Source organism: Pogoniulus pusillus, chromosome 7, assembly GCF_015220805.1.
Source record: "Pogoniulus pusillus isolate bPogPus1 chromosome 7, bPogPus1.pri, whole genome shotgun sequence".
Classification (NCBI taxonomy): domain Eukaryota; kingdom Metazoa; phylum Chordata; class Aves; order Piciformes; family Lybiidae; genus Pogoniulus; species Pogoniulus pusillus.
The window spans coordinates 7,686,551-7,830,729 of record NC_087270.1 but is presented as its reverse complement, the minus strand read 5'-3'; the positions used below and the strand labels follow the sequence as shown (position 1 = coordinate 7,830,729).

General features: G+C 40.9%; 2 protein-coding genes across 6 annotated transcripts; one reads left to right on the top strand and one right to left on the bottom strand.

Moving 5' to 3' along the window:
* Positions 1–1,626: 1,626 nt before the first annotated feature.
* On the top strand, positions 1,627–33,192 carry GFRAL (GDNF family receptor alpha like). 3 transcript variants are annotated; one of them, XM_064145809.1, is made up of 10 exons: positions 1,627–1,686; positions 4,189–4,323; positions 11,267–11,419; positions 12,865–13,284; positions 14,448–14,504; positions 15,213–15,540; positions 19,017–19,276; positions 20,634–20,732; positions 31,583–31,664; positions 32,638–33,192. In XM_064145809.1, exons 1-10 carry the CDS (start codon positions 1,665–1,667, stop codon positions 32,723–32,725), a joined length of 1,644 nt encoding a protein of 547 aa, XP_064001879.1. In that variant the 5' UTR covers positions 1,627–1,664; the 3' UTR covers positions 32,726–33,192. The 3 variants fall into 3 exon arrangements, with proteins under 3 accessions (XP_064001879.1, XP_064001878.1, XP_064001880.1); XM_064145808.1 differs by having other exon boundaries at positions 11,261–11,419; XM_064145810.1 differs by lacking the exon at positions 11,267–11,419.
* A 9,562-nt stretch (positions 33,193–42,754) lies between these two features.
* On the bottom strand, positions 42,755–125,715 carry HMGCLL1 (3-hydroxy-3-methylglutaryl-CoA lyase like 1). 3 transcript variants are annotated; one of them, XM_064146769.1, is made up of 9 exons: positions 125,395–125,713; positions 103,962–104,039; positions 102,698–102,805; positions 96,236–96,331; positions 94,064–94,212; positions 84,330–84,393; positions 78,877–79,065; positions 47,072–47,197; positions 42,758–43,256 (listed from the first exon to the last, which is right to left on the bottom strand). In XM_064146769.1, exons 1-9 carry the CDS (start codon positions 125,509–125,511, stop codon positions 43,143–43,145), a joined length of 1,041 nt encoding a protein of 346 aa, XP_064002839.1. In that variant the 5' UTR covers positions 125,512–125,713; the 3' UTR covers positions 42,758–43,142. The 3 variants fall into 3 exon arrangements, with proteins under 3 accessions (XP_064002840.1, XP_064002842.1, XP_064002839.1); XM_064146770.1 differs by lacking the exon at positions 47,072–47,197 and having other exon boundaries at positions 42,755–43,256; positions 125,395–125,715; XM_064146772.1 differs by lacking the exon at positions 78,877–79,065 and having other exon boundaries at positions 42,757–43,256.
* Between the last annotated feature and the right edge of the window lie 18,464 nt (positions 125,716–144,179).

Below are 144,179 nucleotides of genomic sequence, written 5' to 3'. Positions count from 1 at the left end.
GGCCATAGCATCACTGGTCATACTGGAGTTTAAGTCACAGCATATTTGTTCCCGTATGCATCTTTTTTTGTGCATGTCTCCTCAGGTTTGAAGGTTTGACACCCTGACCTCTCTTTTCCTGCTGTCACTGTAGTGATAAGAGGTGCTGTGCAGTCACAATGGCTGCAAGATAGTTTCTCCCTCTCTTCACCTCCAAAAAGGCACTTGTAATGTTTCTCCTTTTTTCTCTGGACTACATCGAGGGCACCACCTCATTCCTTGATATTAACAAAATTAGTGTGTGTCATTATTCTGGAGAGTGCTTTATAAGAAGTAGAGGACACTAAACATTAGCTCAACTCAGGGCTCTCTGTGAGATGCATTGCAGTCTGCTGCTGCACATTGCAATGGATTAATGCCAAGTCAGACTTAGTCTTCTAATCTAAAATTTGTCTCAGAGCTAAAATTACATTAATCTTTTCAGCTTATTTCTTTTACCTTACAATATGACTCTTTTTTCCCTTTTATTTTATTTTTCTTAATTTTTCCCCCCTGGATGTTGGATATATTGGATGAAACAATATTTTCTTTGCTCCTATACACATTACCAAAAAAAAATAATAATAACAAAAAGTATTTTGCAATATTGGCACTAAGAGCTTAAGCAGAGGTTCTCATCAATTTATTAAGCTAAATTTTGAGTTAAAAAAACTCCAAACTTATACATAAGAACTTTACAGGTCTAAACAAAACAAACAAACAAAAATCAATCAAACAAACAACCCCCCCCAAAAAAATCCCCATAAACCCACCAAAATCTGCACTGCATCCAAGTTCTACTTTGCTGATGGGGACAAGATTTTACTGAATCTCTTCTAGCTGTGCTGGGAGCGTGGTGCTGTCTTTTTATTTTCATTATTCAGGGCCAAATCTGATCAAAAATGTTCGGTGTGGAATAAAAATCTTGTGAAAACAAGGCTCCCGAGTAGCATGGGGAAATCAATAGGGTCTGTTGTTTACTCCTCCTACTAGTGCAAAAGCAAAGGGCATCCAGTGAAGCCAGCAGGTGTATGATTGTATGCTTTATGCTTCATTTATTTTTGATTAAGTACCCGTCTCAGATGTTGATTTTTGTAGGGCAAAGTGGTTGTGATATATTTTAGTGAAGCTTCTGAAGTTAGATTCAGAGTCCAGGATGGGTCTAGACTATGGGCTATTCCTTTGTGCCTCCAGTCAGCTGCCCAATGTGTTCCAGAGCTCCTCTCTCTCCTTACTAGATCATGATCATCTATATCCGACTTGCTTGCTGCTAGTTTGTCTAGGTATCAGGCGGCAACTGAATGTGGGGGGACTGCCAGATGCCATGGAAAATGCCTAAAAGCAACGTCTCGTCTAGACGCAGCCCAGCTTGGTGAGTGTGGCAAAAAGCGACGCGAGAGCAAAAGGAGCACCAACAGCAGCGAAAACGGTCCCAGCGCTGAGGCTGAGGCGGCAAACTTCATGCGCTGCTCCGGAGCGAGCGCGGCGGCGGGAGAGCGGCGGAGCTGCCCTGCCCTGCCCGCCCTGGGCCCGGCGGAGGGCGGGGCGCTGTCCCCGCCGTGGGTGCTGAAGGGGCGGCGCCCGTCCGGCACCTGCCGCCCGTCGCGACCCGCTGCTAGCGGAGCTTCAGCAGTCCGCAGTCGGCCATGGCAGCGCTCCTCTGCCTCGGTAAGTGCCGCGGGAGGAGGGGAGGGAGACAGCCCCCCGGCTGGCCAGGACCCTCGCTTCTCCCCGAGCTCTTTCCTCGGCGGGTTCCCCTACAGCTCCCTGCCTAATCTGCATCACCTGGGGAGCGTCAAGTGGAGGGGGGGGAGGGTGCAACCGGGTACCTGTCGAGGGTTCGTACCAGCCTGCGATGCCCAGGCCCTGCGGCTTGGCTCAGATGTCTCCAACCCGGCTCCGGGCAGTGTCTGAAGCGGGAGTTAGGGCAGGGTAGCAGAGTCGGTAGCAGCAAAAAGTTGAACCGGCGAGGCACACAAATGGGATGCCCTGTAAATAGCAGCCACTTGTTTGCCCAGTAGAGAGCATTTCGTGCTGGCAGCTATACAAAGAGAGCTATCAACATTTCTCTTTGTGTCTAAGTGGAGAAAAAGGGAAAATCAACAAAGGCGGCACAGAAGAAATCAGTAGAAAAGAATACATTGAGACGAATATATTCAAGTTTCTTTTTTTCTCCTTTTCATGTCTCTACATAGAGCATACATGCTGGTCTCTAGAACCCCACTGCTCTAAACTCATATCCCACTGTTAAAAACTTTCTGTAGGCAGCTCTGTCCCAGGTTTTGTTAAAATAAAGTTATCCTTTAACACTTTGGAAATATGAACTACACTCAAATATAGCTTGCTTTTTGCCTTTGGAACTGGTTACCTCGGGGCTCTTGCACTTGGATAGAAACCATAGCCTAGTTCCCTGTTATTCTTGGTTATCTCACAGGTAATAATTCTGCAGCCTTGGAAGAGACACTGTAATTCCTCCATCACTTTGTCCTCAGTTTGCCAAATGAAGGTGGTAAAATATCCTTCCCCTCCTCCCTTTTCGCTTTTGACACCAAATTCCAATTCTCTTCCTCCCTAGTGAGCCAATAGGCACCTGTAGAAAAATACACTTGGAGAAATCTAAATTCATGTAAAAATTAATCACTCTAAAACTGTATAGGGTTAACACTCCTACAAAAACTTTCAGCTACAAACTACCCCATAACTCTTCAAGGTGTAAAGTGGTGGCTGAGTTCTCCAAACAAAAGAGTAAATAACTAAAGCAAATGACTAAAGTACTAACTCTTAATTTAAGCAACTGTATCAGCTACAGTGCACCAGATTCTAAAATCATATTGGCCAGCTTGTTTCATGTAGGCTTGTCACAGTGTCCCCTCTGTACTGCTGTACAGCTATAATAAGCATAGGTAGCCTTTTACATGTCTCTCACACACTAGATGCTATTGTTATAAAGTATTCAGTGTTGCTTCATCTTTATCAACATACAACCAGAAAGTGTTTGCTACAACAGAGTGCTATTACATCACAGGTGAGCATAAAATCACCCTAAACAGAGTAGTACCTCTAAAGAGTAGAGTCTCTTCAAGATTATTGAGAGCAATATGTGATGTCTCATTTCTTATTTCTCAAAATGTGTAATTGGAAACATGCCACTTCTCTGGATGTGATCTGGACAGTTCCTGAAAGAGTATTTCATGCCTCATGTAGATGGTGTTTGAGCAATTAAACAGTGCTGGCAGTTCCTCAGACTCCATATGAATTACCCTGAACATAAGCGAAAACAGGAGACTCAGTCTGTGGGATGCTATGTCCCTCAACACATGAGGGACACTCTTGCATGAGGTGTTCAGCAGCTAGTAAGGCCTGAAATCATGCATCTGAAACTCAATTTCAAATAAAATTGGGACATGTGGCTAGCAATTAGAGGTTGTGTTACCATGGGAATGCTGATGAAAGTGCTAAACCTCCAATTTGTCTTTTCTAGCAGAGATTTCAGTTTTTGTAATGCTAAACCTGAGGTGGTGCTGATTTAAAATTCTTTACCTTGAAACATTGGTATCATTGCTCAGTTTCAGAAGTTTTTCGTGCAGTTAACTTGGTTCTTGGGTTTAGTGCACTCGGGGAAGCAGCTAAAGACATAAATGTGGTAGTTGCTGTCAAGAATGACGCATCAGTGAAGTAAAAAAGACAAGAAAAGAAGTGAAAAGTGCTGTAATATGAAATAAAATCTCCTCTATTATCTAACAGATGTGTAGCTGTCAAATCTCTTTCTCACGGTCCATTCAGGAGAATTCCTGTGTAGTTTCTAGGCTGACAAAATTGCAGCCCAAATGAAATGTTAATATCTCTGAATTTTATAGCATTTTCCTTTCTCAAGTTTATTATGGCTCTCAGAACTGCAATTGTTTCTATATATTGATGAATGGATGTCATACATAGTTATGGCTGACATTATAACACCTGGGTAAAACCAAAATACATCCCACTGCAATGTCACAGATTTAAACCCCACTTTTAATTTTTAAGTGATGAAGCTGAAGAAAAGGTTTATTCTGTTAAAATGTTAACTTGATGGGAAAATTGAATCTAGAGATAAGTCACAATAAATTATGTAAATGGAGAAAAAACTTAACACAATATCTATTAGATAGTAATTATATTATATCTTTACAGTGCTGCTCATGTACTTCACAAGTATATCTACTACCCAGACTACTGACTGCATGCACTTGAGGGAGCAATGCATAAATGCTGCAAATGAATGTGAAAGTGCCTGGAATGCTGTTGAAGATGCCTGCAATATTTCAGGTAACTCTTTATGGTGCACACAGCTTTGTTTTCGGCTGCTGAGTATGCATTGTTTACCATAATGTTGCAGTGGTCAGTGCATTAAGGCAGTGGGTTTTCAAAGAGTAAATGATGACAGGGCAGTAAACTTCTGAAACTCTTGAGAGTGGCCAATAATATTTCCAGTGACAGTCATACTGTCTCTTCAGCAAGGTAATAAAAATGTATGGACTCTGAACTGACTCAATCTGAACCAACTTAAGAACGCTGAATTCAGAAGAAACTGCTCTCGTGGGAGCCTGTTAAATAAAACCAGCATCCAGCTGGTAAAATCTTCCAACTTTGCTTTCACAGTATCACAGTATCACAGTATCATCAGGGTTGGAAGAGATCTTACAGATCATCAAGTCCAACCCTTTACCACAGAACTCAAGGCTAGACCATGGCACCAAGTGCCACGTCCAACCTTGCCTTGAACTGCTCCAGGGACGGCGACTCCACCACCTCCCCGGGCAGCCCATTCCAGTGTCCAATGACTCTCTCAGTGAAGAACTTTCTCCTCACCTCGAGCCTAAATCTCCCCTGGCACAGCCTGAGGCTGCGTCCTCTTGTTCTGGCACTGGCCACCTGAGAGAAGAGAGCAACCTCCTCCTGGCCACAACCACCCCTCAGGTAGTTGTAGACAGCAATAAGGTCACCCCTGAGCCTCCTCTTCTCCAGGCTTTCAATGTTTTGGAAATACTTCTTTGAATAACACCTACGTGTCAGAGTGATGGCATGATAAAATGCAGATTACAATGTGACTAAGCCCCCTTGGATGTTTAAACATATTCTCACATAAACAAAAGAAGAAAAAAACAGTCTCTTTCTCTGTGTATTCACTTCCAATGCTTGCTGCATCATTTCCAAGTGAAGCATGTTTTCAGTGGGTGAAAAACAAATATTACAAGTTTGACTTGAAACTTCTTCATCTCTGTTGTTCAGATGAAAATGTTCCTTTCTTAAAGGCCTGTCACCTTTTTGAACAAATCTTGGGTATCTGTTACCATCTCTTACTTTCTCCCTGCACCAGATCTTGCTGTCATGTGTCGAGTACTCACTTGCCAGGTGCTGTGAATATGGAAGGGAGAAGAGTGTTACTGTCATTAGACCAAGCTAGTAGTGACACCTTTGTTGACTGATAAATGTCAAGAGCCTTGCTCTTCCAAGGCTGCATCTGTACTAGCACATCAAATGGGCCAGGCACTATTTGCTGGCCCTCAGTTCAATCATCACGGGGCAGCATGCATCTAGATAATTGAACTGTCTTACCCCAGTGCTAGCTGCACAAACCTGTCCTTGAGGAGTGACTTCAGATCCATGGTAGCTTCACAGTCTGTCTGGCTTAGTCCAGACCAAGTGCTATACAAAAGTGCAACAGTATAACACAGTCACTGCCCATCAGTCTATTCCATGCCCTGCTCCTGTTCATAAATGCAGCCAAGCATATTTCATGGCATAACTGCCATGTCTAGCAAATTAATTATATAAGGCAGGTCACTGGGAATCTGAGGTATCTATATCTCTGTGCAAAGCTGCCTTCTTATTTTGACATAACATTAGCCATATCCTCATGCCAAAACCTGAGTCTTGATTGCATCAGAGTTGATAAAGTGAATGTCCCTCTGTCTTACCATCAGTCTCCCATCTGGTCCTCATGAGAAGCAAGGCAGCAGAAGATGCTGCCTGAAATCATCCTTAATAATCCATTGCTAGAACATTCATCTGCAGTTTAAGCTACCTGAATGTCTCCATCTCTTCATTTGTTGCAGATATTTGAAGTGTCCCAAGTCACAAAGCAGTATTCAGGATAATTATTGCAGAAAAGGAATTGAGGAGTCCTTTTTAGTGTGTCCTGTTCCAGATATGTACCTGCTCTGCATGGAGTGGCTGAGTACTCGTAAGAACAGACAGAGTAAATGAAAAATACATGATAATCTAATGGTTAAAACCCAGTCCCCAAAGGAATTGGGTTTCAGTTTGTGTTCTATCAAGTTTTTAAATATTTTATGTGAAGTGGAACAGTTTCAGCAAACATGACTGCTGTTTGGGGGAAAAAAAACCCAAACCAAACAAACAAAACCCACCCCACTATTGGAATATGCAGTGCTCTCAGACTCAGTATAGTGATCTAAAGATGAGCTCCCTAGAACCAAACCTCTTCCCAGCATCACAAGAAGCAGAATTCGCTTCTCTTGCATCATTCACAAAGGCATTAGCACCAAGACTACTTGATACCAAGATCAAAATTTGTACTGTAGGCTATTCTTCATCATATCTTGCTACCAGATGAAGTGTGCCAGCATAATGATTTCTGTAGTCTCCCTTTTGGATTTGTTGTGTTGTCACATAATATCTTATTTCCCTCACTGTGAGGGACAGTAAGTGTTTACCCACCATTATTACTGGTATTTGTAACTGGGTCAGACAAACCTGCTGCAGTTAAACCCTTTGTGTGACTTTTTTTCATCTCTATGTTTCCTATGTGGTATGAGTTCAATAAATTAGCCCCTCAGGCTGTAACCTCCAAGTGAAATGTGTATGTTATCAAGACATCCACCTTTTGTTCTTTGGAGCAGGTCTGGGGGCACTCTCCCAATGACTGCAGAAGTCCTTCTTTCTCTGTCAAATTTTCCATCACTGCTTCCCTGCTACTACAGCAGCATTTTCATAGTCACAGTTTATAGTCCTCTGAGTCTTTTCTTTTGCTTCTGTTTACTCTGAGTCTGTTCTTTTACTTCCTTTTCTGTGCTATTGAAAAAAAAAAAAAACAAGGAGGGAGGGGAGATGAACATATCTGAGTCACCTTTCAGATCAGAATGGAAAATACTGAAATACTTTGTTTTGATGGAATCAAACTTTTTCTCTTTGAAAATGTCAGAAATGTGTTACTGCAGAAGAAGGATTTTAGGATTCGGGTTCTACTGGGTTTTTTCCTTCTTTTAGTCACTGATTTAAAAAAAGAAATAGAAGATTGGGAGCTTTCTTTTAACCATGAATATTCATTTTTGGTAATTTTTCAGAAGTGGAAACAAAAAAAAAAACAAACAAGAAAAATAAAATCTTAAATAAAATTATTAAATATTGAGGAATCACTCTTGGAATTAGATTTGGAAGAGTCTATTTTTCTTAAAACAAACAAACAAAATGATTGAGGTTGGAAGGGATTTCTGGTGACTGAGTCCAAACCCCCTGATCAAGCTAGGGTCAGCTGCCGACTGTCTTCCAGGATTATGTCCAGTTGGATTTTGAACATATCCAGTGATGGAGGCACCAAAGCCTGTTAGATGACTCTCATATTCAGACTATTTTTTCTAATCCTTCAATGGAATTTCTTGTACTTGAGTTTGTACCTCTTCTTTTGTCACTAGATACCACTGAGGAGTCTGTCCCTGCCTTACTCACCTCCCTCCCATCAGGTATTTATACACACAGACATGTGTATTGTTATGATTCTGAGTCTTCTCTGCTCCAGACTGAGCAATCCCTGCTCTCTGAGTCTCACTTTGTGGGACAGATGCTACAGTGCATTAATCACATCTGTGGCACTTTGCCATGGCCACTTCAGTATGTCCATGTTACTTTAGTCCTCAGGAGCCCAGCATTGGACACAGCAATCCAGTGGTCATCTCACCAGTATTAAAGAGGAAAACCCAGTGTTTTCCTCTGCAGTGTTTAGATGCAAATCCTTCTAAGATGACTGAAGTGCTGACTGTGCAAGAACAGAGATTATCACCATGGGAGTGTCAGCTTCTGCTCTGTCATGCTTCTGTCAGTGTTTCCATGTACACACACTATGTACATACAAATAAATCAGATTATGAATAATGTCTGCCAAGCATTAGCTCAGAGACTACTTTTTGTAAATGCCTCAGAAGAGTTCATATAAGTTAAATTATATTACCTAGAGCTAATCAATGGTGAAGTAGAAATAATTGAAAACCAACAATAAAATATTTTCTAGTGTTCATTACAGCTGAACTAACACTGTGTATAAACAGACCTATACTGACAATAGGTTGGTTCTACACAGCTTTCAAGAAGCCAGGAAAGGGAACCTCATAGATCTGATCTGCTTTCTGATTCTATGTCCTAACCCCACAACCTACTTTCCACTTGGTAGTTGTCAGATGTGGTAGCACACAGCCACTGAACACAGCCCCTGAACTTGACTCTTGATCACAACTCTTTAAGGTCATGAAGACAGATCATTTAAGTGATTCATAACACATACTGGTGTGTGTGTTTCTTATTCTACAACCTCTACCCACCTCCACCCCTATGGCATCCTCAGGACCTGAAAGAATACAGTCATAAATTTGTAAATTAGCTAATTTTAACACAAGCCACTTCTAATCTTTCTTGCCATTTTTCTACCCTTGTCCTTCTGATTTTTTCCTCCAAAATTCCCTTATTAACCCTTACTCACTTGATGAGATATAGAGTAACATATACACCCAGCAACCTCCATGGGCCTCCATAGTTCCCATATCTTTCCACCCTGTTTTTGTGGTTAGGGAATGTCCTGTGTCTGCCCTTCAGCAGATGCCCTGGAAAACAGAAAGCAATGAGAGCTGGAGGTCACAGCCATGCTCTTCTAAAAGTGCTGGAGGTGAGTTGGAGATGGGGTTGGAGAGGTGCAGAGAAGCCCAGGCACCATTGCCTCCTCATTTGCTGAGAGAAAGGTGAATTTGGAGCAGAGGCTGAGAACTGCAGCTCTTGCTGGACATCCCTTTCTATCAGTGCACATTTTAATACATCCCCAAAGACTCCTAAGTCACAAAGAGTAACCAGAGAAAGGGCCTTGCAGACACTATTTGCAAAAGGATTTTGGAGTAGCAGGATGGGGATGTGCTCTCTGGAACAACTAATACTCATTCCTGGGGATGTGCACTGTGGAACAACTAATGCTCATTCCTTCAGACACAGGTGAAATGCACTGTTTCCCCTTGCAGACCACCTAGAGTGCTTTCCTGGGCTATTCACGTCAAAAACGCATAAATGACATTAAAAGTCTAATCACATTAATGCTTGTCCATGGTGGCAGTTTACACACGGCTGCTAGCTTTGTGGTTTCACTTGAGTGCACAGCCTCTGTTGCTCTACAGTAGTCACCAGAGAAGCAGCAAGGCAGGAAGCCAGGTGTCACCACTGACAGGGCAGAGACAGTAGCATATGGGCTCGGTTGGATTAAAATCCATCCTTGTGCTGCCCTGTGGCCAGCCTGAATTGTGCGAGCCAGATGCTCCTTATCTTGCGTATGGTGAGATACTTGTGAGAGGAAGAGGGGAAATGTGGAGAGGCTCTGGGACATCCCTGCCTCTTTTTACAAGGTCAACTGTATCTTTCACAAAATAAAACTTAAGTGGTATTAAACTGCTTCTTACTTACCTTTCTTAAGCAACATTAAGTAATTAAATGCCTCTAAAATCTTTTGGTCCATCAAGTAGGGGGTTAATTGATTTACCTTTGTAGTACATACTCTCTACTATACATACAAGGAAATATGACCTGACAGCTTTTGTCTCCTTGTCATGAGTCCAAGTGCACACAAAAGCAGCAGGCTTGAATTTGGACTGACAAACTAAGGGAGGTTGTAGCCAAGTGGGCTTTGGTCTCTTCTGCCAGGCAATCAGCAACAGAAAAAGGGGACACAGTCTCAAGTTGTGCTGGGGAAAGTCTAGGCTGGATGTTAGGAGGAAGTTGTTGTCAGAGAGAGTGATTGGCATTGGAATGGGCTGCCCAGGGAGGTGGTGGAGTCACCATCCCTGGAGGTGTTGAAGCAAAGCCTGGATGAGGCACTTAGTGCCATGGTCTAGCTGACTGGATGATCTTGGAGGTCTCTTCCAACTTGGTTGATTCTATGATTCTATGATTTCTTTTAAATAGTCACTTCTCCCTTATTCTTATTATTAAAAAAGAAATACAACTCAAAATATTCTTAGACTGCATTCAACCTGCTGTCATTTCCAAACCACATTTCCAGGCAATGAAGTTGTTCCATGGGGTAGCAGTCTGAGGGAATATCTAAATGGCCCAGCTCATGCTATGTGAGAAGAGGAGGCTCAGGGGTGACCTCATTGCTGTCTACAACTACCTGAGGGGTGGTTGTGGCCAGGAGGAGGTTGCTCTCTTCTCTCAGGTGGCCAGCACCAGAACAAGAGGACACAGCCTCAGGCTACACCAGGGGAAATTTAGGCTCTTCACTGAGAGAGTCATTGGACACTGGAATGGGCTGCCCAGGGAGGTGGTGGAGTCACCGTCCCTGGAGCTGTTCAAGGCAGGATTGGACGTGGCACTTGGTGCCATGGTCTAGCCTTGAGCTCTGTGGTAAAGGGTTGGACTTGATGATCTGTGAGGTCTCTTCCAACCCTGATGATACTGTGATACTGTGATCTGAACTAGATCTGCCACCCTTTAGGATAGGGTTAGTATCACCAGGACCATACCTGCTCTTCTGCATTCCATCTTGTATGCTCGTACATGGCAGTTACCTGCAGCATGAACCCCTGTCCCTGTACCAGGCACCTCATTTCCACACAGGACCAGCATGAGTGTCTCAGTGCCACAGATCATATTGTGTTCCTCGTCTCCTGTCCACCTATTTCTTTTGGTCTCTGTGCCTCATCTACATAGACTAAAAGGTATGAGCTTAAGTTTTTATGTACTTTGGAAATGAGCACAGAGGCAGACATTCTCGCAATGGGTTAGATCAAATAAAAGGTGGCAACATTTTATCCAAACTTTATTATATCATTTTGAGTATTATATAAATTCTGACAGGTTCTCAAACAAAATGAAGTTCAAACCATCTTCTCTTGGCAAAGCAGATGATTTTTGTGCTTCAATTGAATTGTTTTATGTAACACATCCCTTAAGCATTCATAAACATTAACAACATTATCATTTTAATGGTGAGTTCTAGGTAATAAATGCAAGGCAGAAGATACTATTGGATGTAATAGAATCATCCAGGTCCTGGCTGAAAAATATCCAGAATTTAAAAGCTGCATCTGCACTACAGATAATTTCTGTAGCATCATGACTTTTCTTGGGAAACAGTGCAGCACTACTAAAGGTAACTAAGTCTAAGTTTTAATTATGAAGAGAAATATATCATTTTGTAACTCTAGTTTTAACTGGATTCAAGTTTCTGTGCATACTCCTCAAGTCTGATAATTCCCCCCCCCAAAAAAAAAATTACTTTTGTCTTTGTGATGCTCTCCAACATGTGTACAAAAGCAATGCCACAGCTGCTTTAAAATGAACAAAGCCAGTAAACAGATGTGATAAATTCAATGTCTGAAGCTCATGCTTCATCCAGTGGAAAGCAAGAATGAAAATACAATGTGTATTGGGGCCCACTTTTTGCCCAAGGACTCTTCAGCACCACTGCATCTGTTATGTAGAGAGAGTCATGTCCTACTGCATGGGAGTGTGAGCAACTGGGGATGCACAGGTGTGCAGCTGTGTCACACAGTATTACAGAAACTACATCTAGGAGAGGCTACTGAGTGTGACAAACACACAGCTTCATAAAGCTGTACAAGGTATATATAATGTATCCTTTCAAAAAGGTCATCAATGAGCTCAGCTCCTTTACATTTATTTTCTTCTTATTTTGAAAACTTTTTTGCCTTCAGAAAACCTGACTCTGTAAGTGAGAATTACTTGGCTCATGAAAGTGTTGCAGTTTCTCATCCAGTGCCTCCTGGATTGGATTAACAAGTATCAAAGCTAACATAAGAGAGTTAATATCAGACAGTGAATGAGAGTCTGGAAACTGAGCCCCAGGGTTGATTTCTGGTGCTGATTCATCATTCCCTGCTGGTATCAATCAGCACACACCATATAGTAGTGGAATATGTAGCTGTATTGCAGAATAAATCACAACATCCTGGTCTGTTACTCCTTGCCTCAAAGAAGAAGAGTTGATGCCTAAGGTGTGATGTTGATGTCACTGGAACAGTTGCTTTTGCTTCTAGCAAGATGAAGCAATTTTTGCTGGTTGAGATTACATTTCCTACCAGTCTAGCAAGCAGATTGGATAGAGTAACTCTAGGATCAGATTTACCTGCAGATGATAGCTTCTGGTGTTGGTAGATACCTTCAGGAGAAATTGTCCCTAATTTAAATGACTATTTTAGGTAATGAATGAACCATCTTCTGGAACTGTCATTCTCTCTTTACAAATGATGGATTGAATTAAGATGGTAATCCGTGATATATCCAATCTGTAGGTGGTTAAAACTATGTGAGATCAAGCCCTTTACACAGTAATTTGAGTAGAATTTCTCTTATTACTGTCAGTAGCTGAGTTGTTGTATAACACAGTTACCAGGAGAGAGTAAGCACGAGGAAGATTCATTAGTTTGCCAGGCTCTGAAATGATTATGTATTCACACACAGCTCAGAAGGTAAAACAGGGCTTTTTCATTCATTCGTTTTGAGCTGACCAGTGATGATGCTTCATCTTCCATTTGAGTTGTATCTTTCTTTGTACCAAATATTCTGTCTGTGCAGGATATTTTGAAACTTCCTCAAGATCAGATACGGGACTGAATTTCAGGCACCACAAAAACCCCAAAGACCGAAGACACCCTGAAGAATTGGAGAATGACTGCAGCATGGCAAAACAGCGCTGTCAAGAGGACCCTTACTGCTCTGTAGTGTACAAAAGCTTCCAGAGAGCATGCCAGGTGGGCATGGCAAAATGCAGGCTCCCAATAATCAATCAGATGTGCTTGTCAGCATGGAAAGAACTAAGGAAAACAGTTCTGGGAGAGTGCAAGTGCTCAGAGCCACTTCAGATGAGATGCACTGAAACATGGAAAGAAATGTTTAACAACCCTTGTTTACAATACTCTCAAGAAAGTCAGGCTTCAGCAGCTAGTGAAAGTTACAATGATGATGATGATGAGGAGGAGGAGGACGCCTACACAGGTTGGTCATATTCCAGCAGTCTGAATGCTTTCTTACATATCAATACTTCCATATCAATAGTGTGCAGAAGTCTGTGAAAAAGGTTTTCCTAGAAACAGGATAGTTTTAACAGGCTTATTTAGGTGCAAATCAATAATCTGATAGCAAAATGATAGCATGTGTGCAAATGCTATGGTCCTTCAATGTGTTAATTTGACACAATCTGATTCAAATCAGTCCCTTTTGGTATTACACTGTAACTAGGAACATTATAGAATCATAGAATCAGCCAGGTTGGAAGAGACCTCCAACATCATCCACTCCAACCTAGCACCTAGCCCTAGCCAGTCAACTAGACCATGGCACTAAGTGCCTCAGCCAGGCTTTGCTTCAACACCTCCAGGAGTGGTGACTCCACCACCTCCCTGGGCAGCCCATTCCAATGCCAATCACTCTCTCTACCAACAACTTCCTCCTAACATCCAGCCTAGACTTCCCCTGGCACAACTTGAGACTGTGTCCCCTTGTTCTATTGCTGGTTACCTGGCAGAAGAGACCAAAGCCCACCTGGCTACAACCTCCCTTCAGGTAGTTGTAGACAGCAGTGAAGGCCCCCTGAGCCTCCTCTTCTCCAGGCTAAAATGTGCTAGGAAAGGGTTTCTAAATATGTGGTATCTAGAAGTTGTTGTTACGATTCAAAACATAAATAGTTATTTTAAAGTTATCTTGAAATGTAACCAATAATAATCATTTTCTAATAACAAGAATTGTCTGCTTGCCTTGACTTTAGAGTATGACAAGCAAATAGTTGAGCTTGAAAACTGTGTGCATTGAAGAACAATTTAAGGCCTCTATCCTCTATTTATTCACAAGAAATTGGACTTTATACTGCACTCAACAGCTCTACAACTATTCTTGAGCTCACACAGTCTATAATTACATAGAGAATATTATGTGCAACCATTGATAAACTGTGCTTTCACCCCCAAAAGTTATGAATGTCTGTAAAAATCTGAGTTTATTCACAAGCTGACAGGTCCTATTTGGTTAAGGTAATTTGTTTCATTGTTGTTTATTTTTACTACTGGCACTCTATCAGTTACACAGCCAATATTCTAAAGTTAAAAACTAAGCTAAAATGAGACTTATCACTTATGCCTATTATCTGTATCATTTTGTTCTAGATGATATTAGTACAGAAACAAAAATACAATGGAGTTTATCTACTCTTTCTAAAAAGGGTAAGTCTGAATTTATTTATGAATCCTAATGACTGGGCTTACCTCTGTATTTCAGATAGTCTGAAGTACATTTGGAGACTAAAATTAATACTGAAGAGCAGGGAGTCAATAGATACAATATATTTACTTTTAAGCTACTGATTAGATCAGAATAGGGAAAAAAAAAAAGTCAGGTAACAATAGTGATTCTGTAAATTTACAGAGGCAAATCTTATTCCTCAAACATCTTAGGGTCAGAAACACTTATATCTTCTGGAAGGTTTATAGCACAGGCTAGGAATACCCAAACTAGCTTTAAAAGCATGTAAATGTCATTTATATTCTCTTTTCTATTACTCATTATGTGGCCCAGCATAAGACTGCATGTGATAGATTTCAGCAGTTTCAGGTGTCCACTAACTACTGCCTTCCAAAAGCCATACATGAAGAAATTTCCATCTTGACAATTTTCACTTCCTTCTCCTCTGCTTACCTGGCCAGGGCAGAAGGGTCACTTACAAAAGGGTTAGTTAAGAAAGCCAAGCATGGGAGGGAGAAATATGAAGAACACATAATAGGCTTAAAAGAGGCAATGCTGGAAAGGCTGAATCAGTGTTTTGGGGAGTCAAACCTGTTTCTAATGGGAACATTGCAGGTAGGTTGACTACTAATCAGCACTTGAGAAAGGTTTTCTTGTGGTTTCATTTTTAAAATGGTTACTCTTTCTAGCATACAGAACAAACAGAACCTGTCTGGATGTGAACAAGGAGTGTGTTGAAGATGAAGTTTGCAATAAACAGTTGTCCCTGTACCTTAAGATTTGCTCAGTAAATAAGAAGTGCGACATGGAAGAATGTCAAGGAGCCATAAGGTTCTTCTATCAAAATATGCCTTTTGAGGTTGCCCAGATGATGACATTTTGTGATTGTATCCAGCATGATGAATCCTGCCACAGAGCCAAAGAACTTCTTCATGGCAAGCCCTGTGCCGTTACTACCGTTCCACCCCCATCGTGTCTGAATGTAATTCGCATGTGTGAAGAGAATGAATTTTGCAGGCAAGTAGACAAAACTTTTTTTGCCTAGCAATGTGCCTGCAAATAAGGATTTTATCAAAGAATTGTTGTATATATGCCCTGTAGCTCATCTATAGCACATTTTTTTCCCCGTATCTGTTTCTATTGTATAGTATCATTGCTGTTTGATATCCTCACAGATGTTTGCATCAACTGTGGTAATTCCACGAGTAAAGGGAAAAGTTTCCTTTCCAGAAAGATCTGGAATCTAGTGTGGGCTTTCTTTCTGCCTCTTTCATGACTCTTAACACTATCTGCTGGACAAACTATGCCACTGTGTATTTTCATTACCACTCTCTTCAGAAAACACCTGTCAGTCTGCACCTTTGCCCCCTAGCAGTTGGCCCAAATTGTGCAGCAGACTGCACAAAGTTTGTTTGCTTGAAGTAATTACCTCTTCCATGGCAGAGTCTGACCTACTGTACACAATGGCCATGTAACCAATATGGCCCAGTCAGAAAACTGTTGTCTTATTCTTTTCATCTCAAGCATACTGATACTTGAAAATAAGCTCCCCTGAAACATACACAGACCACCAAACTCATGAAGATACTGTGACGTTTTGGGTGTTACCCACCTTTTGGGTGTCACCCACCTTTTGGGTGTTACCCACCCCTCCACACTTTGGAAATCACCCAGACTAGACTCAGCCAGCTCTGGAAATGGAATGAAGCTTATATTTGCAGCTTAGCTCAATATACAAGCAGATATTTACAGTATATACAGTTATAGACAGAAATAGACAAGGGAAAAGGGAATATAGAAACACAACTCCCCTCCCAGAAACCTGAGTCCCCAGGAGAGGCTCCCAACCACCCCTTCACCTTCCCCCTACCCCTCTCAACCTTACCCCAGTCCCAAGGAAGAATGGAGGTTCAGCCAGCAGGTTAGGAAGCAAAGTAGATTAGTCCAAAATGGAGGGTGAGGTTAGAGAGAGATGCAGGTCAGAGCTCCCCAGCAGGAGATGTGTGTTATCTATGTTTTGATTTTTGTTTTTATACATCTCAGCATGCCTATGAGCAAGGTAGACATCAGTCTTGTTTTCCTTTCACAGCCTGTAGTCTAGTTCTCACCAATACATTCTAGCTAGGTTCAAACTAGCACAATCCACCCCTGTCTACCTCACTCAGAGTATTGCTAAGAAGTATCTGATCTAATCTAAAACAATACTTACACTAATGAATGTCACAAGCTCAGTTCACACTTCATTCTGGCTACCTCAGACATTTTTAGCTTTGATTTTATTTCAGAAAACATGCAACAGAATTAGTCCATATTCATAGCTCATTTGTGCATGGTCACTTTTGTTTTTCAGTGTAGTCATCAGTTCCCTTGTGAGTTAGACCTGATTTTTACCTCAAAGCTATGCTCAAATTAACTTTCAGTCAACAAACCAGGAGGCCAAGAGATGCTTGTGGTTCCATGCAGGCTATGCAGACTGACATCAGTGGGAACTGTCCCTTGTTTCAAGAATAATTGGACTACAAATGTATGTCTATGCATGTGCATATGTACACATGTAATATCATAACAGACTTGCTGAACTACCCATTATTTTGGAAACATTCATGTTTCCTGCCACTAAGTGGATAGAATTAGCAAAATTAGTCTGTGAATTAAGACTAGCCATACCTATAAATCAGGAGGTGAATAAAAATAATTCCATTAGCACAGGGGTGGCATCTGGTTTGAAATTTTTTTGCTTGTGTAATGAGAACATTTATTGTAAATGTCCCAGATGGCATTTTAATAGTCCATGTTTGTTTCCATGTGACTTGCTTGTTACAGCTACATGATACCAACAGTATATTAATAACCTAATTTTATGGTTAAGGAAATAATTATTTAATATACCAATGAACAATATACAGCAAAAGCTTACCCACTTTATCTCCTAATATTTAATGCAAGCAGTAGATTGGTTTTTAATTAACAAATTTCTCAGTTCACTTTTAACAGATGCTTTCTGTTGTCATATAGAGTGCATGGAAGGCCAACTTCATTCTAAAAGCAAACAAACTGAAACTCTTTGAGGTTGTCGTGCTGGGAAACAAGTTAAATCTTCTTGTGTCATTAATATTTAAGGTTAAGTGAATTACTCCTGAGCCTTGGACATTTTGTATTGTGTTAGGGGGAGGAGAGGTTTGTGTTGGACACAGATTATTTTATGTAAAGTAAGTTGAACATTCATTCTTCCTCCACACTGTCTGCCACAGGCCTCAGTGCCATGGGTATAAGAAAAGACAGGGAGAAGGCTTAACATAAGCAAGTTCCAATCCAGTTTATTGCACCCCAAGCATGGGCTTATATACTTTCTACCAGAAGGCTACATAACAGAGTTACAAATCATGTTAGGCTCTAATTGGTTACATACATTTGCGTTAGGACTAGGTTAGGATTACACACTAATTAGCATAGGCATTCTTCATGTTCTCTCAGCAACACATGCACTGTGTCTAAGCAGTCTGTCAGCAAAGATAGGCAGAAACCACAGACTCCAGCCTTACAGTTGTTTATATTTGTTACACCACTCTCTAAGGTCATTCCAACCTTCCACTTCATCTCTATTCAGCATACTGAACTCGTGCACTCTCGCCTGTCCATGACTGATGTTCCACTGTGTTATATTCCAATAGCTGTCCCACAGTCAGGCAATTCTGTAAAATTACTGCATTTGATGTTACTAGATCCAACAACCGTCCAATAAACTGATCTACTAGAAGAGGAGGCTCAGGGGGGACCTTATTGCTGTCTACAACTACCTGAGGGGTGGTTGTGGCCAGGAGGAGGTTGCTCTCTTCTCTCAGGTGGCCAGCACCAGAACAAGAGGACACAGCCTCAGGCTGTGCCAGGGGAGATTTAGGCTTGAGGTGAGGAGAAAGTTCTTCACTGAGAGAGTCATTGGACACTGGAATGGGCTGCCTGGGGAGGTGGTGGAGTCGCCGTCCCTGGGGCACTTCAAGGCAAGGTTGGACATGGCACTTGGTGCCATGGTCTGGCCTTGAGCCCTGTGGTAAAGGGTTGGACTTGATGATCTGTGAGGTCTCTTCCAACCCTGATGATACTGTGATACTGTGTGATACTGTGATGACTGGTCTAATTTCTCTATCTTCATTTCCTCTCTGAAGGGCTGAGACTGTTGACATTTACCCTGAGTTTCACTGAACTCTGGGAAAATCACCCCACAGGTGCTCACTGGACATGCCATGGCTTTTTCTCCAATTTTTTTTTTTAGTAAAACCAAGTTTTTTCCTGAAATTAAAGTTTTGCAGATTTTACTGAAAGTGAAAATCAGGGTAGAATTTAGGCCAGCTGTCACAAAATGTTGTTGTTTTTAAAGCTTCATTGGTGCCTTCGGACTACATTTTCTTTCCGTGATGATCCTTAACTGTCTTTTTTGAGGAGTTTCTAAACTGTCATTGTGTACACCTGATTGTTATTTTTATTTTTCCTACCAGGAAAAAATACACCACTTTTAGGTCAAAGTGCTGGAGACATGTGACCAAAAGATGCTATGCTGATGAAGCCTGCCTTGAAACTTTGATCAAGGGTGACATGCCCTGTTCTGCAAACCCTGATTGCAAAGCAGCCTATATTAGCAACTGGGGCACAATGCTGCGTGTGGAGTGTACCTGTCAGAATCTGCTTCCTGCAGAGCAGGCTTTGTGCAAGCTCTTCCATCACATGCTTCATAGTAAATCCTGCTTCAGTGAGTTACGTGAGTAACACATAATACTTTAAAGAACCATTAGTTTTAAGGGGTATTACAACAGTGGCTGTCGTGGAGGGGTCCTCTGCTGCCTACGCTGGTTGTGGCAGAGGGGAGAAATTAATTGGGCTGCCCAGGGAGGTGGTGGAGTCATCGTCCTTGGAGGTGTTCAAGAAAAGCCTGCATGAGGCACTTAGTGCCATGGTCTAGTTGACTGGCTAGGGCTGGGTGCTAGGTTGGAGTGGATGATGTTGGAGGTCTCTTCCAACCTGCTTGATTCTATGATTCTATGAAAGGGATCATTGCCTCTAGAACTGGTGTAAACAGACCTGCAAGTGGCATCTACACCACCACATCTTTCCACTCTTCTATGGCAATGTCTTGTTGCAAATGTTTGCTCCTGGGGCTGTGCTTGGAGGAGTAAAGATTGCTGTGGGCTCAGCAAAGGCAGGAACTGTGAGTAACTGGCTGCTTTATGAGATATGAGGGAGGTGGTGGAGTCACCATCCCTGGAGGTGTTGAAGAAAAGCCTGGATGAGACACTTAGTGCCATGGTCTAGCTGGCTGTCTAGGGCTGGGTGCTAGGTTGGCCTGGATGATCTTGGAGGTCTCTTCGAACCTGGCTGCTTCTATGATTCTATGATATGAGCAAAGCATGGATCAGGGCAGTGTAGGCTGTCACCACTAGAATAAGCAAAAATGTTAGTGCCAGAAAGTAAGTTTCCAAAATATTTTCACTCTAGGTTGCACTTTTGGTCTTCACAGAAACACAAATCTACAAGGAGGTTCAGTCCATTGCTATTGAGATGACATTCCAAATTGCAAACAGGAGCCTTTGTCACAATATGTTCATTCCCCCAATGAATAAAAAATTGCCATGCTGCAGTTCACATGAATGTCATTTTGACAGAAGATAAATATTTTCAGATACATTGATGAATCTATGCCCACAGAGAGGACAGTCCTTTGTGAAAGAGTTGAGGCCCAGCAATTCATTTGCAGAATAAGCTTTGTCTTCTGGAAATTTTCCCAAGCTACTACCCATTTTCTCATCATTTCCCTATTGATTCTGTGGGCCCACTTCTTTTGGTGGGGCCATTTCTAAGACTGTTCCTGTAAAAAGAGATTTGAAGCTGTTTTTAAGCAGAGGATATTTTTAAAGCACAGTTGACTCCCATAAACTACAGGAGATATGTAACCGAGATGCCAAAGGGAACTTTCATTCACTTTGTTCACTGAGTATCAGTAAAAATATTCTTAACTAGCTGCCTTTCCAAATTCTGTGACTCCTACCAAACCACCAAACAGTAATATTCACTTAGATTATTATTTTAAAGTAATATTTTAAACTGATGTTTACTTTCAGGTCAGATTTCTATTAAGAAGAAAGGTTTTCACTGGGTAAATACAGAAATGCCAGGAGAAAAGCTTTCCAGAGCACAGTTCCATTCTTCTTCAATTAATGGTGAGTTTGGGCATGTCACTTTATGATTTTAATTGAAATGCTCTCGAGATTTCTCTCATGTGGGATAGAGAAGACTAATGGTCAGGTCCCTTGAGTGATGGGTTCAGGCAAGTGGGCTCCCCCATCCAACATAATGTGGTAAAATCTCTCATCTGTTTATCTGAGCTTATATAACCACAAAATAAAGATAATGAGGCTGAAGGAATGTCCATGATAAGTGGTTTTGAAATTGATGTCTCATAGTCACTATAGTATGATTGGTAAAAATGAAGCTAATAAGCCCACCAGAGCCTGACTCCTCATGCAGTCATTAGAGTCTAGTAGTGACAACATACAACACAAATGACTAGCTTTGATGTCACACCTGCTCCTCTCCTATCCCTCTTGATGTTTTGTACCATAGGAAGCCACAATAAATAGTCTGAGAAGGGGCTTGAGTTACACTCCATCAGGCTTTACCTTCTCGTGCAAAAGCAGGGCACACAATTGCAGATTATCATATCCCATAGACTGAAGTGTTGGGTCTGGTTTAATTTCCATGCACTTACAATAGTAATAAACTGACATACAGTTAAAGGATATTGAATTAATATACACATTTTCTCATGATTGAAACAATATCAAAAGCAGGGCACACAATTGCAGATTATCATATCCCATAGGCTGAAGTGTTGGGTCTGGTTTAATTTCCATGCATTTACAGTATGGAACTGACATACAGTTAAAGGATATTGAATTAATATACACATTTTCTCATAGTTGAAACAATATCCATTGTGTCTTTCCTTTCAAAGGACCCAGTTACAGAGTGATCAGAGTGATAACACTGCAGCACTTAATGCACCATTATCAGTCCTAATGAGAATGACCTGTCCCATCTTGCATGCAGTAGATGACAATAGGTTCTGGATTAGTTCCCAGAACTATTCATGCCCAGCATCTCTAACAATGGGGGGAAAAAAAAATCATGCTCTAAGGCAATACAAAACAAAGGGAGCTGTATCATCTCCATCCTTCAACTACTACAAATGTGCAACCTGGGAAGTGTAAAAATAGATTGACAGGAAGGGGATTCCTGAGACCTGTTTGTCTACAATTAAGCATTCAGGTGTAACTTTGGCATTAGGATTACTTACCTATGAATCCTGCATATCATCTAAGTACTCCGTGTAGCCACAGAGGAAGGTCAGAAACCCTCAGAGGAAGATTAATCCCCTTTTCAGACTGTCTTCTCTGTGTCCTGGAAGTGTGGGCTTCCTTTTGGTACCTACAGGAGAAGCCTGACTCTTTAGCTGGAATAACTCAAGCAGTTAAATAACACAAGTGTCAAGGTCCGCAGGAGCAGAGATTAACAGTATCTCCGTCCGGCGGAGCTAGACCAGTTCTTATGGATTCCGTGTTGCGAAATTAAGGTGCAAACGAGACCATGTATCACCATGAAACTGTTTATTAAAGGATAAGGTTGGGCAAAACGGAGGGAGAGAGGGGAGAAGGGGGAGAGAGAAAGATACAGAGATCGATGGAGAAGAAAAGAAGGAGCAGGGAAGGGGAAAAGGCTATGATCATATTACCCTCCGTCGCAGATGAAGGGGTGAGAGAGAGACGGGTGCGTGGCCCAGGGATGATCTTTGTCAGAGGTTCTTCAGGCGGTGTGCAGTTCTGGTGGTCTGGTGATGGTCTGCCCTCGGTGGTCCGGTGGAGATGTCACTGGTGGTCCGATGGAGGTGCCACTCTCTGTCTGCTGGTGATGCCACTGGTGGTGCGGTGGGAATACCACTGGTGGGGATACCACACTTGGTCTGGTGGGGATGCCACACTTTGGCAGGCCTTTCTCCTGCCTTTTTATACAGTTTTCTGCTCAGTGTCCAGCTGCAGCCCCCCCAGGGCATCTTCCTGTGCATTCTCACACATTCGCAGGGGTCCGGCGTCGCCGGGGGGAGGGCCTCCACCCTCTCTCGGCTACACCTGTCCACACCCTGCATACACAGCCCTTGGGGGCAGCTGAGATAAGGTGGAGGCTTCCTGGGCAGTCCAGCCAGGGTGAGGTCTAGGAGTTTCAAAGGTATTGTCTGTTGATTTGCATCTCTGAGCTTTTGGGCCAAGCACCGAGTCTGAGTCCCAGAAGTAACAAGATTAAGGAGGGACAATGCAATCTTTATCTTTGTTGATTAACAAGAGAGAGGATCAGACTCTCACATCACCCCGTCAACAAAGATAAAAGAGGGAAAAAGGATGGGGGGGGGGAGAGAGAGAGAAAGGAAAAGGAAAGGTTTAGGGGAAAAATGGGAAGTTTTATACAATTTTCACAATAGACATGGGTTTTGATCGGGTAATGGCCCGAACGTGTCTCACACCATCAGTGGATACAAATTGCATATTGGATACTACATGTTGAATCAGTTGTATAAAACAGGGAATGATACATGGCAAGAAAAGTAACAATGCCAAAACACATAACAAATAAAACAACATCTGTTTAACCCAAGGTCCCCCTGGAAGCCAGGAGAGCCAGTCCATATTCCATCCTTCCCAGGTCTGGACAGGTACATGAGCTAATTTTCGAATCCCAGAAGATATTTGTCTCACTACTTTCCCATTGTCATCAATCTGTAGACAACAGTTGGAATCATTTAATTTTCCACAAACCCCTCCTTCTTCTGCTAACAGATAATCAAGAACCATTCGGTGTTGGATAATGGCAGTTCGCATTTGTGTGGATTGATCTGCTAACAGATCTAGGGCCCGAGCTGTCTCATTGGTGATTATTTCTAGCACTGCTTGTAGCCTTATGATACGGTTTAAGTTATAGATTGGTTCTCGAGCACCACTGATCCACTCGTGGGGGTTCCAGGTGGCAGGACCATAGTATTTAAAAGTCTGTTGGGGAGGTCCAGTCACCTTTTTCCCCACTTTTGACCACTACCTTGTGCCAAATGAGTGGAGATGGACCTTCTCTTTCTTCCCAAATTATCATATACTTTGATTCCCAGACCCTTTCCTTCTCCACCTGGGAGTAAGAAAAACAGTGGGTGAATCAGTCAAATATAGCATACCCCAGTCCAATTAGGTGGTAACCCTTTTATAGAATTTGTCCCTGCCAATGTGTTAGGGAAAAGGACATTGTTCCATCTCCCCTCAGGATGTGCACAACTCTTCATACTAAAATACCAAGCACCCAAATGATTTCTCACTAAGACAATACACCAAAGACATATTTTGGACAAAAGAACAATGCTGAATTGCTTAACAAACCAGGACAGAATACATTAATTCCATATCCCCCCACCCCGTCAGTCCTTCAGTTGGGAGTCCATTGAAGCTTAGGTAAAGCTTCCCCGTGTATCAGGCAAAAGAACAATGCTGTGTCATTTAACAAAACAGAATACATTAATTCCATATCCCCCCATCCCGTCAGTCCTTCAGTTGGGAGTCCATTGAAGCTTAGGTAAAGCTTCCCCGTGTATCTGATGACACTGCCAGGCTGTGAGGAAAGGGCAGTCCTCTGTTGTAGTGATGCTGCGGGGAGAACTTGTAGCCTGCAAAACTTGAGAAGTCATTAGTATGGCAACAAAACAAGTCCTTCTGACAATATCTCAAGGAATCTTTAGTCAACTCCCTCAGGTACTGATAAGGTATCTGGGCAAAGCACCCCCACCCAGAGAGAGGCTCCCTGAGCCTGCCCAGGTGAAGCTAATTGCTTTGAATGGGCCGGTAAGTGCCTTTGATTGTTTCAGCTTGAAGCCAAGCTAGGCACAAACCAAATCCACCTCCCAAACCCTGTACAATTTGCAATTGATTGGTGAGCTCACAGATCTCTAGGCTTCACCTCCCCCACTCACCACAGAGGGGTGAAGCTCTCAGCTCCTCTGAGGCTGAGAAGGGGGCACGCCTTTCCCCACATCAGATAAGTCTATCAAGGGGGGTGCAGTGGGCTCGGGTTTCTGGCTAGACTCTGGCCAGTTTTTTACAACGATTTCCAACTGCACTGAAGATAACCCATCAATCACTTCTTTTGGGATACCTTTCTTCCGGCCTAGCCCCCACCAATAGTGTCTAGTGTTCAGGTGCTCCCTCCCCCCAGTCGAGTGTCGTTTGGGGATTCGAAGCATCTGGCTCCGGGGATCTGCACTTGGCAGTGGGTGATTAATTTCCACATGCCTCAAGCCTCTAGTCTCAGGCTTATGAACTTCCTCAGGCACCCCATACTGCCTGGCATAATCTAATAGCTCTCTAGCCACCTCCTCCCACGTCCATTGTCTGCCATCGGGCTGGTTCCTCCCGGGTGTTAAGTTCTCCCTCAGAGCAGCTTGTATTCGGGAGGTAAGTGGGGTGTCAGCTATCTCCTTTTGGAGCTGAATGCCTTTCATCTTGAGGGAGTCAGGAAGTCCCCTCACCAGGGGGGTCATTCGCTTCGGGTCCACCAAGAGAGAAAGGGGCGATTCAAAATGATGTTTCAGTTCTCGATCATAGACCATTTGCAAACAAGCTGCCTTCTGCACATTTTCCATTATCTGATTCATGCCTCCCCTCAGAACTAGAGGCTCTCCTCTCTCCTTTGAATCAAAGCCCCCAGCCCAAAAAGCTGCTCGCTGAGTAAGGCTCCAGGGACCACTCCTATTGCCCGTAGTTAGGAACACATTAGCACCCCAATAGCCTGTAGCTTCAGCCTCTGTCAACCTAATTTGATCACCTCCAGTTCTAGAGACACGCCATACATATTCCACCTCAGACTCTCCAGCCGAACGTGTAAACTCTTTACGCAGTTTGGCCAGCTCAGTGGAAGAAAAGGGTATCTCTTTGGTTGTGATGGCAGGGGTGCCATCCTCATCCTCGTACAGCATCTCAGTTTTAATGAGAGGACGTATGTGAGCCGCAGCTTCCTCTGCTGCTGCCAGTTCTGCCTGGGGGTATATGGAGGCAGACTCTGTCTGCTTTAACTCTTCCTCCTTCAAAAACCACTTTTGCCACTTCTGTTCTGTTTTTAATCTATCCTTAAGATCTGCCACTTCGTCCTTTAAAGTTACAATATGCCCTTGCAGGGAATCTACCAGCTCCTGCAAGGAGGAAATGATTTTATTCTCCCGTCCGTTTTGGCTTTGCTTTTCATCTATTGAAGCAGCCAAACACGCACCCAAAACTGCACAGATGAAGGCTTTGCCCTTTCCCGACTTGGCCCGTGCCTCCTTCTGCAGGGCCACAATCCGGTCCGCCACACTCTGACAGTTACTCCAGTTCTCACGGGCCCAGCCCAGCCCTTCCACGGACGGGCGGGCACCGTGAGCTTCCAACAAACAGAAAAGCCTCTCCACCGTGGCCATTGCCTTTAAGGTAAGAGCTCCACGGGGAGGTCACAACAACACAAAGACCTTATACCTCAAAACCTTCCCTACAAAAACTGCTCAGAGAAAGCTCACTCACAAACACTGTTCCCTAGAAAAACACACAATAAATTCCTTCAGGGAGATCACACCAAGATCTAGCTTCTCGGAGAGGACAGCCACAGTCACCCCGAGAGGACACACTTTACCAACAGAGAAACTGTTCCGTTTGGGTTCACTAGACTTCTCGGGGGAAATTCTTTCCCCCAGGACACACTTTACACAATCCTATTTACCGCAGGGTACTAAGAATTCTCGGGAAGGCCACACTATAAAATCAACACTTGTACCCTAAAATATTCTTTCCCGGGAACGCAGAGATCTAGCTTCTCGGAGAGGACAGCCACAGTCACCCCGAGAGGACACACTTTACCAACAGAGAGACTTCTCGGGGGAAATTCTTTCCCCCAGGACACAATTTACACAATATTCACAAGTTTCCTAGACTTCTTGTGAACCTTTCCCCAAGGGGACACACTTTACCAATATTCTCAATTTTACTAGACTTCTTGTGGAGGTAGCTCTCCCCAAGAGGACACACTTTACACAATATTTCCTATTTACCGCAGGGTACTAAGAATTCTCGGGAAGGTCACACTATAAAATCAACACTTGTACCCCAAAATATTCTTTCCTGGGAACGCAGACACATTTAGGCATTTGAAGAATCCCCACACTGCTCCACAAGCATTCACTTTGCTCTCAGAGTACATCTCAGACACACTCGTCAGAAATAAAACAGTTTCCTGGTGATACTTTCACTACACAGAATCCTGTCCGTGACGCCAAAAAATGTCAAGGTCCGCAGGAGCAGAGATTAACAGTATCTCCGTCCGGCGGAGCTAGACCAGTTCTTATGGATTCCGTGTTGCGAAATTAAGGTGCAAACGAGACCATGTATCACCATGAAACTGTTTATTAAAGGATAAGGTTGGGCAAAACGGAGGGAGAGAGGGGAGAAGGGGGAGAGAGAAAGATACAGAGATCGATGGAGAAGAAAAGAAGGAGCAGGGAAGGGGAAAAGGCTATGATCATATTACCCTCCGTCGCAGATGAAGGGGTGAGAGAGAGACGGGTGCGTGGCCCAGGGATGATCTTTGTCAGAGGTTCTTCAGGCGGTGTGCAGTTCTGGTGGTCTGGTGATGGTCTGCCCTCGGTGGTCCGGTGGAGATGTCACTGGTGGTCCGATGGAGGTGCCACTCTCTGTCTGCTGGTGATGCCACTGGTGGTGCGGTGGGAATACCACTGGTGGGGATACCACACTTGGTCTGGTGGGGATGCCACACTTTGGCAGGCCTTTCTCCTGCCTTTTTATACAGTTTTCTGCTCAGTGTCCAGCTGCAGCCCCCCCAGGGCATCTTCCTGTGCATTCTCACACATTCGCAGGGGTCCGGCGTCGCCGGGGGGAGGGCCTCCACCCTCTCTCGGCTACACCTGTCCACACCCTGCATACACAGCCCTTGGGGGCAGCTGAGATAAGGTGGAGGCTTCCTGGGCAGTCCAGCCAGGGTGAGGTCTAGGAGTTTCAAAGGTATTGTCTGTTGATTTGCATCTCTGAGCTTTTGGGCCAAGCACCGAGTCTGAGTCCCAGAAGTAACAAGATTAAGGAGGGACAATGCAATCTTTATCTTTGTTGATTAACAAGAGAGAGGATCAGACTCTCACAACAAGTTACAATGCAAAAAAAATATTGCCCTAAGGGAGAAAATGTAAATGTGAGATATTTCACCCCTGAGACTACTTCTAACAGCCTAGAGATTCAGATAAACATTTGCCAAATGCAGCCTGCACCCAGCTAGTTCTATTCCCACTGAAGTCTGAATGCTTTCCAAAAACCTGTCTTTGAACTCCTAACAGAGTTTTGGATAGCCTTAGAAAAACAAAAAGAATGCTGATCAGCCTAAGCCATACAATAAAACATTCCTTCTGTTGGAGCTGTCATGTACCCTAGCTGAGAACTCTAAGCTATAAATGTCTCATAGGAAGCCAAGTCAAGGGGAAGAATCGGATTCAGGATATCTACCTGATGATAAAAACCATATTGCAAATTGTTTCACAAACACAGCTGTCAAAAATCTATCCTGGTCTCCTACCTTCTTACGCTGGCCAATGTGCATGTCTCAGACTGCAAAGGGAGTTATCATCTTTACAAAACATTTATCTTTACTGAAATCAAATCCCAAGAAGAATCCCAGGGTGCAGAGGCAAAATGGTTAAGTTGTCAAACACAGCCTTTTGTGTGTTTGAAGATATTTGCTGCTTGTCCACTTTCTGCTAGGAAAGGGGATGAAATTTGCTCAGGTCTTGTCCCTACAGCAAAACATCAGAAGAATCCTTTACTTAGCTTGGCTTTGAATGATGCAAGGATGTCTTTCACCAGTTCAAACCAATGACTATCTCTAGATGAACATGCTTTCCAGAAACTGTATTTCTTCAACTGTTTATAATGATTATTAATAATAGTTATTATTATTATTATTATTATTATTAATGTTTACAGTTCAATAAACACTAAGATTTCTCCATTCTACTCAGTTGTGCTGGAAAGTATGGAATTGGATAAGATTGGGTTTAATTCATGTTTCATAACAAATAATAAACTGAAATATTCATACATGATGGCAAATAAATATAACCCTGTTGAGTTGGAAGCTGTGAATAAAGGATTGTTTAGAGAACTGGATTTACACTCATTCACACACCCAGTAGGGGACACACCAGCCCAGTTATTTGTGGGCTCATACAACCCTCTTAAAAATACTTAATGTGGGTAGAGTCCTAACCATAGGAAACTTAATGAGAGTTTTGCTGTAAGCTTAGATGGGCCCAGAATTTAATGTCATTTTGGAAAGGACATCAACAAATGATAAATCAAACAAAAAAATCCCCCAAACTTAAAATTATTCTTTCCTAACCAGCTACACACTGTCAGCTTGGTTGTGACTTCATCTTATGCAAATTATCTCCTTGATTTTACAGATTCACATAGTTTAAAGGGTTGATTCCTGCACTTTAATTTGAAAACTGATTCATGTGTGAAGATAAGCATTTACTTTCATCAGCATCAGCTAAAGTAGGGGGAGGAGGGGGGTGGCTGGAAGAGAAAGCTAGAAATACAGAACTCCTACCATGTTCTTGGGAGAACTGCTGGAATTAATCTCATTTTGTCTTAAATTGGAGTATCATTTATTTCTTACTGAGGATTTTCTGCCCTACTGAGAATCTAGGCAAACAAGTAACAGAGTTTATATATACCAGCTGCTGTGGGAACTGAGCTCAGTTCATCTCCAGAAACGTTAATTGTTTTTTTTTGTAAGCACAGGAAAAAAAGCTTGTGACAAGCTGCATGTAACCAAGAAACCTCTGATCACCACCCAGAATTGATCTGTCTAATGAATAGTCACAGCTCTTTCACCAGGTATACATAACAAACAGGTTTACACAGAAGTATAATCCACTCGTTGTCTTGCTACTGAGCCCACAGCCATCCTCTACCAAACTTCATCGGTGGAAACGCCTGTGTGTCTATATAAACAGCTACAGGGAGTGCCCCAGTAGAACCTGAAGCCACAGACATCGTGTCCTCAGGGTCTGCAGCACATCTAAGAGGGGCAAGACATGCACCTATCAAAAAAAAAAAAGTATTCCCCAGCAACATATAGGAGAGCCCTGCAGAGGGACCTGGACAGGCTGGATGGGTGGGCAGGGGCCAATGGGATGAGATTTAACAAGGCCAAGGGCAGGGTTCTGCACTTTGGCCATAACAACCCCAAGCAGTGCTACAGGCTGGGGACAGAGTGGCTGAGAGCAGCCAGGCAGAAAGGGACCTGGGGGTACTGGTAGATAGTAAGCTGAAGATGAGGCAGCAGTGTGCCCAGGTGGCCAAGAGAGCCAATGGCATCCTGGCCTGGATCAGGAACAGTGTGGCCAGTAGGACATGGGAGGTTATTCTGGCCCTGTACTCAACACTGGTCAGGCCACCCCTGGAGTGCTGTGTCTAGTTCTGGGCCCCTCAATTCAAGAGAGATGTTGAGGTGCTGGAAGGTGTCCAGAGAAGGACAACAAGGCTGGTGAGGGGCCTGGAACACAAACCCTGTGTGGAGAGGCTGAGGGAGCTGGGGGTGTTTAGCCTGGAGAAGAGGAGGCTCAGGGGGGACCTCATTGCTGTCTACAACTCCCTGAAGGGAGGCTGTAGCCAGGTGGGGGTTGGTCTCTACTCCCAGACAACCAGCAACAGAATAAGAGGACACAACAGAATAAGGGGACACAGTCTCAAGTTGTGCTGGGGGAAGTCTAGGCTGGACGTTAAGAGGAAGTTGTTGGCAGAGAGAGTGATTGGCATTGGAATGGGCTGCCCAGGGAGGTGGTGGAGCCACCATCCCTAGAGGTGTTCAGTAAATGCCTGGCTGAGGCACTTAGTGCCACTGTCTAGTTGACTGGCTTTGGCTGGGTGCTAGATTGGACTGGATGACCTTGGAGGTCTCTTCCAACCTGCTTGATTATATGATTCTATTATTCTTCTTCATTGAATGTTTCACTGATTACATAAGGACCTAGGGAACAGCTAAGGCTGTATTTTGTTATTTGAGTTCCTGTATAAACAAAACTTACTTGGTTGTACAAACACAACAGAAATAAGTACAACAGGAAAGTAACAGGAAGGTCTTGTGTTAGATACTTGCAGCTCTGGATTTGAGTCCCCTTCTTAAGTCGCAGGGTCCCTCCAGCCTAGGTTCAGGGCTTATGTTACACTCCTAACTGAAAGGAACATTTGATCAAAACTGATGAATTCATTCCTTCAGAAAAAAAAAAAAAAAAGTGTTGATCTTCATTTGGAAAGCAAAAGTTGAACTAACTCCCAATTTTTTGAGTTTGAATTTTTAGCACGTGAGCTGCCTAAGTGGCTTCTTGGTGAGAAGCCTAAGAGAAGAAGGAAACTTTATGGGTATGGGGCCCAGACACAGCTTTAGATCCCATTTTATATTAATTTTATTCTAGATCAAGCATTTTTGCACACTGGGTTTGTGGTAATATGAAGAAAGAGGAGACACCTAGCTAATGAGTAAGAACCAGGTCTTCTGTGTTACATCGAATGAAATTAACATTTCCAAACTGATGGGAAAGGGATGCAAAAGACAAACCAGAGTGACAGTCTGTGGCATTTCCCCTGGAGTGGAATAGAGTAAAAGGTAATGCTGCATATATGTAGTATTTTTTGAGCTGGTATTAACTGTGAGTCTGAAAGTGATTTTGCACCAACTGGCAAGGAAGGAGTTATTCCTACCACTGGGATACCATCTAGGTCTTTTTCCTTATTCTAATTATTGGTGTCAGAAATGATTGCTAATTTAGCTTGCATATGTGTGCATTCCAATCCATATCTGCAACCTGATTCTTATCACTGAAGAAGTAATTTTTTTTCAGGTCTGCTTTCTGTTTGTTTTGTTTGTTTGGGTTTGTTTTTTCTTATAGGTGAAGCAGTCTACATTATTGCCTATTCCTCTTGCATAGTTCTCATCCTAGGAATAGTCCTGCTGACTCTCCTAAAGATCAGGTAATTTGCCAGGGATATTAATCATTGATTCTAGGAAATTGGAAAAGCAAAAAATAAAATGTTCTGACTTAGTTAAGAGGTTGGGACTGCAGTTGTCTTTAGAAGCAGTCCAGCATGTCTCAGGGATGGAAAGAACTGACATTGTGGGTGTCAGCAAGAAAGAGTAAAATATGATGCCTATCTACAATGCCCTCCATTCATGCAGAGATCCCAGGCTTCAGGAGCTTTCATTTCCTGTCCTGTGGCAGGCGAAGGTGAAATCTGAATTCAGAAATTCTGCAAGGCTACCTTCCTAGTCCTGTAGCAGGCAGAGGTAATGCAGAAAGGAAATGAGAATATCCAGCATTAGAACATACTTAGAAACCGAGCTGTGAATGCTGCTTTTGTAGTTAATATTCTTTGCCAAACACCATTTTTGCTGATAGGGTTCTGTAAACATTCCCCCCACACACACACACAGTATGAGACACTGCCCATACCTCAGTGCTTGGTAAGAAAACAGAAATGTGCATTCACTTAGCCAAATGAACATGGCCTTTTCTTAAATGATGCATTTGCTTGGACCAAATTAAATGGCCAGATTTCAAGAATTACACTGTCAGATGATAGGTAACAGAAACATGATGTAGCAGGAGCTATACGTAGTGGGAGGGATATTGAGTCAGATTTCATTATTAAATTCAGAGGCAGATCAAAGAGGAATCATGCAAAAAAATGCAAAAGTATATAGGGGAACAAAGGCTTTCTCTTTAGGTTTGCAGTTACAGGAATATCAGCATATAAATAAAACTCAGGTTTAAGGTATATAGGGAATGGAAGAAAGAACACTATATTAATAATAATGAAGGGAATTAGTTTCTACTCGAGTGTTCATCATAAAAAGAGGGGAATTTTGCCACTGCCTTCAATTAAGCTAAGGTTCAACCCAAAAGCTCTATAGTTTGTTAAATACATGTACATTCTTTGTTTTCAGAGCCTGCAGAACAAAACCTGAGTCAAGAAGTCCCTCGCCAGACCATTCCTCTGAAACTTTTATGGTCCGTTATAAAAGTCACAGATGAACTACTCTGCTGCTGATGCTTTTTCTTAAGGCTACTCTGGAAAGCCAGTCTGTTGTACATATGCTACAATAACATATATATTAGGAAACATACTCTAAATTATGGAATTTTGTAGCTGAGCATACAAAAGATTTTTATATTTATTAACACATCTTAAACCTTTCACAAGCTAAAAAAAAAACATAGAACTGCATCACCTCTCATTTGTGCAGATTCACAGATCTGACCTGGGCTGCACATTTCCTCCACCTTTAGATGCACAGGACAATGGTGTAAGTGCTGTATGAATCTGCCCAGCACAGCAGCCTTTGAAACTCATCCTTTTTGCTTTGGATGCATCTGGTGGAAAGGAAAGAAATCCACTCCAAAACATTTTAGAGAGCTGTAAAAAAAAAACAGGTGTGGTGATTGGTGTTCAAGAAAAGCCTGGATGAGGCATTTAGTGCCATGGTCTGGTTAATTGGTTAGGGCTGGGTGCTAGATTGGACTGGATGATCTTGAAGGTCTCTTGCAACCTGGTTGAGTCTATGATTCTATATCATGTTCCCACCTGCCAAGTACCTGATGCAATGTTTGTAAGGCTGCACATGCAGGTAGGCTGCCTGCAGTTTGAACGTGGAATATTTGTGGGGTAGGCAGACATCAGGGTTACAACACATTTCAGCACAAAAAGGAATGAAACTTTATCTGGGCTACTGCTTTCACCCCAGTATCCTGTTGCTGCAACTGTTTTTTCTTTCTCCTCCATGTTTCATATAAATGAGTAAGCCTTGTCAATTTGAATATAGTAATTTTAGAAAGCATTTTGTGCTCTGAATGCCCAGTGGAGACAGCCACTTGCTCGGGGCCAAAGCAAAGTGCCTACATCTTGAGAGAGAAATTATCACCCATCTCATTATCTGTGTTTCCTATTAATTGTCTCTAGGCAACACCTGAAGTGCCTAATTCTCCCCATGCACTGCACTGGGAATTAAGGCCCCTAACACACCATGCTGAATCTCACTTTCTGGCTCTGAGTTCTTGGTTTCTCCCTGTAGCTGAGTTGCTTTCTAGATTTTAGGTTCTGTTTACTAGCAATTAGTTGTCTTTGTAAAGATCTGGTTCTAGGCAGCACACGATAATGGACTGGCATTTGTTAGCTGTTACCTGAAGCAGCATATGGATTATCTTGTTATGACAGCCTCTGATGAATGAATTTTAGCTGTAATTTCATTAATTTGAATTCTGACTAAATTTCCATTAAACTTAACTCACACAACAAAAAAAAATAAAAATAACAAGAACAAAGTACTCATTCTGCTGAATTCAGCTCCAGTTTTGATCCTGACTGATTCAGATCTAGGGCTAAACATATATGCTGTGCTCAGAAGAGCAGGAATCTCTACTCTGCAGTACGACTTTTGCTTCTGGCTTTGGTAACTTGTGAAAAGTGTGACAGCAAAATCTTAGATGTGCAATTCTATCAGGCAGACCTTTAGACATTTTTAACAACTATTATAACATGCCTTCTCTTTTTGTTTTGGATCTGCATAAACCAAAAAAAAAACCCTTCTTGCTTTTCAATCAAATACAATCTCCTTACTAAATCAGCCTTTAGACAAAAATACAACAGGCAAGTGTTAGTCTGGTAATCAAAACAATCTTTATTTGTCTATCATTTTGCAGCATTCAGCTTACTTCTCACCACACAGGTACTTTGAAAGTAGCATGTTAATACTTTTTCATCTTACAGCTGTGATGATGGAAAGGTTCAAACTGAATATACTGTTGAGAATATGCTCTCTTCCACGACAGGTAAAGTTACTTCTTTACATAGGAAATATACACATGAAGGGAACCCTGTGTTGGCTTGCAGTCTAACTTCAAAACACAGTGATGCAAGGCTGCCACAAAATGTGAAGAGATCCTTTTATATTCAGATTTAATTAAGTCTTGGGCATAAAAACATCTCTTGTAACTTTGTCTTTTGGTTTTCTGTTTACATACTAGGACCTCTGCTGACATATGTGCTTAGATACATGCACATGCATGTGAAATGTCTTTGAAACTGAGGGTGTGTGAGTTAGGCTGAAAGACAGCAAGATATTTAGTAGCTCTTGTGTTGCTTCTGTCATTTTGCAGGCTCTCCTCACTACAGCTGATTTTAATGCTTGATGCAAAAGTACATTTCCTCTATTATTTGTGCAAAATGTATTCTTTTCATTTCTGTTTCCTAGTGACTGTATTCTGTCAGTTGTGTCTAGGTGTTAATTAAATAAAGGAGTTTCTGCTGGGCTGGTCTGGATTCATGTGATCATGCTTAGACTCCAATTGCTTCATGAAGAGTTAACTGATGGAAGAAGAAGTAGTATCTTTGTAAGAGCTTTATCACTCATATCTTTTTTTCTTGAATTGAGACATATGCACCTAATTCTTGGCTGGAGAAAATCGTCTATTGATGGTGTGAAATTCTCAGGACATAGGTGATTTTAGGTAATGAGATGGTGTTCACCCTTCTTCCATTGCAGCTAAGGCATTCCAGAGAAGGGTGACAAGCTGGTGAATAGCCTGGGACACAGACCCTATGAGGAGAGGCTGAGGGAGCTGGGGTTGTTTAGCCTGGACAAGAGGAGGCTCCGGGGGGACCTCATTGCTGTCTACAACTACCTGAAGGGAGGCTGTAGCCAGGTGGAGGTTGGTCTCTTCTGCCAGACAACCAGCAATAGAACAAGGGGACACAGGCTTAAGCTGTGCTGGGGGAAGTCTAGGCTGGGTGTTAGGAGGAAGTTGATGGCAGAGAGAGTGATTGGCATTGGAATGGGCTGCCCAGGGAGGTGGTGGAGTCACTGTCCCTGGAGGTGTTGAAGCAAAGCCTGCCTGAGGCACTTAGTGCCATGGTCTAGTTGACTGGCTAGGGCTGGGTGCTAGGTTGGCCTGGATGATGTTGGAGGTCTCTTCCAACCTGCTTGATTCTATGATTCTAATGATTCCAAAGTGAAGAAATTAAAACTGATCAGGCTAGAGGAAGTATAAAGTTTAGCCACACAGCACTCTCACTTGATAGGAGGAATACTGGATTTCATCTTTTTCTTTCAAGATTGTGTATGTAGTTTATGAGAAAGCTGTTTCAAATGAAATGTGTGAAGCATTATTGAGAGAAAGTATGCAAGAGTAGCTGTTCCTTATGCAGTATTGAAGCTACAAGGCTGTAAGTTCAAGTCTACACTTCTGTCTTGCTGCACTGCGCCTCGAATTATTTAAAGGGAAGGTTCTGCTCAGCCATCTCACCTGTTTGTGAGATGACAGAATGGGATGCTTGGAGAGACAAATGCGGACTATGCCTCTTCAGGCTGCTGTGGAAATTGCTTACTGGTACTCCAGGGTAGATGTCACATCAAGCCAGTAACACAGAAGATGGATGGAAGCAGCTCCAATACCATCCCCAAGCTGATGCCTTAATAGACTGAGCACCATTGAATGCTTTCAAAGAAATTACTGTGGGTTTCTTTCCACCAGGGCAAATACTGTTGGATTCAAGCTGTTGAGGATCATTTATGCTGAAGCACTTCAGTGTGGAGAGGAGAGTTTTAATGTTGACTTTTCCAAGAAAGTTCCCTCATCGATACACCAATGTTTCAGACCACATACTGAAGTCACAGTATCACAGTATCACCAAGGTTGGAAGAGACCTCACAGATCATCAAGTCCAACCCTTTACCACAGTGCCCAAGGCTAGACCATGGCACCAAGTGCCACATCCAACCTTGCCTTGAACTGCTCCAGGGACGGCGACTCCACCACCTCCCCGGGCAGCCCATTCCAGTGCCCAATGACTCTCTCAGTGAAGAACTTTCTCCTCACCTCGAGCCGAAATCTCCCCTGGCGCAGCCTGAGGCTGTGTCCTCTTGTTCTGGAGCTGGCCACCTGAGAGAAGAGAGCAACCTCCTCCTGGCCACAACCACCCCTCAGGTAGTTGTAGACAGTAATAAGGTCACCCCTGAGCCTCCTCTTCTCCAGGCTAAACAACCCCAGCTCCCTCAGCCTCACCTCGTAGGGCTTGTGCTCGAGGCCTCTCACCAGCCTCGTCGCCCTTCTCTGGACACGCTCAAGCATCTCAATGTCCCTCCTAAACTGGGGGGCCCAGAACTGAACGCAGTACTCAAGGTGTGGTCTGACCAGTGCAGAGTACAGGGGCAGAATGACCTCCCTGCTCCTGCTCACCACACCATTCCTGATGCAGGCCAGGATGCCACTGGCTCTCTTGGCCACCTGGGCACACTGCTGGCTCATGTTCACCTGGGCACACTGCTGGCTCATGTTCAGGCGGGTATCAATCAGTACCCCCAGATCCCTCTCTGTCTGGCTGCTCTCCAGCCACTCCGACCCCAGCCTGTAGTCATCCAGTGTGTAGAGTGGGTCTTAGACATACTCAGCACAGATCTCTGCCTTGCAGTGGAACATCTGAAGTTAGATAATGCCTCATTGAATTTTTTGACTCCTGTCACCATTCCTAGCTGTAGCTTTTAATGCTCAGCTAATGGAGGGAAGAAGTGTTTCCCTAGTAACTTAGAAGAGATTTGTCAGCTATAAAAGCACACAAGAATAACTGCTAAAAAGGTAATCCTAGGAAAATGCACTCCAAAATGGATTATGAGGTACAAAGTCAACACGGGTGTACATGACACAGTGACAGGTTGCGTTTGCTAATGCCGCATGTGTACGCTGCTTAGCCAGAGCGGCTGACTCTGGCGTAATACATCAGCATATCAGTTTCAGTAAACACTGAGATAGATTTTATTTCAGCTTTGACACCACATTCTACAAAATCACAACTGCATTTAACCAAGAGGGTACATGACAATTCCTCAACAAACATATCATCTCCTCGACGTCAGTTTCAAAGGGCTACGTTGGCTTTGGCTGCGGTCCTCCTGCCTGCTGCATTACTGCAGCAATGAAAACTAAGACTGCATTAGAGCAGGACCAGAAAGAAAACACAGACTTCAAAAATATAACAAAAATTGCACTGATCAGCAAGTCAAGAACTCGAAAGCAAGTGCCTTTCATTCACTTCTCCAGGCTGTTTCTTCTGTTGAGTCACTTCTCTAGACAACTACAACCTCCTCCCATCTACAACTACCTGAGGGGTGGTTGTGGCCAGGAGGAGGTTGCTCTCTTCTCTCAGGTGACCGGCACCAGAATGAGAGGACACAGCCTCAAGCTACGCCAGGGGAAATTTAGGCTCAAGGTGAGGAGAAAGTTCTTCACTGAGAGCGTCATTGGACACTGGAATGGGCTGCCCGGGGAGGTGGTGGAGTCGCCGTCCCTGGGGCTGTTCAAGGCAGGATTGGACGTGGCACTTGGTGCCATGGTCTAGCCTTGAGCTCTGTGTTAAAGGGTTGGACTTGGTAATCTATGAGGTCTCTTCCAACCTTGGTGATACTGTGATACATTTTGCAATCAGTAAAGAGAACTTAAGGAAATCTTAGAAATCACAGAAAAAAAAGCAGTGGCAACGAATATTTATTTTCATAAAATTATTTCCACCCCTTCAAAATAACTCTGGAAAAAAAAAAAAGACCAGGGAGATCTTATACACTTACACTAACTCTTTGGACATAGATTAATTCATTTCAACAACACTGACCCCAAGCAGAGGAATTTTACTGTACAGACTCATAGGCTTCATTTGGTGACTGTATTACAATAATAGAAGCTTTACAAACTCAAATGATGCTATTAAGGAAGGAAAATTAACCAAAGCTTCTCTGGACTTATTCACAAAACCAGAATATTCACTTCTTATTTCCATAAACTTTGGTTACACATGAAAATGAAACACTAAAGTGCTGATCCAGAGCCAAGTTGCCCTAATACATAAAAGATTAAACTACAAAGCAAGCTGCTGCTGGAAGATGTTAGTGCTATCTGTGTCATTGCTGTCTTATGAAAGGCACTGAAAAACAATTATGCCCATTCCTAATGGCCAAGGGCAGGGTTCTGCACTTTGGCCACAACAACCCCAAGCAGCACTACAGGCTGGGGGCAGAGTGGCTGGAGAGCAGCCAGGAAGAAAGGGACCTGGGGGTACTGGTAGAGAGTAGGCTGAAGATGAGCCAGCAGTGTGTCCAGGCGGCCAAGAGAGCCAATGGCATCCTGGCCTGCATCAGGAACAGTGTGGCCAGTAGGATAAGGGAGGTTATTCTGCCCCTGTACTCAGCACGGGTCAGGCCACACCTTGAGTTCTGTGTCCAGTTCTGGACCCCTCAATTCAAGAGAGATGTTGAGGTGCTGGAATATGTCCAGAGAAGGGCAACAAGGCTGGTGAGGAGCCTGGAACACAAACCCTATGAGGAGAGGTTGAGGGAGCTGGGGGTGTTTAGCCTGGAGAAGAGGAGGCTCAGGGGGGACCTTATTGCTGTCTACAACTCCCTGAAGGGAGGCTGTAGCCAGGTGAGGGTTGGTCTCTTCTGCCAGACAACCAGCAACAGAATAAGAGGACACAGTCTCAAGCAGGCAGCCATAGCAATGGGTAACTGAATACAAGCAAAACCACTTTAGAACACCAGAAGCACTGGAGAGCAGCAGCAGCAGCCTGTGACTGGCCATGTTAATGAAAGGATGACTCTCAATTGCTTTATTATGTGGTAAATTCAATGCAGCCTATGTGAGTGATGCATGCTCATGGCACAGCTGCCGGATTAGCCCTTGATCTTAAAGGGCAATGCATGCTGAGTTTGTGAGGCAAATGGTTACATGCTAAAATGCTCTGCATAGTCAAAATGATGCCAACCCAGCAAAGCTGAGCAGCAGCACTTTTATGTGCCTAACAAAACTTAGTAACAAGAACATGAGATGTTTCAGGATCCTCAGTCACACTTCAAGTAAAGGAGGATTTTCACCTGGACCCATAGGCCTAAATTCATCCCAGGTGGCACTTTTGGCACATAAACTTTTTTTTTTGTTGAATCTAACTCTATGCTTCCTCCTCCCTTATAACAATCCTGACAAACAATCTATTTGTCTGTGACCTCCACCCTGGATTACTATAAATTACTATGTGGTTGAAGCCGAACGTGCAGTTAAAGAAGGGGTTCCAGATGTGACTGCTCATCTTTTCAATGTTCACATCATTACAGACTTGCATTTAAGGCTCTCTATAAGATCCCAAGTAATTTCTAAGCCAGACTCAAAGAAGTGAGGAATTTCAGGTTGTTCATCCTCGTGATTTAATAGGTACACTGTTTCAATGCATCAGGAGAGCTAAAAGGCTTAGAAATGCACACTGGGCAGCCCAGATGCTGGGAAGCCTAGGAAGCACTATGCACAGGGGCCAGAGAGTAAGGGTCTCCTATTGCCAAAGTTAGCAATCCTTCATACAACCACTTGAAGGGAGGTTGTAGCCAGGTGAGGGTTGGTCTCTTCTGTCAGGCAACCAACCAGGGGACACAGTCTCAAGTTGTGCCAGAGGAGGTATAGGCTGGATGTTAGGAGGAAGTTCTTGCCAGAGAGAGTGATTGGCATTGGAAGGGGCTGCCCAGGGAGGTGGTAGAGTCACCATCCCTGGAGCTGTTGAAGAAAAGCCTGGCTGAGGCACTTAGTGCCATGTCTAGTTGACTGGCTAGGGCTGGGTGCTAGGTTGGACTGGATGATCTTGGAGGTCTCTTCCAACCTGCTTGATTCTACGATTCTATTAATACTTTTCTTTTCAATGGGGGACTTCACTTGCCTTTTTTGAGAAGCTCAGTCTTGCTTATGTCAGTGGAACACACTCAGAGGATCAGACCCTACAGGAAAACTGTACACTTCAGCTCAGGATGATCTAATTCTGTGCCCACACCAAAGCAAGCTAAAGAGGAAATTCTGTTGCTAATCAGAAGCGTATTACAGTGCGGTTAGTCATTGTCAGGGGCGAATGGCACCTGAAGTAGGAAATCTTTTAGCATGTCATTTCTAGTACCTTATTTAGGCTTAACTACTAATTAACAGACTAAATACAGTCTGCTACAGTACTGTGGCAAATCCCACACTATTTCACTGGATCTAAGCCATTACAAAGTGTTTAAATCTGTGAGTGGTTCAAGTCATGGTTTTATTTTAGTTCATGTTTTGATATATGAGCCACAGTTACTGCTAAATAAATAAATAAATAACACCCACCCCCCACCCCCCCCCCACACTGCTGAAAAATGAGAGAAAGAGGACAGGGAATTTTTTGTGGGTCCAAGTATGCACCCAGAGCAGGTCAAGCAAATCAGGGGGTTCAGCTATTAAAGAGCATCTGTAAGAGTTCTTACTAGATACTGCGGTGCAATCTGATATTTTGGCTTGATAGCCAAGATATTTCCTGCCTCACCTGAATATGTTTCTTTCCTTATTCTTTGGCTCTGACCATGAGAAGAGCAAAACAATGAAGCCTATATTAGTTTTGACTATCATTTAGGATAGTCATAAGTATAAACAGAACAGAAGGTTTACATCAAATTTATGGCTTTGAGTTACCAGCCATGCAAAGTTTGACTTCCTTAAGCCATGCCAGGTCCAAACTACAATACTCTAATATTGTAGGCAAACTGAGACTCAGCTGTAACTTAGCAGAGTTGAGTTCCAGACAAAAATGATTCATCCTTTCCTTTCTATATATGCTATGTTTCAATTTCTTTAATCTTACATTTTCCCCATCTTTCCTATTTTGGAGGAAAATGCAGAATACAGGGGGGAAAAAATGTAATAGCCTAGAGTTTGAGATTTTCATGCTAAGAGGCTATGTTCAGAAAGAAACATACATCAAGCTTAGGTAAGTGGAAAATTACCCAAGGATACTACACAGCCAACCAATAGCAGTAATGATGTTTCAGCCTGAAAAAAAATGACAGTCTATTAATAGCACATTTGAACAGCTTATAAACAGGATAAGGCTCATCTTTGAATCTGTACATTTTTGATCTAAAAATGACAATGCAGTTCAGCAGCATCTTCCTGAACAAAGGCATTTAAAAGAACAGTGAATGATTGTTGAAAGCCTTGCCAATTTTTAATTGCTTCACATAATGAGGTTTTAATACAGTTGACAAAAGATCAACTACAACAAATTAAACATATGTAAGAAATAAGGAAATTTGCATTAGATTTGGAGTATCTGGAAGGCTGCCATTCACCACAAAGTCTTGGAACAAGGCTAAGTCATCCATAATTCAACAGATGTTAACCAAAACAAAAATAAAACAGTGTTATTGAAACAGGAAAAACAACAACTTATGGTGAATTCAGATTTGGCTCCATGCTCATAATACAACTGACTTCACAAAAAAAAAAGAGAGAAAGGAAGAAAGGAAGAGAGAGAGAAAGAGAGAAAGAGAGAGAAAGAGAGAGAGAGAGAGAGAGAAAGAAAGAAAGAGAGAGAGAAAGAAAGAGAGAGAGGAAGGAAGGAAGGAAGGAAGGAAGGAAGGAAGGAAGGAAGGAAGGAAGGAAGGAAGGAAGGAAGGAAGGAAGGAAGGAAGGAAGGAAGGAAGGAAGGAAGGGAGAGAGAAAGAGAGAAGGAAGGAAGGAAGGAAGGAAGGAAGGAAGGAAGGAAGGAAGGAAGGAAGGAAGGAAGGAAGGAAGGAAGGAAGGAAGGAAGGAAGGAAGGAAGGGAGAGAGAAAGAGAGAAGGAAGGAAGGAAGGAAGGAAGGAAGGGAGGGAGAAAGAGAGAAAGAGAGAAGGAAGGAAGGAAAGGAAGGAAGGAAGGAAGGAAGGAAGGAAGGAAGGAAGGAAGGAAGGAAGGAAGGAAGGAAGGAAGGAAGGAAGGAAGGAAGGAAGGAAGGAAGAGAGAGAGAGAAAGAGAGAAGGAAGGAAGGAAGGAAGGAAGGAAGGAAGGAAGGAAGGAAGGAAGGAAGGAAGGAAGGAAGGAAGGAAGGAAGGAAGGAAGGAAGGAAGGAAAGAAAGAAAGAAAGAAAGAAAGAAAGAAAGAAAGAAAGAAAGAAAGAAAGAAAGAAAGAAAGAAAGAAAGAAAGAAAGAAAGAAAGAAAGAAAGAAAGAAAGAAAGAAAAGAAAGACTCAGACAAATAAAACATAACAATAGAATGGCCACACACAGTGTGGGATCTCATAAACTACTGCAAATATTTGTACTGTTCTAAAAGTCATCTTGATTCAAAATTAACTCTGTATTCACTGCTTCTATCCAGTTTTATCCAGACACACCACCCCCCTTAAAATTTAATCTGAAACATGATACAGTGTCCTGGTGTTTATGCATTTGTCTCATCTGTGTAAGTACCAAGCACAGGCTTCTCTACTACAGTCATTTATTTTTACTTATGAATCAGACAATTCACAACAAGGTACTGTACAATAACTCTTCCCATAATAAAAAGTTATATTTGGGTTCTATTTTTTTTCCTTGACATAAATATCCTCAGATGACAAACGTAATTAAGCTGCAAAAAAAATATTCCATCTAATTGATAGCTCCAGTATGGAAGGAAGCTAGTGCAACTTTGGAGTTTGTTGTCTTGTTCAAAGCTGTACAGATGAAGTTTCCAACTTCCATCACTTTATAAAGATTTACTCCCTATAAAAGAGGTGGAAAATGTTAAGAATTATAAATGCACATGTTAAAAATGCTTAAACAAGTGGCATTTTGTTGCTTCATTGTCTGACTTTTACAAACAAAGGACCTGATTCCTGTCTTAGACCAGTAACAGATGAACAGAGTTACTGTGACTTACACAATAGTCACAGCTGTACCACGTTCTAGCACTGAGAGTGGCTCTTATCCTAGCAGCAGTGGAGCAAATACTTGAGTAATATCTTTAAAACTCAAAAAAGGATCTGTAATAATAACTAGAAGTTGAGGGGGAAAAAACACTGTACTTATTTATCCTCCAACACAAGAAACTTCACAGCTGTATGTATTGCCATTTGCAGCATACATGCAGGGCACAGAAACTTCACAGCTGTATGTATTGCCATTTGCAGCATACATGCAGGGCACAGAAACTTCACAGCTGTATGTATTGCCATTTGCAGCATACATACAGGACACAGAAACTTCACACCTGTATGTATTGCCATTTGCAGCATACATGCAGGACACAGAAACTTCACAGCTGTATGTATTGCCATTTGCAGCATACATACAGGACACAGAAGCTTCACAGCTGTATGTATTGCCATTTGCAGCATACATGCAGGGCACAGAAACTTCACAGCTGTATGTATTGCCATTTGCAGCATACATACAGGACACAGAAACTTCACACCTGTATGTATTGCCATTTGCAGCATACATACAGGGCACAGAAACTTCACAGCTGTATGTATTGCCATTTGCAGCATACATACAGGACACAGAAACTTCACACCTGTATGTATTGCCATTTGCAGCATACATACAGGACACAGAAACTTCACAGCTGTATGTATTGCCATTTGCAGCATACATACAGGACACAGAAACTTCACAGCTGTATGTATTGCCATTTGCAGCATACATGCAGGGCACAGAAACTTCACAGCTGTATGTATTGCCATTTGCAGCATACATACAGGACACAGAAACTTCACAGCTGTATGTATTGCCATTTGCAGCATACATACAGGACACAGAAACTTCACACCTGTATGTATTGCCATTTGCAGCATACATGCAGGACACAGAAACTTCACACCTGTATGTATTGCCATTTGCAGCATACATACAGGACACACACTTCTAGTGGCAACTGAGTTCAGTGAGAGATGAGATCCTACATTCTCTTGAATGAATGCAATCTCCTTCTTGAAGAAGTTCTTTTCCATGCAAAACTCCAATCCACATTGCTAGCAAAACTGAGAACAAAAATTGCAGCTGCTTTATCTGCCAACGCTAACAAATAATGTTCCTTGAGCAACCAATTGGTTTTTACTAACATAAGATACATATCAGCACTGCTCAACTGCTAAAATGGAATCAGATCCCTGATTAAATAGAAAAATAAAGCAACCTTCATTGTTAATATCCTGGATTACTCATGTGTAGTAAAAGTTTTACAGTTAGATTGTCTAAGTGATGTAAGTAATTGCTTCAAAGACTGGAACTTAGAAGCCAGTGAAGAAGGGATGAAAAAGAGAACTTCAACTACCAGTACCCTGAGCAGTCACTTAAAACTGGGAGAAGTGTGTCACTCACCATTAAAGGTGTATTGCACCAGAAATACACTTCCATAATACTCATGCATTTAAAAGTTCAGACTAAGACCTGACTCATGTACTTAGTCCTTTGATTGTATCTAGCACTTATTTTGTGTTCTACCGAAAACTTTGCCTTTTTCATTGTTGGACTTGGCTAAAAATGTTAAATGAGAGCAGAAATTACTTCACAGAAATGTAATCAAAAGAACATTTTTCATTTGAAAACCAATTTAAATGCTTCCAAGTTTCCAATCAGCTGTAGTGTTTAGTATCATCTATAACATTTTAATGCCTTTAAAAACAAGAGTGATTTCAGCTTATTCAGTTTATCCTGTATTGGTCATTGCTAAGGTTTAGTTTGTAGAGTGCTGTGGTACACAACACAATCTAAAAACATTCATGAGTGCCACTATGCTTTTTAACTAGGAAGAAATGAGAAACATAGCACCATAGACACAGGTGGCAGTTAGATTTTGGAAGCTGGTAAAATAAACCCCCCAAAGCATATAAAATTCACATTTTCACACTGTAACATTGCATCATGTGATATGTGTTGATAAGAAACTTATGTTCACAGGTCACATTCATTAAAGGGAATAGAAGCATCTCAGCTTTTTGCTTTGTATTTCTTATGTATGTTTTGTGAACCAAAAAGCATTACCGTGAGGGCACAAACCCACACATGACTCACAGATGGGGGTGGGAAAAGAGTACTAAGAAGTGTTTGTAAGGTTGTTAAGTCAAAGTGATATGTATTCAGAAAGATACTCAGAAATCTACCTTGTGTGCTTGTTAACTACTCCACATGTCCAGAATTACTCCATGGCACCAAGGAACAAAAGCAAGAAACACAGACATGTACCTCCAATAGGATCTGCAAACAGATAATTGCCTTAAGGCAGAAAAAATCTTCTGCCAGAAAGCAAAGTCCTTTAACTCACATTGACTCCAATTAATCAGTTCTCATTCAGCATTCATAAATACAAAGTCTATTATGTTTCAGAACTTTGGTTTTAAAGTGTCAGTGACTTAAGGCTAACAGTACTTCATTGCTGTCAGGAAGACTATTTGCCAAGCACTTTGAAGGCATCATAAGCACAAGTACTACTACTATAATTACATGGGAACCATGTAGAAACTTTATTTATACAAAGTACATGTCCCCCAGTGATATTTCATAAACACTGATGATCTATAACATAATTATCTATCCATTACCATGATACAACCAATAAATCTCTTTGCAGATGGGCTCCACTAGAAAGTTATTTCATGTTCAGTCTATAAGAGATTCATTTCACATGTCACTTTTTGGTTATGTACTCTAAAGAACAGTATAGAACAAGCATCACTGATTATAATGAGGCATCTAGTCAATCTGAACTCAATCATGTACCCTTAAATACTGTCTGGCCATCCAGGTAAAATCACTATATTGCTTAAGTTAGTAATAAACTCATTATGCCACATTTCCTGAACAGTGATGACCAATAGGAAGACCAAAGAATATTCTTTGGAGAAGTCAGTGTTGCTTTGTTCCCAGGGACACAGAATAACTGACATGCCAACCAAGCCAGGGATACTGAACTTGAGCTGCTGATGTGTGAATGCTCACTGCTAAGGTTCATTAAGGTGCAGTTCAATGCTGCTTTGCTGGAAATACAAATGACTGTGAGGGCTGATAACAAACAACACAAATTTATTACCATTTGGGAATATATCAAGTGGATACTCATGAAATAGCAATGTCCTCTGCTTGGGCTCCAAAAACTACATTGCTTTTCTACTTTGGAATCAGAAAAACTGACAAGAAGTTAATAAGCATTGTGAACCAAATCCAGAGCTCTATGAAAAAAAAGTCTAGTTCCACTCAATCTTTCCATGGAAAAGCTGATCAGCATTCTAGGGCAAGGTCTACAGTAGTGCTTTGGGATTTTTTTGTGGTTAATGAGGCAGAACATTTAATCAAAGTGGCTGCTCCTCATAGCTCCAGGTAGGGAGAGAGGGGTCATTCAGATTCCTAGCAAATACACAAACCAGTTCATCATTCACATTGTGTCAAGTCAAGTTAAAGCACTATGTTTACAAACAATACTATTTGCCCAACATTTGATTACAGAGCACAAATAATTATCAGGTATGTTTCATATGTTTCCTAGAAAAATGTTTCTGTTTTCCTTCAAGTTTAAAGTAGGAAGTAAAAAAAATTCTTACTGTATTGATCCCCAAACCATTCAGCATGTATATCACATCCTCTGTGGCAACATTTCCAGTAGCACCTTTTGCATAGGGACAACCACCTAGTCCTGCAACAGATGAATCCACTACAGCAACTCCCATCTGGAAGATAACAACACAAAACCACTACGTTAACATGGAGTATTGGTTATAGTTGCTGACAAGTAGCCAGCTACACATATAAGTTACCACAGGTGAAATACACATTTCTCTACAAATGGATGTGTTCCATGGAGGGAATTCCTTAAATTACCTGTGTCCTGACACCTTTTTAAGGTAGAACTTTTCAAACACAGGATGCAGAACAGAGAACTAACGGTCTATAAGATGGTTGGTTGTGTGAACCGAGGAAGGGAGTCAGCTAGAGGGCATCCCTGTGTACCCTTGATGCAGGAAGATTAAGTTTATCACAGTATCACCAAGGTTGGAAGAGACCTCATAGATCATCAAGTCCAACCCTTTACCACAGAGCTCAAGGCTAGACCATGGCACCAAGTGCCACGTCCAATCCTGCCTTGAACAGCTCCAGGGACGGCGACTCCACCACCTCCCCGGGCAGCCCATTCCAGTGTCCAATGACTCTCTCAGTGAAGAACTTTCTCCTCACCTCAAGCCTAAATTTCTCCTGGCGTAGCTTGAGGCTGTGTCCTCTTGTTCTAGTTAGAAACACAGTAAACTGGTATGCTCACCTTGAGTAACATTTGTGCAGAAGCACAGTAACTTTAGAGCAAAGAACTGAAAGTAGTCTGTGCCAAGATAGCTAGCACCTCACTTTTATCCAATAAGAATATTAAACCAAATATTCTAGCCAATCACTGTATTCCACAACTTGTCGAGTGCCAGGGTTGAGCAGGGCTGAGCAGACTTAGGTCATTCTGATAAGGAGGCACAGCTGCAGAAGACTGGCCTTGGGAGGCTAGCAGAGAAGCTGCTATCTGTAGCTGAGCCATGCGAAGGGGGCCTCAAAGAGGGAGCAGGCTGGTTAGCCCTGGGAACAAGCAAATGTTGTGGCTAGCTGTGCGAAGGGGAATTAAGGGGGGCAGTTGGTCAGGTCTGCCTCTATGCATGTGGACAGCCCATACTCATCTATGTGAGCCGATCAGAAGCACACACCCCTGTACCAAACACCACGATATAAGCACCACGCTCAGCTTCACTAAACATATTGATCTCCCATGCACCATATTGGTATGAGTCTGTGTCTTTCCCACTCCTGCCCAGCCTAAGTGAGGCCAGCTCAACAGTAGAATCACCACAATTTGTAGAGTGGCATATCACAGTATCACAGTATCACAGTATCACGAAGGTTGGAAGAGACCTCACAGATCATCAAATCCAACCCTTTACCACAGAGCTCAAGGCTAGACCATGGCACCAAGTGCCACGTCCAACCTTGCCTTGAACAGCTCCAGGGACGGTGACTCCACCACCTCCCCGGGCAGCCCATTCCAGTGTCCAATGACTCTCTCAGTGAAGAACTTTCTCCTCACCTCCAGCCTAAATCTCCCCTGGCGCAGCTTGAGGCTGTGTCCTCTCGTTCTGGCACTGGCCACCTGAGAGAAGAGAGCAACCTCCTCCTGGCCACAGCCACCCCTCAGGTAGTTGTAGACTAAAAAGGCTGCTGCTATAGCTTTGGCTACTTTGATATCCACATAACTTTGTGTTGCTGTTTTGTCTGTCACAGCTATAACAGAGCCAGTTGATGCTTTAGAGTCAGTCAGAGTTCTATGCCTTTTCCCTCTTTATCTCTCTCCAACTATTCCTGCAAAGTCTTAACACACAATAAATGCAGTCAGTGAGTTTCTTCAAGTGTTCAATGGTAAGCACAGGTATACATTTTAGGAAGTCTGAAGTCTTAATATTGGCATCTGAGTCACGTGTCATCCAAAAGCTTTTTGGGACCTCTGTCCTCTAAGATGTGTTATATATTAGTGGCTATCCTTCCACAAAAAACTGCCCTCTTAGGGTTTTGCATTCATGCTGGCAACAGTGTTGATAATTCAGAGATGTTTTAGCTATTGCTGAGTAGGCTTACACAGGGGAATGATCTGTTCTGCTTCCCAACCTGCCAAACCAGGCTTGGGATGATGGGAGGGGATGCAGGACCCCAACTGACCAAAGGGATATACCATACCACATAGCACTGTGTCCAGCATATAAGGCTCAGGGGAAGAAGGAGGAAAAGGGAGAGAGAGATTTAAAGTGATGGCATTAGTCTTCCCAAGTACCCATTATGTGTGATGGAGCCCTGATGTCCTGGAGATGGCTGAACACCTTCCTGCCAATGGGAATAGCAAATAAATCCCTTGTTTTGTTTTTCTTGCCCATGCAGCTTTTGTTTCATCTATTAAACTGTCTTTAAGTCATCTCCCAAGTTTTTTCACACCATTCCACTGAAAGAGGAGTGGCTGTGTGAGGCTCAGATGCCACATTGTGTTAAACCGTGAACATTGTAATGTAAGAAACAATTAAATTTTGGCAGATCTGTTAAAGAATTCACCAATCTAGAAGGAAACAGCTCCCAAAATAGCAGAAATGCCACCCTAGCACAGCCCTGGAGCACCTAGTTCTCAAGATGTTTGGAGTAACTGAATATCATGGCAGTTCCCCACAGTGATGGCTTCTGATCTTTTATCAATGTTTAAGGGAGTACTTGATGCACAGTGTTGACCTTTCTCAAGTAAATGAAGACTTTAAAAAGCAGGCAGCTGCCATAAGCTCATTATTACTCAGAAAGAGAACTTTTGGGTTATTGCTACTGCATCCAAGCTCCTTCTCTCTCCTGACTCTCACTGCATATTCATGACTCTGAAAGTTACCAACTCTTCCCAACAGATAATACTATTTTTTTTTAACAGGATAAAGCCTTCCCTGGGACATTGGTCAGGGAGGGAAAGGAATCAAGCTTGTGATTTCCACTGACTTGTTTAGCAATCTCTTACACTCTGTTCTTTATATGATTGACTTAATTATTTCTTTTCCTTCTTAACATGTTGGGTATGTGATCCTGGGCACTGGGTTGCTCTTGTTACAGAAAGCTCTTCAGGCTTCCTTTTGAAGGAGATTAAATTCCTTGGGAGGCATTCAGGCCCTAGAGATAATTGCAGGCAGGCAATGATATTAAGCAGAAGTGTTAGAGCTTCAAAGCCACCAGCTTCTCTCTACCTTAAGCACAGCAGAGGATTTTCCTCCTCTCAGGCTACTTTAGGCCAACACACACCAAAAGTTCAGAAGATATCTGGCAGACTGAATCAGGCTGCAATCACAGCTCAAATTCAGGACAGACCTTCCTGTGCACAGGTTAAGTTTTCAATACTCCAACTCTGACTTTGGGTCTGGAAAGACTCGTGGCTTAAACCATGCCTATTAGTCACAAGTCAGTAAGATCAGCTCAGAGGTCTGACTGTGCACAGAGCTGATCTCTGTTTCTCTCCTTCCAAGGGACCTAACTGTCCCTTCAGGCTAAACTGGAAACCTGAGATTTTCCTTCACAGCCATGCATACAACTAGCTGGTAAGGTAGGCAAAAGATAGTGTCCTGCACAGAGCTGATCTCAGTCTCCTTTCCAAATATACCCATTATTAATTTTATTTTAGTTCTGAAATAGACTTCCCTAATGCTTTGTTGCATTTGCTCCCAGTTTTAACAGTGCTTGCTTATTTTATCATTTGCCTTACAGGCTCTTTGAAGTTCCAACATTTTGGAAAAGCAGTAATAAAAAGTAATGCAATTAATTGTTGTCCTGTCTCCTGTTCTCAGATAGGGAACATTATCTTGAGACAGGTATCTTCTCAAAGTCAGTAATGAAGACCTCAAAGGAGCCAAGGTGCATAACTGTGACAGACTCACACAATTAGAGCCTCTAAGCAGGGATATTGTACCATAAAGCACACTAATCTGTGAATTATGGAGCAAATCACAAAGCTCCATGTTTCACATTTCAGTCACTTGTCACACACATTGTTTGTGTAACCCCCTGGTCAGAAAATGTGTTATACATCACATCTGTCTCCAATACACACAGGATATGTATTTATGATATCTTTCAACTGGAAATTCTGCCTCTTTTTTTGTGCTAGCTGCTAAGATTCGTAGATACACTCTGGAAGTTACTACTTTAAGCTCCAGTGACAGGCTTGCAAGTGTCCCTGAAAAACCACACCTAAGGCCTCTTGGTGGAAAGATTCAGGCTAAAGTGGAGGTCTGAGGAGAGAAAAAGTATGATGCAATCCTGCATCCCATTACCATGTCTACTCTCTCAGTCTGGTTTTAAGATTTCCATCAGGAATGACTGTTTCAGAGATGAAAAGGTAGAAGAAAGTGTCTCTCATGGAGTTTTCCCTGTTTCAGTGATGAAAAGATAGAAGAAAGTGTCTCTCATGGAGTTTTCCCCCTTTCAGAGATGAAAAGGTAGAAGAAAGTGTCTCTCATGGAGTTTTCCCCCTTTCAGAGATGAAAAGATAGAAGAAAGTGTCTCTCATGGAGTTTTCCCCCTTTCAGAGATGAAAAGGTAGAAGAAAGAGTCTCTCATGGAGTTTTCCCCCTTTCAGAGATGAAAAGGTAGAAGAAAGTGTCTCTCATGGAGTTTTCCCCCTTTCAGAGATGAAAAGGTAGAAGAAAGTGTCTCTCATGGAGTTTTCCCCCTTTCAGAGATGAAAAGGTAGAAGAAAGTGTCTCTCATGGAGTTTTCCCCCTTTCAGAGATGAAAAGGTAGAAGAAAGTGTCTCTCATGGAGTTTTCCCCCAGCTGATAAGGTTATGTCACAACTGCCAGAGCGTTCTTTGTGATGTGTTTATTTTTGGTCACTTTTACATGGGGATGAAAGCTATAAGCAAATAATGTGCTGAGGCACCTCAGCACAGCTGTTAAACTCCCAAGGAAGATCAACAAACTCAGGAAGAGCTTGAGTAACACATAAGCAGTCACTGGGCCCCCCAGTTTAGGAAGGACACTGAGATGCTCGAGCGTGTCCAGAGAAGGGCGACGAGGCTGGGGAGAGGCCTCGAGCACAGCCCTACGAGGAGAGGCTGAGGGAGCTGGGATTGGTTAGCCTGGAGAAGAGGAGGCTCAGGGGTGACCTTATTGCTGTCTACAACTACCTGAGGGGTGGTTGTGGCCAGGAGGAGGTTGCTCTCTTCTCTCAGGTGGCCAGCTCCAGAACAAGAGGACACAGCCTCAGGCTGTGCCAGTGGAGATTTAGGCTGGAGGTGAGGAGAAAGTTCTTCACTGAGAGAGTCATTGGACACTGGAATGGGCTGCCCGGGGAGGTGGTGGAGTCGTCGTCCCTGGGGCAGTTCAAGGCAAGGTTGGATGTGGCACTTGGTGCCATGGTCTAGCCTTGAGCTCTGTGGTAAAGGGTCGGCCTTGATGATCTGTGAGGTCTCTTCCAACCTTGGTGACACTGTGATACTGTGATACTGTGAAATGCTTGTCTCCAAAAATGGGGAAAATATCAACTGAATTGTACTTGGTGAGAACAACCAGAAAAGTTTGCCAGGCCAAAGCTGGAGAGAACCTTCTTCTGTAAGGTGTATATTACTATCAGTAGCCTGCTCCAGTCCTTCAAAGGGCACTTACTGTGGGAAAAACACCCACAATATAGTTCCAGCTTTAAAGGGTTGTGTATTCTGAAGGCATTGGATATACACACATCGTAATTTAGATATACATATTTGTATAGGCATAGTAATTTGTATGCTTGTATAAATACAGGAGATTCCACCACAGCTCTGCATGTGCAGTGCAAGTTTCATAGCACTGGGATATGTGTTGGTGCTGTTGCTTGTCAAAAGCATTTGTGAATACATGGAGGGGTATGGGATAACAGAATACCATGGAAGCAACACGAAATACATATCTTTGTCTAACTGCACCCTAGTATTTCCAGGCAGCCTCGTTTGAGTTAATGCAAACTATCTCTACATATAGAGGAGTAAGGTCAGTCAGTTTAGCCTGGTGTAAATGCAAGCTTACAAATGGTGCCTTATGCTGGCTAAGCAATGACAGCAGTGACCTCCAGATGATGATAGCGATAATTGCTCTGTCACCATCAACTGTAAAGGCCAAACAGATGGAAGAGAAAGTCAAGGAACAGCTTTACATTGGTGATATCTTCAATGTGGCAGCTTTCATCCTGATGTGGGACACATAGCATTGCTTCCTAGACACGGTGTATAAACACATTTACATCTTTATCATTACGTATTTGCCATTTTAACATTCAGTCAGCTGTAAACAAGCTCTTGCAGTTGTGACTGACATCCAAACGTGACACGTCTCAAATCAGTGCTCTGATTATGCAATGAGTGAGTGTTTCTGCCTTTAAACTTCTCTTCCTAGCATTTCTAATGTCTGCTGCAACATAGTGCTATGATTCTGTGATCCTATGATCCTATGATCCTATTTACATGGCTTTATTTATATGGCTTACTGCAGAGAGGGTTGGATTAGATGACCTTTGGAGGTCCCTTCCAATGCAGACAATTCCATGATTCTATGGTTCTATGATCCTATGATTCTATTTATATGGCTTTATTTATATGGATTATTGTAGAGAAGGTTGGACTAGATGACCTTTGGAGGTCCCTTACAACACAGATCATTCTATGATCCTATGATTCTGTGATTCTATGATCCTATGATTCTATTTATATGTCTTTATTTATATGGCTTATTGCAGAGAGGGTTGGACTAGGTGACCTTTGGTGGTCCCTTCCAACACAGATCATTCTATGATTCTGTGATCCTATGATTCTATTTATATGGCTTATTGCAGAGAAGGTTGGACTAGATGACCTTTGGAGGTCCCTTCCAACACAGATCATTCTATGATCCTATGATTCTGTTTATATGGCTTTATATATATGACTTATTGCAGAGAGGGTTGGACTAGATGACCTTTGGAGTGCCCTTCCAACACAGATCATTCTATGGTTCTGTGATTCTATTTCAGCAGCAGGTTCAGCTGCATCTGTCTGCTCTTGCATGTGGTACATGTAAACACAATGTGTTTTCTGTTTCACGTGCAGAATCACTGCAGTTCATCTCCAGTGTGGCCCCATTCAAAAAGTCCTCAAAGAATCCATACTCCAAGCTCCAAGCAGTGCTAAAACCAGATGTTGGAAGACATCCTTCAGCAGCACTGCTAGCTAATTGGAAGGTTAATATTACAGCCCAGCCTGTCCAAGCACTAAGTCTGAAATAGCACCTAATAAATAACCTCTCTGAAAGTTTAGGCAGCTAGGAAGCTGGTTTGCTTTTGCAGCCATGAATAGCATATGAGGCTCTAAAAGAAAAGCTAAAAGTTGATGTAATGTGTAAAACAAGGCCTCTTCTTTCGTCTCAGGTCCAATATTTGTCAGGCTTTTCAGGAGATAATGAGATTCAAGCCCTTGAGCAATCTGAGTCTGTGAAACATTCACAGTCATTACGAGATCTTTAAAAAGCCCAGTCTCCTTGTCACTTCTTGACAGGCACTAAATTGTGCTGAAACTCATGAGAAGTTGCACTGCAGCTATTTCATAGGGTATGTCCTAGGCAAGCACTCCCCAGGCCGTTTAAGTGGGGATGTGCATAAGGGTGAACAATGGTTTGACTTCCAGGACCACTTAAGTGCCCCAATCTATTTTGACACTTCCAGACTTTTGTAAATTGCTACATTTCTGACAGGAGTTCCTGAACACCTCCCAAACTTTAGCTTTGGCTAGCCTTAGCTTCCTCTCTAGAGAAGACTGAAGACTTTTTGCTGCTGGCCCACACTATCTTCCTAATTCCCTAATAAGAGAGCAAGGAATGGAATTCACCACTTGTATTAAGTAGTCAGTTTTAACAGGAAAACATTATTGCCAGTGAACAAGAAATGCTTTGTGTTTCTTAGCTTGTTTTACTACCTCCCTATAACTTCTTGGTGGGACAGGCAGTTTCCTTCCTTACAGATCTTTAAGCCTTGCTTCATCTGACAGAAAGTGAACTTTGTCCCTCTCTGAAAAATGGCAAGGTCAGCATCAGTAACTCCAGGGATGTGTGAGGTATAAATCAGAAGCTTTAAACCAGGTATCTTATGAATAAGGATTTTTTTAAAACCATGAGATTTTGAAACCATAATATTCAGGATCCCTGGTACCTATTAAACTGGAAAAAAACAGTGCCTTAAAGATGAGTGCATGCAGATAGGACCAAAACATTACTGCATTAGCTCAGCATTTGTTCAAGGAAGGGAGGAGGGAGGGAGGAAGAAATAAAAGGGATGGAGGAAGAAATAAAATGAGGATGTACATATGTTAAGGCAAAGGTTGTCCACTTGGCAGTATGACATTAATACTATTTAATCCTGTAGCCCTGCCAGTGCCTAGCTGGCATTGTTGGTGCTGTGTGGTGCTGTCACATTGTTGTGTCTCTCTGGCATCGGTCTGCTACCCAACATTACTTGGCATGCTGTCAGGAAAAAAATGCTGTCTCCTGCAGAGACAGAGACAGTCACAGAAATAGAACTAACTTTGGAAGCTGGCTGTGCCCACAGAGACCTTTCCCCGAGTTACATTTTCAAATGGTCTAAAACCAAGCCTTGCCACCCACCTCCCTTTTACTTCAGTAGAAGAAACGCGTGGAAATACTTAGTCTTGTAGTAGCTGAGCAATTAGAAACGTAAATTTCTACACATAAAACAATAAAATGAGACAATCTCTTTCTGTGGGAAACCCTGAAAGGCAACTAGCTTTCCTCCCAGCTTCCTTTTCTCTCCACTCTTATTAAATATAAACGCATCACAAACCAAAACTTCGACTTCGCAGAGTCAACTCCATCACCACTGACCACAGGGTGTCACTGTTACATTAAAAGCTGTAATTCCCCAGCTCATGAACTTACAGGATGAATCCATTCAGAAAAACAAAGCACAAAACAAAAATAAGCAAACAAACAAACATTTTCTTTTTTACTCCTGGAACAGGCTGAGATGCAAGCAACTCGTGGGCAGATGTGCTGCAAAAGAACTCTTTTAATTTACTGCACACATCTCTTCCCATCGCTACTGAGATACCCATTATAAGCAAAGCTGGCAATGGCATCTAAAGTCCCCTAACGCTTCCCACTTCCAGCTCTACTTTCAGCTGTTTGTTACTTTGTCAGCCTTTAACTGTTGGAGCTTCTATTTTCCAGACCTCACTTCTGCCTCTCCTGTTTTAGGAAGTTTTCAGTGGAAAATGGGGTTGGGCACTGCTGATAACAAGGTTGGGAAAAGAAAAACACTTTGTTATGTCAATGTTCAATGATTCTAACATGAGCTGCTTGGAGGTATTCTTGTAGCTTTGCAGTCTCAAATTTGGTACAGAAGAAATACTGGTTTTAAGAGATCATATGGTCTGGACTTAGGAGCTTAGGAAAGTTCCACCTCATTGTCAGGAACTGGTCAGTCTGGTAGCTAAAATGCCCAAGGGTCAAGAGAGCAGCAGCTGACCATGCTCTTTCCCTCAACCTCAACAAAGAACTGTGAAGCAATTGCTCTGAAACCAAGTTGGAAAATGCCTGTCTCCAGCTGACAGTGCAGCATCTGCACAGAAAGCCTCCCACCAGTGGCACCAAACTCCTGGGATCTGGGTTGGGAATCCACTTCTTCAGATGATGCTTATGGACGGTCAGAGGGTATCAATGCTATTAAAGACTGGTTCTGAGGTTTTGAAAAGCTTAGAAAGTCCTAATAAAAAATCCAGGCCATAGCAAAATTAACATTGGGCAGCAGATGTTCATGTATCACTAATAGTGTTGCCTACGGAGGCTTGCTTTGCTCCTGTGCTGAATACCTGCGTTCTCATTTACCAGGCACTAAGGTTTGCTAACGATTCGAGTTGCCCCTTTGCAGGACCACAAAACCTGCAGGGGGAGCAGGAGACTCGTTTCAGGGTTTTGTTGAAACCCATGAAGATGCGATGGTCATCAGAGCACTGAATGACTTTCCAGTCTTCTTTTCCTCGCTCCTGAAACAACCCAAGACACTGCCAGATTCCCCAGTTCAGCTGCTGCTGATTTGAAGTAAGTAGTTATTGCCTCCAAAGTTACTGCTCTCAAATAAATCTCTGGTGGGTGGTTTAACAGTTTGTTTGCTTGCTATGGCTTGTGAAATAATCTGATCTAAAACTGCATAATATTCATATTACAGATTTAAGTTTGGACACAGTCAGAAGTCCAGTCAAAGAGGTCGAGCAGAGCAGATAATCATCTTGGGATCTGGAAGGAAAGGGTAACGAGAGAGGAAAGGTAAAAGGCAGCTCTGGGGTAAGAGAGCCACCAAGTCCAGAAGTGCAGCAATTGCACCAAGTTGTCTGTGCCCTACCAGGCCTTTGTCTCCTGCTACGTGCCAGTGTAAATTAAACACTGAGGGATTTGAATGCACAGGGAAGACGAAAAGATTACTTAACCTTATGGTAACATTACCGAGGTTTGCTCTGGGAGGGGAAGATTTTGCTGGGACTGTTCAGAACTGCTAACAGTGAAGGTCCAAAGAAATAACAAGCTCACTTTGCAAGGGATGGCCCACAGAAGAGAAGCAGTCAAGATCTGCCCACCAAAATAAAATGTCTGAACTACCACAATAGATGAATTAGCTGAAAATGGGGTGAATGAAGGATACAACCACAGGTAAAAAAGCAATGCTTGAGACACAGGCTGCAGTCATTCCACTTCACTGTGAACCACAATGCTGAAAGAGACAGAGGGCTACTGTGGACAATTAGGGAAAGGCATTGATCTAGCACCTTGATCCATGTGACAAATGTGGAATGTGCATGGAAAACAGCAAAGCTGACTCAAACATCACAGCATCTGACAAGGCTACTTTTTTCCCTACGTTGAAGGAACATATCTTAGGTACCCCTTTTATTGGTATCCACCTTCTAAACAAAGTGCAAATTCTTTTGATCATCTTCAGTCCTGGTTAGCTTCTGCCAACTCCTAACCCTTCTAGTCAGTAGAAGAGCAATTTCTGTTGATACACTTTTCTGGCTTAAATGGGTGACCAAAACTGTGCCTGGAGATCTAATTTCCCTCACTTTGTACAAAAAAAGAGCACTTTCAGTATGATGCACTAAATAGCACAGTACAGCAGCTTGTGCCAATGTGAGCAAACAAAATGGGAGGCAGAAAAAAACTACTTTTATTGGAAAAAAAATTGTGTCAATGATGGCATTTGTATGAAAGGTGGGAAGACAGAGCAGAAGTATTTTCATTCAACAGTCTGCTATGCCAGTGTCAGGGTATCTAAATAACATGGCAACAACAGCATTTCAAAGCCCATCTGACTTCAATTCAGCCAGAGCCCTCGCAGAGTAGAAACTGACTTCCCTAAAGCCAGGACCATCACCCACCCACAAAACAACTTTGTTTTCACTTTCATTCCCCATAATAGCTCTGAAGTTGCATCCCCCTTACCACTGAGCAAAAATGGGTACCTCCCGCGCATCCTGGGGCTTATCTCCAGATGTGTTATGGAGTCCTATAGAAGTATCAGCTCCTCGTCTGAGGCTCATCACCTACACAACACGTGTGGTCTCCACAGCCTGAAAGCCAACACTGGCTCCTTTGTGTGGAAGCTGAGGAACCTCAATGAACCAACGTGGATGTAGGGACCCCAACACAACATCAGGAGTGCTAATGAGCTCAGTGTGTGTCTGAAAATGTATGCTAAGATCAGTCTCTTCTCTGCCTGCCTTTGTGCAGCTTTCTTTAAGGAATGTTAAGGCAGGCTATAGCTGAGACTGCAGTTTAAGATGTTGGATATTAAGACTAATGCCTGTTTAGCTCTGGAACAGAGACTTCCACCCCAAATTCAGCTGCATTGAGTGCCTCCCACCCCTATTGCATAACAAGCTTCCACGTTTAGAGTGTAAATACCTTTTCAGATATTAGCAAGTTTGCTATTGTTGCCACTCACACCTTTACAACTAGATCATATGCTTCTTTTCCTCCTGGATGTGATGGAATACAAGGTGGGGGAGCAGTTGGTAAATATATCTTAATCCAAGTCTCCCTTGTCTCTGTCACGTAACAGAATGTCCATTGAAGGTTTTGGCTACTCTTCCAAACAGAATGACTGTAAAAACATTCTAAGTCATTTGCTGCACATTACCATTTGAAGTAGATGACTACCCCTATCTCATGCTTCCAAAGCTTCCCTTATGTTGTCAGCATCTATGCCTTCCAGAAAGTTGTCTCAGTTAGTGTTGTAACACTAACATCTTTCTTCCCATTTTACCTACTTAGTAAGACCAAAGCTAGCCTAGGGTCTTCCTTTCCCCTTTTCTGCCAATAGCCATCCCATTGCATGCATTCAAACACAAATACATCCAGCAGTCAGGCAGCATGTGCTAGTTTGAGACTACTGGAATATTTTAATGAGGAAAATTAGATGATAGGCTGTGAAAAAGAAACAGTGCTGATGTCTAATTCACTTAGACTTGCTGAGATAGGCTTGCTGAGATGTCCAAGAGCCCTTGCTGCACAAACACAGATAAGACAGAATGAGTCTCTGTATGTCCAAGTCAGTGCCTGTTTTTTCTCCCTGGGCTTCTTCTACGTAACCCAAACAATCACTCTGCTTTTAACCCCCCTTGATGATCCTTGCAACAAAAGGCAGACTCTGGGATAAGGTAAGTGGGTGGAAAGAAGGTGGAAATGTGGTTGGGAGCTCCTCCTGGGGACTCTGCTTTCTGGGAGGGATACTGCATTTCTGTATTAGTTTTAACTTTTATACTCCTGTACATAGCTGTAAATATTGGTGTATACTGTAAATATCTGCTTGTAGGTTGTGCTAAGCTGTAAATACAGCTTCATTCCTTAACTTTCAGCCAGCTGAGTCTAGTCTGGGTGATTCCATAATGTGTGTGTGTGTGGCAGGTAACTCCCAAACCATCTCATGGTGGTACTCTCCTACCTGGGGCTCAGTTTATTTCTTTGCTTTCCTGTTAAATAATTGTCCTAATTATTAAGCAAGAAAAAAAAACCCAGGCAGTGAACCACAAAACTCCTGCCTTTGGGATTTTATCTCACTCAAGACTCAGACTGCACTGTACTTCACAAACGTATGGCAGCACCTAAATGAAAGATCCTGAAGTTGAAACTTAAGTTTTCAGTGACTTCAGAAACACAAGGACAATGCAGAACACAAAGTTCTGCACAGATCCTCTCAAACTTCATCTTTGTCCCTCCACTTTTCAACTATATTTTGCTGCACTCTCAATCTCTTGCTGCAACAGCAAGATATAAAGTCATAGAATCATAGAATCAAGCAGGTTGGAAGAGACCTCCAAGATCAGCCAGGCCAACCTAGCACCCAGCCCTAGCCAGTCAACTAGACCATGGCTCTAAGTGCCTCAGCCAGGCTTTGCTTCAACACCTCCAGGGATGGTGACTCCACCACCTCCCTGGGCAGCCCATTCCAATGCCAATCACTCTCTCTGACAACAACTTCCTCCTAACATCCAGCCTAGAGTTCCCCCAGCACAACTTGAGACTGTGTCCCCTTGTTCTATTGCTGGTTGTCTGGGAGTAGAGACCAACCCCCACCTGGCTACAACCTCCCTTCAGGTAGTTGCAGACAGCAATGAGGTCTCCCCTGAGCCTCCTCTTCTCCAGGCTAAACAGGCTCAGCTCCCTCAGCCTCTCTTCATAGGGTTTGTGTTCCAGGCCCCTCACCAGCTTTGTTGCCCTTCTCTGGACACCTTCCAGCACCTCAACATCTCTCTTGAATTGAGGAGCCCAGAACTGGACACAGCACTCAAGGTGTGGCCTGACCAGTGCTGAGTATGGGGGCAGAATAACCTCCCTTGTCCTACTGGCCACACTGTTCCTGATGCAAGCCAGGATGCCATTGGCTCTCTTGGCCACCTGGGCACATTGCTGCCTCATCTTCAGCTTACTGTGTATCAGTACCCCCAGGTCCCTTTCTTCCTTGCTGCTCTCCAGCCACTCTGTCCCCAGCCTGTAGTGCTGCTTGGGGTTGTTGAGGCCAAAGTGCAGAACCCTGCACTTGGCCTTGTTAAATCTCATCCCATTGGCCTCTGCCCACCCATCCAGCCTGTCCGGGTCCCTCTGCAGGGCTCTCCTACCTTCCAAGCAGCATAGTCCTAGCAGCATATTTCACTTCTTAGAAGAATCTGGTCATTTATGCTCCTGAACTGCACAAAATGGGTTAGACTAATTCTTCATTTACTGATGGATTAAAGATTGTATCCTAATTATTAGTTCCATCCTGCAGCTGGAGTTCATATATTTGCTTCCTCTCGCATATCTCATTAAGACTCAATGAAACACCAGAATTAATTAAGACACAGAAAGAAAAAGTGATCTGATTGTGTCAGAGAATAACAGTCTGCTTTAATTTTTTAAGTGTTTTTTTCAATTGTGATTTTTTTTTTTTTTGGTGGGGGGGGGGGGGAAGTAACAGCTTTCTTAATTCTCAGGCTTCTTACTTCACAAAAGAAGGTACCTGAAGTTTTCTAAAGGAAGTCACACATTTCCTATGGGGTAAGTGCATTATAATGACATAATTCGCTGCTTAGAACTGGGAAATCACTTTGGCTTTCATCGAGTGCATAAAAGTGTTATCCAAATGCATTGTCTTAGTTGTTCAGATGAATTTAAGATGTCCTACAAGGATGTGCAAGCTTCTGAATTTTGCTTTAGTTTTTCCATAATCCATGGTGTCTTCTGCATTTTAGGAACACACAATACATGCTTTATGCTTGCAATACATGCTCATAGCAGTCGTTTTCTAATGTGAGAGGTTCCTCTTCTCATTTCTGGAGATACATCTCACAGCAGAAACAAGGAATTGTTTCTCCTGTCTCAGCCTGAAGAGATGTATATCTCCATCCTTCACTATTATGCCATATTAGATCAAAAGTCTAGGGCAAAAATAAGTTGTGCAGTTAATGCTGTTAAATAAAACCCACCCCTCTTATTTAGACATAACAACTATCCTGAAACTCTCTTAATTCTATTTTCATAATCCTCTGACCAAAGCCATAATTTATTCTGTTTTAGTACATAGGATGTAAGGAAGTTCAGATATTTAGCTCCCCAAGAAAATCAGATTGCTAAGACATATGTTAAACTACCCTTAGGAAAAAAAAAAACCTTCCTGGCATCTATTACATCATCTGAATTACACAGGTGCACATCCATCTCCCTTTATAAGTGGAAAATAAGACCTTTACTCTTCATTCAAACAGTTCTAACTTATTTACAGCTAGATCTGGAGACTTAAAATTCATCATCGCAAAGTATAAAGCCAAATGTCCTTTTTATTCAGGAGCACCAAAGATTAACAGATTAGAATGTTTTCCACATGTCCATTTTACTGTCAAGAGAATATTAAAGACGTTTTCCAGCTTCCGCAGCTCAGCCAGATGTCAATGGATCCCACAGTGAAGCAAAATTGGCAGAGTAGCCTTCTCATGACCCCAGCATTGTTTTATCAAGGATCACTTTAAAAGTATAAAGGGACATTTCTTGCTGAGATCTGTAATGTTTTTCAGCCCTTTCCCCCTGCAATTACACAAAAGTGCTGACTTTGTTGAACTACTGATATGCAGTAGTATTTCTTATGGCTTCTCTCACACTGTGCTGTAATTGTTGTTTGTGTTGGCACAAGAGAAGTACCACATCTTCTTTCCACTGTACATTGCCAGACTCCAGTTGCAGTAACATCATTGTAGGATCTTGTCCTGGGCATATGTTTTGTTGTGTAAACAATAACTGCTAATTTACCCTGACAGTCTCCATGGCATGTCCTCTAATTACAAGAGGTTGAGGGGCTTCAGATAGGTACTTTATAACATATCTACAGCAGTTAACACTGTTTCTTTTATTCTTCCCCTCCCTGTGTTTTGAAAATCATTGCAAAGGTTAAGAAATACAACATCATCAAAAAGCATAAAATAAAACCCAACAACAAAACCAAAATGTATTCCTTCTTGCACACCTCATTCTCTAGAACTGACAACGTAGTTAAGCCAAAGTTACAGCTCTATTGCAGTAGACATTACAGGATAATAAAGTGTTAGATATTTATGTTTTCTTTCAGTTTGATCATTCCCTTTTACATATTTTGCAATCATTTCTATCAGTACCTTTTTCTCTCACCATTCCTGGACGTGTTCAAGAAAAGCCTGGATGAGGCACTTAGTGCCATGGTCTAGTTGACTGGCTAGGGCTGGGTGCTAGGTTGGCCTGGATGATCTTGGAGATCTCTTCCAACCTGCTTGATTCTATGATTCTATGATAAAGATCCATTCTCACTAAATAGTCCCTGAATTTGCAAATAGCTATGCACATGCTTCATCTGATTCAAGACTCCAACAAATGCATTTAACAAATGGGACCACTAAGGTGTTGTTGGAAAATGTAACATCTACTGCAGAGATTCAGAATGTAGGAGCAACTTCCCTTTAAGAGGTCTGGAATATAAGTTTTAGTCATTCATCTGCACAACTTTAAGGAAGTAGAACTTTCCATTTTGTGCTAAAATATAATATTCTGAGTAGAAGTCCAGGATGCAATAGTAAGTAATCACGGTGTTGTGACCAAAGATGATGCGACCAAATCAGGCATCTTTTAGGACACCATAGGAAGAGTGAATCTCAATTTCCAATAAAGTTTTCACCATGATTTTCATCAGAATGAAGGAAACTATTAAAAAAAATAATAAAATGTGACAGTTTCTTAGCTTCTACTACTCCTTTACAACTGAAGAGAGGCTGTGGCCAGGTGGGGTTGGTCTCTTCTCCCAGACACCCAGCAACAGAACAAGGGGACACAGGCTCAAGTTGTGCTGGGGGAGGTCTAGGCTGGATGTTAGGAGGAAGTTGTTGGCAGAGAGAGTGATTGGCATTGGAATGGGCTGCCCAGGGAGATGGTGGAGTCACCATCCCTGGAGGTGTTGAAGCAAAGCCTGGCTGAGGCACTTAGTGCCATGGTCTAGTTGACTGGCTAGGGCTGGGTGCTAGGTTGGCCTGGCTGATCTTGGAGGTCTCTTCCAGCCTGGTTGATTCTATGATTCTATGATTCTATGATTCTATGATTATACCACCTCCAAAGGAATCTTCCCTTCTAATCCATTGAATAATTAAGTGTTAGCATTAAAGCTTGGGAGTCAGAAATGTAATCTGTCTTGACATTTTTTTCCCTTATTCTGAACACAGTTCCTCTTCTAAAAAACACAGTTGCAAACTGCTCATCCAATGTATCTATCAGCAGTAAACCCAGAATACTTCTTTTGTTTATAAGAGGCATTCAATTGAGCATTTTAGCTTTTGCTACAGGTGCACATTATATTGCCTTGCTAAGTCTAATTTTACTGTTTGCTCAGTTTACCCTTTAGAACAAAAGATTCTACTTCAAATCACAATTTTTTAACTATTATTGCAACTCAGTGGCAGCAACATCTCACTGTTATGATAATGTTTCTTCTGATAATTGTTTGCTTTATTGGTTCAAAAGGACTCTGTTAAGCAACTTGTCCCTGACATCACCATATAGCACTTGCATTAAGGGGAAAAATATGAATAGAAAAACAGGCAAAGTGGCAAAAATTATGGTCTGTATATAATTACCATTAATTTATTCTTAAATATTTTCAAGGAGTTTTTATTTCTGAAAGCTTGGCTGTTTCCATTTCTAGTGTAATATTTCAAAGAGGGGGGCAGGGGGAAGAAAAGACAAATAACAAATGAATTGACTCAGGAGACTGGTTCAGTGTTGCTTCAGGACAGCACAGAAAGATGATTGTCATACTTTCAGCACTGCATCTGCTTTAGTTTCTCTCTTAACTGAAGAGTCATCTTTGACTTATTCCACTTATGTAAATGGTTGCTTGTTCTCCACCCAACAAACTCATTTAGGCTGTCATTTAGTTTTGGAACTTTATTCTGTCTAATCACTGTATCTGGATATTTTGCATTTCAATTTACCTTAGAAAACACCCTGAGGCTGTCTGATGTATCTCAGCAATTGGAAGTAGCCCTCTCTGTGTTTGTTGGATGATAACAAAATTGGTTCCAAGCACCCATAAATGTAAAAGAAGGGCCAGAGGTTTAGTTCCACCCCCTCAGCACAGCTGTCTGCAGAGCTGCCCAAAAAGGAAGGAAGCATTATCCTGTAAACACTGCACTTCCCTACCGGAGGCACTGGGATTTATGATTTCCCAGTTTCCCTGCCATGGCAAACTCCTCTGACCCCTGCTTGGGTCTGAAAGTCAGGTTTTGTGCAATATCCTCTTTTTTCTGTCAGGAACTAGAATAGACATACTCCCAAATAATGAAAAGTAATGGAAATAAATGATGCTTTCCAAGTGGGAAGCACAGTAATGATTCTGTCTTCATTTCACACGGGGTGTTAAACCTTAAGTACAAACACTTCAGGGTAGAAATTACAGGTCAGTTATAAAGGCTGGGCAATATTTTCTGTATTCAGACTCTGTAGTAAGTTCCTCAGAGCTTTGCCAAAATTTAGTTGAAACAGTTCAGCATTTTGAACAACTCACATCTATCATGCTGGTAAACAGTCATGGCTTCCTCAAGTTCTCACGCCCCCATGCCTTGAATCACAGATATGTGATATTGGGAGTCCCACCTTCTATGTAGAGATGGATGTAGTGTACAGATGTTTAAAGAAGACTTTGCCAGTAGAACACTCAGAGCTGACACAATCTCTAAAATCTCAACTCTGGAGACATAGGATCATAGAATCAAGCAGGTTGGAAGAGACCTCCAAGATCATCCAGGCCAACCTAGCACCCAGCCCTAGGCAGTCAACCAGACCATGGCACTAAGTGCCTCATCCAGGCTTTGCTTGAACACCTCCAGGGTCGGCGACTCCACCACCTCCCTGGGCAGCCCATTCCAATGCCAATCACTCTCTCTGCCAACAACTTCCTCCTAACATCCAGCCTAGGCTTTGAATGGCCATAAAGAATGTCAGCAAAAATCTCTCTGATGTGCTGTTAATACGTCAGAACTTGTGCTCTTTTGGGGATGTGTATATATATATATATATATATATATCCAGTAAACAACATAGCATCAGAACTGGAACTCAAATGTCCATTGTGTGTAGCTCTTGCCACAGCCACATGTACAGCTTTGGCCTGGTCTCCACTGAACACTTTCTGGCACAGCCCAGGAAACAGACCTATGTAGGGATCATTCATGGCTGGCTGTCTGGAAGTGCTGCCCTTGTTTTAGAGGGTAAGAATTTGATTTTATGGTGCAAGCTTTTTTTTATCATTTGGCCTTAGTGCCAGAGAGGCCAGGAGATGCTGAGAACACTGTAGAGGAGTTCTATAGCAACTGTAGGAATGTAAAGTCTGTTCAGACTTGCAGTCTCACACCCAAAATTAGTATGACAGCTGATGAGATAGAAATTGATAAAGAAATGCATGCTATGGGGGGGATGCTGAGAAGGAAGAATGCGATGGGCTTGCAAGGATGGAGCAGTTCTGAGATGAGCCAGTTGTGTAGGATATCTACCTGTGGAAATCCCATTTAATTTGTTGTGGAACTTGGAAGGTGTGAGAGACAATACTAGGCATAATAAAACCAAAAGGAACAGATAACAACTGCAAAGATTTCACTTGTCTTTCTGTGAATGACAGAGCATCCATGTGATGCTGCACGAAGCACAAAACCCAACATTCAGGTCAATGAAAACTCTTCATTTTCCAGAACCCTTTCATTTTGTAGACTCTGATTTTCAGAAATTGACTTTTAAAAAGTGTTGTAAAATAACAATTATCCAGACAATTAGTCATCTCACCAAACCTACAGCCAGCTATGTAGGCTCACGTGAAAAAAAAAAAGAGCAAACCCAAAGCCACAAAACTACCTTTTTATGCATGCAATTCAGCTGAGGCATGATAGAAATATGCATGGGGAATATGACACCAGAGTGCCCTCAACAGATTTTTTTATCCATGCTACAGATCAGTGACTTCAGTTTTCTACTGCTGTATTTTCACAACTCCTAAAAGCACTAACTATTTGTTTTAAATTGGGCTTAGCATTTTGCAAACTATTTTACACTAATTTGTTCTATAAACACCTGAAAACATTTTTTTTTTAAAGCCTTCTTAAATTTCCAGCATTTGGAAGTGATTTGTTTCTAGGCAAAAAAAAAAGTCTGTGTCTGAGAGAAAGAGCTGGATTACTGCCCAGTCCACTTTAGAACTGGGTGATGCTGACTCTTAACCCAGTTGGGATGATAAAAGGAAGTCTGTTTAAAAAAAAAAAACTATTGCCCTGGCCACATGGACTTACAACTATCAAACAAGGACTAGGAAAATAGTGAAGGAGAGGAAAAAATAAACTTAGTGCCAGGGAAAATATTAGGATTAGGTGAAGGTAGGGGAGCAGTATCTGTACACATTAATCTTGCTTCCTTCCAGTGAGCTGCCAGATGGATATTTACTCTGCTTACACACTGATGAAGGCACAGGGTGGCAAAAAGGCATTACAAAGGAGAACAAAGAGGGGAGGTAGACACTAGCAGTCTGTACAGAGCATTATCCTCAAATGCACCTACGACACACTGGGTTTGTATCTAAATCATACTCTGTGCTGCTTTGCGCGTGTCTTGTTTGCAAGCACAACTTTGAGAGTCTCTTATAAGATAGGAAAAGGTGAAATAAAGGCAGAATTGTCTTCTCATTTTCTTTTCATACTAATTCCTTTCCCTTTAACAAACTACAGTTCCATATATGACAACTAAAGAGTCATGCAACAGAACAGAGTCTGATGAAGATCCAAGAATCATTTAAAGTCACTTCTCATGAATATTTGATGGGAAGAGGAGCATCACAAGAGGAGAAAAATGCACTGCAAAAGAAAACAATACTAGAAAGCCTGTTAGGTACTTACTGTTCAACCATATCAGTATGTCTCAATGTGTCTAGATTTAATGAATCAGAAATGATTGAAAGCTGAAACTGAAATGCACTACCCACACTGAAGAACAAAATGGGCAAACTAATGCCACTTACAGGGTTGGGAATTCAGAATTAAAGCAGGAAAGCAAAAAGCAAATGCAATTAGGAATTGGGGGGGGGGGGGGGGAAGTAGATGAAAAGCACATGAAAAGCAAAAAGCAAATGCAATTAGGAATTGGGGGGGGGGGGGGGGGAAGTAGATGAAAAGCACATGAAAAGAGAAAAAAAACATAGAATGTTTAGGCCTAATTCCTATAAACTCACAGCTTCAATGCTATTAGAGAAGAAATTATCTATGGCTTTAAGACAGAAAGCTACAATTACTCCAGATTTTATTGCTCTAATTGCTGTAATGATTTCTCCATTTGCATTCCATTTAGACTTAGAGTGATGAATCTGTATGAACTTCCAGAGATATAGAGAGATGTGTGCAGCTTTACATGAGAAATGTGAGGTTTAAAGATGTTTGAAAAGAGTTAAGGTTTGATTGTAAGCCAAAGGGAAGTTGTGTCTACTGCTCCAACTGAACCCTAGTGAGGGATAATGGAGAGGAGAATAATCTGTACCTGCTGAAGGATCTCTCTGTCTGATTAGTATCCTGAAACAGACTTAGAGTTGAGGTTTGATGGTTCAGTAACTAGGGTTGAAAGCTTCTGAAATTCAATCATCATAATAAAGCAACTAGAAAAATGTAGGTTTCTACTATTTGTTAATTATTTACAATGCACTAGGTTTCATTTGAGATAAACCCCCAAAACCCCTGTAAAAACCTACAAGCAACCTCTTGGTATCTGTATGTAATTACATCTTTGCTTCAGTTTCAGTATTGAATAACAAATATATTCCCTTTCCTATTAAAAAAAAACACCCATTAAAAACCTCAATGTTTAAAAAGATAACAATCTTGAAACAAAGTCTACTCAAACATATGTTTTTTTTCTAGTAAAGATGTAACAGTTGTAGTAATAGCAATGAGGAATTTGTTTGTGAACTATCAGACCGTGGAATTTTTCTGAAGCATAGGGAGAAACATCCAAAAATTGCACACTCTGCAGCTTCTGAAAAACAAAGCAGTGGAAAGCAACAAAAATAAGGCTGCTACTTCTTTTGCACTGGTCTGAGAAAAGAGCAGAATAGGGACTGCTTGCTCATTTGCTTGCTTTCTTAGAAGAGAAAGACATGAGAAAACGCTGGCAAACATCTTTAAGATTCTCAGAATGAATGCCTGTGTTTTCATTTTCCTCCCATATGTAGGTCTGATTTATTCATTTGTGCAGCATGTTTTTTCACTTACAAAAGCAGCTAGCTGACTGCTCCATAGTAGCAATATTCCTTGCTAGAAGCCAAGTGTTTTTCTACTTTCCTAAAGTACAACCCTATGAGGAGAGGCTGAGGGAGCTGGGGGTGTGCAGCCTGAAGAAGAGGAGGCTCAGGGGTGACCTCATTGCTGTCTACAACTACCTGAAGGGAGGCTGCAGCCAGGTGGGGGTTGGTCTCCCGGACAACCAGCAAGAGAACAAGGGGACAGAGTCTCAAGTTGTGCTGAGGGAAGTCTAGGCTGGATGTTAGGAGGAAGTTGTTGGCAGAGAGAGTGATTGGCATTGGAATGGGCTGCCCAGGGAGGTGGTGGAGTCACCGTCCCTGGAGGTGTTCAAGCAAAGCCTGGCTGAGGCACTTAGTGCCATGGTCTAGTTGACTGGCTAGGGCTGGGTGCTAGGTTGGCCTGGATGATCTTGGAGGTCTCTTCCAACCTGGTTGATTCTGTGATGATGAATGCTCCTCAGGTTTTTTTCACAGAGATCTTGCAGTCTGTTTCCTTTTCACAATTCACCTGCCATTTGCCCCCTAACTTACCTGATTTCAAATACATAATGCCATTCATAGGATTATTGAATGGTTTGGGTTGGAAGACAACTTCAAATTTGTCTCATTGCAGCCCTACTGCCATTGGCAGAGATATGTTCCACTAGATCAGAGCCCCATCCAATCTGACCCCATCCAATCTGACCCCATCCAACTGGCACCTCTGTCTTGTTAGCTTTCAATCTTAATCTTACCATCCCTGGAGGTGTTCAAGAAAAGCCTGGACGAGGCACTTAGTGCCATGGTCTAGTTGACTGGATAGGGCTGGGTGTTAGGTTGGAGTGCATGATCTTGGAGGTCTCTTCCAACCTGCTTGATTCTATGATTAAGCAATTTTACTCAGTCTTTCCTTTCCTAACACCACACACCCTTCAGCTCAAACACCTGATTTGTTTAATTATTAGCTTTACCTAAGTGCGATGTTGTTTCTATGAGGAAAAGGAAATAAAGCAGAAATAGAAAAGCAAATTGAAGTTTTCTAAAGAGTTTTTTTGCACAGAAAATTCTTTCAGTTTGCTGACAAAGAATTCAGTGGTATTTTTTACATTTCAAATCCAGAAAATGCTTGGTAAATACCTGGGATAAACTAGCTCCTAGAGAAATCCCAGAGCTCCTAGAGAAGTCCAAAAGTAGAAAGCTCTAGGAAGACCTTTACTTAAAATGCCATGCCTGTTGTAATAAACAATCTCTTGTTTCACATACAATTACGTGTATTCCTGCAGTCTTAATTTGGATCCAACCTTTTCCTTTTGCTGTTTCAAAGTATTACCCAGCTTTACACTTCGAGGTTGTGCCAGCTATCCTGTTTCTCACAATGGAAACCCAACATTTGAAACACTTCATTTGTACAAGTTGGAACAATTGCCCTTAACATGAAGATATGCTATTACAAATTACTCATTTAAGCAGGAAAGCCCAGAACCCACAGGCCAATCCTTCCACAGCCCTGCTGATGGGTATTTTCCAGCTTGAAAAAAAAAAATCATTTCATAACTAGGTTTCCTGCCTTTAAGCCAACTTTCCACTTATTACATGTCTCCATGCCTTAATATTAACTTCCAGTGTAGAACACTGTAAATTGTTTCCTGAAAAATCAAAGCATATGATGGCCACTGTATATATCCTTTGCCTTCTTTGGCAGTGACTGCCTCAAAGAATTACAGCAAAATACTGAAGCATGACCAGCTCTTCCTGAATCCCATACAGCTATTCTTAGTCAAGCTGCATTTCCTACTGTTTCCCTATCTGAACCTTGAAATTAGTTTCTGGAGGTCTCTGTTAAGTCCTCTGCAATTTCCTAGCATATTTCTGTAACCAGCAGAGGAAAGTAAACTGTGAAGCCTGCTGAAATCATTCAATTTCTAAGAGTTTCTCAAAATAGGAAGACATAAATATCAACTTTTTTTTTTTTTTTAAGACCCTGAAATATGTGCATGCTTCATGGGACAAACTTTTCCTATCCTCAGAATTCTTCAGAGTGCCAGGTTGTACGAGGTAAAGGAAATGCAGTGTTACAGGACTGTGCTAGTTTGAAGCTAAATAGAATGTTTTGGTGAGATGAATTAGATTACAGGCTGTGGAAGGAAAACAATGGTGATGTCTACTTCACTCATAGGCTTGCTGAGAGACACAAGAAGAATCAAAACATAGATAAGGCACTCGCTTCTACTTCTGCTGGGGAACTGGCTGAGCTGCATCTCTCTCTAGCCTCTTTGACTAATCCACTTTGCTTCCTAACCCCCTGGCCCAACCTCCATTCTTCCTTGGGACTGAGGTAAGGTTGAGAGAGGTAGGGGGAAGGTGAAGGGTGGTTGGGAGCCACCTTCCCAGATATTTACAGTATATACAGTTATAGACAGAAATAGGCAAGGTAAAAGGGAATACAGAAACACAACAGCCCTCCCAGAAACCTGAGTCCCCAGGAGGGGCTCCCAACAGCCCTTCCACCTTCTCCCACCCCTCTCAAGCTTACCCCAGTCCCAAGGAAGAATGGAGGTTCAGCCAGGGGGTTAGGAAGCAAAGTGGATTAGTCAGAGAAACGGAGGGTGAGGTTAGAGAGAGATGCAATTCAGAGCTCCCCTGCAGGAGAAGTAGTGAGTGCCTTATCTACATTTGCATTCTTATTCTCTCAGCAAGCCTATAAGGGAAGTAGACATCACCATTGTTTTCCTTTCACAGCCTGTAATCTAGTTCTTCTCACCAAAACATTCTAGCCTGCTTCAAACTAGCACGATGAATCTTTGCTAGTGGGAGAAATCAGAGTGACTCATCTGGCTGAGCCACTCACCAAACCAGAAGGCTCAGAAGCTGACAGACTCAAGAGCAAAATATATTCATTTTTGCAAGTGTTGCTTTCCTCACTTACTGGGATAGGATGGACTTTTTAACCATCAAGCAATAATTTTGCATTATTTTCATTCTTGCTCAGTGCCACCTTGTGCCAAGAACCATCAAAAGCTCAGCCAGTTCCCCAGCAGAAGTGAGTGCCTTATCTATGTTTTTGATTCTTCTTCTTGTATCTCTCAGTAAGCCTATGAGGGAAGTAGACACCACCATTGTTTTCCATTCACAGCCTGTAATGTGGTTCTTCTCACCTAAACATTCTAGCTAGCTTCAAACTGGCACACCTGTTTTACAACTCTAAAAAGCTGAAGAAAAGTGATGTGCACAGTGACATGTCAACATTGGGAGAGGTAAGCCAAGATGTTATGGTCCCTGTCTGCTGTACCTCATTAATTTCACATCATTCCCTCACCATTGGGTTAAAAAATACTCTCAGTAGTAGAGTGTCAACATATGATCAACACTATCATGACTACTTCTGTTAAATTTTAGTTTAGCTGTAAATAATTTCATTGCCATGCAGGGGCTACCCCAGCACATTGCTGGTAATAAAACAAAACCCGTGTGTTATTTAATGTATGATTCAAGCAAGAACCTTGGCAGACCACTACATTCAATTTCATTTCCTCAGTTACTATGTAACTCTCCAAAAACCTGGGTTTTTTGATTTGTGTAGCAATAGAGAAATATGACTGGATTGCCTTTCTCAGACAGAAAGTTCATGTTCACTGTTGCATGAAAAAATCCCAGCTCAAGCCCTTAAGGCTGCTGGCCATTTTGAACTCTACTCCTGTAATGTAATGATCCTTCTGAATTAATAAGACATACAATTCCTTCTCCTGTAACATAATGATCCTTCTGAATTAATAAGACATATCATTCCTACTCCTGTAACATAATGATCCTTATGAATTAATAAGACATATCATTCCTACTCCTGTAACATAATGATCCTTCAGGATTAATAAGAGATATAATTCAGCATTTCTGTTTCAGATTCCTGTCCTAGTTCTGGTACTTAAAACATCACAGTATCACAGTATCACAGTATCATTAGGGTTGGAAGAGACCTCACAGATCATCAAGTCCAACCCTTTACCACAGAGCTCAAGGCCAGACCATGGCACCAAGTGCCACGTCCAACCTTGCCTTAAAGTGCCCCAGGGACGGTGACTCCACCACCTCCCCGGGCAGCCCATTCCAGTGTCCAATGACTCTCTCAGTGAAGAACTTTCTCCTCACCTCCAGCCTAAATCTCCCCTGGCACAGCCTGAGGCTGTGTCCTCTCGTTCTGGCACTGGCCACCTGAGAGAAGAGAGCAACCCCCTCCTGGCCACAACCACCCCTCAGGTAGTTGTAGACAGCAATAAGGTCCCCCCTGAGCCTCCTCTTCTCCAGGCTAACCAATCCCAGCTCCCTCAGCCTCTCCTCGTAGGGCTGTGCTCAAGGCCTCTCACCAGCCTCCTCACCCTTCTCTGGACACGCTCAAGCATCTCAGCATCCCTTTTAAACTGGGGAGCCCAGAACTGAACACAATACTCAAGGTGTGGTCTAACCAGTGCAGAGTACAGGGGCAGAATGACCTCCCTGCTCCTGCTGACCACACCATTCCTGATGCAGGCCAGGATGCCACTGGCTCTCTTGGCCACATGGGAACATATCCATCCAATGCTGTGAGCCTTTGCGTTCACTTATTTCTTACTACACAAGCAAAGTGGATGCACAAAAATATCCACGTGAGTTACCCTCTCTAGCATGCATCAAAGGGGCTGGAATTATTTGGCTAATTGATGAGAGGAAGAGGTCAGCAGCCAGCCACTTCTATTTGCCTTCTGTTTTGGTTTGTTTATCTCTGAAATTCGTGCATCTTAAAGATATTAATGAAATATTTTTCAGTGTGCTAAACTCCCTGTCAGAGGATACATTCTACTGCTTGTAGTGAAATATGTATTCACAACTGTGGATTTTGCAGTCTGAACCTTGAATGGTTCATTAGAGGCTTGCTAAGTTATGTTTCTGGCTCTGAACTTAGGATTTCATTTCAAAATTCCTTTTTGTCTGGAAAAGAAAACACTAATAAAAAGTAATTTTGTTGGGGAAATCATCAACCTCATTCATTTTGTCTAATAACATGGAAAAGATAACAAGGTGGTTAAAAAAAAAGGTGTTCCCTGTAAGCCTTTAGAGTTTTGTGCTTCTTTTCTCTAAGTTAGGATTTGATTCCCATAGCGTAGGGATCAGTTTGCTCTAATGAATTATGACAGCATTTGAGTTTGATAAAGTTCTATGGGATTACCGTGTGATTTTATGTACCACTGCTGGCCAGAACTCCTCTTTGCCTCTTAGCACATTCTTTCTCCTGTCCAGATATGTGCTATGAAAACAGATAAAGCTGTTTCTGGCAGCTACACAAGTTATGCAAGAAAATACTTCCGTGGCACTTCCATTTCAAAACTTCCCATTTCTTACTGGTTCTGTAGATGTTACTGGAGTCAGTTGTCAAGGTAATTCGAATCTCCTCAGATCAATGATCGACCTAACTAGGGCCTCTCCAGCAGAGAATGTTCTCCCTCTTCTTTGGAGGTCTGTAACAATTCCCTATAAATGCTTTACTCCTTCTTTTAGCTACATTTTGTGTTTGTCACATTAGCTAAGACACATATGTAATTTGACTCAAAATACCACAAGCTCTAACTAGATCTCCACATCACTGCCCACCTTAGGATTTTGTCTCTTTGGTAAATTTCATTCTGTGATATTTTTATAGTAAACCATATAGCCAAAGGCCAGTCATGTTTCTACTTCAAATGTTTACTATTTTGTTCTTAAGCACCATAGAATCATAGAATCAACCAGGTTGGAAGAGACCTCCAAGATCATCCAGTCCAACCTATCCCCCAGCCCTAGCCAGTCAACTAGACCATGGCACTAAGTGCCTCATCACTTCATGTTCCTCACATTTTGGCACAGATCCTCTTCATAAAAGTGAATTTCCTTTCTCTAGGCAATGCTTTCAATCTATGTTATTCACTGCAAGAACTTAAACAATTACTTATCCTTTAAAAGTTGGCAAATTTCCCTCCCATCTTCCACTACCTATCCTTTTGCTATGACACCACATGTAAGACTGCATACTGAAATTACAAGACTACTTCCCTGCTAATTTCTTATACAGATACAGCCTGACAGTTCTAGATGGCTTTGGATCAGCCCCAAACAAAAGAAAATACTCTGGGTAGTGTAATCCTGAACGGAATAATGTGATCTGTATAAAAAAATCACTTACTGAATCACCAGCATCTCTTTCCTCTCCTAGGAGATCTCCCATCGAAGCAATGCCTGAATCAGTGCAGAGTGATTTGTGTGTTTCCAGCTGTCACTCCTCAGCTCTTAGGAAATACAACATGCAATACCACAGTGCTCAAGCTGAGGTTGTAGTTTGGAATGTCCTAGGAAGAGTGTAATTTGCCTGCTGAGTGTTCTTTGACCTTGTTTTCAAACAGTACCGTGGCCCCATTAGTTCTATAACCTCTCAAACGCGTTTTACTCCTGACAAAATATTACATCAGTTGCACAGATCCATAAAGGAGGGAGGTCAAGGAATTGTGTGTGTGGAAAGTTTGGTCTGTGAAACGAACAGCTGTGGTGATGACAAAGGTTTGTATCCACTGCTTTACCACGCATAACAAGGTAAATGCTGGGTCCTGCACTTGTCACAACAACCCCATGCAACGCTCCAGGCTTGGGGCAGATGGAAAGCTGTGGGGAAGCAAAGGACATGGGGTGGCTGAACACCAGCCAGCAGTGTGCACAGGTGGTCAAGAAGGCCAAAGGCATTCTGGCCTGTACCAGGAGTAGTGTGGCCAGTAGGAGTAGGGAAATGATCGTGCCCTTGTACTCAGCAGGGCTGAGGTCGCACTTGGAACGCTGTATTGAGTTTTGGGCCCCTCACTACAGGAAGGACAATGAGTTGCTGGAGCAGGTCCAGAGAAGAGCACTGAAGCTGGTGAAGGGTGTGGAGAACAGGTCTGACGAGGAGTGGCTAAGGAAAAGGGATTGTTTAGTCTGAAGAACAGGAGGCTGATGGGAGACCTAACTGCTCCTACATCTTCCTGAAAGGAGCTTGTAGTGAGGTGAGGGTTGATCTCTTCTCCCAAGTAACTAGTGATAGGACAAGAGGGAATGGCCTCAAGCTGCACCAGGAAGGTTTAGATTGGGTACTAGGAAAGAATCTTCACTGAAATAATGGTTGAGCATTGGAACAGGCTTCCCAAGGAGGCTGCAGAGGGAGTCACCATCCCTGGAGGTGTTAAAAACACATGGCACTTCAGGACATGGTTTAGTGGGCACAGCAGTGCTGGGCTGACAGTTGGACTTGGTGATCTTAGAGGTCTTTTCCAACCATAACGATTTCATGATTCTATGATAACTTGATTTATGTGTCTTAGGCAGAGAGGAAAGCACAGAGAAGCATGACAGCAGAGGCAAGAAGTGGCTGGGCACTGTAATCTACTGGCTTCAACACTTCACCATCCCGGGGACAAGTTGTCCTGGTTTGGGCAGCACATTGCTTAGCTGTAATGCACTGCTAGCTGCCTCGTTTACTTGACCAGAGACAGGACAGGATTTTGTGACATGCAGGTCCTGTTTAAGGATCCAAGAGCCTGAGGGCCTACCTTTAGAGCGAGCCAGGGAGCTGCTTGCACCAAGCCAGTCAGAAAGACTGTGTAATGCCTGATTCATCAAGCACTGCTGGCAAAAACTACGACAAGCTCAGCTCAGCCGAAAACACTGCAGCCTTGGACACGCACCATAGCAGAACTTGAGCACACAGGGAAGTTTTCTGGTGGGTCTCAGGCACCCCTGGCTTCCCAGAAATCTTGAGAAGGCTGCATAGCTCTGTGGGTCTCTTGGTAATCAGCCTGGTCTGAATAATAGACACCTAACAATTTTTTTTTTGCCTTTAATTCTTGCAGAGCTGATTGAAAAGTGAATAAAAAGATAGAAACAGGAGGTAAACCTAACCCAAGAATCGCTTACAACAGATACTGGGGTTAACAAAGCACAGCCCATCTCTCAGGGTATAGTAGGCACTATGACAGCAATTATTTTAAGGAAGGATTTGAGAAATAATGCTTCAAGTATTTTTATGGTGACCTCCTCCCATGCTCAAGGGTTTTCATGCTTTTAGCTATTACATCTGCAACTGAAGCTAACTGTGAAATTAGGAATTTATTCATCCCATGGTACACACGCACACATTTGCAACAGTGGAAGTGAGTAAGGGTCAATAGAAACACTCTGAGTAAAAGTCAGAGGCTTTTTTTTTGCCAGGCTTTTGTCATTCAGACAGAGATTCCCATATTGAAACATTCCCTTGTTTCTTCTTGTTGCTTTTATCGCTAATACTGGCAACGCACTACTGTTATTTCTAAACAACACAATATGAGCTTTGCCAAAATATTAAGTCAGAACAAACAGAAGTTGACATTAAACATGTCTGTCTGAATTGCAAAGAAGCAGAAGATGCCATTAAGTACAGAATAGAACAATAGGGCCTAGGATTTGTAAGCAGCTTTTGATTCTGGAATATTTAGAATCATAGAATCATAGAATCAACCAGGTTGGAAGAGACCTCCAAGATCATCCAGTCCAACCTAGCACCCAGCCCTATCCAGTCAACCATAGAATCATAGAATCATAGAATCAACCAGGTTGGAAGAGACCTCCAAGAGACCATTTAGGTCTCCTTAGAAACTCATTAAGATATTTTTCAGTATTTTGTATCTTTAAAAAAAAATAAATTCAAACTTCTACTCTGTTTCTTGCATTGGGTCCTCTTCTTAAAAATACATATATGAAAACTGGAAATTTATCTCTTAAGGAAATTGACAATTTCTGATGATTTAGACATCGATTTGAAAGAGTAAATAGGACATAAAGTTGTTGCTAATCATAGAATCAAGCAGGTTGGGAGAGACCTTCGAGGTCATCCAGTCCAACCTAGCACCCAGCCCTAGCCAGTCAACTAGACCATGGCACTAAGTGCCTCAGCCAGGCTTTTCTTGAACACCTCCAGGGTTGGTGACTCCACCACTTCCCTGGGCAGCCCATTCCAGTGGCAATCACTCTCTCTGTCAAGAACTTGAAATGGTACATAAGAGATGCAACAGAGTACAGATAAATTTATATGCAATTATGAATAATTTAGATGTAGCCATCTGAAATCAAGCCATCATTATTCTTTTTTATACCATCTGAAATCAAGCCATCATTTTTCTTTTTTTATTTAGACCCTTCTGTAAAATGAAAGTTTTACTTTAGTGAACAATGAACATAGAATCATAGAATCATAGAATCAAGCAGGTTGGAAGAGACCTCCAAGATCAGCCAGTCCAACCTAGCACCCAGCCCTAGCCAGTCAACTAGACCATGGCACTAAGTGCCTCATCCAGGCTTTTCTTGAACACCTCCAGTGATGGTAACTCAGATGAAAGTGTCTTTTTCCTTTTCTATTAATTTCTTTATGGCTGAGATTGTTTTCAATTGCACATTTGAGTTAACGTTAAGACTACTGTTCTCACACCTATAAAATGAGAGTTACCTGTATGGCTGTGAGGATATTGGCTAATGCCTGGCCGTATGTGTCGTGACAGTGAACAGCAAGAGCACTCAGAGGAATTTCTTTCATAACAGCTTCCAACATTCTTTTCATACTTCCAGGAGTGCCCACACCAATTGTGTCCCCCAGAGAGATTTCATAACAGCCCATACTGTACAGCCGCTTCGATACCTGTTTAGAAACAGAGAAATGGTCAAGATGAAAGAATATAAAATAGGCTCAAGAACATATGTTAAAAGGGCACAGGTTTCAGGTTCGACTCACTGAGGTGGATCTATGTATAAGAAACCCTCTATTAACTCCTGAAAATTATCACCCAAGAAAAACATCCCATATATCCTCTCTTTTGGAAACATTTATTGTTCTGCTTCTGTACAAAGAATAACCAGTCAGGCCAAATCCATCAAAAACTTGCATTCTGACTCTTCCACATAATCCAAATAAGCAAGATTTTACACCATGAATTAAGTTTCTGTCAAGTCCTTTCTCAACAATTTTCTCTCTCTGGGATTTTCCCAGCTGTTTGGATTTCTCCATGTACTTTTCAGCTTACAAGTTGTGCAGGGTAAAGACCTGCCCTTTTGCTTGCTTATTACATGCAGCTTAGCTAAGGCACTAAATAATTACAAAAAAAGCCTGATTCTGCTTTCTCTTGGCACTGAAAACTGCAATGAAAACTGAACTTTCAACATGTTGCATTTAATATTGTTTGACTTTCAGAAAATCAGACATTAAAGTAATAACAAAGCAAAACTAACTTAAATAACATTCTATTCTTTAAGGGATTTTTTCTTATCACAAAAAAAAGCCCCAACCCTCTATACAATTAGCTCTTAGCTATACAACCAGATCCCTAACTGTTTCTGTGATCATCTTTTTGAGTTCTTGGTATGAGTTTTAGGTCCAGCTTTATAATGTTTGCATCTCAGAAACACAAAATAGTGTTTGCATCAAAAATATTCTTTTAGAAGCTAAATGTGGGATCTTTCCACCTCAGCTTTCTAGAACTAACTTGAGAAGGGGTTTGCTTCGTTTACATTTGTTCATTATGTTTGTCCCCTTTAGCATTCCTCACTGTGTATCAGCAATCCCAAAAGTCCTTTCCACTTGAATAGACTCCCAACCTGGAAATTAACTGTTTAGAAACGAAAAAAAGCAATCCCTCTTCCAAGATATCTTCGGTTGCAATGCACTCTACTGTTAAAGCAATTTCAGGACTTCATCAATGGAATTGCTGTGAATACATCTGAGGAAGCTGACAAATGCTGCACCAGCAGTCACGGAAGTGCTGGATTAATGCTGCTGTTCACTTAATTCAAAGAACAGCTGAAAAAGAACTTGAAGTAGTCTAAATCATTCTGCTTGAAGCTTGGAAGCACTGTGACTATTGTCAAGGTAGTAAAACTTTGTGCTTTAAAGTCAAAGAGCTCCTGGTTCACCTCAACATAAATTCAATATATATTTTACAAAGGGATATTCACCAGACTACAAAAAAAAAGATTCTATCTTGAGGCATATTTTTACATCACCATCATGAGGCAGCTGTTTTAAGTGGAGTGCTGTTGTAACTGAAAAAAAAAATCAGCTGCAGTTAGTGGTAGATTACCTCTAATTAATCCCAAATCTTCAGGTTTTGTGTGGGATTGGGGTAAAAGGAGCAGGCTGTGTTTTTTTTCTCATGTCTCATGTTCTTTTTCCTGGATGATTCAAAGTTTTTCTAGATGACCATTTTAGTGACAACACAGAGAATGTATAAACTCCTAGAAATTGCATTCACTTCTGTCCCGTTCTCAGTGTTACATCTTTCAGCTTCTGAAAAGAAAGTTCTGAAAGATGAAAGAAGGGAGGAAATCTGCTAACAAGCTGAGTATCATCACTGACTTGTCATGATGTGACCTTAAACTGACCCTTAAAAAGAGATCAATCTTTAATTTGAAGAAGAATGAGCATGCTTGGATGCTGGATAGGAGTTTTCCATACTGCATCTTCTGCCACAGTAGGAGGCAGCCCATTAGTTATAGTTTTCTAAGTTTTCAGTGTGGACTTTTGGGAGGAGGGTGAGGGAGAAGAGAACACACTGTTTTGCCTGTGCAGTCAGAATGTGATGATGATCATGCAGCCTTGCTCACTGAACACAGTTGTGCCTGCACCACCGAGCACTTTTACTATGCCTGTCTTGTGCCACTTCCCTTGTGAGCGCTGTCCTGACACTGAGCATTGATCGAAATGGGAATTGGTGACCCAATGCTGCAACCTCTCAGGCATGTGAACAATCCTGCTGCTGGAGATGGTATCTAAAATGATACTCTTAATACAAAAGGTCATTACTATGTTACAGATTAATTTAAGTAAATGACAGCATAAAATCACACTGAAGTCTGTGGTGTAAGAGAAACTTTGCAATAATCCAACAGCATTCAAACAAGAATGGGCACATTTGCTGTGCAGCCTGCATGCTGGGTAAGGTTTGTATGAATGCACAGCTCTAGGTTAAAAGCAAGCTAAGGAGAGAAAGAAGCAGGCAGAAAGTTAAAAACAGTCAATTATAACACCACAAGACAAGGGATAACACAACTGGCTTCACAGATGTTATACAGTGTTTCCAACGACTTTCAATCCTCATTTACCTAAGGTTGCAGTTCACAACCACAGGACCACAAATGGTTAAAGGGTGAGTCCACTTCAAGAAAAAACAGATGTAAAAAAAGAGCTATGCAGCTTATTTTAATATATGAGAAACACTATTATTTTCTAAAATAAAAAGTGATATGGATGTACCAGATAGCTTCTAAATGCCTGAAGGCATCTGAAGTGTGTTCTCACTAGACAGCTATGTATAAAACAGGTATGTACTAGCAAACCAGAAATGCATGCAGTCTGTTTAATGAGCCACCTCTCCTAATTGGTTTTGCTTCAGTTAAAATTGATTTGCTTATTAAAAAAAAATATAGCTGGTCACTGCCATTGACTGCTAAAAATATAGCTGGTCACTGTCATTGACTGCAGAAGAGACAACCTAAACCTTTCAGTCACAGTTCCTGATTGCAGTGCAGTCAAGGGAATCACACAGTCTACACTGATGACCAAAAATGCAGTTCTCTGAAGGGTCTTAGCTGCACAGCCAGTAGTTTTGATAATTCTAACTCAGCAAGGGATGAGTGCATGTGTTTATGTAAAATCCATTAACAACTAATCAGGTACTTCCACAGACATTCCAGTGCTTGTTGAATCAGGGCCTCAATAATTTTAAGAAGGCAGATTTTATTTTTCATAGAATCATAGAATCATAGAATCAAGCAGGTTGGAAGAGACCTCCAAGATCATCCAGGCCAACCTAGCACCCATCCCTAACCAATCAACTAGACCATGGCACTAAGTGCCTCAGCCAGGCTTTTCTTGAAGACCCCCAGGGACAGTGCCTCCACCACCTCCCTGAGCAGCCCATTCCAATGGGAAATCACTCTCTCTGTGAAGAAATTCTTCCTAATATCCAGCCTGTACCCACCCTGGCACAACTTGAGACTGTGTCCCCTTGTTCTATTGCTGGTTGCCTGGGAGAAGAGGTCACCCCCCACCTGGCTACAATGCCCCTTCAGGTAGTTGTAGACAGTAATAAGATCACCCCTGAGCCTCCTCTTCTCCAGGCTAAACACCCCCAGCTCCCTCAACCTCTCTTCATAGGATTTGTGCTCCAGGCCCCTCACCAGCTTTGTTGCCCTTCTCTGGACATGTTCCAGCACCTCAACATCTCTCTTGAATTGAGGAGCCCAGAACTGGACACAGTACTCAAGGTGTGGCCTGATCAGTGCTGAGTACAGGGGCAGAATAACCTCCCTTGTCCTACTGGCCACACTGTTCCTGATGCAGGCCAGGATGCCATTGGCTCTCTTGGCCACCTGGGCACACTGCTGCCTCATCTTCAGCTTACTGTGTATCAGTACCCCCAAGTCCCTTTCCTCCTGGCTGCTCTCCAGCCACTCAGTCCCCAGCCTATAGCGCTGCTTGGGGTTGTTGTGGCCAAAGTGCAGAACCCTGCACTTACACAGTGGTGCACAGGTACACAAGAAGACACTTAACTAGGATGAAGACAGAAAATAAAGTATTTGTGTGAGTAAAAATGTGAAGGTTTGGAACAATAACTAGCACTCCCACTGGCAAACTGAAAAGGAGTTCTTCTGTGCGAGGCGCTTAGTTAAAACCCAAGCAGCACATGGAAAGAAGCCTATTGGGGAACATGATATTGCAGTATGCAATTTACCAACAGCACAGCTGAATCTGTCATCACCACGCTAACTAAAGCTGTGTCACTTCCAACTCTCACTTCATGTTAAACCAAATTAATTTAGAAGTACTCTGTGCCTTCCAATTTAGCTGTTCTTTCAAAGAGTGCATGTGCTTGCCACGGGAGAAGGATTATCACAAATTCCATCTGGAATGTACACTAGAAGAAGATGCAGCAAAATAGGACCCGAAAGCTGCATGCACACAGAGCACAACAGATCAGATAAACACTGACTAGCTGCCAGTGCTACAAAGGAAGAAAAATCAGTGGTTTGGTGATTCTGCTAGGTCACCATGAGTAGTGATTAAGTGCAACAGAGAAGACAAGCCTTTCTCCAGGAGGAAAGCTGGTGTTTTGCCTTGTGCCTCCTGAATTCTCCCCACTTTTTTCTCTACTGTTCATCAGTATTGATGCCCAAGGACATGACACCTGCTAGAAGGATAATATAAGGGTGGTGGCTCTACCATCTGACAGCACAGTATGCTTATGCCAGCATAAAATGGATTTAAAAGTAGATATCCCTTACAAGAGGTTGTCTCTTCCAACCCTGATGATACTGTGATACTGTGATACTGTGATCATCTCATGTGCCGAATATGTGCTCATGTGAGTGAATCTATTTCCTCAAGCATTTCCTTACCTCCTTCTTGAGAGGAAATAGCACATAATATTTTTCCACATGACTGCTAACAATCAAAACAAACTATTTTCCTTAGATTTGACTGCATGTAGTTGAGATGCACCCAGTTTTAATATTAGAATCATAGAATCAACCAGGTTGGAAGAGACCTCCAAGATCATCCAGGCCAACCTAGCACCCAGCCCTAGCCACTCAACTAGACCATGGCACTAAGTGCCTCATCCAGGCTTTGCTTGAACACCTCCAGGGACAGTGACTCCACCACCTCCCTGAGCAGCCCATTCCAATGCCAATCACTCTCTCTGCCAACAACTTCCTCCTAACACCCAGCCTAGACTTCCCCCAGCACAACTTGAGACTGTGTCCCCCCTTGTTCTGTTGCTGGTTGTGTTTACTTTCCTTAAATTTTACCCATCGAAGGACTTTACAGCATTAAATAGAGAACATTACTTATAGACATTTTAAAATGTAATTTTGATTCATCAGAAAGCCAAGCCAGAAGATCACTCTTACTTCTGCCACTTTGGCTGGTGTGACATTTCCTTCATATGGGCAGCCCAATGCACACGACACATACCTACAACAGGAAAGAGCACACAAAGATACTTCTGTTTGATACAAGCCTCTCTGTATCCATTCATGTTACTAGGAAAAGGTTAAATATAATTTTCAGTCTTTAAACCAGTCAAAGAAGAACAAATATTTGAATGAAAAGTTAAAATTATACCAGATGAAAACAGCAGGTTTATCCATTTTCTTTTTAGGTCACAGAATAGAGATTTACAGCTTTATGTATGCTCAACATATGTCACAAGTTGTAAGGGAACTGCGATGCTGCCAAGCTAGCATTTGGCTTGCAGCACACTTCCATTTTTCTTGTATTTCTTTCTGAAGTTGTAAGAGGCAGCTCAAGTTTTACCTTGCCTGATCCACACAAGGCATTCAGAGGCAGAAATAATTTAATCCCTTATGCCAATGGCCCAGCAATAGATGGGTACAAGCAACTTGTAACAACCCCACCATATCATATATGATTTTGGTGAATGGGGTACCCTTCACCTTTTGTCTAGCTTTAGTTTAGGCATGCCTTGGGACAAGAAGAAAATGTGAAGCCAGAATGTTTCTCAGCAGCTATCAACTCTACAAAGCAAAAAAAAACCTGAAAGACACAACCAAGCCTCCATTGTTCAGGTTTAATGCTGTGTTAGTGCAAGATTTGGTTTAAATTTCCTTTAAAAAAAGCCCCAAAACAATAAAAGCCATGAAATTCTAATTAAGTTTCTAATTGTTTATATTAAATTGGATAGAAATGGGATTAAATTAATGAGAAACAGCCATTCAAAATTAAAATAAGTGTGACTGTAGAGGGATTTACAACAGATTGAGAGGCAGGCAGAGCCCCAGTCCCAGTGGGAGGTTTTTCAGCTGCTTAATAGAACAAGAGCCTTCATCAATTCCCCATCATTCCCTTTCCCTCCACACTGAAGGATATAATGTAAAATTATACACTGTACAATGCAAACAGGATTGAACCAATGCCAGCCTGTATGCAATCAAGGTCTATAGGGTAAAGGGTTTATTGTTCTCTTAGCAGTTGATGGAGAAACTGATTGATAGAATGTGGAATCAGGACGAGTAGCAGGCAAAAACAAATAGTGGAAAAGAATGTCAATGTTGTAATACATGGAATATATTCTGTGGCTTATACAAAGGCATGGTGTTGGCACAGGGGAACTAGCAGTAAGAATGAAGCAAGCCTTGACCCTGAAAAGAACTTGATAAGCCCTGATAAAAGAATGGAAATGAATTTTGCTCCTACAAAAGTGATTGGTTCCATTACATCCTGCTCAGAATTTTAATCTGCATACCACCTAGGCACGATTTCAATTATTTGTATGTCCTTTTGAAACTCAAGTTCTTGAAACTTTCCTGTAGACTTCATGAACTGTCAGCCCCAATTTAAATGACACCAAGTTTCAAAATTCTGAATTAAAGATTAAAAAATGTAGCTACTGCTAACAGTTGAACGCTGCCCTGCTTCACTGTGACACATAACTGAAAACCAGTGCAGGGTAATTCACTTTTTTTTTTTGTTTAATGTTTTTAATGCATGCACAGTTTTTCACACAAAACTAACCATGGAAAAAATTCAGACCCAAAGGACTGCTTTTTACATAATGCTGCTAGTGAATACAGAGACTTTTACTGGAATTGTATTTTCAGCATTAGCCACAGCACTTGTGAAGTGAGCAGGAACTATACAACACATGCCAAACATACAGGACTTATGCACACATGCTCCCTTTAATTACATATATCTTTACATGGTCCTAATGGCTACATGTGTTAGAACAAGAAGGCATGGTAGTGATAACGTGGCATGAATGACATCTGGAAGAGAGTAGGAGAAAGAAAAGTAAAAGCAAGCCAAAAGGTATCTAGAGAACAAGAGAATACTCCCTGTGGTTCACACCAGTGAGCAGAAACTTGCCGGAGCTCACATAATTCAGCTGGGCCTGCTGGGGTATGAAAGTATGTAGTGACCTGAGGAATCTGCTTACTGCAATGTACAAATCTGTTTGAGATTATGAATTCTGCATGCTCACACCACTCTGACTAGAGTGACATTTTAAAGAAGGAAAAAATGATAGATACAATCTCTCTGAGTGTTTGCTGTTCAATATGAAACTGGAGAAAACAGGGATTACTGAGGGAACTCGACAGGTAAAGAACTTCTTAGCAGAGGGAGAATGAAGTCTTGCAGAGAATGAAATAACTTCTTTTTTCAGTGGTGTTCATAGAGGATGAGCTTGGCAGAATTGTCTCTGATGTTTTCATTTAATTTCATTGACATACAGAGTTGTGACTATAATATTAAACTTCTTAGTACTGTAAATAAATAACTAAATAAGCACTGGGATTCCATGGGGGAAAGGACAGGGGCAATAGAAATGGGACTCAGTTGACAACAATGCTAATGGAAGTGAGATGCTTAACATAAGACTGTAAAAGAGTAAAAGGCACTCCAAATGTATATCAGGCATCGAGGACATAAAAAATGAATTTCATTTGACAAGGTCTTTTTTGCTATATTGTTATTGGAGATAAGATACAAAGTTTGAGTCAACTGTAGAAAAAGGAGTGCAAGCTGGAATAGATGCAGGCAAAGGCTGAGTACAGCTAGCAGAAGTGCAGAGAGCCTAGGATAGGAAAGGAGAAAATATGCATGTCTCTGTGAAAGAAGGAATCATAGAATCGTAGAATCATAGAATCAACCAGGTTGGAAGAGACCTCCAAGATCATCCAGTCCAACCTAGCACCCAGCCTTAACCAATCAACTAGACCATGGCACCAAGTGCCCCATCCAGGCTTTTCTTGAAGACCCCCAGGGACGGTGCCTCCACCACCTCCCTGGGCAGCCCATTCCAATGGGAAATCACTCTCTCTGTGAAGAACTTCTTCCTAATATCCAGCCTAGCATAGGATCATAGGAGTATAGGATGTTAGGGGTTGGAAGGGACACAAAGAGTTCATCAAGTCCAACCCCGCTGCCGGAGCAGGACAATACTGTCTAACACAGATCACAGAGGAACACATCCAGGCAAGACATCTAGACTTCAGGCAGCACTGGGTGGGATGCTTTGTCATTGCATTTGTGTGGCTCCAAATTAATAAGCTCCAGTGAGAGAAAATAGGTTTTTATAGGAAGGTAGATCTGTTCTCTGCAGATACGTTTGGCTGTTCGATTCTCCTGTTTTAAAATTCAATAACCTATTATAAGGCATTAAAACCAGCCAAAGCAGAGACCCAGGACTTCCACTCACAAACCTCCAAAATGGGAAACAACTTTGAAGAACATGATGAAGAACTGCTTTGAAGGCAGAAAATGAACAGGACAGAGGCACAGAAAGCAACAAAAGACATAAGTTTAAGGAATAGTCTGGTCAACTGCAGCAAACACTACTGACAAGTCGAGAAGAATGAGAATAGACTACTGTTTCTGAGATCTTGTCATCGGGGAGTTTGGTGAGAGCTGTTGCAATTTCAAGCAAGGAACAGAAGCCAAAGTGTAGGAGTTATAGGAGGGAATCACAGAAGAGGGTCTCCAGACAGTAATTATAAACAGCGCCTTCAATGAGCTTAGGAATGAAGAAGAGATAGGCGATGAGATATGATACAAAGAACTAAGTAGGGTCAAAGGTGCAATTTTTAAGAGGCAAATGCTTGCTTATATTGCAGTGGAAAAGAGCCAGAGGACAATGAGAGGTTAAGAAAGAGAATAAGGGAGGAGAGAAATAAGAGGAAAAACAGAACATGGGGTCACAGGGGCAAGTGGAAAGGGTACAGATGGAAAGTAGACAAGAAACTCCTGCTGCTCTGACAGTGGAGGAAAAAGGATTAGGGAAAGGAAGGGAGAAGAGAATGACAGAAGGAAGAGCATACTGTAACTATTTTTCCTTAGGAGAGAAAGTGAGATCTTACGTGAAGAAAATCAGCAGAAGGCAAAAGAGGGAAAAGCTTCATCAAGGAGTTACAGAGGCAAGGGGGATTTAATTTCAGAATTCAATTAAGTGGGACAATACAGCTGTTTTCTGAAAAGACAGCAGGGCAGGACAGAAAACAAAAAAAATCAGATTTTGTAATGAAAAAGAGCTCTCAGTCTCATGATATTTACTGGAGACACTCCATAATGTGAGAGTAGAAGCAGATATCTGGGAGTTTGCAAAGCAGACTCTGCAGTGGAAGTGTTTAATTCTATGTCCTTAAATCAAGGCTGAATCGAGGCCAGACGTTTTGGTAGTTTAACTACTTCTTTAGCATGCAATGAAGAAGAGTCCATGCAATTAGGGTGGGAAAAAAAAAGACCTGCAATAAGTCAACTTGTCTCTACCTCTGCTTTAGGAACATACTGTTTTGCTCTCTCCTGTTCTGTGAAATTAGAACAGAATTAGAACTTTGATAAAAAGAAATTCTCTACTTGTTTCTCGCCTATTTTACAGATTTCATTACAGGTGAATGCTATTCAGTCTTCTTCTAACTTATTTTCTTCGCAGATAAAACAATTTAAAAACAACTGTTCTGTGTCAAATTTTGGATAAATATACTGAACAGCAAGTGGGGAGGGAGAAGGAAGAGGAGGAGGACTAAACACAAATGTCCTAGGCAGTATAAGGTCCCCATGATTAAGGTCACCAGGGAACAGTAGTGATCACAACAGCAGCCCAGTGACCGTGGAGTGCAAAACATAAAACCACAAACAGAGTAAATGAGCAAACTTTTCATAACCAAAGTGTGTTAAAAGGAAAATTAATCCAAGCAGAAACTGAACTCTATGTTGTAATCAGCCCTTTGTCAGCTTGTTTCAGTCAGAGTTCCAGAGCCAAAGCCACAGCTGCTACCACAGCTGGAAGCACAGAGCCTCCTGAGAAGCCAGTTGCAGACTCAGATGCTGCTGTTTCCTGTTTATTATTATAGTGTAAGTTCACATATAATTTACCATGTTCACTGCAGATGTATTTATTTTTATTGGATGTTCATGCTAAAATGTATATGCCTATCATTTGGTGAATTCATAATATTAAGGTTGATATATTCTGTCTCTTTGCAAAGGAAGCCATTTGTTAAAAACAGTCAATCTTTACTGTAAGGAGAGGGAAAATACAATGAAGAGAAGGGGGAAAGGAGATTCTTCCAAGAACAGAACCTTCCTGCCAAGCCCATAATGTGTAAATAAGGAATTGTTTTCCACATTTGATTTAAGAAAATAATAGAAGCAGCCTCTCGATGTATTTAGCACCCAGATGCAAGTAATATATATGCTATTCAGAGTAAAGTTTATAGCAAGAATATCTTATTGTGTCTAGAATGATCAGAAAACACAGTTACATTGTGAACTATGTTCCAGAAAATAACTTCTCTATAACCAGAACAAAACTGTCATGACAATGCAGGGCTACTTCCCCACTTAACTTCTAATAACTATATCAAATTATCCATGCAACACTCAGTAACACATTAGAAAACACACTGCCTTACCACCTTATAATTTCATGTTAACATTTCAAGTCTGATTTTGCAGCAATCTCCATCTTCTCCAACTTCTCCTGGGGACTGTGACCAGCTGGCTTAATGCTGTGTAAGCCTGCAGATTCGTTTACCATTCACATAGAAAGATGGGCTGTTTCCAAGTCTACTTATTGTTCATTGACATTTCTTTTACTATAATCTCAAATATAGGCTTGCTTACAGTGAAATGAAGGAGTTAAGTTGGTTTTACTACCTAAAAAAGTGATAATGGTACAAATCACCCTATTATGAATATAATTGTGACTATGCTAAACACACAGTGTAGTTTAAAAGTGTGTGTTTAAAGCAATGTGAAAAATCATCTGCACTCGAGCCCTAAGTATTCCATAATACCAGAAAATGAGCACTCAAGGTTTCTGCATGTCTTTGTAAATCATATACAGCTTTAAAATATATATTGATCAGTAGAAAATCAAATTGTGACTTTATCTCATATCACTGCTAATCAGGCATATAAAAAGAGTACTCTAAGGCTATCCAAATATCTTTATCATATTGACAATTACTAACATATATATTTTTAAATAGTATTATTGAACCGAATTATAAAGACCAGATTGTCTTGATAATCAGAAGTTTCAGATAATCATGATGATCTTTATAAACAAAACAGTCTTCACTATTATCTTCTGGAATATTAAGGTATAATAAGATAAAACCTATGTGTTCCTCTGCATATGCATTTTACTGGAAGTAAATTCAAGTATCACTAGCAGAAGATAAAGATAACTAAAATGAATTATTTCTCTTTATGTTTCCAGTATTTCATGTCATACCATTTGTATTAGCATCCAAATAAACCAAGTATCATTTCTTATAATCAACAAGGAAATATATAAGTTGTACCTCTTAACCTTCATTATAATATACTATAAAAGGTAATAGGAATAATAATATTAATAATGCATAGAATAATTTGTTTGGTATCTGTCATAGCAAAAAATATTACTATATTCATCAACCAGTATTTGAATTCTATACAAACACAGATGTAATTTCAATATGCTTTTCCCTACTATGAACTTCACCACACTGCTCACTCTTAAACAACATGACTTTAAGTAAAGGAATTATATACACCAGTTTAGAAATAATGCATAATTGATGAATGATCAGCACTGAAAGGAAATGCTTCTAAGGATGTTCTACAGCAAACATTTGCACATGTTTTTCTGAGGCTGAACCTCTAAACATTTGTATACACATTCACGTTTGCACAGGCAAATAATTCAAGTGGTCTCAAAAGGGCTATTTATAGGGGAAAAAAATTATGACAGGGACGTGAATAATTGCTGGTCATGGAGAAGTGGTTTATAGTAGGGGGAAAAAAATCTTATCTTTCAGCTCTTATATTCTCAGTCAATTTTTATTGTACTAAGCAGTACTGAATGTTTCAAAGATAGTTTGTTTTATTTGACAGGACACAAAGTAGGACGGTGGAAACACAAGTCCTTACTTTCTTACTGTTCTATTGTACAAATTACAATTTATTAACTTGGAAGAACCAATCAGAATTTACTCTAATTTTTTTTTTTCATATGTACAGCAAAAATACATTTGAATTAAGTGCAGCCCAACTGAACAGTTGCAAATACCATTTGTCCCAGTTGTTCATCAACCCTAGGTGCTACGCTTCATTTTTAATGGCTGAAAGAGATGTGATGTTTTAAGAGTACCTGAATTACACGTTAAAACACGCAGTTCTGAAACCAACAGCATTTTGTGTCATTTCACATGCAAAATATGCTTCCTAGTAATTAGCTGACCACACAGTTTGTAAGTGATTTGGCTCAGTGTCTTCCCAGAATGTATTCCAGATGTTATTGTAAAGTTTTTTTTTTTATGCATGTACCAAGAAAATAAAAAAATAAAGCCCTCTTTATGGGGCTAATAAATAGCCTAACTTCCAAGACCATACACAAGATTTCAATTCTTCATAAACATTTGAACTGATTTAGTAAACATTTACAAAGCTGTGTACTGTGCTATAGATTTTAAATGTGACAGCTGACAGCATAAATTTTCTGGATGATGATCGAGTCAGTGCTAGTGCAGCTGTAGCAACAGTAAGACATGCAAAAGCTTAACGTTTAGTTTCAACTGTTTGAGTGCATTTTTCATAAGGCTCGAGGAGTGCCAATGATTTATGCTCACTACATAAATTCTAAATTGCCAGTGAAAACATGAAGTAAAATTTGAAGCTCTTAAAATTATTTTTGGAAGTATTTTTCAGCTACACAAATAAGGATTTAGGGCAAGGCACCTAATTACCCATTTCCTGCAAATAAATAACATTTAAAACAATAACAGTGCTTTAGAAAGGAAACAATATCTGTACTGAAATGAAGAAAAAAATACAATTTATGCAGATTAATATTTTTATTACCTAAGTAATTCAAACAAAACATTTTGCCCACAAAATTTGTAGAAGTCAAAATGTGTTGTTCTGGGAGCTCCCTCGAGCAAAGGCTGCAGGTTTTGGCCACGGGTCTTTAAAAGTAGCTAGTCAGTCAAGCAACGATCACCAGTTCTAAATACTGAATGCCAACTGATGAAATGCATAACATCCCATCATTTTGTTTCCAAAAAGCTGGATCTGAGGTCGTTCCACAGAAACTCTCACATTTCAGTTTCTGAAACTGCCAGTTTCTGCGCTTGCTTGACACGTCTATGTGACACTTACAGATCGGGATATCAAGCATAAAGAACAACTTGCCACAAACCTTTGACTTTCTCAGCATTTAGATAATTTTGCACAGGACTGGGACACAAAGATTTCATCTGTATCAAACACTAAAAACAGCTTCTTTAGTAGAAGCTAAATATGGGATCTTAAGACCATAAATTGTGGGCTTTGAGAATTCTTTTTTGATTGATCTCCAGGGAAAAGTCACCTTGATTGCATTGGATGCTTCTATGAAATCTCTGTTTAAGTTTTACCTTCTGATTATCTTTTTCCACACATTTTTTATCTGAGGAAGCAAAGTCCTATATTTTGTATCATTAAATGTAATGTGAACCTCCAGAAGTATTCTAAATATACCTCAGTATTCTAAATATACTGCAATATTTGGGAACTCAAGTCCTAATGTCCCTTTAGCAGTGCAGGCATTTGTTGGCAACTGGTGTCAGAGAAAATCATGGTTTAGTCTTCTAGAATCAACTTGGAAATGGTGGTCTGTTTCCATAATCTTCCCTCTCACAAGCATCTGAAATGTTGTAAGCTGACTTGGCACTCAAAGCTAGTTCTTTTTGTTCTTTTTCTTAGCTACTTAACGGTTTTTAGCTGTTTAAAAGTTTTAAATCTTCCTTCTAGAGCTTTGTTCAACTAAGGCATCCACCATTCTGAATTCTGTATTTTTGTGTTCATGGTCCTGCTGCTATTTTTTTTTTTGGTCTTCAGAAGTCTTTTCAGCAAAGGACAGGATAGTGTTGTTTACATTACTAGTCAACTTCAAGGAATCTCATTGCAAAATTTCCTCTTGAACCTATGTGAGCCATTTTGCACTCACAAGGACCTCTACAAATAATCTTAGATAAGTAGATCTGTGTGATGAAAAAGAAAGTGGAAACTAAGAAGAAAGACTGTTAGAGGTTGAGCACCATTCATACTCCAGAGAAAGACAAACACTGGATAATTCCAGAGTTTCATGCACTAGAGGCTCCAAACACTTCAACTCCTGGAGTTTTCAGAATAACTTAGATTGAGATTTGTTTTCCCTCAGGAGTAAACCTGGTCTAGCATTTTTATACCTTGATGCCACAGGGTGCTAAGTGATGTATTATAAATACAGTAATAAAATGAAAGTATGCAGGGTATTTTTAGGGTGCAGGGAGAAGTGTCACAAGTTCTCAACAGCACAAAATAGATTTTATTCTGTGATCTGTGATGGTGATTATAAATTTATATAATAAAATGGATAGGTTTGTGAAGATTTTTTTTCAACATCTAGAGGAATCTAGACACCATTAGTTGTTACAAAACACAAAGCAAAACATATACCATCTGTTGTTAAAAGAAAAGCCCCAACCACCCCACAAAAAGAGACTATCTCATCTAAAATACAAAAACTTGGCAGGATACTTTTCTATTGGTGCAAAAAACCTCCTGTAACAACCACTCAACTAACTCTGTAATACTTAAGAATCTTTATATTTACCCACGCACTGGAATATTCATGTTCCTTGCAGATTTAGCAACTTCTTCAAATCTTTCTATGCTTTCTTCAATTGAACAATTAATATTCATTTTGCTGAAAGTTTCAGATGCTGCACCAAATACTGAGACTTCTGTAGCCCCTGCTGCAACCTGAAAAACACATTTCAACAAAACAAAATTGCAACACCACACGAAAGTATTAGATGAAGCATTTAATTCTGAAAGTCAGAGTGCATTATATTGTCTATATCTAAAATATTTTTTTTAGTCATTTTTTTTTAATTACACACAAACATTGTGTGATGGTTTGGGTGTTCCCTGTCCCCCCACACACTTTAGAAATCACCCAGACTAGACTCAGCCAGCTCTGGAAATATGAATGACGCTTATATTTACAGCTAGCACAATAGACAAGCAGATATTTACAGTATCTACAGTTATAGACAGAAATAGACAAGGGAAAAGGGAATACAGAAACACAACAGCCCTCCCAGAAACCCGAGTCACCAGGAGGGGCTCTCAACCACTCCTGCACCTTCCCCCTACCCCTCTCAACCTTACTCCAGTCCCAAGGAAGAATGGAAGTTCAGCCAAGGTTAGGAAGCAAAGTGGGTTAGCCCAAAATGGAGGGTGAGGTTAGAGAGATGCAGCTCACCAGCAGCCCAAGTGAGAGTGGTGCTGAGTGTGTGTTATCTAATGTTTTTATTTCTTGTTCCTATACTTCTCAGCAAGACTGTGAGTAGACATCACCGTTGTTTTCCTTTTACAGCCTGTAATCTAAGTTCTTCTCACCGTCCCTGGGGCAGTTCAAGGCAAGGTTGGACGTGGCACTTGGTGCCATGGTCTAGCCTTGGGCTCTGTGGTAAGGGTTGGACTTGATGATCTATGAGGTCTCTTCCAGCCTTGGTGATACTGTGATACTGTGATACTGTGAAACGTTCCAGCCTGCTTCAAACTAGCACACATTGAATCAAATCAATGAGTATGGCGTATTTCCTTCCTCTTCCTAGCAATCAGACACATTTTTTAAGTCATAAATTACAGAGGTACCTGATTTAGTGGAGGATGACCCTGCTCACTGCATTGGGATTGGACTAGATGACCTTTGGTCATCCCTTACAACCCACATCATTCTATGATTCTATGTAGGAAATGACCTGAACCCACTAGGAAAATAACAGTGACTGACACTTAGATTAATTTTTCAGAAAAAGAAAAAATCATATAGCAACTGTGAAATATCTATCCTCTAGAGAAGCCTGTTCCTCATGAACACCAGGAAGTCATTCTCATGCTAGAAAAGCTCTGTGCCTACATGTATCTAGAGCAGCAATATTAATCAAGAGGGATTTCCTTGTAAGAGTCAACTCTAGGACATGAGCTCTACTGGACTTGGTGTCACAGTCAATATGGATAATATGTGTGAGTTTGCTGAGAAAATGTCTTGGAGCAAATACCTGTCTAGAAAATGTGTAAATGTGATGACTTCACCAAAGGTGCAGTTAGTATCACAGTATCACCAAGGTTGGAAGAGACCTCATAGATCATCAAGTCCAACCCTTTACCACAGAGCTCAAGGCTAGACCATGGCACCAAGTGCCACATCCAATCCTGCCTTCAGAAAAAGAAATTAAATAGCAATGGCTGCATTTTAAGGCTGAACTACCTCATTTTTCAGTTCCAAACACTTTGAGTCAATAGTTTTGAAACAATTCAAACTTTCAAACTCTACCAAAACAAAATGCAGAATGTAAGAAATCTAATACATACTCTGAAGCATTTTCATTTGAATTACTTTTTCTTCATCCTTCACTTCTTTCCAAGAAGAGGACACATTTCAGAAATTTTTCTACTTTCAGCAATTTAAATAAAGAGAAAGAACTTTCTCTTTATGTACAAAGCATCCTTTATAGGAACTTGCAAAGACTGATCAATACTTCTTATTAAAATAATATAGAGCTTAACATCACTCTGAATAATACATAAAGATGAATAAAAATAATACAGAGCTTAACATCACTCTGAATCTGCCAATTTTTCACAATGAAAACTTCTTAATTAAAAAAAAACCCTTAGCTTAGGACAGGTTCTATGACATTAAATAGCCAGTGATGGTACTGAACTCTTAGTATCTGAAATGCGAAGGAGGTAATTGCTGTATGAGGGCACTTACAGCAGAATGAAAACCTTGAAGATTAGGTGTGAGAACAGGATACTGGACTCCAGGATGCCGCTCGATGCCCATCATTACTTCTTTGTGATCTGCCATCTAAAATATATACAACATTCATATTGATGAGCAGCTGATTTTATACAGCTAAGTAAGCCAAAATTGGCTTAGATTGTGCTTTTACGTTCATTAGGTATACCATTACTGTTAAACTGATGTTGTGCAAGCACTCTTATTTTGGATACCTTAACTTCTGAGAATTTGAGTTAGAATACATATAAGTTGGGTTTTCTACAGTGTTTCTTTTTTGTGCATATCTGTAAATATGTCATTTGAATCATAAATTAATCAACTGTTACCTCAACTTTAAACTTATCTCAGTGGACTCAATAGGTGGAATTAACAGAACTGACATTTTAAAACTATCCAAATCTTCAAAACTTCATCACTCTGATGTGACTTTACAACCTTAAGTATAAGTGAACTTGAATTACTCAAAGCTGTTCAGCATAATTGAAGACTAAGTGAACTTGAATTACTCAAAGCTGTTCAGCGTAACTGAAGACTAATCAGAAATCCATCCTTTAAAATATAGCAAAATCCAGCTCTCTTTGTAGTGTAAGATTGTGGTATACTTTAAATTTCATTCCAAAAGAAGAAAATACTTATTTATTATAGCAAAAGTCAAAGATCATTACTTTATTCAAGCATTTGTTTTCTTTAGTCTCCCCTCTCAAAAGAAACTGCCTTTTAAAGATGTTCTTGCAGTTTTCTCACTCAAGATTAACACCACTCCATGCACAAGAAGATAAATCAAAGACTTATTCATGTAAAACAAGATAAATTATTTAGACAAGCACGTTTTCTTGAACAAAGTGGGGAAAAGTGACTTTATTATTGATAGTATGCATGCCTAAAACCAGTAGGTAATAAAACATATCCCTCATGTCTCACAGACTTTGAGTTTCAAAAGATGAAGAGTGCATTTTAAATACTTTCATAAAAACAAATCTTTCAAGAAAACAACATTAAATTGGATTTCTGATTCTTTTAATACAGATGAAAAGTCACTTGAGGAGTATTTTATGAAAAGATTATGAACTGTGAAGATTTTATTTCTCTGTACTTTCAACAGATATTGACAGCCTTTCAGTATCAAAATTCTAAACATGTGATATTGAATTATCACAGTATCACAGTATCATCAGGGTTGGAAGAGACCTCACAGATCATCAAGTCCAACCCTTTACCACAGAATTATATCTGATTATGAAGTGGCAACACTACTGGCAACCTGGAATCTTCCTGTCACTGGTTTCTCATTTAAAAAAAAGGAGTACAAATATCAGAAAAAAAAAAGTCTCCTCAAATGTAAGCCCAAATTTGCATCTATAAGGAAGCTGATATATGGTATGAGAACTGTCCTATAGCCAGACACAACTAATTTCTCATCAGGAATCAAGTGATGGCACAAACCAACTTTTAGTAATTGCTTCTACATAAACTGTCCCCCCAGTTTAGGAGGGACATTGAGATGCTTGAGCGTGTCCAGAGAAGGGCAATGAGGCTGGTGAGAGGCCTTGAGCACAGCCCTATGAGGAGAGGCTGAGGGAGCTGGGATTGGTTAGCCTGGAGAAGAGGAGGCTCAGGGGAGACCTTATTGCTGTCTACAACTACCTGAGGGGAGGTTGTAGCCAGGAGGAGGTTGCTCTCTTCTCTCAGGTGGCCAGCACCAGAACAAGAGGGCACAGCCTCAAGCTACGCCAGGGGAAATTTAGGCTTGAGGTGAGGAGAAAGTTCTTCACTGAGAGAGTCATTGGACACTGGAATGGGCTGCCCGGGGAGGTGGTGGAGTCGCCGTCCCTGGAGCTGTTCAAGGCAGGATTGGACATGGCACTTGGTGCCATGGTCTAGCCTTGAGCTCTGTGGTAAAGGGTTGGACTTGATGATCTGTGAGGTCTCTTCCAACCTTGGTGATACTGTAAATTAGTGTAACCACCTAAGATATCTGATAACTTCACAAAAAAAAACTTTTGTACAAACTTTAGTTTTTTTATGAACAAATTTTCATTCCTTAATTTTGTAAAAATACTACATACATTTCCTGGGGAAAGGAATAATACTTGAAATGAAATGATTAATTAAATGGCAAATACTGGAACTGATTCCACAGTTCAGAATTATAGCCGAACTTAAAACAAGCTAAAAAAACAAAAATCACAGAATCATAGACTCAACCAGGTTGGAAGAGACCTCCAAGATCATACAGACCAACCTAGCACCCAGCCCTAGCCAGTCAACCAGACCATGGCACTAAATGCCTCATCCAGGCTTTTCTTGAACACCTCCAGGGACGGTGACTCCACCACCTCCCTGGGCAGCCCATTCCAATGCCAATCACTCTCTCTGCCAACAACTTCCTCCTAACACCCAGCCTATACTTCCCCCAGCACAACTTGAGACTGTGTCCCCTTGACAATATTTCAACCAGTGTAAGGCTTCTAGATACAAACATTATGTACTGCATTTGTCCCATTACCGTTTTTCCTGAAAGTAAAATCTCTTGGTAAAATATATTGCATGTTAGAAGACTTTAAGTTGTAATACAATATTTCTCTAAATTTCTTTTAAAATAAGCTTTCTAATGGTAGGTATTTATAAATTTTGTCCATTTAGGTTATAGGTGTGGGATCCTGTTTTACATGGCACCTTGCTACTGGGGAACCTTTTCTTTCTGCTTTTTTTCAGTAAAACAATCTCTGCCAAAAAAAGCAGTGGAGGGGAAACCATAAAAGAGCTTTAGAATACCAAGAAAAGAACTAAGTGAATGACTGATCTAAACATAACCATGAATTCTATTCCCATGACCTATGAAAAGAAGAATGAAACAAGCAAAGCAAAGACAAAGTCAAGACTGCACTTCCTATCAAAGCAACACAATCTTATCTTTTAAACAAGACATTTTAAACACAAATTAAGTCATTAAAAGAAAATATTCAGACATGAATTTAAGATAAAAAGAGATTGTTCTCTTTTTCTGAAACTGACAATCCTGTGCTAAATTTGGTGTTCCTAATAGCTCACAGGAAAAGGAAATCATTAAAGAAGAAAGTCAGAAACCCACCTTTGCTCTAGACTTTTCCCTCTCATTTTTAAAACCCCACTGTTGCTGTAACTGCTGAAGTTTGATGGCACTGGGAAAAACAGCCTATTCACTGTTAAGACACATTATCATTGCCACTATAGTGACACCAAAAAATTCTGCATTAGCAGTGTTCTTTTCCCCCTTTCCTATAATCCTTCCTTTAGATGCTTCCTTGGTGATCGCAAGAACACGGAAATTAATCAAAGGAGTCCTTCAGAGTGCTGTATGGGAACAGCACAGTTTGCTCAGTGAAATCATGAACAGGTATGATCATATTATGTTTTTCTCAGAGGAAAGCCTGGAATATTATCCAAGCCCAGGATGTATTCTCAGTTTAAAAATGGACAAATGTATACATTTTGGTGGAAGATGTGCAAGAAAATATGTTACCAATTCAAGTCTTTTCTCAAAAGAATTAATTTCATGTTTTACATTGCAAATAACTTGTGATTTCTTTTCATGTAAGCACTCAAATGTTTCTGTGCAAATAAGTGTGTAATTTGGGTGGCCAGCATCAGAACAAGAAGACACAGCCTCAAGCTATGTCAGGGGAAATTTAGGCTCAAGGTGAGGAGAAAGTTCTTCACTGAGAGAGTCATTGGACACTGGAATGAGCTGCCCGGGGAAGTAGTGGAGTCGCCGTCCCTGGGGCTGTTCAAGGCAGGATTGGACGTGGCACTTGGTGCCATGGTCTAGCCTTGAGCTCTGTGGTAAAGGGTTGGACTTGATGATCTGTGAGGTCTCTTCCAACCTTGGTGGTACTGTGATACTGTGATCATTCCTTGAAAATTAGTTTAAATTGTATAGACAAGTATTAACTTATTTGGTTACTTGCAGGGAATAGTTAAGTTTGTACAAACAAGAGCTACATCATACGCTTGAGTGTGGGAATGCAAAGTGAAGAGATGTGGGAACAGAGTGAAGAAGAATAACAGGCAGATGCTGACCTTGGTTCTCAGAATCAGCTGGCTAACTTATCTCAGAAGGGATAGATAACAGGCACCTCATTAACGAGGAAAACAAGGCATGGTTTATGCTGATAGAGTGGGTTGTCCTTGACTCATTATGCTAATGTGTAGGCGTGTGCTTTGTGCCCTGAGAGCCGAATGATCAATAAAGGTCTCTGGCATAATTCACATTGAATTGTCTGGAGTCCACATGGCTTTGCCTTGGATCACATTGATCTGTGAGGCTTTGACCGCATTTCCTGCAGCAAACAAGCAGCTAATTCTGCAACACTTGAGGGCAAAGCATGAATATGCAGTGTTAAATCTCAGACTGAAAGCGTGGCACTTTAAATGGCAACATAATTTTGCTGCTGACTTCAGAAAGGATAGGATTTCCCCTGGATTGCATCCAATGGAAACATTAATTTTTTGCAAAAACAAGAAGCAAATTATGATTCATCAAAACTCAGTTATGTCTGCTGATAAAGTGCCAGAATTACAAAATAACAACTATGTCTCTCAGACAACTTCCTGGCTTAACCTGGGACCTGCTGCATGACTGTGGATTCACTGGAGTATGTGTACTCTTGGCTGACCTGGTTACTGTCGTGGAGGACCCACAGGCCCAAAATAGGCTTATACATGCTTTGCCTTGCCTGGACATGGTTTTCTGCCCACACCAGAGGTAAACACATGAACAGACAAAAGGGGCACAATAGACCTGGCACCATAAAGTCTGGCCTGCCCAGGGCCCAAGTTGTGCAACGCGGTTGTGTAAGCCCACACGCCTAGCTCATGGCCCACCGGGTGCAAGGCCTCTGCTCTTCCCATATCTGGGGGAGCCAGGCCTGGGGACCCTGCCTAATTTGGTATGTTTTGGCCGACTGCCAAAGCCGATTGGATGATATCATGGCCAAAGGACCATTAATCTCAGCCCACAGCTGATAAATAGGACAATCCTGGTGAATAAGAGGCTCATTGCTCACCTGCCCCTGCCTGCCCGCTGCCTGGTGCTACTACCTTTGTTGTCACTTTATGTGCTGCTTTGCATCGTGATGGGGCCTGAATACAGGCAAGGATCCAGCAGGCGACCGAACCACACGTTCCTGGCCGGCCCGCAGGTTCAGCCTGCCCTGCCAACCCAGGAGCTGCCCAACTCATGCTACACAGCACCCCAGCGCATTATTTCCAGCCAAAAGCCCAGATCCTGCTTTTGCCCAGCCAGCTGACCGTCTGATGTCCTCCTGAGAGCCACAGAAGACCTCTCTCATGCCCATGAAACCTTCTCAGATGGCGTGCCCCAGTTTGAACTGGACTAGCAGCTCCATGTGAAATCAACCACGTGGCTTCCACTATATATATTTTGGGAACACAGACATTAAGGCTTCCAACTAGTGAGCATCTGAACTCTCTTGATTCAAGTTGCTAAAGGAATTTCATTAACCTTACCAGGGGCAGTTTATGCCGCAAGACTCTCTAATCAGAAACGTTTCTAAGACCTTTACTAAATTGCTTAATCTGGTTGTACACAGACACTCTGCAAAATAGTTTTACCAACTGCATCGTAGAATTTATGTAGGTTAGTCGTACATAAGTTTGGGGGGGAAGTTCTCTCTGTGTATATTAATAAACTATTCAATAACCTTTACATCAGCCTCATTGCATTTCACCACAAACCCAGATTTAGATCTAATCCCCTCCTTAACAGTTACCCTCTCCAGATCTGATCTTCTCTCACAGGCTGTTGGACTGCACTTCAATTAACAATCTTTCCCTACTAAAGCAACCTACTCTTACTGCTGATGAGTTGGAAATTTAACCAGCTTTTTGCACAGCTTTCTTCTTTGGCTTCAGTTCTGACTACTATCTACAACTATCTGAAGGGAGATTGTAGCCAGGTGGGGGTTGGTCTCTTCTCCCAGGCAACCAGCAATAGAACAAGGGGACACAGTCTCAAGTTGTGCTGGGGGAAGTCTAGGCTGGATGTTAGGAGGAAGTTGTTGGCAGAGAGAGTGATTGGCATTGGAATGGGCTGCCCAGGGAGGTGGTGGAGTCACCATCCCTGGAGGTGTTCAAGCAAAGCCTGGCTGAGGCACTTAGTGCCATGGTCTAGATGACTGTCTAGGGCTGGGTGCTAGGTTGGTCTGGATGATCTTAGACGTCTCTTCCAACCTGGTTGATTCTATGATTCTAACTACCCCAGCTTCAGCTGACCTGAAAAAGCTGAATAAACAATGTCTGACAACAATATCCAATTTTACAAATAAACACTATTTCTGTGCCATTTTCCTGTACAATTATACAGTCTATACTACTGGAACACTCCACTGCACTGAATGTTTACTTTGAAATAGTGGTGATGATTTTACATACCTGAGGCACCCATTTGGATGAAACAAAACTGGTTGCTTCTATGGCAGGCAGGCCTGTTTTAGAAAGCCGGTTGATTAACTCAATTTTGGTATCAGTTGGGACTATCACCTGTGGACATGGAGACACAGTATACTAAAGTATTTCATATTATGAGAAACTTCAAAGTTAAATATTCTCAGTATGTAATAATATTTACTTTTACAATAATTAAGTGTATTCATACATTACACTATAACTGTTTCCTGACAGTAGAAAGATACTGCACATGGAAAGAACTAGGCAGGCAGTATTACTCCAATTTTTGCCCACCACAAAAGAATGGAGAAGCACTTCTGTGTTATAGATAGGGTCTCACTAATTGTTAGCAACCAAACACCAACCTAGCAAAGAAGTAAAAAAGGGAACAGTAACACAGAATAGTTGAACTAGAGAAAAATGGGAGAACAAAGCTCCACAGCTGAGACAAAGTAATTCTATTCTGTTAATACTGCTAACATTTTTGCTAGCTGTAGCAACAATACACATAAGCTTGTCCTGTTTGTGGAAGTGAATGGCTCTTTTGATACACATACTCTGTTTCACATAGTATACTTACATTTCTTCCATGCTTTCCTACCACATTTCAGGAAAAAAACAGTATTTTTCCTGAAGGGTGGTAGTAGTGAATGGGCTGCCCGGGGAGGGGGTGGAGTCGCCATCCCTGGGGCTGTTCAAGGCAGGATTGGACGTGGCACTTGGTGCCATGGCCTAGCCTTGAACCCTCTGGTAAAGGGTTGGACTTGATGATCTATGAGGTCTCTTCCAACCTTGGTGATACTGTGTGTGTGAGATAGTTTCTTCCTATGCCTGTTCAGCAGTAAGTATGATAAAACCTACTGTACTATTCTTACTGTAGTAGCACTTGTAGCACAAACACATACTATGAAGGTAGCTTGTATTTCATGGAGTTTACCAATTATATCATGGCAAAATTACTGACTGACAAGACAAATTCCAGAAAAAGAAGTGGCAGTTGAGCAACAGAAAAGTTAGTTAACCAAGTACAGAAAGAATTTATAAGATTTAACATCTGGCTAAGCAGTAATATACTTTTATTCTAGTATAAAAAAAAACAGTTATTTATGTGATAATAAATAAACCTATTTATAGGATTAAATGAAAGAAACATGATTACCAGGATATGTTTTACACAATGAAGACAACAGTGATATCCATGTCAAAACATCCCAAATGGAGAAAAAAAAGAGAGAGAGAGAAAAATTACCTTTTCATTTTGTAATCCATCCCTTGGCCCAACTTCTACAATCTTTATGTACTCAGGCAGCCCAGATGTTTGAGATTCCTGAAATAAAAATCAATACTGAAACACAAAACAATGACAGTCACCAAGATGAAAAGTACAACTTGTAATTTGTCCTCCCATATAACTGCAGACACAGCCTCAAGCTACGGCAAGGGAAATTTAGGCTGGAGGTGAGGAGAAAGTTCTTCACTGAGAGAGTCATTGGACACTGGAATGGGCTGCCCGGGGAGGTGGTGGAGTCACCGTCCCTGGAGCTGTTCAAGGCAGGATTGGACGTGGCACTTGGTGCCATGGTCTAGCCTTGAGCTCTGTGGTAAAGGGTTGGACTTGGTAATCTATGAGGTCTCTTCCAACCTTGGTGATACTGTGATACTGTGATAGTCATATTGTCAACACTAAGCTTGCTTGTGGCCTTCAAAAATCCGTGGGAACATGTTCCACACCTTGATTTAGGGCACAGAAGTTAAAAGCAGAAGTTATCCATGTGCATATTCCCCTACTCCTCTGAGGCCACAAATGTTTGTTATTAAAATGTACATGAAACCATAAATGAACATTGTGTTTTACAGAGTGAGAAATACTCTCATTTCAAAAAGCTTCCCAACAAATGCTCCAGTCCTCCAAACTTCTAACTGAGTGTTCTCAATTTAACTAAGCAGTTTTTTCTCTGCAAGACGAGGCTATAAATCTGAAAAGAATAGAGCAGTCAAGAAATGCTGAAGACATTATTAATGAAAGATGAAAGTAATTCCTCTGCTTGAAGATGAAGGATTTAAAAGAGAACAAGGAAGGTCCTGGCAGAATTTTGCAGGTGTAAGAGCTGCTCTGGAAAGGCAGGAGGTTGACAGTGACAGGAGGATAGGAAGGCAATGGTAAGGTCAAGGGACTAAGGAGAGCATAGGGAGTTGGAGAGGGAGGAAGGAGAAACAAGGAGAAAAGCAGGTGAATGGAAATGAAAATTTCCCTTTTTTATTATTTAGTTGCTGTGTTATTGAATCAAATTGACAGGTGTGGCAGTTAACATACCCTGGGCCTTTTAAGGCCTGAAACAGTTCAGAGCAGTTGCTTAAGCTGACCCCCAAAAGCTGTAGTCAAATAGCTGCCTCGGGGAATGCTACCCAGACCTATAGGAGCAGACCGGAGGGATGCAGGCAGCCTTGCCAGGAGCTCTGGAGACATCCTGTTCTCTGCATGGCACTGAGTTCAGAATCCAACCCACTGTCTCCATTCAAGTGTTAAAAGCTCATGCTGGATCTAGTGGGAGCTAGCTGCAGAACAGCTACTCCTGCTGCACCCACCACCTCCACCTGAGAGTTAACCACCACAGGAAGAACCAATCTGTCAGCGCAAGGGTAGCAGTCACCCAGAAACCAGAACTCACTTCTATAGTGCATAAATATGGCCACTAATCACAGTATCACACAGTATCACAGTATCACCAAGGTTGGAAGAGACCTCACAGATCATCAAGTCCAACCCTTTACCACAGAGCTCAAGGCTAGACCATGGCACCAAGTGCCACGTCCAATCCTGCCTTGAACAGCTCCAGGGACAGCGACTCCACCACCTCCCCGGGCAGCCCATTCCAGTGTCCAATGACTCTCTCAGTGAAGAACTTTCTCCTCACCTCCAGCCGCCTAAATTTCCCCTGGCGTAGCTTGAGGCTGTGTCTTCTCGTTCTGGTGGCTGAGGCCACCATCTCTCCACAAACAGATGAAAAACCCACTTGCCATCCCTCCTTGCCTAGTGTCATAAGGGTTGTTCAACCAAATGGCTGATAACTTCTCCTCACGGCAATGGACAATGAGCATTCCCACAACACCTTCAGCTTCTCCCTGCATTCTCCCTGCCTGCAGACAACAGTAAGTTCCCTGCAGCACAAGCCAAAATACAATCAGCATACTCCAGAACATTTACTGTGCATTTATCTGAGCCCCATAAAAAGAATGGGAAACATCTGTACAGTATCTATTTGATCACATGGAACATCTGGCAAGTTGAAACTCTGTCAGGCTGTGCAAAGCCCACACTCACTGACAGTATAAACCTACTTGAATGTGAAGGTAAAACTCTCGCATCTGCTGCATATTCTCTTTTTTTCCTAAGTTATTTTCACAAATATGGCACTGCTTCAGCACTATGGACATAAATCTGGGCTATTTCATTATTATCAGATGCTTCTTATTACAAGACAAATGCCACAACTGTGCTATGAGAAAAGCTGTGACTCGGGGGGGGGGAGGGTGGGGTGGGGGTGGGAGGGGGGAGCTGAAAAAACCCAAAACACTTAATGTAGAGCATGAAAAATGTCCATAAAGGTTCAGTGGCAAAAATGTTTCATTTCTAGGCCAAATCCTGTAAATCCTATTCAGTTCCTACTGTGATAAAACTTTTGCAAGAAGTCAAAGAGCAATCAACCTGCCTTTACAGAACGGTTCACACAGCTAGAGCATGGGCAGGAGCCATTCACACAGCCATTCAGGGGGACTCCTCTATCCCTTGAATTATGTAGGGGACAGATTTTTGGAAGGGACATTGCAGAAAGCCATTCAAGTTTTGAGTTTTGTTCTCCATCTCTGATATTACAGGCATACAGTCTCTTCTTTGAGACATAGTTCAGGTCACTCATTGCCTGATTTTTCTCTATGGCCTCTCTATACATTAGTCAGTCCCAACTTAAATTCACTGCTCTTGAACATAACACTGAGAATCATACATGAGATGACTTTCACATGAACATGATAGCAAAAACTCAAGGCTGTACTACAGACAAATCCTTACACTCTTCCAGCTGATGAACTACAAGTGTAGAGTAAACATCTTGGCTCTGAGTCCAGTGAAATCTTGTTGTGCATTGAATTTCATCTAGTTTCATCTGTAGTACATTGATTGCCTCTGCTTTCAAGGTAACTCAGTTTCTCTTGTGTGACAGCCAGTGTGGTACTGACAACATCTCCTGTCCTCCTGTCACCAGCAGATCTTACCACCTAGAAATTTTCTGGTCTTGACAAAAAAACCTTTGCCTTAACATAACATATATTATCTCAAGAAATGTAGATTAATGCTATAAAGGTACTTTAAAAGAAAAGAAGACATGAGGAACTCCACCAGCCACTTCTCTTTGGTCTAGTAAATCTGCTTTCAACATGATCTCCTATTTTCTCCTCAGTCAGTTTCTTACTCATCTCAGAAATTCTGTTCTGGCCATCGTTCTCCCCATCACAACTAAGAGCTTCTCTCATGCTGCATTGCTGAAGCTCAGATACCAAGCAAACGTAAGGAAAGTAGAATATTTAGGTTCAGACCCTCTCTATTGTTTATGCACTTTATAGTGCATAATCTTCCAAGACTGATATCAGAGTTATGTACTTGACAATTTTTGTTGAGAAGAAAAGAGACTGCTTTCATGGGAATTCTTCTGATCACAATGCCATACTTGCAGAATATCTGGACATCACTTGAAACACAGCTGAAGAAGACAGCTGAGCCACCAAAGAATAGAATGAAGCCTTTAAGCACTGAGTTTAAACATTTCTTTGTTAGATCTTAACCAGGACTCAGGGTTCATGAATTGAGGGATAAAGTTTCTCAACCTCTAATTACAGTGCATCAAGGTAAAACAAAGGATTTTCAGAACCAAACTGATAGACTTAGAGATTGTCTACACCTTTAAATATGGCATTAAATGATCTACAGATAATAAATAGAAAATATAAATAAATACATGTTAAATGTGGTTTATATTTTAAGAGAATCCTAAAAAGGTGAACCTTACCAAAGTATATAAGTTCTTAAACACTAAATGTCAGATAATTATTTTTTCTTTATTTCAGACAAAATAGAATTGTATTATACAGGGTTTTTTATGTAACAAAGTATAAAAAGTAGTTACAGTTGATACTTAGAGGTGAATGCTTATTGAATTATATAGTGGCTCAGTTAAAAAAGTAATGACTACTAAAGTATGATGTTTGAAATATCAAAAAAGGAAATAGTTGACATAAAAGACTAAGAGCCTGGAAAATTTGTGTTTCCCATGTATCAAGCCTTGCCAAAGGAGAACAAAAAGCACATAAAACCACGAAAAATTGCCTCCCTCAAATCAGAATGCAGCCAAAGAGTCTTTAGAGGAAAAAAAATAGGAAAAACCATACTATTCAACTTAAGACACTGAATGCCAAACTTCTGTATGGAAACATTTTCCCTGAGTTATAAATAGCTGGAAATTTAAGTTATTATAGAAAACCCTAGCAACCCTTAATTAAAGCAGTATAATCTTCTTAACATGACCATAAATGTAATAAAATTAAATAAACACAGTTCTTTTATTTACTTCTAGTATATGTGCTGAGATTCCTTCTGACTTCTATTCCATGCAGCTCGTTCATATGGGCACTAATAGCACTGGCAAATACTATCCAGAGCTGCTCAAAAGTAGCTGAAAGGACTCAAAAGCAAGGGGAAAAGATCTGGAGGTTCAAGCCATCTCAATCCTTCTAACCAAGCAGAGATGAGGCTCTGCTTTCCTTCTTCCTTCTTCTGTTCTGGAACAGAGGACAATTGAACAAAAATAGGTCCATTTCCTACAAGGAAGAATTCAGGAAAGCTGCTTTGAACAATCATCAAGGATGTGGCATTGTAACTCCACATGCATATGTGCAGTGATATGGACAAATGCCCAAAAAGTGGGAGAAGGCTATGAGATAAATAATATGATTGCTGGAAGGAAAACAAAGAAAATAGTGGGCTCAACCTTCTGAACACACAGATGTCTCTGAACTTTACAAGGCATAGAGGAAAGAAACAGGAAGAAATTGGAATCTTAGTGCTTAATCAAATAACAACTGAAGAGGTATTGCAGAGACTTGTTTATACAGTTCACACTACTGTGAGGTAGGCATGAAACATACTCCATTCCCAAGTTAACTAGGGGGAAAATAGAGAAGATTTACCTGTGAAATGTAAGTAATATATACAGATACTCAGAAAAAAAGGTTTGGCCAGAAAAAGGTTCAGTCAGCTCTTGAGTGGCTCCATGGATGGAGATTCCTTGGCTACCTGTTCTAGTGTTTATCACTGTCACAAGAAAAAAGGCTTCTCTGATCTTTATATGGAATTTATTGTGCTTTACTTGGTGTCCACTGAAGCTCCTCCAGTCAATAACTTCATCTTCTTCATTCACCACACTAGGTATTTGTGAATATTGATAAGATCCCCTTGAGCCTTCTTTTCTCCAGGTTAAACACTTAGCTCTCAGCCTCTCCTCATATAACAGATGCCACAGACCATTAATCATCTTCATGGCTCTTTGCTGGATCTGATCCAATAAGTCCACGTCTCTTTCATGCCATGGATTAAATTAACAGGTATTACTTTAATCCACCTCTTCAAATTTAATTTGAATGTGCTTACAACTTCTATTAGAGGGCTTGTGTGAGTTCACAAATGAGCAGCTATTACATACATCAAGGGATTATCTGAAGTGATTGAGAATTCACTGTATGGATTTCTATTGTAAAGTAGTAGCTCTAACATTTCTCCTGTCATTTCCATTAATTCACAATTAATCCACAAGTACACCTATTGTAGGGTTGTTTACAATAAAAGTCGTTCATATGAAGAAATATGAATTTAAACATGAGAATTCAACTACACTGTAAATACTTGGGCTGACGGAGTGGAAATAATATTAATGTACAAACAGTAAGAAAAAAAGATTATTTACAAATTAGAAATTAATATTTCATAGAAAGAATTGCACCTATTGAGCAGAATTCTGATGAACTGACAGTTCAAAAGATAACAAATTATCTTAATAAGGAATGCCTGAGAATGTGGCTGCATAAAGAATAATCTTTTTACACAACTAGAAAATTCAAGTCACACTCAACTTCACTACTCAAGAAGATGCACAAAGAACTCATACAGAAAGAACTACACTACTTAAGAACATAAATACCAAAAAGGCAAAATATCATTAATACATTGCTATTCCTTTTGGCATTCCAAAGCTACAGAAGACAAGCTTTAAGAGTAGAATTCAGCTCACATTTAAGAAACTTCAGCTCATTCCTGCTGTATAAGCCTATGCATCAGGAGTTATTTTGGAAGACTTAAATGTTCTGGCCTCCATGTGCAACTCAGGAAGGGCATGGGTCCCACTTTGTCCATTTACTGCAGGTCTCACTTCAAATCTCTCAAGATGTCAATACACCACAGAGCATCTTAAATGGCATGAGACACATCTGTTAGGCAACTGATCTGACCTTAGAAATGCTGGCCCTCATGCAGATGTCTAAAATTCCATTGCAGCTGAAGGAGATTTATTTAATATAACTGAGTGTGATACAGAATAATTCAGTTCACACTTAGTGGCTGATGATCTCAATCACCACCTTTGTCCAGCTGCTTGGAGACTGACTGTATGCCACTCCAGAAATAGTCTTTTAAGTTTTACAGTGTATAGGATATGCCTACCCCATAAGGATGCCTCATGTCTCATATATCCTGGTGTTTCAGATGGCACTCAGCACCTGTGTTTAGGCAACCGAGATCTGTTCTAGGCTGGCACTGGCTGTTAACAGGAATTGTACCTGCTGTAGACAAGTACTTATGTCTTAATTCAAATGTCTTAATCCCAAGCAGCCATCTGTTTCAGATGAACTATATATCAGATAATGAGTTATCAAGAGAAATCAGAGGAACTTTTGAGCTCCATAGGCAATACATTCTGTTCATCATTCTACATTAAGTGTTTACCCTTCCTTCCTGATTCCAAATCCATCCCTTTCCTGCATTTCATCTTTGCCTCTAAGAGCTTCCTCACTGGAAAAAATAAGAATATACATAAATACACAGGAGACAGAAAGCAACATTAGCCCTTGTAGCAGATCATTTAAATCCAAAATACACCCTTAGCAGCCAGCACCTGAAACATCAACCATTTTCCAGGTATAGGAAAAGCAACATGTTTCATAGGATAAGGATATTTAAGTAGCACCAGTCTGATGACAGGATTCAAATTCCTGTTCCAGAGCATCTCTATGGAGCAACTGGTATGCTTTCTATGCAAGCTATGCATTATGAGCAATTTAGATTAAGTGAATTCTTACCTCCTTGCTTTGCCAGAACTGATTTGTAAACAGCATATTCGCATTGATACAGACCTTGATCCCTGGAATAAATTCCAAGCTTTACCTTGAACTTCGGGCATCACTAGGGACCTGCCTAACTGGTCCCTGATTACCATCACTGGACCAAATCCTTACCCTAACTCACTGACCTGCATTTCCAGCTCTAACCTTGGAGGTCCCTTATCACCACAAACTTAGCCAATGACTAGAACTCTTGCTTGAATCCAGCTGCTACCTCTAGGACTACCCTGTTCACCTCACTTAGCTACTGTGGAACTGGTCCCTGGCTGGTGACCTGCCAGCTCTGTTACCACCATTGGGTCAACTCCTTTCAAGAACTGCTGGCCCTTGCTGATCAGTGACAAAGCAACTGATTGAAATTTCTTATTTAAGAGTTGATTTCAGTGTCCGATCCTTACTCCCTGATATCCAGTTCGGATATACACTCATTGGGCATTTCTTTACCCCAAGTCTTATACACCCCTTTTTAATCAGTTATACCTAAAAAGAAAATGCAGTAGTTGTTAATGCCTAGCACTGTAAACAGAAACTTTGTTGATGAGGCCAGTAAAATGACATGTTCCAGAGTAGAGCAGCAGCAGTCAAAAGCTACATCTGAAAGTTAGTGCTCTGTGTGCTAAATCTCTTGTATCCCAATTCACCCAGTGGAAGCTACAGCTATCAGATACTCTGAGAGTAATCTCAAAGGATGATGTTCTGTTCAAGCAACAAACAAGCCACAAAAAAATACACCCAAATTCAACAGTAAAAGAGCCCTGTCTGATACACAAATACAACTCTGCACACAAAAAACAAGACACGATATGTAGTTGTGGTAAATCACTCACTGATCACGGACAATCACCAGAGGGGTACCTACGTGTGCAAAACAATTTCACAGCACAGCATCTCCCAGGTCTTAGCAAAATGTAACAAGATGTGGCAAAGCAAACAAATCACAACTTTGATTTTCAGGTCAAACACAAAGTAGCATTTAAAAAAATAATATAATCTCTGTCTATAGGAGTCTAACAAATGGAGTAAGAGAAGGAATTCCTCAGCTTCCCTGACTATTTTCCTTTACACTAGATGCAGAGATCAACTCCCACATACTTTGTGTGAAACACCTGCTGAATATTGTTTTCTGTGATTTGGAGTTTGCCCTTTCACTTACAGTGGATGTGCTCTAGCTGCTCTCAGATGCAAGGCAAAAAAAAAAGAAAGAAAAACCCCACCGCCCTGCAGCTGCCTCCAACATATAAATCTGCCTCATATAACCAGTGTAAGTAAACTCAGCTTGAACTATGAACACACAAACACTGAAACCCTGGCTCTTTCTGGTTTATTTAATTGAAAGAGTAGTCATTTATTCCAGTACTGTTTGGAGGTGTCCACTTTCAGTTTTATTTTAAAAGCATAAGAATAAGCTCTAATAATTTATTAATATGTTTTTAATACATGTAAGGATTAATGCTGTTTTCTGTTGTGCTTTTCATATCCCATCAAAGACTAACATGGTGTTCACTCAGATTACTCCTCATTTTCTGCTTCTCCTGAGTTCAGAATTAATAAACAGGATTAGAGATTAAATAACTCATTGCTACTTTATCACATTGAGGGTTGGGAACGCATTCTGAAACTAGTACTCTTAGTCAAACAAATTACATGGATTACAATACCGATCTTGCAACAACACTATCTTGTATTTCTTTATGACTTTCTCACTTTCCTCAGAAACTGGATTTTCCTCTTGATCTCTCATTTTTCAGGAGAGCACAGAATGTAAAACTATTTCTTCCAAGACTGAAGACCTCCACTGACATACTTTACTGAGAGAGTGATTGGCTACTGGAATGGGCTGCCCGGGGAGGTGGTGGAGTTGCCGTTCCTGGAGCTGTTCAAGGCAGGATTGGACGTGGCACTTGGTGCCATGGTCTAGCCTTGAGCTCTGTGGTAAAGGGTTGGACTCGATGATCTATGAGGTCTCTTTCAACTTTGGTGATACTGTGTGATACTGTGATACTACACCAGACAGGTGTTTTTTGCTACTAGCAGTATATCAAACCATGAATTGCTAGCCCGGATCCTTTATCTTCAGTTCTGATTAAGTCCTTGCTTTGTGTATATTGCTTTCAATCCCCACAACTGTGCAAAGCACAGATACAGTGAAATGGCAGAATACTGTTCAACTGGCTATGCTGGATAGAAAACAAGTAAAAGCTTTATTTCCCACCTTACATAATGGTAAAGAGTACATCTATTAAGATCACCTATTCAAAATATAAACATTCATGAGCTATTCAAAGCATAAACATGCATGACAAAACATACATAAGATCATTATTACCTAAAATAGAATTACTAGCATTATTTCAGATATTAGGAAAAAATACTATGGGGAAAATAGAGGCACCTAAATATCCATGTATCCATGGTCTAGACTTATCATTGTTACATATTCTATTGGTTTTGAATAGAATAGAATCAAATCAACCAGGTTGGAAGAGACCTCCAAGATCACCCAGTTCTATCCAGTCACCTAGACCATGGAACTAAGTGCCTCATCCAGTCTTACTTTGCTTCAAATAGCTTGATATATTAATTTAAATAACGCCAGTGAAAGGATACTGGAAAATATATATAAAAAAAATTATGATGTAAAGATAGTTACAGACCACCAGAAGTCTTTCCTTTCCATAGAGAAAGACAAAAAACTTGAACACTTGAAATGCATAAAGTTACTCATTTCAACTTGTGAATATCAAAACCCTGACAGTCAATGTTACATTCTAACAATGCTAATAAGGAAGAGTTTACCACGTCAGTAATCTCAGGAACTGGAAACTGAATGTCTAACAGGAGGAGCAGCTACTTCTAAGACCAACTGCAAACCATGTCAGATTCTCTGTCATGATGTTGGATGCTTCAGAAAACAAAAGGTAGTATTCCAGGGCAAACAAAAGGATAAAATTAAGCCCAAAGATATTCACAATATTTGAAAACAATCACTTAATATTCATGTCTTTATTTTACATAAAATCATTCACAATCTGACAAAAGAAAGAAAAAAAACCTATCAAATCTGTGGAAAAAAACCAAAACAAAACAAAACCCTGGTCTCCTATATGAGTCTCAACCTTTTGCATTACCTTTGATGACTTGTCATCTTCTTAAAAATGTTTGTTGCTATTTTTGACAAGTGCAGACCATGTGGAATCACAAAGGTTTAAACAGCTGATAGTTCATACAAGCTAGAATGAGAAAGGTCAGATGGTAGCAGAGGCACAGACAGCCACAGACAACACAGGTAGATTTGTGTTGCAGTGGAATTATAATATGGTACTAGAGGCCTCTGTCGTTAGCAAAAGGCCAACATAACCAGTTAGTAGCAAAGATTTAAAATGTATTTTCAGGCCATGGTGTATTACCCTTTTCTATTTCCCTAAATACTTCCCTTGGCTAACAAGCAGCATTTCTTCATTAACCAAGTTGATTTGCAGCCAACTCACTTTCATCCATAACCCTATCCTGGTCAAATCCTGGAAAAGCAATTATACTCTGCCATCTGGGCTGGATGAAAAGGATACAGAGAACTGGGATCAACAGCATACTGATGACACTGGAACCAAACCTCCCACACTTTCCCTTACTATTATTTATGGTATATAGTGTTTTACAGGCAAGACTGAAGATAGAATTCTAGAAGGCAGAAAGTGTGGTGTTTTTCCACACAGAGTGAAAAAAACAGAGGCAGGATCATCCTTATGAGACCAACATGTGAAAGCAATTTGCCCTTTATAATGCTTTGGGAGACTGGGGGGCTGGGGGAACGTAAGTAGGTAAACAAATACATTGACAAACCAGCCCATCCACCCTATCAGATAAGTTCCTTTAAATACCTCACTATCTATAGAAGTGAGTTACACAGAGACATGCATAAAGATATGCACAAGAACTCAAGAAAGCAGTTGGAAATAAATCAACTTTTCTCAGTTATTATTGCCACCAAAATCACCTTCCGTGTACACAGTCGGTGCCTAAAAGACCAAAGAAATCTTTAATTCAGGTACAGCTGGCCCACTTTGTTTTCCAAAGCTCTCTTCCCAAAAGACACCAATAAAAATGACAGCAGTTTAATGGTTATTTACCTATCCATTGTTGGCAACTCATCCTACAGGAGAATTTAAAATGTATAACACTCAAAGTGTTATTTTTCATCACAACAGTAAGAAGGAAATGATGGCATCTTGAACACCACACCATTCTCAGTGCTATAAAAATGTTCCATTTTCACAACAGAATCAGCCACATGTGAGTATATCAAAATAATGTATTTTTTAGCACATTTAACTGATAATAATTAAAGCTTTTGGCAACTTTCCTTATATGAAGTTTTTTTGGGGACAAGACAGATATAAAGCCTTATTTTAAAATAAACATTTACAAATGGGTAACTTGATCATAAAAGGAGATCAGGTTGGTCAGGCAGGACCTGCCCTTCCTAAACCCATGCTGGCTGGGCCTGATCCTTTGGTCATCCTGTAGGTTCTCTGCGATGGCACTCATGATGACCTGTTCCATGACCTGGCCTGGCACTGAGGTCAGGCTGACAGGTTGTGATTTCCTGGCTTCTCCCTCTGCCCTTCTTGTGGATGGGCATTGCATTGGCCAGCTTCCAGTCTCTGGGGACTTCTCCAGTGAGCCAGGACTTTAGACTGTTTGAGATGATTAAGACAAAATGAATCAGTATTTCCTATTTTTTTGTTGCTTCCACTTCTAAAATGCACAAATTTAGGGGGACTTTTTTTTTCCAGCTTCTATATTCTAGATATTAAGTTGTACAACAGATGAGAAAGAAATGTGTGTTATAGCAAAACCAGTAATAAGACCAGTGGGTCAGTGTTAGCCAAGCACAGAATAGGTAAAAATTATCTAATAATATTGCCATTAGTTGTACTTTCTTTTTACTATAACACATAATCTTGACCAAAGAATTGTTCTAAACTCTGATGGTAGAAAATAAACTTGGGCACTAAATGGCAATCCAGCCATATCATTCACTAAGCTCAAAATGTCCTGAATGTTTTTAATGACAGGAAATCAACTGAACTTTTAAGACATCTGAACTTATGTGTGTTAGGTATCTCAGTACAGACAATTTATATATTCACATATGCTGTCTTAAAATTTCCTAAGCACAGCATGTAGAACACAGGACCTGTGCTTTTTTGGTAGCTGCAGGTAAAGTAAGATATTCTAGTGCATCTTAAATGGGATCAGCAACTAAATGAATCAAGCTGCTTCTCAACACTGTCAGCAATGCTGAAAAATGTATGAAACAACTCAGACCAGTAGTAAGGAACACAAGTCAGATGGCTAATTACAGGCACCGAGTGCATTTAAGATACATCCCACTTGAATTCCAACTGTTACATCAGAGGGCACAGGTCTCCCATAGATCCTGATATGTGCCAACCTTATAGGACAGCTACCTTAGGGCGTTACACATGGCATCAGAAAACTGTGCTTTGACACTTGAATCAAGTCCTAAGTATCAAAAAAAGAGTAGGGACACAAGAGTCAATTGGCAGTCCCCAGTCGATTCCCCAATGTATAGCCAACAGCCAGCTGGCTTAGAAGCTTAACTTTCTGTCTTTGTACCATTCAGGCAAAAGTAAGATACAGGAGGGCCAAGGAAATTGCCTATTCTCTCTCCTCTCTTTCCCCAATAATTTCTTAATGTTAGATGTTTTGCTTTATATGAAGCCAACACACAGTTCAATTCAAATTGAGCTTTTAAAAATTCAGCTGTGATCAGCTGTGGATTCTGGTAAAACTTTCTCCTAATCCTGGTGTTTCACATGATATATCTATGTCACTTACCTTGTTCCCCCATCTCTCACATACTAACACCTCTATTTAATCTCATCTTAACTGCTTGCATTAAAAGTAAACCCTAAAGCCACATACAATTCCTCTCCAGATGCTGCTGTTGAATTATTTCCCTGTGGGTTTCACCTAACATTCCACCAATGTCCTCTGGCACTTCAATCCATGCATCTTATGCATTCAAAGCTTTTAAATATTTTTTTTCCAAGAAACTCATAAACTAACACCTTTATTCCCATACAAAACAGCTAACATCTGTGGGGAGGGGGGAAAAAAAGGATAAAATCACCCCCCCAAAAAAAAACAAAACAAAAAAAACACCCCACCCCCAAAAAAGACAAAACAACCAAACAAAGAAATATGTACCCAGCACATTTTTTTTACCAATACTTTTAGCCGATTTTGCAAGTAATCAATTTGAGATTTTGTTGCAAGAGCTGCTGAGAATCCTTCTCCTAAGTATATTTAACACAAATAACAACAAATTCAAATGCAACATAACAATTGGAATAACTTTCATTCATTCACATGAAACTGTAAAATAAGCCTCCATTTAACAGGAGCCCATCTAAAAATACTATCAGCTACAAGTTCTCACAGTAAGTATAATTTCTTTCTTACTGGTTGCAGCAGATTTTTCATATTTGAAACATTAGAATTTTGTCCCAAATTGTGACTGGAATCTTTCACATCAACAATTATATCTAGCCCAAAAATGTCTGAAAAGTCAGAAGCTGACTACCTCCAATTCTAACACCTTAAAGACTGGCACAGATGGTAAGGTGGTACAAATTCCCTAGCAAGTTGACAATACCATGCACCATCTTTAATACATTTAGGGGAGAAGAATAATATTAAATAAAATATTTCACTTTTGTTAAATGAGTGAGAGAAAAAGAAAGGAGACTTCAACACATTCTGAAGTACTAAATAACTACTTTTCTGAAGTCCTTCAGAGTTTCTTTTAAACTTTCCACATTTGGGACATCAAAGGATCTCAATAACTTTAAATTCCCAAAATTTTAGAGAACCATGACCTAGGTTAAATGTCTCAAACATCTATGTTGCAAAAGAGCAGGAGGTGACGAGAATCCATTTAAATTTATCTCTGGACTGTACCTACACTGCACCAATTTCTCATTGCATTGTGTTCACACAGAAACTGAAATTCAAACACATATTTCCATAAACAACCAAATCTTCAATCCAGATGTTGCAAGAATCTTATCACTAAAGCTGAGTTTAATTCTTGTAACTTCATTCTAGATACTCAGCATTTTCATGTGTAAGCCAAGTCTAAGTTAAAGAAAAGTAACTTGTGATCCAAGACACTACAGAGATGGCTACTACTAAATATTATTAGTCAGATAAAGATATTTTTTTAAATACTAATTAGGACCAGTAAATATCTGGTAATATGAAAACAACTAGGTCTTATCAACTGGTAAATCTTACAGCAGCCCTGTAAGGCACCTATGATATCTCCTTACCCAAAACAAAAACCAGAAGGTCCACAAACTGTAAATAAAATCCTTTTTAAAACCTGAGATAATCAGAGAATCATAGAATCACAATGGTTGGAAAAGACCTTTAAAATCATGAAGTTCTAACATTAGAATGTCTTAACATATAATACAGATAACACATGGCAACCATAGCAGCAAAATCCTGTCAGGAGAGGAATGAAACATACCACACTATTCTAAAATTAAAACGAACATATCTGGGAAAATACTTCCATCACATATGTGCAGAAATCACAATATTCCCATTTATTTCAGCAGGAATTAAATATGGACTTAGCTGATCTTAGGCATGTAACTTATACTCACTCCCAGCCAAGGCAACGAGAAAATGAATTAAGAAGAATGATCTCAAGGTGTATTAATTTCAAAATGGTGATTTGACACATGGAGTGTCTAAAATTAATATTTTTCTCCTTGAGCTGGCAAAAAAGGAAATTAAGATTACTGTGCCCATGTGTAGACTTTGAAGGAGATGGAGGTGGGACAAGTCAAAAATGGGACTTCACCAAAAAACAGATGTTGGGTCCAAGCAGAAATTTCCTGTGCTTTTTTTTCTTTAATTCCCAAATTTGCAAAGCAAGCTCCTTAAGATCCTTTACAACACTTCCAGCTGTACTATAAAATTCTAAGATCAAATAATAATTCAAATATATCATAAATCTGTATCAACTTAAAAAGGTTGTTATCTTTCCACTATTTACAATCCAGTGGTGCAAAATAACTAAAAGCCAGTCACTCCATTTAGGTCAAACTTTAATATTAGCCTCTTAACTTCCAATATCCTGTTTAACACCTTTGACAAACCATAGCCTTTTCAGACTTCCTCTCTTCAACATTTTATCCACCAACGTTCATAAGCTCTTGTTCTGCAGCATAAAGAACATCTGGTTGAATAAAATGGTCTAAGTCTATTGACTGGATCTTCTTTAGAAGGGGAAACTCCTCTTAACTTCAAAGAAAATGTTGGATTTTTTTTTTACACTGAACTCTCTCCATGCCAGTGGAAGTGCATTTTTGTGTTTTATTTACAACCTGCAGTCACTATGTATCAGATGTCATTTATCATCTCTAAAGTCATCAAGAAAAGATAACGTATGCTAATACAAGCTTAATAGTTTATAATTGAATTTAAAATTATAGTTGCAGTAATCTTTTCCACTTTACTCTTCTATTTCTACTTTTTAAATAACTTTATATGCTTTATATCTTTGGAACATTAAGAAAAATATTGTTTTGGAATCTGCAACCAAACAACAACCAAAAAAATCCCATACCTGTGATGTATTTATCAAGAAAAATATCTATCTGCTGCTCTCTCTATTGACACGGCCTCTATCTACATGGAGAAGAATACGAAGGGCTGGAAATCAAGACATTTCAAAGTCGTTTAGTGATCAGTTATTTAATCTTAAATTACATGAAGAACAACATAAAATCTAAATATCTACATTTCAGGATAAAAAGATATAATGGGGTAAAGGAGAGAGCAAAAGCAGGATACAAGTATTCTGCCCCATGCCCTCTACACTGATTTAATCAATTATCTTTAAATAACACCATCCTTCTAAAAAGTCAATAAATAAGAATTCTGCAGAAATTCAGCAAATCTAGCTGCTTTTTTCCTGTATTAAAAATACACTTCATATGCAATTTGCAGCAGCAAAAAAAGAAAACTGAGTGCACTTCCTGCATGTGATAATTGTCATAATAAACTAATACATTTGCAATATTCCTGACACCAACTTTTTTTATAGTATTTCTTAAACTAAATAAATTAAATAAAACATTAAAATAATCTAAATAGTTATTCAAGGAGAGCCTGCAAATGTTAATCTGTTCTTGGAATATATAATTACATGGAGATAAATGAACATGAAATATAGCAGGTCTCAAGTCAAATGCCCTGGAGAGAAGTGAAAAGATTAAATAAAACAGGCATGCCTTCTCTTCCCAGGTAGCATATCACTATATGCCTCATTTCCTTGAATCAAGAATCAACCATCAAATATCAGAAGTGGCTGAGACAAGTATACATAATTATCATATGGACTGTGATTCTTGTTGTTATCCTTGAGATACTTCAAAAATACATTTGAGAGGTTTCTGACATATTTCTAGCAATAAAACATGCTAATACATTTAGCAAAATATAAACTAGCAAATTAAAACTGTAAAAGTAAGGCGCCTGTGTGGATCTCTTGATCCAAGAGTGCAGTGAGGAGATGAGCAAATCAGGCTGTCCCTTTTAGTCTGAATATTTAGGCATGCAGCATAGAAGTCATTGCAATGTAGGCATTGAAAAAGAAGTTAGGTGTCTAAATTAGAGGACCAAAACATTTGTTTGTTACTAGATCTATTTAGCACATAGATTTTGTGCTCTTCTCCAGTTATAAAACTGACAACAATGTCCACTGTGCTTTTCAATGATAATACACTGAGTAACTGTCAATAATTCTGGGTATTGTAGCTTGTATCACATCATCAATCTGTGACAGAAATTCTACAAAATATCATCACATATCAGCACTATTTAGATAGATTTACACCTCATAGAGTCACAACCACATTCAGCAAAGCAAGAGACCAGAATGCCCTATTTTGAGTTTGAATAAAACTAATTATCTTCAGTGATTTTACTTTTCAGCTCAGTCCCAACTGTGCTTCTGCAGTGAATGACAAATTTTCAGTGTCCACCTTCTAACAGTGGTAACACTTAGTGTTTATAATTACTACCAAGGACTGGTGTGCAGACCAAGGTGTATCACACCAGGGATGCAGAAAGTGGTGCACCTGCATGGAAAAGTTGACAGTTCAGGTCACCCTAAACTATCTAACATAGGATTTCATTCCATGCACATCATATTCTATGTAAAGCTGAGTGATCTAAAGGGTCAAGCTCTCTTCTTCAATGGCTAGTGTCCAAGGAAGACTCTGGTTTTGATCTCAATCCATGTGTCCTTGAATCCACTCCAGAATTCATCTCTTCAGTTCCCATCTCCTTTTGAGCCCAGTCTGGGGCATTCCCAGTACCTGCCCACAGCATCAGCAGTGACGGTGATGTAATTGCTACCAGGGAGGTAGGGTTTGATAATGGGTTTCTATCTATTTGTATATATTTAATTTTACTGTTAATGTTTTCATTAGTTTCAGTTTTCTAATCTATAAGTCTCTCTCCCTTATATCCTTTCTCTTCCCCGCTGACAAGGGAGAGGGGTTAATAGAGAGCATCTCCCACTTGTTTTGCGGCTGGCCCAGCCTTAAGCTTTGGCACCAGAGGGGCTTTTTTTCACTCCTTTTTGCTTTTCCTGTGGTAGACGTAGGCAGCCCTCAACAAATCACATTATAGTCCAAATGTACTATATCTCTTAGTACACATAGGTAGTAGTAAATTAAAACACAATGGTTATTACTTAGCTATGTTTAGCCAATGCCCTTTTGTAGAACAGAATGCACTGATTTAAAGTGGAAGACGAATATTCTCACTGAAGTTGACTCTGACCTTAACTAATGCTATTTTTGCAAAGTATTGTAAGCCATGCAATGCAATGCAATTAAAAACTGGATTTGAAAATGTCTCTATTTGCATCATGTAGATAGTCATCTACTCCTTATTATATAAACTCTAAAATCTCTTAAGAATCCAATTATTTTCACTTACATGGAAACAGCATCATAAAATCCTTTCTCTGAATTGAAACCACATATAATTCACTCTCATTATTTTGACTAGAAAGCTATTAAAGAATGTTACCACTTGATACTTGGCTTTTACATTTCTATTCTGAATTTAATATATAGACAGATTATGAGCACTTGTGTGTAGCAATATATATTACAAATTCCTTTATTTAAGCAGCTCTTGCCTCTCTTTCCCTTCTTGGCCATCTTTCAGGTCTTAACACTAGATATTAAACAAACCAAGTCATTTTACATTTCATCTCCACTTTCCTGATCATTTTTCTGACCACCACCTCGCAGCGATGCAAGACCTAACGTGTTCCATCTTGGAATTCTTTCTTGAACATGACTAACCAAAGTAGAACCAGCCTCAAGTACAGCCTTTTGCAATGGCACTTCATTTCCCTTTTTGACTAGAAATACTTGATCTGACATATCCAAGGATGTAATTTGATTTTTTTAACAGCTGCACTGTATTGGCAGCTCACAGTCCTCCTATGACTTCTTAGTATTCCAAGGATTTCCTCTTCTTCAATTGTTTCTAGCTGATAATGTCCCAGTTTCTAGTTTGAGTTATTAGTCTCAAAGTACCTAATCATCCTGTATTCTTGAATTTCATCCCAGTCTTTTATATCACTTCTTTAGTCATCCAGCTCCTCCCTGCTGTGTTCTTTGCACATTCCTAATGCATTAAAATTCCATTTTAACCTACATGAAAATAACATTAAGTCTGTAGGATAAGACCAATGTCAGTTGCTCTCAGATCATCCAGAGGGCTCCTGCTATGCTAGAAAACAACCATTAGCAGCAGAGAACAGCCAACCTTCCTTTCTGCTGCTCAGATTGAGATTTATACAAAATAGAACACAAAGTACATTACAAATTCAAGTCATATGCTCTGACTCACCACCAGTAGCACCTTCCATCATTGTGGAAATTTCCCTCATACTGCAACATCTATTGCCACCTTCTTTCTAGGTAGACTTCAGCACACATCACAGTTCTGATAAAAATCTTTGTCTTTAGCAAATTCTCCTGTAGCTAATTAATCAAACTTTTAACAAACTTGATTAAAGTTTAAACAAACTGTAATCAATCTCCTGTAACTATGAAATTAATCAAACTTTTAACATTAAATTAATCAGACTTATTAATAGAAACAGTACGCACTTGGGTAATGCTAAAAGACTGAAGCAGAACCAGAATACTCTTGTACAATGCACAAGACAGTATTTTTAGGCAAACAAGAGTTAAGCATTTTAAAACTGAATAAACTGAATAGTCTGCAATAGGAATGCAGTGGCCCATTGAATAGTTGGGTGTTTGGTAGCTTTTTTTCCATGACACAGACTAGTCTAAATAAAAGAGAAATGCATATTAGCGAATTCTAGTAATAGTAGAAATTTGCATTTACTTTCTGTCTAGCCATCAACCCAATTATCTTTTGCCTTTCACCTTTGTTTTAAGTTGGGTTTTTTTTTCAGTAACTCTGCTTCTCAAACAGCTCCTCTTTTTACAGTCAAATACAGTTGTAAAAATACTTAAAAAAAGAAATGTTGGCTAAACACAACAGGAAAATTAAGAGAAATCAAAGACTGACATCTCAGTATTCACTGCAGGACCTATTATTGTGCCTCTGGTACAGCTTTAGGTGGCTAAACCTAGCCCTTTAAAAATTAGTCAGAAGCAGTAAATAATTATTTTTTTATACATGTATCTGGGCTCTTTAAGATAAAATTGCATTGTTTTAATTTTACAAAAGATCTGGTAGCAACACTCAAAAACCACCTACAGTTTACTTTTTATTTAAAGAAAAATCCTGGAAAAGTCCTGACATGATTTCAGCAAGAAAGCCAACTTATTTTCATCATTCATAAAAACATTAAATAATAATAAGTGTGATGCCCTTATAACTGCCTTTTATACACTGGTCAAAACAAAAAAGAAAGTTTTTATAACTACCTCTTGAACTAGCATGGCTTCGAGGTTACATAAAGAGGAATAAATTTTTCCTTGAACAGGACTGGTGCAGAATGCACTCATGCATAAGGAGAACCTTTTTGGGTTAAATACCTACAACAGAAAAATGGAAATTTTAAGAGAATCATTTCAAGTACAGAAAATTGTTAAAATAATCTAATAAAAATCGAAGTGAGGTAATGCAGAAGCAAATGTGAAAATTAGGAATGACCAATTGTGGACTTAATTAGTGTAGACTGGCTCGGCACATTGGGCAGCTTACAATCACATTGATGTGCATCAGGGGGATAAGCAGCAAATTTCCACGTTGCCTTTTTATTAAGGAAGGCATTTTTCTATATCCTTGGAGAAAGAGAGATGGTGCTTAGAAGAAACACTCCAAAAATAAGTAAAAGTTCCTTTACAATGGAGAAACCTTCTTCCTTTATTTTATTTTTTAATCTATTACTTTCTGGGAACATAGTATGGCTTGTCTTTGATAATAGATCCTCTCTGTTGTAAAAGCCCATGAACTCTTCAGATGACTTAGAATCATAGAATCACCCAGGTTGGAAGAGACCTCCAAGATCATCCAGTCCAACCTAGCACCCAGCCCTAGCCAGTCAACTAGACCATGGCACTGAGTGCCTCATCCAGGCTTTTTTATGGCCGTAGTGACTTTCCATACAACAACAGACGGGCTCATTACACTCCAGTTTGAGAAACACAACCTCCAGGGAGCACGGGTGACACTGTGGCCTTCCCATTGTCGCTCTACAATTTTATGACTTCTCACAGAGTGGATATACAGGTAAGAGGGAGGCACATGAGTGGCCTTTTACACTGCCTCAACCCGGTCCTCAGCTCCACTAGAGAGATGCCCACCTGTGTGTGCACACTAACAGGCAGATGTTTTTAAAAGCAGTTGTGTTGTATTCTGAAATACCGAGCAAAAAAAGGCTCAGCGGCGTGACGATGACCTTTACATTCGGGTGGCCAGAGGGGTGCGCCGGGAAGGAGACGAAGGCCGGGCACAGGTAGCAGGCAGGAGGGGGCAGCAGGGATGCAGGGTACGTGCGGGAGGGGCGAGGCGGCGGCGAGGGGGCGGCAGCTGCCCTTCGCGCCCGGCGGGCCCCGGCCTCCCCCTGGCGGCGGCCGCGCCTCGAAAGGCCGGCATCATCCCATCCCCTACATCCCGCCCGGCGGTACCTGCCCGGGGTGCGGCACCGCAGGCGGCGGCGCGGCCGGCTCCCCGATCCACAGCTGCTCCTTGAGGAGGTGCTGGTAGCTGAGGCAGTGCCTCAGCGCTGAGGGCACTGTGCCCATGGCGCGGCGGAGCGGGGCTCCGGGCGCCCGGAGCCAGCCGCAGAATCAGTGCAGCTTTCCTGTCCGTAGGGACCCCGCCGGCCTGTGCCCGCCGCATCCACAGGCTATAGCCCGGCCCCGAGCATCGCCTCTGATTGGCGGAGGGCCGGAGTCCGCCGCACCGGCAGCCTCCCGGCTCCCTCTCCGGCGGCTGCTGCGGCAACTGGCGCTTCAGCGCGCCGAGACCCGTGCGCCGAGACCCGCTCGCCGCCAGCAGCCGCTGCGCTGGGCCGCAGCCGCGGGAGCGACCCGCCCGCTTCTCAGTACATCCTCCTCACGCAGAGGATCCCCGGCAGTTGCTGCCGGCCATTGTGCGGGCTTGGCCAGTGCCACAGTAGCCTGCTATTGCGGGAGGAGGGTCGGGGAGAAGCACTGAGGAGCCTCGGCGGGCCCAGAGCGCGGGGAGCAGGAGAGGCGTGGGCACAGCCAGCCGTCTTCCTCCGCACATCCTTAATGCCGCTCCGCGCACCCCGGGGAAATGGGGCCCAGCCGGGGCTTCGCAAGCTTTTGGCAGAAGGCTTGAGGGAAAGAGAAGCAAGGAGAAGGGGCAGGGTTGCTTCCAGACCAAGCCTGCTTGCTTTCTCTGGGATCCTGGGGCTGCAATGCGGTCCTAAGTCTGCCCGCAGCAGCTCCTTGACAAGAGGCTTTCTGAGCACACAAACGTGTGCTTTTCGTTTGGGTGGCAGAAACTCTGAAGGCAGCAAACGGGAGTATTTTCCAGGTCTTAACAGCTCTCAGTAGCAGCAGGTTATATTTTGTCATCTCCTTCAGCATTCAGGGTGTCAGCCAACTTTCCAGGCTGCTCTCAAGCAGAATACCGTATGCATTGGAAATTGCTTCTGGATGATCATTCCTTTAACGGGGTATTGCAGTTCTCCCCCCCGCCCCCCTTTTGTTAAATTCACTAACCTTTCCCTTGGTCTTTTTTTTTTTTAATTGCAAAAGATTATCTGATTTACAGCCAAGTCTCTGTTTCAGTTGTTCCCAGATAAGAAATGATGCTCTCAAAGCGCTGCCTTTTCCCTCTGCTGTTCCGCATTTGAAGCTTGTTCTGCACATCCAGAATTGTCCTTTCGGAGTGCCACTCGAAGCCAAAACTGGCTGCCTGTTGATCAGCTGGGAAGTTTTTTGTTTTGCAAGAGTAAGAGCTGTTCAGAAATAAAACATTTAAAATACAATATAAAAGTTTTGATTTTAAAATTTCTCTGTAATTTCACATCTGGCCACAAAAAAGCTTCACAGGGTTTCTCTACAAGTTGAGGCAGCTACATCTTCTTCTGTGTACCTTCTGGTAAAATGTGAATTCAAAATTCTTGTATTTTCACAACTCAAAATTCTACTAATTTTACCTTACATGCTGCCTTGCTTTAGTCCTTTTACCTGTAAAGATACCAATAAACTGTACAAAGGCTGTCCAGAAAAATAAAGCCTTTCTTTTGTCTCCCGTTAAGGGACATTTTATCTATTATGTGGTATGTGTGAAGAGAAAAAAACACCATTGGGTAAAAAAAGTACATTTTTTTCTCCTTTATATATGTTTCATGACAAGCGTGTGACATGTAATGTGAGGAAGTTGAGCATGTCTGTATATGAAGCATATTTCTCTTACATGCCTGACCTGCTCTTAAATTACTCCAGTATTGAAGTCAAACTTCAGATTTTCAGATTGCTTTAATCATTTTTCATATAAATACCTCTGGAATTAGCTTCATTAGACCCCTCCACAGATACCTTAGCCTTTGCACAGCCATGCTCTGCACATAAAAGTCTTTTTTTTATAGCACTGTTTCTGTGTCCATCGCAATTATTCTAAACATAGCTACTGCCAGAACTGAATGTTGGTTTTACAAGGATTAAATCTTCAGTGTGCTCTTCTGTCCTCAGTGTACTGTGCATGTTTTCTGACACAAGCCTGCTTTAGGGCTCAGAGTGCCAGCAAATGTGTGGAAAAGGAGCATCTTTATCTGAAATTCCAGTGTTGTGGAACAAAGAAGGAAAAATACAACTGTGGTATGTTGTAATCTCAAATATCCTGGGTTCTCATCCAACAGTTTTGCTTTTTTTTGCTTTTTGTTTTTCAGGGGTTCGTTTGTTTTGGGGGGAGGTTCTGTTGTACTTCTCATTCACCCTGAAGTTACAATTTGGTTTTCACCCTTGCCATTTTACCACTGAACTTTTAATTCCATTGTTTCGAAGTCAAGAGACAAATAAATACATTGATTTGAAACTCACATGTTTCTTGAGAGAAGGGCATGTTATCTATCAACAAAAGCACTGTGTGTTAAAACTTTCAGAGCTAAACCGAATTGTTATTTCTAAACACGACTCAGATGGGACAACACAGTGTGAAAGCAGCTCAAAGAGTGTGTCCGAGGCAGGCATAATTGTGCTAGCACTGTTCTTTGCTTGCAGGGGCTACAAAAGTTGCTGCATTCTACTTCGTGAGTTAACGTGAAGGTAGAGACTGTACAATGTGCTGTTTAACCTTGTCTGCATTCAGTGGTAGTACCAATATTTTTACTGATAGAAGCATTTGCAAAATCATGTGAAGACTAATGGAAAGTCTGGCAGATCTTTCTGTAACACACATGGGCCTCTCGTGGTCTGGATCTTTATATGCCCTGTGCTGTTCCTTATTTTGATTCTGCGTATTTTTTGTTCAACAATGGCATTTTGGAACAACTTTGGTTTACTAGAACACATGGAAGGACTCAGAAGTGCTTAGTACTACATCAGGGCAGTGAATAGAAGTTGCACATGACTGGCTTTTGGCTTTCTATCCATCTCTTAAAACTATTTATCATTCTGATACTCCTTTGAATTTATCACTGTCATTGGCTCACGCTGTATTCTGGTCAAAGGTTTTAAAACATTTATTAAAAGGAATGTTTTTTGCTAGAATAAATAATCCCTCATAAAAGTCTACCAAGTCTACCATATGAGACCAGGCAAATTCATATAATATGCAGAGAAACTTCAAATGTTGCAATGAGAGATGTTTCTCTGCTCCTTGTTGTTCCCATGCAATTACACAGGTAGCTGGCAGTCAGGTAGTTAGAAGTGGAAACGTCCAGCTGTTGGATTTCCTGCAGTGTGGCACAAAACCTTGCCCAAGAAAGGCATGATAAAAATAGGTTGATGTTTGCAAGTATCTGAATGAGAGTAAGACAGTTGTTTAAAGAGTGATTTGATGACAGCAAGAAGGACAGAATCAGAAGCAAGGGAGCTATTCATACTGCTGATAATCATAAGTGCCAAACTGGCAAGCAGCCAATGTGCCTACTAGGCAGGGATCAAAGACACATATGGTGAGTCTCAAACAACAAATAACCCATAGAATTCTGGCAAGCATTGCAGGAATAATATACTCCAGCCCTGACAAAGAAGATGAGGGCTAAAGGAAAAACAATGGGGCTACCAATAGTGGATCGTACCTCAGGGAAAGCAAAGCTTTCATCATTTCAGTTTTATTGGAGAAAAATGCAGATAGCTTCTCACATATGGTGAGTCTGGTTGATCTAAATTGATGGGAAGTGTAACACAGTGTTAAAAAAGATCCTTTACAGTTGTGGCAGTAAATCAGTGTTCCATTAACAGCAACATTATTCAAAGACGGCATTCTTCAGAGAGTTAGTAATAGATTTACTTTGCCAAAGTAAGACTACACCCCAGGTGATAGACACCTGGCATTTGAAACAGACACAATCAAGGATGAAATCCAAGTTATGTCTTGCCAGATGCTAGATCCTGTTCTTTTCTATTCTTTCAGACTATCCAGTCAGATGGCAGGGTTTTTTTACCAATTCGATCACAATGCAAAACACACTAACAAAAAAAATGTTTTTCATACTACTAGAAAGCATTTAAATAGGAAAAGTAGGAAATTCTGTGAGGCATAGTTTTGTAATCACAACAGTTACACATCTATACACAGTCATAAAAGAAAGGAATGCACCACAAGTTGTGTTATAAAGCCATTTACACTGGTAAGAGTGATACTCTGCAGCTCCTTAGTTACCTCCGAAGTACCAGCACTACACAGCTACACATAATTGTTATGAGGCACATCAAAGACAGCAGAGAATTACAGACTTGCAGAATCACAGAGTAGTTTGAATTGGAAGGGTCTTTTAAAGATCAGCTAATCCAACACACTCCTCTGAACTTTGCCCCAATCCAGTCTGGATTCAACCTTTGTTGTATGAGGTAGACCAGAAATAGGTGCCATTTTCCAGCAGAATCTCTGACATATGATGGGATCAAGCTGGTCTCAAATCTGACACACAGAAAGTTTGTATTTATGGATAACATTTGAGGTATTTCTATAACTGATAAAAAATCTGATGAACCAAATGTGTCCCTTCTCTGACTCCATAGTTTAGACTTTAATTTCTTCCTTTCGGTGACCTGACCTACCACTCAGCATTATGAGAAACTGTGAGCCAATTCCTGAATGGATTCTCAAGGTGCTATTATCATGCTTAAGAAAATATTTCCTTTGCAGAGAAAGTGTTTTGCCTACTGTTACACAGACTGCATTTCCATCTCTGTTTTCCACATAAATGCAGTCAGTATCTCCCTCTCCTCTCCACTCAGTCTTTTCTGCCAATAAATGCCGATGTGCTTTCTTATGTAGATTATATGGTGTAATATGCAGTAACCTCTGATTTCCTTCATCCCTTTATGTTATTAAGTGCCAATAAAATATTAATTGTCAATGGGACCAGTTTTCTTGTGCTTGCAGCAAGTAACCCCTTTATATCATGTAGTACAAAGATAAACTTAGGAAGTATTTATGGAATAAGGCGATGCTGGTACAACTTCTATACTATATCCATTTCCTCCCAAGTAGAGAGCATTTGTCAGAGTTTAGCCAAACAGCTCAAAATAAACAGCTGGCAAGCATACTTTCACAGCATTCTGGGGATAGATCTTTCCAAACAGGAAAAAAGTAAAGACTTGCACCTCTTCTGTGTTCTTTTAGTGAGCGATTCTGATTTGTGTTAAACATGCACTTCATCACCAAATGAACCATGAACTAATTTACTTAAGTTGTCTCTTCACTGACTAGGGAAAGCCCAGGGTAACTACTCAGATGCAGATAGCTGCATTAGCTACATTTACTTGAATGAGTCCCACGACAGCTATTATTTAATCCATTACATTGTCACTGCATTGAGTTCCATACCTGATTTCTATCTGTCCAGATAAGGGAAGTCTTCTACCAGCATACTTTGCCAACTTGTTCCTTATTTAAGAGAAAAAGTCACAAAGAAAGTGAGAAGTGCACTAAAAGGGAAGAAAAAAAAAAATGTAATTAATAAATTTGAATGTATAATTTCACTGAATACTGCTGCATGAAATTTCACTGAGTACTGCATGAAATTTTATCTGTTAAAGGTTATGTGATAATAACCTTTGAGACAGGTAGATAAAGAGATCACTAACAAGTGTGACCCTCCAGCAGAGGAGGATGTAGTTTTGGCATTAAGGGAATGAAAGAAGACAGAGTGCAAGTGGAATGTTTCTGGTGAGCCCAGAGAGCCCAAGGAACTGTATATTCAGAGAATAAAATCAGAAGAATAATAGAGTCTCATGAGTTGCTAGCTTGCTTCTTAGTGATTTTATTGCAAACCATAGGATCTGATATACTAATGTGTGATTTACTGATATCTAGTATGCAGTTTCTCTATTGCAAGTGACAAATAATTAGGCCTTATCTATTAAAGCGCAAACATAGGTAAATTATATGAATCTAGAAGCTGGATTTCTCTGTTGTTTTTTTTGTTGTTCTTCTAATTGCTAAGTTAATACACAAAAAATATTTCATAGACTTACAAATAATGCTTTAGGCATTTGCCATGTAACTGTTCTTTTAAAAATTACTTGAGGTACTCAACTGCTATGCCCCTGGCATTAAATTATTGCAGAACAATAGTATAGTAACACTTTAAATTCTAGTAGAGTGACCTGCCTGTCACTAGAATTTTTCCATTTCTTCTGTCATCAACAGTACTCAATCTAGGACCAAAATTAAATGATAAAGAAGTCTTCTGGGGCGGTATAAACTTGCTTAACTTGGCAACCAAACAGTAAAAAAGGCAGAGGTGTTACTGAGCAAGGAAAGCAGAGTTTAGTTTGCACATAAAGGATGTGCTTGCCAAGGTATTCTGCTCATGTTTAATGTGGCAGTTCGATGTTTTTCAGTTTGTTTCCTATCACTTTGTCTAAACAGCACATCTTTAAAATGCATGTTTAATTGAAATGCATATCCACAGTAACTGAAAAAAAAAACCAAACCCAAAAGCTTCTGGACATTACTAAATAATGAAAAATAAATTGATGTAGTGTGTACTGTGGAATAAAAACAAATATCACATGCACCATAATATAATGTAATCTGAGATCAGCGAGTAAATGTGTGCATCATTTATTTCTCCATTTCTGTTTGTATTTAACTTCAGAATCAGATTGCAGTTTTGAGCTGTTCCCTGTGATCTAAAATCTTCTTTGGTAGCATGCATAAATTGAGACAAAGGATTGTAATTTTTGGCTGCAATAGCAAAGACTGAACCAAGCAAATAAATACTGTAACTCGAGAGGAAAGGCTAATGTAGGAAATACTGAAATGATACTGGCATTCAGAGACTCCCTTTTCAGCATAACAGCAACAACCACACGATAAAGTAAAACACTTGGGAATAAAAATCTAGAGGTTTTACATCTTCTTTCTCTGTCTTCATGACTAATGCAAGATGCAATCACATAGAAAACTGTATCTGTAAGGTTCATCTGGGTGGGGAGGAGGGGGAGGTGGAAATGAATTTTAAATTAAAATACTGATGCCATATTGTGAAGCAGAGCATGTTACTGTTGTTACATTTATGGACCCACAGTGTTGTTTAAGCAATATCCTGGGAAAGAGAACAATATTCTTGTTACATAAAAGAATGTCATTTGCAGTATCAACCATTTCATGCTGTCCTTAATTTTAAAACACAGTTCACCTCCAAAGCAGATGTTTGTATACCAGGACAGTTTCACATAATAAATCTGGAGTGTTTAAGGTCTTTGTGTCATTTCAGAGGGTTATGTGATAACAGAAGAATTAGTGGTTTTCTGAAGAAAATTCATTATTTTGTCATCTTTCTGATTTCAAAGAATGGCTTATAAAATGTGACAGTGTGGTCCTGGTACAACAAAGTACTGGTTATGGCTGCGATGGAGTTTATTATTTTCATGGCACCTTGTATGGTGCTGTGGTTTGTATTTGTGATGAAAACAGTAGTGATTAAACACTCGTGTTTTAATTGTTGCTGATCAGTGTCAAATTCCTCTCTGTTTCTTGCTGTGTCCTCCCAGTGAGCAGGGTAGGGCTGGGCAAGAATCTGGGAGGAGGCACAGCTGAGACAGCTGACCTCAACTGACCAAAGCATTATTCCATACCATATGACATTGTGAGCAGCAATAAGCTGAAGGAAAGAAGTAGGATTCAGGGTGACATTCAGGGTGACATTCAGGGTTATGCCACTTGTCTGTCACAAGTAACTGTCACCCATGATAGAGGTTTGCTTTCCTGGAGATGGGCTGCAACAACACCTGCCTGAAGATGGAAAGTAGTGAGTGAATTCTTTGTTTTGCCTTGCTTGCACTTACAACTTTGCTGTACTCATTAAATTATATCAACTCTCAAATTTTCTTACTTTTACCCTTCCAGTTCTCTCCCTGATCCCATTGGGCTGTGTGGTGCTGAGGCACCAGCTATGGTTAACCCACAACAAACAGATGCGGATATCTTATCTGCATGAGACTGCAAAGGATTAAAATAAGTATGGACAGCATTGGTCAAAATTCCTACTTTAGGCATTTAATTTAGGCATTTTAGCATTTATGATCCTTTAAAGAAATCTATACTGCCTAATCTGCATTTTTCTGCAGTCAGTGGAGAAAGCAGGGTGTCGGCATCACCCTCAGGGAGTTATTTGGAGCAGTTTAGCTACAGACTTCCTTGTCCACTGCAATGAAAAACCTCAGATATCTCATCTAGGCAGTGCAGTATTTCCACATTTGAACAGGTAGACATGGAAGTTTGCGGCCAGTGAGAAACATCAAGCACAGAGGAATAGTTGGGAAGTCTTGGCTCAGAGATTGGGAAGCCTTCAGAGTATTGAACACACACCTTTCATTTCCTAGGAGAGAATCCTAACTGCCAAACCAAATGTTGACACTGGATCACTATAAAGTCAGGAATTTGAGCAATAAGGAATTAAAAACAATGCATAGAATATTTCATTAAATTTGATAGTGTTACAATTCTGACTGACTTTTAGGTATTGCTGTTCCTAATGCAGAGAGATGTTTGAAGATCAATAGTTTCCTTCAAGGACAACAAGGTTTTGGACTGTTCTTGTTCAGATTGGTTTGGTTTCTTGGAGGGTTTTTTATTTGGTTGGTTGGATGGTTGGGGTTTTTTGTAAAATAGGTTTTTTTTTCCTCTCTCACACATACAAAACTTCTATTAAAATTGTTGAGGTGTTTTGCATCATGTTATGGAACATAAATGGACCCAATGCTTAAATTACTGTAAATCAGATTTGTAATTCAGAGCACAAGGAGAGCACTAACAAAGATGTGAGGTAGTGTAGTGTTAATGGAAGTAATGTGAGTTCTCATGCTCCTCTTTTAGTGGGACATTAAGCAAAGGAAGAGAAAGGGAAGAGGTCACCATGGAGTTCTAGAAGACCCAGCACAGACTAGAGATAACATTGCAGCCACAGAGGCAGCAGAACTGCTCCAGAGCATGACAGCCAGCAAGGAAAAAAAAATCACTTCCTTTCACAATTGGTCCCAGAGAGACTTTGGCTCTTCAGCCTCATTAGCATCCATTTCCTGCTGTTGCCTTAATGTTGTCACCACACATGTTCACGAGACAATAAACTTGTGTTCCCATGTAAACACAGTGGTCTTTACCCATGGCACATCTGTGTCTGAAGAGTAGTGACCACTATATTTAAGTTGCCAGAGCTGTTGCATTGCCAAACTATGTCCAACTGTTTCTAAAAGTACAGACATCTCCATGTCTTGTAGCAAGAATTTTGAGTTTAGTAAAGGGATAGCCTGGAGTCAGGAACATACTTTCTGGTGTCCCAGTGAATATCAATTTAATTTCTAAAATGGTGGGAAATGTGTTTTTTTTAGCAATGTTTTGATCCTTTATGTTTGCCAGAGGCTAACAGCTAAGGAGTTTAATATTCCAGTTGCTCTGAGCAGATTTTGCTTTTCCAAGTTGCTCCAGCATTGGAAACAATGCTGAATCTACATCTGGAGCCCACATAACTCAATTCCTGCCACTGCTCCACAGCAAACACTCTCAAAGTGCAAAACTTAGTGAGACACAAAAGAAGAGTTCTGGAATGAAAATAAAACTTTATCCTTTAGGGCTTCAGATAATCTTTAAGTATTAAGGTTTAGGATGAGGCCTCCTTCATGGAGAAATAATCCAACATCTGCCTACTGTAAGGGGTTTTTGCACCTTTGTGTAAAGCAGCTGGTGCTGGCTACCATCACAGACAGGATGCTGTGCTTCATAGATTACACATCTGATTGATGTGGATTTTATAGTATCAATAGGAAGTTTGCAGACTGCTCATTCACAGAATTCTGTTTGAAGGAATTTAGTTGTACCTGTGGACTCTTGTTTCTTCTGAAACAGTTCTTTCCAGCAAGAGATCATTCAGCTAACGTGTAAGACACTAATTACAATCATACCAAAACATACCAATTGTACCTGTGGAGCTTTTTGCTTCTACAAAAACAATGAGGAGAAGACTCCAGGGAGACCTTTAAGTGGCCTTCCTATATCTGAAAGGGGCCCAGGAGAAATCTGGGGAGGGACTATATACAAAGGCCCATAGCAATAAAGCCTTAGCAATAAGGGGCAATGATTTTAACCTGGAGAAGAGTAGATTTAGATTGCACATTGGGAAGAAGATCTTTACTATGGGGATGGTGGAACATTAGAACAGATTGCTCAGGAAAGTATTGGAGGTCTGCTCCCCGGAGACAGTCAAGCTCAGGCTTGATGGGGCTCTGACCAGACTGAGCTGGCTGGGAGGTTGGATTAGATGATGTCTTCCAGCCCAGTGCATTCTGTGACTTCCAGCAAGAGGCCATTCAGCTAACATAGAATCATAGAATCAACCGGGATGGAAGAGACCTCCAAGATCATCCAGTCCAACCTAGCATCCAGCCCTAGCCAGTCAACTAGACCATGGCACTAAGTGCCTCATCCACTCTCTTCTTGAGCACCTGCAGGGACGGTGACTCCACCACCTCCCTGGGCAGCCCATGCCAATGCAAATCACTCTCTCTGCCAACAACTTTCTCCTAACATCCAGCCTAGACCTCCCCCAGCACAACTTGAGACTGTGTCCCCTTGTTCTATTGCTGGTTGCCTGGGAGAAGAGACTGACCCCTACCTGGCTACCATCTCCTGTCAGGTAGTTGTAGACAGCAATGAGGTTCCCCTCTGAGCCTCCTCTTCTCCAGGCTAAACACCCCCAGCTCCCTCAGCCTCTCCTCACAGGGCTTGTGTTCCAGGCCCCTCACAAGCTGCATTGCCCTTCTCTGGACACATATAAGATGTATAACATGTATAAGATGCTAATTAGGAACATACCAAAATACCATGATAATGAAATGTTTGCCTTCATCTTGACTGCATCCAGAAAAAAAATCAGAATGCTGAAAGAGAACAGAAATATGTAAAGAGGAAGGTAATTAAGAAGTAATCAGCTATTAGAAGTGTTTTATTGGCAAAAACATTACAAAATAGCCAGCCCTCTTTCTTTTAGACAGAAACAGCTAGGAAAACATGGTAGGCAGAATATAGAACCTCTTGCTGTTTATGTTGTGACTTGGTTTTATGAATTATGTTTACTACAAAGAAGCAGATGCTTAAGAAGACAAAAAAGCAATCTTTGTTTTTCATGGTTAGTTGAGTGTATCATTGCTGTGGCATTTGAACAGTGATATGGTACAAAGGGAATAAGATGAACTCTTCTTAAATGTAACAGAGATCAAAGTCAGGCTCTAGGAGCAGAGGAACAAGTGGGATCTCTAAAGTGGGAAGTAATATTCCAACAGGGTGAAAAAAAAAATTAACACTAATGAATGCTCCACCAACGAAACAATTGTATGGAAAAGGCAAAGACAATTGAAGTGCCTTTTCTTCTGGAAAACATGAAACAATGAGATAAATTAAGGAGCAGGTTCACTGCATGATGAATAATTCACCACCTTTATTCTTACTAATCCTCTAGTCTACCCAGGCATATTTGGGAATCTTCTGAAGAAGCATAAATGCTCTGTTAGGGGTGGTAATTATTATATTATGTTATATTCCAAATGTGGTGCATCTGGAATGTGCAGTCCTGAGCACATGTACTGTACTGCTGGTACTAGAAGCAGAAGTGGAATACAATAGCTAAGAATTTAAGTAATATGATTTGTCTTACTGAGAATGGGTTTTAACAGTCTTTATGAATAACACCAATGATTTGGGATTTTCAAAGCACAAATCAAAGTGAGAGTCAAAGAAGACAATAATCAGTAAGATGTACATTCAGGATTAACTGGGCATCGTTACAATATGTGGTGTATCCTACGTATGGGCTGCCCAGGGAGATGGTGGAGTCACCATCCCTGGAGGTGTTCAAGAAAAGCCTGGATGAGGCACTTGATGCCATGGTCTAGTTGACTGGCTAGGGCTGGGTGCTAGGTTGGACTGGATGATCTTGGAGGTCTCTTCCAACCTGCTTGATTCTACGATTCAATGTTTATCTAAGAAATCACAGGGAAAAAAACAAAATCAACCAAACAAAACCCAAACCAACAAGAAAAATACCCACCCTTAAACCCAAAACAAACAAACTAACATAAATGTGACTGAAAGAACTGTTTAATTTTTTTTTTTAAGTTAATATATCTTGCTTAAGAGGTGGTGGAGTCACCGTCCCTGGAGCTGTTCAAGGCAGGATTGGACATGGCACTTGGTGCCATGGTCTAGCCTTGAGCTCTGTGGTAAAGGGTTGGACTTGATGATCTATGAAATCTCTTCCAACCTTGATGATACTGTGATACTGTGATACTGTGAAATAGATTGTGTAGCTACTCTATGAGAAAAAAAAATGCATAGGAATATAATTGGAAACATATTTCCCAAGGAATGATATCTGAAAACAGTGATTCAGCTTTTAAAAACAAGCTGCAAGTTGTATTCCCATACCATTAAGAAAGCAAATGATTCCTTTGATTCTTAACATGTCATCATTGCTAATGAGAAAAGCATGACTTTTTACCAAGAGTTAAAATTGAGTGTGTCACGTTTTTTCCCTTATAACATAAAGACAAGGATGAATTTCATGGCAGACAGAACATTTCAAACTGATAAAAATATTCTTTTTACAGTACATATTTAGGCAACTCTTGACTAGTAGGAATTATTGTCTATAAGATGTCGTGGAAGCAAAGAGTTTAGTAGAATTCTGAGGAGTAGTGTCTTTATACATGAAAAGATGGCTATAAAAGACAAGTTAATCAATATGACAAGTATTTACCCAGTTCACATTAGTTGGAATTAGGGAATGTTACTTAGAAACAGATTTCATTGTTCATCACTGATGAAGTTCTTACAATAATCAATGGACTGCAAATCCTGAGACAGGTTACTTCCTAGATAGACCTTACAGCTGGTGTAGTTGTATCTTAATATATACCTCAGCTGTAAACTAAACACATTGTATGTGCCAATATGTGATGTTATGTTTTTAATGTGAATAATAATCAGATCATCATTTTAAAGGATTACTTAATTTCTCCCTTTCATAGTACCATAACTAAGCCTTTCCATCTCTACCACTACAAAAGGCAGGGCCCTATACAGTAGCTGAAAGGACAGTAACCATGATAACTTGGAACACTTGCTGAGCTGTGATTTCACAGTAGGTAGCATGTCACCTAGCAACAGAAAAAAAGAGGTATGAGGCATGATGTCAGAAGACAATAAAGTTGATAGATATGAGGCTCTGAGGAAATCAACTTTCTCCTGAAAGGGTTGCTGAGCAGTAAGTATATAAAGACTATTTGGACAACAAGGGACAACTGACTTCATGCAAGATATGATCCAAGGCATAGATAGCAGCTGCTCACCTCTTTGAGAATGATGTGGCATAAGTGAGCAGAACATCCTATTCTTAGTGCCACTTTGTACCATGGAGAAGGCAGAGAGATGACTACACCTGATTGCTGGCCTGGCTACCTTTCTTATCCATTTTTGGTATTCTGTACAGACATGCACCATCAAAGTCTGTTGTTCTGTCTTGCACTGCCTAAACACATTTGCAATGCAGAAGGAGTCATCTTGGCCACAGAAGCAGAATTAAGATTGGCCTCAAGGGAGAAAAAGCACTTATTTGCCTCACACAGTAAGAAATCCTGAAATCCTGTGTAATGACAAAGTATTTGGTCTTTGTGCAGGTGTTGCATGTAGGATCTGGAGGAAGACAAGTTTCCAGCTGTTCACTTTTGCTCTTAGCCCAGCCTACCCTAATAGATGTCCTCACTGGTATATACATAATAGATACAATGCTCACGTTTCCATGAAGCACACAACACTGTCACCCATACCTCCTCATTTATCATTATCCTATGAATAGTCACAGCATTTAGCATGGGAATTTCCTACATGAAACTTCTGCCACATAATACTCAAATATATCTTACAATGTTATCAATGAACAGCCCTCTTTCTACCCTGGGATTTTATACTGCTGCCTATTACTGCAGTGTTTTAATGCTTTGTATCAAAAATCAATAACAATAGAAATGTCTCTACTGTGGGGGGAAAAAGTCCTTCAGGGCTAGAATTTCTTGTTGAGATGCAAGATTTCATTCCTTGTTGTTTATATGGATATATTCTCAAATACTAACACTGGAAGCACTGCTGTGACTGATGGTCTAAGGCTATCCACTACAGGTTTGTAAGCAGATGCAATATTTTTAATAGGATTAATCAATATATTTGGAAAAAGACAAACAGATAATCCCTTGGGCACATTAATCCTTCCTGAGTACATCAGTCTTTTGCTGCAGTGACTAGGAAGTTGACTACTTGAGAGGCTTTATGCTTTGATAGAAGAAGCACGTGTCAGGGTTATGAATATTGTTCTGCAGCAGTAAAGCTTCTTCAGAGAAGCTTTTTGTTAGTGGAATAAGAAATTTAATGTTAGAAGAAGAAGCAAAAAAACCCCAAGCAAACAAGAAGAAATCTGTTTTGTTCAGTTTTACCAGATTATCTGGTAAGATAAACACATGACTTGGTCCCTCTGGAATATGATCCTGTAGATTTCCATGTGTTCCTCTTAGTTTAATGCCTTGAATGTACTTTTACAGCTGGATTCATGAGCTGAACTGTTAAATTTAATTTCTAGCACACTAAGTAGCTTATGGTTGAGTTTTATTATTCATATTTCTGAACCTTAAGCAATGAGACGTTGCCTGTAGGGATGTGTTAAACCAACACAAGACTAATCCACCCCACAAGAGCATGAGTAAAGGAGGGGCCATATATCCACAGCTGATCCCCAACGACTTTTTCTCATTATTGCTGCAGACAAAATAGTATCATTTTAAAATTAGTGCAGTAACAGAGAATAAAGTTTGGTGAGTAACCTGGTGGACTGCTCAAAACATTTAATAAGGCAAAACGAGACTGAAAGATAAAGTGCAGTGGAGGAAATCCTCTTGGTATCATCACCTTTGACAGACTTACCTGCTGTGCAAGGAGATAAAGGGCATTTCCTCCTGATCCACGTGTCACAGAACTTGGAAACCAGCTCTGAGGTAGACCTTGCTCTCCAACTGGGATCTCTTTTAAATCATTCTGGATTTTGCAGACAAATACTGGTTTGCATGCCTATATTAATGATAAGTATATTTTCTCAAATGAAGCACAAGTTTTCCTTTAAAGCAAGCATTCTTTTTTATGTTTTAACTCTACTTTTGTATTTCTCAGCAAAATACAAGTTATGCATCATTTCCTCATGAAAAATGACAGGCAAACTGCAGTTCTGCTATTCGAGGTACAGTTTACACTCCAAAACACAAGTGCTTTCAATTTCATCCATTTTGTTTAGGGGGTGACTTCTGCATGGGTAAAGCCTCTCTCGCATCAGATGTGTATTTCAGAGACTTGCTGCATGAGTCTGACAGAGCTCAGTGGACAAAGCCTCCCTTGCATCAGATGTGAATTTCAGAGACTTGCTGCATGAGTCTGATAGAGCTCAGTGGACAAAGCCTCCCTTGCATCAGATGTGTGTTTCAGAGACTTGCTGCATGAGTCTGATAGAGCTCAGTGGATAAAGCCTCCCTTGCATCAGATGTGTATTTCAGAGACTTGCTGCATGAGTCTGATAGAGCTCAGTGGACAAAGCCTCCCTCTCATCAGATGTGTGTTTCAGAGACTTGCTGCATGAGTCTGATAGAGCTCAGTGGATAAAGCCTCCCTTGCATCAGATGTGTATTTCAGAGACTTGCTGCATGAGTCTAACAGAGCTCAGTGGACAAAGCCTCCCTTGCATCAGATGTGTATTTCAGAGACTTGCTGCATGAGTCTGATAGAGCTCAGTGGATAAAGCCTCCCTTGCATCAGATGTGTATTTCAGAGACTTGCTGCATGAGTCTGATAGAGCTCAGTGGACAAAGCCTCCCTTGCATCAGATGTGTGTTTCAGAGACTTGCTGCATGAGTCTGATAGAGCTCAGTGGATAAAGCCTCCCTTGCATCAGATGTGTATTTCAGAGACTTGCTGCATGAGTCTGATAGAGCTCAGTGGATAAAGCCTCCCTCTCATCAGATGTGTGTTTCAGAGACTTGCTGCATGAGTCTGATAGAGCTCAGTGGATAAAGCCTCCCTTGCATCAGATGTGTATTTCAGAGACTTGCTGCATGAGTCTAACAGAGCTCAGTGGACAAAGCCTCCCTTGCATCAGATGTGTATTTCAGAGACTTGCTGCATGAGTCTAACAGAGCTCAGTGCATTTGGCAGGCTTTCCTCTGGAGAGACTCAGCCCTACAGTAACCCTGGTGTGGCAGATCAGGAACAAAGTGCAAGGGGCAAACAATACCAGAAGTGGTTGCTTACCACATCTCTACAACACATTGCTTTATACTGAGGTGCAGCCTGCTGTGCAGTATTGTAAACTGGTCTCTTACTGTGAAGCAAAAGCGACAAACCTGAAAACAGCAAACCACCAAAACAGTATAAAATTGATGCCAAGCCTGAAAAGTGTATGTTTAACGTTAGCATAATGAAATACAACTGTATCGCTGTGCTGCTTAAGAGCTGTGTTTTGTGAGGTGCTGAGCAGTCTTAAGGCATGTAATATTTTAAACAAGAGGAGCCGTGCAAGGGAAAAAGGAAGGCATTTCGTTATGTCATCAGGTCTGATTGCCAAAAGTAACTGCTTGAGTGAAGACCCCAGTATCCTATATGCCACCTTCATGTGAAAGCTATTGAAACTTTAAAGCCTTGATCAGGTTTGTAGATCCCTCAACACTTCCAGTGTCAGAACAGATTGAGTGTTATTACCATTTCATTCTATGGAACAATGTCAGCCTCAAAGAGCCCTAGCTACTTTGTTTCATGTAAACTTTTAAAGCTAAAGAAATGCAACAGTTCCTACATAGAAAGGATACCTATAGATCACCATTGGATTTTATAGGCATAGGCATTGAAGGATGATGCATAATGCATATTAATAATGCATGCCCAGTTGGAAGAAAGAGTTCCTTCTCTATGTGTGCAAAAAAAAGTATTAGATTTGAAGTTTCAAGGAGAAAACTTGAACATGTGCACACATGCTAAGATGGATATTGTTAATACTGAGACATGAACTTGAACAGCTTTCACATATATTTCTACCAGTATTTAAGTATTGATGTATCTATATCAACTATACCTAAATTACACATGGGATACTTGCTTACTCATGAAAGCTGCACCCAACATAACCAGTGAACCATCTTTTATAAAGCATAGAATCATAGAATCAACCAGGTTGGAAGAGACCTCCAAGATCATCCAGGCCAACCTAGCACCCAGCCCTAGCCAGTCAACTGGACCATGGCACTAAGTGCCTCAGCCAGGCTTTGCTTGAACACCTCCAGGGATGGTGACTCCACCACCTCCCTGGGCAGCCCATTCCAATGGGAAATCACTCTCTCTGTGAAGAACTTCCTCCTAACATCCAGCCTGTTTGTGAAGAAAGCTTTCCCTTGTGGCTTCTTCACAATTAGTTCACCTGGACAGTGGTTCAGATTCATAAACATGGGTGGTATCTTTAAACACTGTAGTTAATGAGACATTTCTATGAGTCTAATATGAAATAAAAGGCTATACATGTTTTGTGTGGAACTTGCAGACATATGAGACTGTGACCTATGCCTTTCTAAAATAGCTTGCTTAACAAGTGGTTTAAGGTTAACATAAAGATAAGCAGCTCCAAGACTTCTGAATTTTAAGCTGTGTCTCGTGTTCTGGCACAACAGCTTCTGTTTCTCTGTTCCAGTGTTCCAAGACAAGGAGCCCTGGAAGGGACACACAGATCATCTGCCTCCTTTCCCCCAGCATCTAATGAAGCCTGGGAAGAATCAGAAGCCTTAGCAGCTAAGAAGACACTGACAGAATTCTCCAAAAGCATTCGGGTACTGTCTGAAGCTTTAGCTAGCCCCATGAGTTGGGAGATAATTTTGTGAGTAAATACTTACAGCCTCTTCACCACTGCCTTCTGCCCTAAGTGGAAAGGAGCTCCTTAAGTCCATCTAGTGGACAAGCAGTACAATTAACCACAAGTGGTATAGTGCCCACAGGAACCTTCTCTTCCAGTTCAATTCATGTTTATATATCTTCGCTAGTTATTTTTAGATCTAGTTATTCCTTTGTATAATGTTTGCATGAAGAACCAATTATTGTTCAAAAGTCAGTAGCTGGGGTGGTGAGAGTTCATCTCACATCAGTTAATTACCCCTCTCAGCATCTATATTTGGAAGGGTATTTTGGTTTTGAGTTTCACAGCAAAGTACATCTAAAATACTGATTATAACCAAAACTTTCAAAAGTCCACATCTGAAGTACAGCATATTGCAGCAACAGAGTTCAGAAAATTGGCCTTTTTAAACATTTCAGAATGGCTGGAAATATCATCTGCCAAAAGCACATGGAACACCTCTTAAACAGACACAGATCGGTATGCTACAAAGGACACTGAATTCAAGTGCCCTTTAAAACAGTTATCCAGCTTTAAGTACAAGCTGAGGTGAAAGCCAAAAGACATTCATGAGACTGACACACCACAGCTTGGACTTCCTATGAGTGTGTGCTGAAGAAAAAAATGGATTGTAAAAACTCATGAGCTGAGCTTCCATTGACCTTTGCTCTGCCTTCTTAACTCTGAAGAGCACAGTGCTTCAGGACTGCAGATAACCATAATCATGCTTCAAGAAGAGATATTCCAGATTCAGTATACCTGCTAATGTGCATATAAGTAGCAGAGAGTGGGGAAAAAATATAT

Coding starts and splice junctions, on each gene's coding strand:
- HMGCLL1 (XM_064146769.1), bottom strand. CDS start 125,511: ATGGGCACAGTGCCCTCAGCGCTGAGGCACTGCCTCAGCTACCAGCAC. Junction 84,394..94,063: donor ATGAATATTCCAGTGCGTGG/GTAAATATAAAG, acceptor TTCCTGTTGTAG/GTATGTGTCGTGTGCATTGG. Junction 47,198..78,876: donor ATATCCTCACAGCCATACAG/GTAACTCTCATT, acceptor GTTATCTTCCAG/ATGGGAGTTGCTGTAGTGGA.
- GFRAL (XM_064145808.1), top strand. CDS start 1,665: ATGGCAGCGCTCCTCTGCCTCG. Junction 15,541..19,016: donor GAAGAGAATGAATTTTGCAG/GCAAGTAGACAA, acceptor TTTTCCTACCAG/GAAAAAATACACCACTTTTA. Junction 31,665..32,637: donor CTGACTCTCCTAAAGATCAG/GTAATTTGCCAG, acceptor CTTTGTTTTCAG/AGCCTGCAGAACAAAACCTG.